The sequence below is a fragment of the Labeo rohita genome, chromosome 9, assembly GCF_022985175.1.
Source record: "Labeo rohita strain BAU-BD-2019 chromosome 9, IGBB_LRoh.1.0, whole genome shotgun sequence".
Taxonomy (NCBI): Eukaryota; Metazoa; Chordata; class Actinopteri; order Cypriniformes; family Cyprinidae; genus Labeo; species Labeo rohita.
In genome coordinates, this window is record NC_066877.1 from 17,639,319 (window position 1) to 17,783,497 (window position 144,179).

The 144,179-nt window shown below is 35.3% G+C and overlaps 2 protein-coding genes across 4 annotated transcripts; one reads left to right on the forward strand and one right to left on the reverse strand.

The window, feature by feature from the left end:
- The first annotated feature begins 1,605 nt into the window (after positions 1-1,605).
- On the forward strand, positions 1,606-53,402 carry gtdc1 (glycosyltransferase-like domain containing 1). Of its 2 annotated transcripts, none has more exons than XM_051120116.1 (11): positions 1,606-1,680; positions 11,488-11,686; positions 18,871-19,038; positions 21,033-21,206; positions 34,547-34,642; positions 34,769-34,957; positions 43,466-43,575; positions 44,387-44,531; positions 49,544-49,614; positions 49,924-50,015; positions 51,534-53,401. In XM_051120116.1, exons 2-11 carry the CDS (start codon positions 11,508-11,510, stop codon positions 51,630-51,632), a joined length of 1,323 nt encoding a protein of 440 aa, XP_050976073.1. In that variant the 5' UTR covers positions 1,606-1,680; positions 11,488-11,507; the 3' UTR covers positions 51,633-53,401. The 2 variants fall into 2 exon arrangements, with proteins under 2 accessions (XP_050976073.1, XP_050976074.1); XM_051120117.1 differs by lacking the exon at positions 1,606-1,680 and adding an exon at positions 9,974-10,324 and having other exon boundaries at positions 51,534-53,402.
- Positions 53,403-58,690: 5,288 nt separating this feature from the next.
- arhgap15 (Rho GTPase activating protein 15) lies at positions 58,691-101,990 on the reverse strand. 2 transcript variants are annotated; one of them, XM_051119405.1, is made up of 14 exons: positions 101,867-101,990; positions 98,624-98,768; positions 97,877-97,936; positions 97,455-97,516; positions 97,278-97,365; positions 96,418-96,507; positions 84,961-85,059; positions 84,565-84,703; positions 82,641-82,763; positions 78,676-78,774; positions 78,498-78,575; positions 78,029-78,163; positions 67,769-67,874; positions 58,691-59,400 (listed from the first exon to the last, which is right to left on the reverse strand). In XM_051119405.1, exons 2-14 carry the CDS (start codon positions 98,756-98,758, stop codon positions 59,217-59,219), a joined length of 1,398 nt encoding a protein of 465 aa, XP_050975362.1. In that variant the 5' UTR covers positions 98,759-98,768; positions 101,867-101,990; the 3' UTR covers positions 58,691-59,216. The 2 variants fall into 2 exon arrangements, with proteins under 2 accessions (XP_050975362.1, XP_050975363.1); XM_051119406.1 differs by lacking the exon at positions 97,877-97,936.
- Between the last annotated feature and the right edge of the window lie 42,189 nt (positions 101,991-144,179).

A 144,179-nucleotide genomic window follows, 5' to 3' on the forward strand; every position in this document is an offset into this window, starting at 1 on the left:
TTTGAAGTTGAATGATGTTGGGTTGCGCTAAATTAACATCAGCTGCAGGCTGCCAAACTGGCTGTGAAGTCTCGACGTTGGAACTCTAAGGAGTTCCATTAACCATGACCTTGCTAATTTTCTCAACTCACATACTCATCTCAAGTTTAATTTTCAAGGAACTATTCAAGACACTTTTCTCCCGCAGGGATGTACAGTCCATTTCATTTTAGAAGCTAAGGTTACTGTATTAAAGAGTCCTATCAAATTGAACCGCATAGTACTTATACATAAGCTACATTCTGTTGCAATCCACATTTTCTCTGCTGTCCAAAGTTTGATGGGTAATGTATAGTTTGGAAAATAAACGCATAAGTGGGAAAAACACTTAAATGTGTATATGTTCTGACACTGAATGATAACATTTGGGGCACTTTCCGTGATACAATATGGTAACTATAACATGCAAATTAAATTCAGTTAAGCAGAAGTTTAATTGATATGGTCTAAGATTGTAGCTGTAGTTGTTTCCATTCAGCTGATTATCTAAAAGGATCGATATAACTAAGTGCTGTTGACCACACTGTACTTTATCTACACTGACCTTTGCATGCAAAGCACATATTTAACACACATTTAAATAAATAAAAGACCCAGTACATTTATAGCAGTTATTAAAAATATATTAAACTAACTGAAGTTGTCTACTGACAATAATTAATGAGACATACTATATGCAGGTACAGTGAAAATATATTATTTATATTAACTTAAGGTAAAAAACTACTAGAATATGTTGTGGTACATAACTGTAAAAAAAAATCTAGCTATCTATAACCAACATTTAACAATATAATTGTTCCGTAGTTATAGTTACTATTAAATGTGGTCACTTACTATAGTATTAGCACTACTCTCACTAGTCAATCTGTCTATCATTAAATATAAAAACTAAAAAAATGAGTAGGATTTACATGTGTCTGAATATAATAATTCAAAAATCAGTTGTCTGACATCACAGTCAAGTAAGTACATGAAAAAAACCCACCTACAAATGAGAGGTTTTATATGAATTCCAACTGGACAAGGCTGGTCATTAGCCGGCCCAAGCTGATCAGCTGGACTACCAGCTGGTGGATCTTGATCAAGCTGGTTAGAGTTAGTAGACCACCTTGGACCACAAACCAGCTACCATGTTCCAAAACCCAGCTTATAACCCTGGTGAAAAAACCAGCATATGCTGGTAGGTAGGTTTTGATGCTGGTTTAAGCTGGTCCTTTGCTGGTTTATGCTGGTCCTTGACCAGCAACATGACCAGCAAAAACCAGCAAAGGACCAGCTTAAACCAGCTAAAGACCAGCATAAATCAGCAAAGGACCAGCTTAAACCAGCATCAAAACATACCTACCAGCATATGCTGGTTTTTTCACCAGGGAAGCTGATATGACATCATTTTTTTTGACCAAATGTTTTACTATAAACAAACTATGTTTGTATTATAAACTAAAACTACTTTATAACAGTATTAATCTATAGTGAATTTAACAAAAAACTGCCCCACGTCTGCGCAGTTCACACTACGAAGTGTGAATATTGACCACATCCTATGATGCCTGCAAACGACTACACGGTTAAGCGCTGGAGAGCGTACTCACGCACAGTGACGTCATGACGTAAACACGCGCCGTCTTTCAGGAAGAGGTAAGACTGAATTAAACACGCGAATGTATGTTGGTTTCTGCGTGCTTAACTAGCTTTTAACCTAGCTACCTAGTGCTTATCTGTTGATCAACTAACGGCAAACAAGGGTTTATGCGGTTGTGCGGTCTTGGAAGTGTCTTAGCGTCTCCTGTCTGCAAAACAAAAGTTGAAGTTATTGGTTCTCATTCATTGCTGTGTGATGCGAATTTACTTAAATAAAAATGAAACGAAGAAAAGGGGGACTAAGCTTAAAAGTAAATTATTTAACGAGTAGTCGTTTGTACGGCTTTCTCATACAATGGCGCAAAATGTATTTGAACGCAGTGTTTGATGTGTTTGCATTAAATAACGTCATATCAAACCAAGTTTTTTTTTAAAGATAGCATAAACAAAGTATTCCACACAAATTAGTTTATTAGATTAAAATGATTAAACTTTAGATGTACAATTCAAAAAATAGCATAGAGAGACTGTATTGTTGTTGGACAGTCAGTTTAGTTCAGTAACTGTGATGAATTACACCAATGGTTACTCTCTTAAACTGACTTCAGACATCCACAAAAAATTGAAAAATTACCTTCAGCTAAATGTCATTGCAAAAATTGCAATGAATGAATTTATGTATTTAATTATTAAGTCATTTATTCTTTCATTCTTTTATCTGATGGCATTATTTGACATTATTATTGCACTGAAATTCATACCTAGCTTCTTTGTGTATTTTGTATGTTTGCTGAATAAAATCAAGATGTGTTTAAACAGCTGTCATATTTTTAGCTAAAATAAGGAACACATTAAAATGATTTCCGGAATTCTTATATTATTAATCAGTGGTCAAAGAAACGTTAACAATAGTGAACAAATGCAATACAGACAGATAACTGAGACAAATGAGAGTTTAACACAGAATCTAGTACGTTCAAATATTTATTTATTTAGATCCATCAATATGATACTGAATATCACAGCCTTTGCTGTTAAAGTTGCAATATGATGCAGAGTAGATGCTTTAGATCTTAATTCGCATGGTTTCAGCTGGACCAGCTGTGTTTTGCTTGAAATGAGTCAGAGAGAGGAAATGAACAATGTAACCTTGAAATGTCAAAACGCTGGTCTTGAGATTGCTGTCACCAGTTTATGCATTGTGTTTGATCCCTGCTGTCGTATTGAAGAGAGAAAAGGGAATTAAAGATACTTTTAAACATCGCAGACTAGTTTACCTTCCCTGAGCCGTAATTTTGAAAACAAAAATAGGCAGCAATCTGTGTTACTACTTTGATCCGTTTAGTTATTTGGTAAGTCAGTCTTGCTTAATTCAGTGACTAAGTAAGAGATATTCAGGTAATTTCTGTTTAGTATGGAATTAAGCAAGTTACAGTATATGACCCATAAATGAAGGAGAACCATGTGCACTGCATTACACTTTAAGCAGGAAGCATCTCTTACCCACATGTGGAAATACATAGGCATGGAAAGCTAATTTAAAATGTGGGTACTTTTGGTAAGATAGCAACCCATTCCAGTAATCTGTTTAGATATTTGATATTACTGTTCGAAATTGTAATTCTCGATAGTGACAAAAGAGAAATTTAGCATTGGGATATTTTCTAAATGCGGTTCATGTAGCTAACACCCTTTTGAAAAAATGTCATCCACACATCCGGTTGTATTTTTGTCTGTTTGAGGTATCTCTGTCACTAAATGTTCAATTTATTGAACTTTAAAATAATTTCTTTTTATTACATTTTTGGTTGTGTCTTGATAGTTTAAACAAGGCTCTTTTGAACTTCATTTGATCAACTTCATGCCTCCCATGTCTGTGATAAAGGCCATATTCTGCCATCTTATTAAATCTTTAACAGTAATTGACACAATTTCCCTCTACTAGACACTTGAAATTAGCTCTTTATGAAATCTGAAGGAAATTTTCCTTCAAATGACCTGTTCAGGAATCAAGCGTTTAGCTTTTGTCTTATTATATCAAGCCTGTGCTGTAGTCTGTCACCTAATTGTCACCCGTAAATGATAAAGAATCAGGTTAAACTCTTCAATTCATGGCACATGATTACCGTGCCTGGCGTTTGGCTCGCTTCATCTCCGTCAGCCGGGTGTGCAGTGATTAGCATGTAAGCGCTAGCATGTAATTACGGAGCAGCTTCCTTTCCTTTAATGATTACCGTTAACACAAAGCCTCATGACGAGGTGAATGAGGACACGGCTCACTCTATTAAAAGACAGAACAGACACTTGGACGGTCTGAAAATTTAATTCGTGGAAAATGTGAACTTCCTCTCGCTTTTCTAACGTGAGATCAAAGGCGTTTATGAATAGTACTTTGTGCCCTCGGTGCGTGTGGTGAACCTTCTGAAAGTGGCGATGTCAGTCTGAGCATTTCGAATTAAAAGGTTTCAGGAACAAATGACTATCATTTTACAAGGCTTAATAGTGTTTTAGTTGATTGGGATGCCACTCAGTTCAGCAGAGACCGGCTGGAGGTTGAAGAATGTGTGTTGGCAACGTTCATTAGACCAGTTTGTTAAACAATATCATTGCAGAAAAGCTTTTTTGACAGTTATTTCATGCAGCTTGAGCTGATGAAATTTTGTTACTTGTATTCAGTAACAATTAAAAGGAAATGGAAGTTAGGTTGGATAGTTGGAATATTTTTTGTTATAATTAGCTTTTCAAAAGTTTACATCCCCCTTTCAGAACCATTGAAAATGTTAATTATTTTACCAAAATAAGTGGGATCATACAAAATGCACGTTAGTTTTTATTTAGTACTGACTTGAATAAGATTTCACATTAAAGATGTTTACATATAGTCAACTAGAGAAAATAATAGTTGAATATATAAAAAGTACCCGGTTCAAAAGTTTACATCCCTTTTATTCTCAATACTGTGTTGTTACCTGAATGATCCACAGCTGTGAGTCCCTTGTTTGTCCTGAACAGTTTTTTAGCATTTTTGTGTATTTAAACCCTTTCCAACAATGACTGTATGATTTTGAGATCCATCTTTTCACACTGAGGACAACTGAGGGACTCATATGCAACTATTACAGAAGGTTCAAACGCTCAAATGCTCCAGAAGGAAAAACAATGCATTAATAATAGAATGGAGAAGTATACATTTTTCTTATTTTGCCTAAATATCATATTTTTTCATTTAGTACTGCCCTTCAGAAGCTACCGAAGATGTTTCTTCTGAAGAATCAGTGCACATTTGAACCTTCTGTAATAGTTGCAAATGAGTCTCTCAGTTGTCCGCAGTGTGAAAAGATGGATCTCAAAATCATACAGTCATTGTTGGAAAGAATGCAAAAAAAATAAAAATAACAGCTGTGGATCTTTCATGTAACAACAAGAATCAAGGAGATGTAAACTTTTGAACAGGGTCATTTTTAAAAATTCAATTATTATTTTGTCTTGTGGGCTTATATGTAAACATCTTTTATGTGAAATATCTTATTCAGGTCAGTACTAAATTAACAATAACATACATTTTGTATGATCTCTCTTTTTTTGGTAAAATAATTAACCGATTGGGGGATGTAAACTTTTGACCTCAACTGTATATACAAGGTACGATATTTGTTTGTGAACAAATATGAAATCATCTGATATCCCTTTAGCCTTGAATTGCTTTAACATGATAGAATAGCACATAAAACAAGCATCGACTGCATTTGGCAAATGCTGGCTATGGAGACGGCCCAGCGTCTGAATTTATGAGCACAGTGATCTTTGAAAGAGCTCCACAGTTTGCCCACTCATTCATGACCCAGACATTATGTGATGGCTCTAATATTTTTTCACTTTGTGTGTAGGTTTTGCTTTTTTTATTTTGAGAGACAAACTGTTGTGGAAACAAAGCGTGTTGATACGGTGTCTGCCACATCTCTTATTGTGCGCTTCATTACAAAACATGCCTACCAACTCTCATCTGTCGCGACTTGACTCGTTTGACTTTCAAAATGAGCACCTCAGTGGTTCATGGGTCAAGAAGATATAAGAGTGTCTGCGATAAAGTAAAGGAAACACCTCTACACGCAGATTCCAAGAAATGTATTAGTATTCATATTTCTTGAATATGTGTGTGTATCTTATGGTAATTATAATTAATATTATTTTTTGTTTGTTTTTCTTTATTATAATATCAGGACAATTGAATCAGCGATTTTTGACTTTGTGCATGAAATCCCTTTTAATTTAGAAATTAAAAACATGCTTGCATGCATAATTTTACTAGTCCAGTTTATTTTGTTGGTGTTTTACTTTGGATACAATTCAGATGCAGCACGGTCAAGGCTGGGCCTAGTGTTGTTTCCTTGTATCGCTCGAGTCTAATTTCAAGTGATCAGCCGTGGCTTTGGTCTGCTGTGTGGGAGTACATAATCGGATGTTTCATTCTGGCTGAATTAGCCCTCCAGAAAGACCACATCACTTTAAGGCCTCCTCCTGCCCTGTCAGAGTCCATCGCGGTTGATGACGCAAACACACACACATTCACACACGCATACACACTCAAGACATCCACGGATGGCTAGAGGCTGTTAAAATGAGGTGTTGAGAGTTGGCTCACACGCTTGAATGCGCCATGTTTCTGGGTGCTTGTCACTGGGCAGTGCCATGCTATCCGCCCCCCTGTACTGGCACTTATTGGTGCCATTGGTAGAGTCACTTTTACTGATGGGTTTAATCGTCAGGATTGGTACTGGCGCTTGATATGACGTCCTTGTGCGCTGCCCCTGCGGATGTATCAGCTGCATCCCAGTTTTATTTTTTTTCGTACTCTGAGGCCGCGTCTCTCTAAAGCTGCCTCTTCCCCGGTATTTCAAGAGCCAAAGGAAATCCTGTATTTCATCTGGAATAATGCAGATTAGATAACGGCCTGTCTCTTCAGGGGAAAAGTATGTTTTTCTATGAAAAAGGAGGAAGGAATATCTATGGTTGATTCTCTGGGTAACCGTATAGGGAGATTTTGTATCAGGCCTGTATGCTAACACAGTAACACTACAATAAGGTTCATTAGTTAACATTAGTTAATGACATTAGTTAACTTGCATTACGAATAAGCAATACTGTTAATGTTAATTTCAGCATTTACTAATGCATTATTAAAGTCACAAGTGTGTTTGTTAACATTAGTTAATGCACTGCAAACTAACATGAACAAACAATAAATGACTCTTTTAATTAACTAACATTAAGAAAGATTAATAAACAGTATATTAAGTGTATTGTTCATTGTTAGTTTATGGTTAGTTAAAACATTAACTAATGGTAACAAATGACACCCTATTGTAAAGTGTTACTGTTAACCCAATAAAGCCTGTTTCATATTTAATCTGCAAATTTTTAAGCCCTCTAAATTATCAGCATGACCAAAACTTTCTGAAAAACCTCTTGTACACAGTCTTCTACATGCCTGATAGTTTACTTTTTTAGCAAGTAAACAGCTTTTTATTATAATTAAAAAAAAAAAAACATACAATGACAACTGATATTCATATGCATTTTGTGTAAGAAGTCTGCACAAACTGTTATAAAGATCTTAGTGAGCTACTTTTTGATCAGCAACTGTATGTTATTATGTATATAGACAGCCATTTAAAATTTGGGATCAGTAAGATTTTTTGTTTCTATTTTTTTTTTTTTTTCTGCTCACCAAGGCTGCATTTATTTGATAAAAAAAAAACAGTAATATTGTTAAATATTATTGCAATGTAAAGTAGAGGTTTTCTATTTTAATATACTTAAGGAACAATTTATTTATTTTAATACTTTTTATTAGTAATTTATTCCTGTGATCAAAGCTGAATTTTCAGCATCATTACTTTGGTCTTCAGTGTCACATGATCCTTCAGAAATCATTCTAATATGTTGGTTTATTATCAATGTTGATGAATAAAAGATTAAAAAGAACAGTATTTATTTAAAATAGAAATCATTTGCATCAATATACACTACTTTTGCATCAACATACAGAATTGTTTTTCTTTCTTTCTTTGAAAGAAATTAATACTTCTATTCAGCAAGGATGTTTTACATTTATTAAAAAAAAGTAAAGACTTACATTGTTCGAAAAGATTTCTATTTTGAATAAATGCGTTTTGTTTAAACTTTTTATTCATCAAAGAATCCTGAAAAAAGTATCACAGGTTCCAAAAAAAATGTGAACACATTGATAATAAATCAGCATAATAGAATGATTTCTAAAGGATCATGTGACACTGAAAACTGGAGTAAAGGCTAATGAAAATTATGCTTGGCATCACAGAAATAAATATAATTTTTAAAGTGTATTTAAATATTTATTTTAAATTGCAATAATATTTCATAATATTGCTTTTTTCTGTATTTTTGATCAAATAAATGGAACATAAGAGACTTATTTAAAAAACATTAAAAATCTTACTAATCCCAAACTTTTGGACAGCAGTGTAGATATAGATAGATTCTGACTATGATTTCATATGTTAGGCTTCACAGGTTTAATCTGCATTCAATGTTAGTGAAGACCCAGTGTTTTCTCTACCATTATATTAGGAAGCGCCCCCTAATTTTATTTTCAATATAGCGCTACATTACAACAGTTATTTAAAGTTACCTTTCCTATAGAACAGGTCTATACCTTCTTGTTTTATTAAACAAACTAAATAGCCTTATGTTATTTATCTTATTCAGACGACGGCATGTCATTTCTGTCTCTACACAGATTTTAATCTATAGTGCGGAATTTGTCGATTTTTGTTTAAATAAACCAAAAGTTGGTCTGTCACTTAATTCGAAATTTAAATAAAACAGTTAAATGATAAAAATAAATATTACAACAAGATTAGCCACTTAACTGTAGAAAAAAATACTAGAAATATTAAAACTTTTTAAACTGAATATTCACACAATTTTTCTTCCATATATTAATTTTAAGAGTAAACCTCTGTTTGTATGCCTAAAAATGAAGGGGCTTCATTTGATTAAAAATAAATAAATATTTAATGCCTTCATTTGATTATCAGAAAAATGAAAGGGGTCATCGGATGCCCATTTTCCACAAGTTGATATGATTCTTTAGGGTCTTAATGAAAACTCTATAATATACTTTGGTTGAAAATTCTCAATGGTTGTGTAAAACAACACCCTTTTAACCTTGCCAAAATCAGCTCTGCAAAAATCTCATTATGGTCAAGGCTGCTTTAAATGCAAATGAGCTCTGCTCGCCCCGCCCCTCTCTTCTCTCTGTGGAGTGACGAGCCTGTTTACTTTATCCGCATTTAGCCACAAAACTTGCTAAACTTGCACATTATTAGGAAAGGCGATCGCAAAGATTCATAAAAAAAACCCTTATATTCACTTCTGCTGTAAGTGAAGCTGGATCACGAATGATTTGCGCAAACATAGACGGATATATGTAGATCGGGAGGTGCATTCTCTTCACAAACAAACGTAATCTACTGCATTTTCAGCGGCTCAGATGTCGGGAGTAAATGACGAACACTATGTTCATTATTACATCCAGCAACACAACACCTTAATCACTCAATCTGAGATATTCTTGTCTAATTTACATCCCTGCTCCAGCATCGAAACAAAGAGGTCGGACTGTTACAACTAATCTGAGGTAAGATGCTCATGTCAATCAACTATTGTGGGAGCGCCCTTTGTCGGTGTGACGCCACAACGACAGGCATCTGAGAATGGCTCCATTTGAAAAAGGGATATTATTTTTACAGATTAATTAAAAACCACTGCATGGGTTTTTATCATTATAGGGTAGATTTGTACATACACTGCCAACACACATTAATCTTCAAACAACATATAAAAGTGAACTTAGCATCCGATGACCCCTTTAAAACACACAAGAATTTCTGAAGAAAAAAAAGAAAAGAAAAAGATTGTAGGGCCCTATTGTTCAAAATGTTAAAACTGAGAATTTTTGATTTACTTTTTCACTTAAATAATGTTTTCGTTATTACACAGAGAGTACAGAATAAAAGTACCGCTGGGTACCGGTTACCACCGAAGCCCCCCCCCCAAACGATGTAAACCTAGGGGAAACACTAAGATCTAATTTCATCAGGCTTCTTCTGAATGTATTTATATGAGTAATATGCAGTATAAATAGTTCAATTTCATTGTATGCCAGTTTTTCTGTTTTTATGTGGTCATGACTTGGCAAACGATTAGCTAGTTATTTATAATAGTCTTAGGCGTGTAAATGTAATCTTTCATGCCGCCTTCAAAGGTATTTTGTGTAAATCAGTAGAAACTGAATCCCCCACTCTTCTGTTAAGGTGTTGTTATATGGCATCCCATTGATTAAAAGGAGTTCATGCTTACACAGGCGAGCCTTTTGAATGCAGTTGAGCAATGACTCAGCATCCATCGACAGTCATGATGATGCTGCTTTTAGTCGTGAATTCGGGCACCACGGGGTTTCCCTTTCGCATGAACTGTGTGGGGGTCTGAACGAGGCAACATTAACCCCTCACTTTCCTCTCCATCTTGAGGTCGAATGGTTTTCACGCCTTACCTGTCTAAAATGGAGGCTATGAGGTAAAAGGGTAGAGGTAAATCACTGTGTGAGAAAATCCCACTCAGCATACATCCGAGCGATTGGAAAACCCCAGCCTTTCAGGTTAGACGCTTAAACCTACTTAAGTTGTTATATTTCCAGTTCCCTGTTGCAAAGTTTTGATTCATTTTCACAGTTCTGCTTGCTATAAAATGCTGTGCTCAGCAGTGTTTATCACATGGCTGTTTACATGGAAAAAAAAGCATGGTCAATGGCTGCCACAAGATAGCACTTAAATTCGTAGAAACAAATTAACATCATTTTGAAGTCTTTTGAGTGCCATCTCAGAGCGTCAGCTCTGTTGTCTGATTAATTCATTCAGTGTTCGGCAAGCTACTTTTAGCCACAAGCTAAAAGCTACGTGTTTTATATACGTATTCAAAACCACATTTAAGCTATGCATAACTGCAAACTTATGCATAACAGACATTGCAGTTTATTTACACGAATTAGCTGTATTTATCTGCCACATAAACATCAAGGAGTTTCTGAATGAATGACTCACTCGCATAAAACAAGATACCCTGGCTTATACAACAGTCGAAAACAGTGACAGCAGCGTTTAACTAAATATTATGCCGTTGAAAATAAGACCTAAATGCTAGGTAGGAACTTGGATCGGTGAATCTTTTTTTTTTTTTTTTTTTTTTTCCAATGTCCAAATGAACCAATTCACTAAAATTAATCAGACTTGCTAATGCTACTGGAGGAAGAGCTTTTGATTATAGCATTAGTTAGCATTTGTGTGCTTGATTCAGTCCATATTTTGTCTTACTGGACAAAATAGCTTAATACCTTAAAATCACTAATTTGGAAAAAGCTGAGTCATTGTCATCTCATTGAAGAAGCGAGTAGTGAGTAAAATTAGTAACGTCGCTTTTAGTTCATTTCTCCCCAACTTTTTAGTTATCAAAACGACAATTGAATTAAGAGGTAAATTTCCAAAGGATCAGCTGAAGTATTTTTTTTGTTGTTGTTTTTTAAACTCATTATGCACTCTAGCTATGACTTAACTGTGACACATATATGATGAAATTCTAGTTGATTTGGAAAGTACTGTACGTAGGCGAAATTTTGCCAGTGTGATTATTATTAACACCCTCTCCAGTATGTGGTTATTAATCATAGGTTATTACGGTCTTCTTTTTTTGTTTAATGTGAGTCACTGAAATGTGATGTTTTATTGATTTTTCTTTCTTTTTTCATGCATTCACACTAAATATTAGGTTTGGTTGGGCCTGTATCCATGAGTGTGCTATTGCTGGAGGCGTTCTATGGTGGCTCCCACAAACAGCTGGTTGATCTTCTTAAGGAAAGTGTTGAAGACTGTGTAAGTTTCACTCTACCTGCAAAGAAATGGCACTGGAGGGCCAGAACTTCTGCTCTGTACTTCATGCAAGCAGTTCCAGCAAGTTCCTCGTACAGGTCAGTATAGGACATCATTCTGGTTGTTGTTATTGTTTTTTTTTTTTTGTTGTTTTTTTTTAAATTAATATTATTATTATTATTATTATTTTTTTTATTATTATTTATTTTTTATTATATATATAAAATAAATATTTAAATAATACTGAATATTAAAAAGTAATACTGACATACAATTATTTGGACAGTTTTGGATATAAACATGTATTAATTTCATTGCATTACATAAATGATTATGGCCACTTACCAGATCAAACAGTCGTTTGCATGACATAAGTGTTGTCAGGTTAGTTATTATTGGAGATTAACGAACTTACTTCTGTTGTACCTCATACGTCAAACATTTTTCATCCCCCCTAGTCTCTCAGAGTTCTATTGTACCTCATACGTCAAACATTCGTCATCCCCCCAGTCCCATACTTTAAAGCCACATAGCTGTGGTTTCCTCATTAGTGCAAAGCATAGCTAACGATATTGTCGCTATACAGCTCTGGTGTATAACCCAACTTGCAGAAGCAAGACTAGATCTAACACATTTCTGCATTTCTTGTACAACCTTTGGAAAAAAAAATAATTAAGTTATATAAAATTTTGAATTAGGGGTTCTCTTGTAATCAGGATAAGACTGTATTTGTTTATACACACACACACACACACACACACACACACACTACCAATCAAAAGTTTTTGAACAGTAAGATTTGTTTTCTATTCTGTTCTCCAAGTCTGCATTTATTTAATCCAAAGTACAGCAAAAATTTTGAAATATGTTTACTATTTAAAATAACTGTTTTCTATTTAAATATATTTTAAAATTTATTTTATTCCTGTGATTTCAAAACTGAATTTTGAGCATAATTACTCCAGTCACATGATCCTTCAGAAATCATTTTAATATGCTGATTTGCTGTTCAAAAAACATTTATTATTATTATATTGAAAACAGCTGAGTAGAAATCTTTGAGGTTTGTTTGATGAATAAAAAAAAAGGTCAGAAGAACAGTATTTATTTATTATTGTTATTTTTAAATAGTAAAAATATTACTGTTTTTCAAATTTTTACTGTTTTTGCTGTACTTTGGAGCAAATAAACAGGTGAGCAGAAGAGACTTCTTTAAAAACATTAAAAAAATCTTTTGACTGGTAGTGTATATATACCCTAGTAAAAAAATAAATATATTAAAATGTTTTTCAGGTACATTTATTTAATGTTAAGTATACTAAAAATAAATGTACATAATTATGTACTTAATAAAAATACCCTGCAATTGCACTTTTGGTATATTTGAAGTCTGCTAAGCTGGAACAACTAATTTTGTACTTAATGCACTTTAATTGTGTGGAAGTAGTGCTGAAGTCCACCTAAAGATATGCTGAAGTAAAACCCCAGTTGTACGTTCAGTCTGTGTCTACAAAATCACGCTGTCATAGCACATGCAGAATAAGACCTGCCGTTGATCTAAGAACCATGGACTTCCCATGAAAGACGTCACCTTAATTGCAGTATAGTGTCTGTACAATCCCAATACATGCCTCTGTTTCAATGGTGCCTTCGCACATATTCCAGTTACTAATGCCGTTTGCTCTGCTGCACCCCCATACCATGACAGTCATTTGCATCTGTTGCTGATGAAAGTCTGGATGGTCCCTTTGGTCTTTGGTACTGAGAACTCAACGTCTATTTTTCCCAGAAACAAGCTGAAACGTGGACTCGTCTGACCACAGCACACATTTCCATCATCTTTTTGAATATCTGAGACGAGCTCTGGCCCAGAGAACCTTATGGCATCACTGCATTTATTGATGCAGCTGCTGAATGTGTTAAGTGACAGCAGTTTTCCAAAGTACTCCTGAGCCCATGTGGCTATATTTAACACCGCAGCATGACAGTTTCTTATGCAATGCCATCTGAGGGCTCAAAGGTCATGCACGTTCACCTGAGGTGTCTTGCCTTGCCCTACACAGACTGACATTTCTCTGGATTTCCTGAATCTTTTCACAATATTATGTGTGGTAGCTGGTGAACGATAAATGTGATTTTTGATTTGTTTAACACTTCTTCTTTTTTTTTTTTAATTTGGCACAAAGTGATGAGACGTGATCCAACTTCGCTTGCAAAGACTGAAATGCTCCTTTTATACCCAAACATGATATCCTCACCTATTTCAATTTCACATGCTTACTGTGAACTGTTTCGAAACAGTTTAATTTGGATATTCTATAACCTTTTCGCTTTAATTGTCCCTACTTTTTTGGAGTGTGTTGCAGCCATGAAAATAAAAATTTGGTTATTTTTAGAAAATAAAATTAAAAGTTGGCCACTGAAAACATTGAAAATGTTTTCTTTGTACTTTAGTCAATTAAATAAAGGTTAAAGAGAATGAACAGATAACATATTCTTGATTGTATGGCATTTCATGAAATGTCCCAACTTTTCTGGAATTGGGGTTGTATATTTGATTGTGGAACTATTTCAAGTTTACTTCAGGTACATTTTAAATATTTTGCATTTAAAGACAGGTATTAGATCATACAATCCTCATCAGTAGTGACATTAAAACATATGTTAGGCTTAATATTAAAAATGTGCATTGTGCACAAGTATTACTCCAAATCAACTTTAATTATAATTTTTATATCAGTAAATCTTTTGATATGTCAGTAAATATTTTAAAGAGGTCATCGGATGCCCATTTTCCACAAATTGATATGATTCTTTAGGGTCTTAATGAAACGTCTATAATATGCTTTGGATAAAAATTCTCAATGGTAGTGTAAAACAACACCCTTTTTACCTTGTCAAAATGAGGATTGTTCCTTTAAATGCAAATGAGCTCTGCTTGCCCCGCCCCTCTCTTGGAGCTGTGCTTACTGTATCTGCATATAGCGCGTTTAGCCGCTAAACTTGCTAACTAACACGTTATTAGGAAAGGTGATTGCAGAGATTCATTAAAAAAAACCCTTATACTCACTTCTGCTGTAGGTGAAGCTGGATCACGAATGATTTGTGTGAACATAGACGCATTTATGTAGATCGGGAGGCGCATTCCCTTCACAAACAAAAATAATCCACTGCATCATAAATGGCTCAGATGTCGGGAGTACATGACGACCACTACGTTCATTATTACATCCAGCAACACAACATCGCTCAATCGTAGATATTCTTGTCTAACCAGCATCGAAACAACGGAGGTCGGACTGTTACAGCTGATTTAGGGCCTGAGGTAAGACGCTCATGTCTATCAACTATCGTGAGAGCGGCCTCTGTGGGTGTGACGCCACATCAGTAGGCATCTGAGAATGGCTCGATTTATTTTTACGGATTAATTAAAAACCACTGCATGGATTTTTGTCATTATAGGGTAGATGTGTACACACACTGGCAACACACATTAATGTTCAAACAACATGAGAAAATTTACTTTGCATCCGATGACCCATTTAATGTTTTTTAGTGAAGTCTCTTATGCTCATCAAGGCTGTATTTATTTGACCAAAAATACTTCAAATAAATGTAATATTGTAAAATAATATATTAGTTTCCTGTTTTAATCTACTTTAAAATATAATTTATATCTGTGACATGAAATAAATGTATTTTACTTTTTTACTAGGATATATATCGATTTTTTTTTTTTTTTTTTTTTTTTTTTTTTCTTTTCACTAACCAATAACTTTCTAGTTGCACTGCTGGTGTTCATTATGGATTTAGAGCATTTTGCCTACACTACTGAAATTGATCTAGCTATTAATAACAACTGTGCTTTGTGGTTTGACATTTTTACACCAAATAGTAGGATATTCTTAAAAGTCAAAATCCAAGTTTGTCAAGGTGTTACTGGCATATGTGGGTACACAATTTAATCAATCACTATATGTCCTCTAGATTAAATAGCTGATACATGATAAACACCAACGCTGAGCTAGACGAAAGTAGTGTAATAACAGCTGCTTGTATTATCTTCAACATGGAAACTTGAGTAACACTATAGCATTGGATATCATGAGCTAACAATGAACAATGTTTTTGTATTAAAAAACATTTTTTACTCTTAAATATACTATATTGTACTCATTTTTATAATTCCATGTTTGTTCAAAATGCAGCTAATGTTCATTTACACAACTGAAAATGTAAATATATTAGTATATGTGGAAATGAAAACAAATGTAGATGAATAAATAATGCTAACAAATCAAACCCAGATGTTACTAGAATCAGGATATTTTAATTTCACAGATATTTTAAAATCGGAATAACTGTGCCTGCACACGTGGTGCACTTCACACTTGTTTCGTTAGTGGAACTCCGTGAAGTGTTTGTTCAAAAAGAGTTTTTAAAACTGCATAAACAAGGACACAAACACGTTTAGAGACTAGGATCCGATTGGGGACTTTCTTGCTTCCTTTTAAGGGACGGAGAAACCGCGGGTGGGCGGGGGAAACCCTGAGCATTCCTTCAGCTGCAATCTCATCTCGCTGCACTCAAAGTTAAGCAAAAGTCAAAACATGCATTTCATTCCTAAAGTCAGGTATCAAATATGCACAGTCATAACCCTTCACGTGTCAACTGAGCTGGATGCACTTTCAAAACCTATATCAACTGTAAGGTCATCTGCAACTTGCCCTTATGAGACAGTCAAACATTGCGAAAATACCCAAATGTGGTTCGCTTCAGTGAACAGGGATAGGCAAAACGGTTAATCTCCTACTTCATTCATGCTTGCCAAACGTACTGTAATAATGAAAAGCTACTAAAGCAGTAGTGCACCAAAAGCAATGCTTGCTTTTTCTGATCGGCACCTTTGATGATGCAGTTACAAACCTGACTCAGCACACAGCGGCTTGCCCACCCACTGTGTCTCTTATCTCACAGGTTCTCACAACGCCAAAATGTCTGGTTTGGTTACGGTTGATAGTTTGCACTGGAAAAAGTCAGTGGGCGACAGTTACGGTTACGTCACAGTTTAATGAAAGCCAACAATTGTTTACACACCTTGGATGAAGATGTTATCTATCGAGTGCATTCGATTAAGATAAGACTATTTTTTAAGTGCTCTACATTGAAATGTGATGAGTCAGATTTAGTTTAGACCCTGAAATTGCTCATTAAGGTTTATACGACCGATACCGTTTTTTGTCTGCCTACTTGCATCAGCAACCACATCAACCGGACTGACCTAAAAAGATGCATCAGACTCGAGTGTCTGTCCTCACCTCCAGTTCAAAGGGAGCCGAAGTAAGCCTTCCTGTTTCATTAGCTTTGGACGCACTCCACTTGACAATTTCAAGCAGGAAAGCAAGACTAAAAATAGTAACTTCTGTCATCTGGTTTGATTTCAGAGCGAGGATTTGGGAGGTGCCGCTCTGCACTCGTCCTGATGGAGTTGAGGAATAGAGACGTAATCCTGCCGCGCAGTTACGGGGGCACGGGATGGTAGAAGTTGCCCCTTCACGCTGATCTTAAAGCAGTGTGATTGGTTTTCCGTATAGTTAAGATTAAGAATTGGTTAGGGGGAGCTGGTTGTAGATTAGCATAAAAGGGACACTTCTGACAGCGACAGAGTCATGGTCGCGAGGCCGCGGGCTCCCCACATCAAAGAGACTGGCGAGCGGGCTGCAGGGTTAGACTGACAGGCGGTGGGGGCTTAGAAGAGGGGGCTGGGTTCATTTAGGGAGACCAGAACTGAACTTCAAAGCCCTTGTCCCATGGCTCTTAGCACATACAAGGGTAAAATCTTCAGTGGTCCCCTACTTGTGTATATAACATCTTAAAGGAGTGTTCATTAACCTCAATAATGTTTCTCTCAGCATGCAATGTGCAGAGATTTCTGTGTCCTTTTGTGTTTCAAATGATGTATTTTTTCATTTGCAGAACTAGGATTTCGTTTTTTACTCTAAAGTCATTTGAGACCTCTCACAGGCATCAGCTAAAGCTGCAGTTTTTATGCATTTTGCATTTCAAAAAGACAACTTTTCCATTGTTCGTTATATATAGTATATACACTACTGTTCAAAAGTTTAGGGCCAGTACGATTTTTGTTTTGAAAGAAATCAATACATTTATTTATCAAGGACACACTAAACTGATGGGACAGTAGACACAAGTGGGACAGTAGAAGTGACAGTAATAATGTTTCTTATGCTCATCAAGGCTGCATTTAATTGATCAAAAATGCATAAAAAATATTACAATATAAAGTAATGTTTTTCTATTTAAATATACATTAAAATTTTCAGCTTCATTACTCCACTGTTCAGTGTTACATGATCCTTCAGAAATCATTCTGATATGCTGATTTATTATTAGTACTGAAAACAGTTGTGCTGCTTAATATTTTTTTGAAACCCTGTTATACTTTTTTCAGATTTCTTTGATGAAAAGAGTTAAGAAAAAGAGCATTTGTTTAAAATATAAATCTTTTTTTAGTTTGGGGTCAGTTAATTAAAATATATATACATTTTTTTAAAAGAAATTAATACTTCAGCAAGGATATGTTAACTTGATAAAGAGTGATAGAATATTAGAGTGATTTCTGAAGGATGACAATGGAGACTGGAGTAACGTCTAATAAAGCTTTGCATCATAGGAATTAATCATATATCTATTTTATATACTTTATATTTTAAAGTATATTAAAATAGAAACCATTATTTTATATTGTAATACCATTTAGAGATATTACTGTTTTTTTTTTGTTTTGTTTTTTTTTTTTTTTGGTATTTTTGATCAAATAAATGCAGCCTTAATGAGCATAAGAGATTTTTTTAAAAAACTTTACAAGTCTTACTGATTTTAAACTTTTGAACTGATATATACACTATCAGTCAAAAGTTTTTGAACAGTAAGATTTTTCATGTTTTTTAAAGAAGTCTCTTCTGCTCACCAAACCTGCATGTATTTGGCACAAAGTGCAGCAAAAAAAGTAAAGGTTTCTATTTAAATATATTTTAAAATGTAATTTATTCCTGTGATCAAAGCTACATTTTCAGCATCATTACTCCATCTTCAGTTCTCCCACGTATTACAGCAGGTTTTAGTGGTCAGAACAATTTTTGTTACAGTGAGTATCGATGCTTGGGTTTGTGAACGAGCATTGATATTCAAGTAATGCTGTTGCAGCCAGCAAACTAATGGTTCCTTCTTTTATCTGTTTTTTTTATCTTTCTCTGTCTCGCAGGGTTTTGTTCACCAGCTCCGTACTCAATCTTGCTGAACTTGTAGCCCTGCGGCCTGATCTTGCCCATCTTAAGAAGGTCCTCTACTTCCATGAGAACCAGCTGGTCTATCCAGTTCGCAAGAGCCAAGAAAGAGACTTCCAATATGGCTACAACCAGATCCTCTCATGGTAACAGCAGAGTCTGATAAACATTACAAAAGTCCCAATGGAAGAAAAACACGTTAGGATTACCAGACTTATCTAATGTGCTGGATATTACACATTACATGCTTGTTAAAAAAAAAAATAAATAAATAATAATAATAATAATAAAAAAATAAATAAACATCACAGTAGTTTTTAGGGTTCATACACTGATTCAAAAGTTTGGGATCAGTAAGATTTTTAATGTTTAGGTTTTTTGTTTTTTTAAACAAATCTCTTATGCTCATCAATGCTGCATTTATTTGATCAAAAATCCAGAAAAAAAGTAGTATTGAAAAATATTATTTTAATGTGAAATACATGTTTTCTATGTAAATATGCATTTTAAATTGTAATTTATTCCTGTGATCCAAAGCTGAATTTTCAGCATTACTACTCCAGTCTTCAGTGCCACATGATCCTTCAGAAATCATTGTAAGATGCTGATTTATTATCAATGTTGAAAACAGTTGTGCTGCTTAATATTTTGTTGGAACCTGTGATACTTTTTTTTTCAGGATTCTTAAATAAATAAATAGTTAAAAAGTATAAAATAGTTCATTATTGAAAATAGAAATCTTTTGTAACAATGTAAGCTACCATTGTGGTCTGTACATTTTTATTCTTTGAAAGAAATTAATATTTTCATTCACCAAGGATGTGTTAAAAGTGATAAAAAGTGATATCAAAGGCTTATATTGTTAGAAAAGATTTCTATTTTGAATAAATTCTGTTCTTTTTCACTTTTTATTCATCAAAAAATCCTAAAAAAGAATTACAGATACCAAGAGAAAAAAATATTAAGCAGCACAACTGTTTCCAACACTAATAATAAAAGTGATAAATCAGTATATTAGAATGATTTCTGAAGGATCATGTGACACTGAAGACTGGAGTAATGACTGATGAAAATTCAGCTTTGCATCACAGGAATAAATTATATTCAAAATAGAAAACTATTATTTTCAACTGTAACAATATTTCACAATATTAGAGTTTTTTCTGTATTTTTGATCAGCCTTGATGAGCATAAGAAAAAAAAAAAAAAACTTTAAAAATCGTACTGATCCCAAACTTTTGATCGGCATTGTTAAATTGTATAGCCATGTCAAAGTATACTTCATAACATTACTACATTAACCATATCCATAACCAAAATACACGAACAAAACTTACCTTTCTGATTTTTAATTTAATTTTGAATTAAAAAAGGAGGACTTTTTAATTTATACCAAATAACATCCGAAGTATAAATTGTATATCAACGGTTAAACTAGAAATTTTGGAAGTTTTGATTTTCAGAAATGTGGTGGTCTTAATGTATATCAGTACAGTCTGCATTTAACAAGTACCATTTCTGTACCAGACTGGATTTTAATTCACAAGAGAGACAGTGTGTCTGAGACAGCATAGTTTATCATGTGCGTTACTTGGCATGATGTGATTGGTTAATTATGGGATCGTATAATGGCGCTCTAATTCTTAAGAACTCGCTGTTTTAAAGCCTAATGTCATAATCAATCTTGATGCTTGAAAGAAAGGGTTTTAAGAGCTCTAATTGGAATACATTGTGATTGTTGTCTGTCAGAGTATCATGTCAATAATTCAAAGGCCCTTTGCTTGCTCAACTTTATTAACGTGGCAGAACAGTGACACAAAAAAGCGCTCGGCTCCTCTAATTCACTCTCTAATTGAGCGCAATGCAGTGATTGATTCTGGCAATTGGGGTTAATCAGTGTGCCATTTGAAAACATGGTGTGTTTGTGTCTGCGGATTCTAATCAACATGTATTAGATATTTAAAGTGACTAGTTACTGTAGACGTCTGCTAAGCGTGGCTTTTCATATGCGAGTGGAGTTCGCTTTTCAAAACATATGCTGTTTTTAATAACGCTCATTTAATTAGGGAGCGTTATTGTGACAGTTTGACATTTTGTGGCTTTGTTTGTCAGTACATTTCTTCCGTTAATGTTTTTCCAGCCTGGTTGCGGATGTGGTTGCGTTCAACTCTGCATTCAACATGGAGTCCTTCCTCTCCTCCATGTCGACCTTCATGAAGACCATGCCCGACCATCGGCCCAAAGACCTGGACCGACTCATCCGGCCCAAGTGCCGTGTCCTCCACTTCCCGATTCGCTTTCCCGATGTCACAAGGTCTGTCCTTTTATCCCTCACCACAGTCTTCTAGGGATCACTCCTCCGCTGATTAAAAAACGTGCTAGCGAGTTCACTCTTAATCCGCCCTCAAAAGCTGATCGCGTATGCAAGCGTGGTTAATGGCGAGTGGGCAAAGTTGTGTAAGAAAGTGATTAGAATAGACAGCTTTAATATCCTGTGTGGATCACTTGACACACTCCGGCTACAGATACGTGCTTGTGCTCGGGCGCACACATGCACGCACATACACAACATGCCCACTGGGACAGGAAGCGATTTCTTTGTTTTATAGTCTGTTTGACTGTAGATATTTGTGTTTGATTTTCATGCGGCTGAGCAACCGATGATGCAGTAGGAAAATTAGTGAGCATTTTTACTCAGGGCATGTCATCTGCTTTGAATGTCAGCAAATCAAACTGAAATCCAAATAGAGTTTTATTGCCCAGGTTATTAAAATACACCATAATTTTCAGAAACGTTGGCTAATTTGCATGCAAGCATCTGTAGCTACTGACTATTCACGCTGTGACAATTAATTATGCATTGCATTTTAGTTAGTTATGACATAAATAACATTTTTGCTATTTAAAATCAAATCTCTGCTTTTAAAATTGCTTGGACAAAACCACACTCAGACATGCTTGATGTCCTTGTGGTCTCAGTCGCCAGTTCCTGAATTGATTTTTACTTTTATTTGGGGTCTCTGAGCACACTGCTACTTTTTTTTTCCCCCTGCAGCTTTAAAATCTCACTGTGCTGTGTACTTCGTTTTGACTTGCGCAGTCTAGATTGGCTTCAGAATTTGCCTCTCGAACTGTCGTCTTGGATCAGCAAGCATGGGTGGTGCTTTTTTCATCGCCCCGTTCCAAAGCAATGTCAAGAATAAGTCGGCTAGAAGCGACTCCACGGAGGGGTCTGCTTCTTATTAGATTCCTAATGAACAGCAAGCAGAACCCGAAACGAGTGGAACAATATTGTTAATTCATTTTGATTCAAGGCATTCTTCGGCTGGCTTATGTGTGCTGGTTTAAAGATTAGAGAGACTGTAAGCATGTAGTGCATACCATTTCACATCCTCCCTCAGCTGTAAAGCAGTCTTTGTCATTTTGATTTGCACGTCGCTATTGAATTAGAAATATGTGAAAGGTTGTGGATCGGTTGCAAAATTAGTCATAGCTTTCATGATGCAAACATTATATAATGCTTAAGATAGATTTTGAATGTTTTTGAAAGAAGTTTCTTACGCTCGTCAAGGCTGCATTTATTTGATCAAAATTACAGGAAAAAAATAATTTTGTGAAATATTAGTGCAATTTAAAATAACAGTTTTCTTTTTTAATATATTTTAAAGCATAATTTATTCTTGTGAAGCAAAGCTGAATTTTTAGCATCATTATTTCAGTCTTCAGTGTCACATGATCGTTCAGAAATCATTCTAATATGCTGATTTATTATCGATCTTGGAAGCGGCTTAATATTTTTTGGGGACCTGTGATACTTTTTTTTTAGGATTCTTTGATAAATAATTAATTTTGACAAGGTAAAAAGGGTGTTGTTTCACAGAACCACTGAGAATTTTTAACCAAAGTATATTATAGACTTTTCATCAAGACCCTGAAGAAATGGGCATCTGATGACCCTTTTAAAAATCTTGCTCATCCCAAACTGTCATGTAACACATTAACAGTATATCTTTCTATTTATTATGTTTCCAGTCTATTATTTTTTGGTCTTCTCTTTGCTCTTTTAATCTGTATATCTAAAATGTTTATCTCCAGGTCTGAGCGAGGCATGTTTTCCATTATCCCTCTGATCCATGATTTTTTTTTCCTTGCATTAGTCAGTAGATTCTTGGTTGACAAAATCAAGATTTTTAATGCACTTAAAAGAAATATCCAGCCGCTTTGTGTTTTCAAGTTTGTTTTCTGTGATTAAGAAGAGCCAGACCAGCATACACCGCTGAGGTCACGTTTCGATGTTCTTCATCACTAAAACAGCTGCTTACACTTTGTTGTATCTTTTTGAAATGCACCTATATTGATAACATAGCTCTTCATTTTATGTTACAGAAAATACTTGCAGGTGTTTTAGAAATGTAAACTAAGTGACAAAGCCCTGTATTGATGGAAATAGTTTATGCCCTAAGTCTAACTTAACCTGTTTTATTCACTAACCGGGTGCTAAATATATCTTGACTATCCACCTTTTTCTTTAATGAGGAAATAAGTCTATGGATGGTTCATTAGCCGCTATAGGGAAATAATGAGAATAATTACAATGTGCAGCAAACAGTAACTGTTTGCACTACAAACCAGTGTGCTGACAATTAAGATAATACATTAAAATAATGTAGTAAGACACACCAAGCAACAAAACGAGCTGTTTTGTACAGCTAAAAATAGATGGCTGTGAGACTGGAAGCCTGACCCATAAAATTTACAAATTACTGCACACATTCTTAGAGGAAGAAAAAGGTGGGTAAAAAATAAAAAAAGCTCCAAATAATTTTTTATGCTATTACCTGAATTTCGTTTAAAAGAAGTCGTCTTCAAATTGTGTTCAGCACAGATTGGTGGGCACTTTTGTGCCATTACCTAATTTGCACGATTCCTTTGATGAATCAGACAATATGTATCGTGCAAAAAAAAAAAAAACAACAACTCTTTTTCAAATTATTGAATTTCTCTCTGTCTTTTAGTGTTTGTGTGTCTGCGTATGTGTTGTTTGTTGTGTGTTTAGTCTATGAGGGGATGGATGTGCCCCTACGCTTGGTTGGATGACAAATTTGCCCTGTGTGTAAAATGTGGGTTAAGATGACATTAGTAATGTTGGTCCACACTAGTGTGTGTGCATGTTTGCGAGTGTGTGTGTCTGTATCATGGGTAAGAGACGCTGTAAGTAAGCTGACACTGATGACGCAGGGCTCTCGCCTACAGTGTTTCTCAGCTCATTTTCAGATGGTAATTCGCCCCTTCCAAAGCAAACTCACAGAGTGTAAGGAAACGATTATATGCATGGCCGGCCATCCGTCAACATGCCCTGGGTTCTTTTCTCAGCAACCAACTTTGTCCAAGCCTTTTAAGAATTTAAAAATATTCCCAGAGACAAACAAGAGAAGAAACAGAGTATTTGATTTGAAATATCTCACAGGTGGGCTCCCGTTGGTCCTTTGTTTGTGTGATGCAGATTTCTGATTTCTTTTATTTCTTTGTTCTCTTTCTGGCAAAACAAAAAAAAAGAAAATTTGTATAATTATGAAAATATAGCTGCACTGCCATACCGTATTCACAATAGATGTTGTTTAAAACAAAAGACTGCAAGATATCAAGAATGCTTATATGGTACGTATAGTCACGAGAGAACAGCCCATAAAGGTTAGTAAAAGGAAACTCCCTTTAAAGTAAATACAGTGCAGGGTTAGCCCGCAGTCACCATCCCCATTTAGCGGAGAACGATGGAGAAAAATAAACAAGGTAAAAGTAACCTCAGAATGAAAACATCTTTTGTAATATCTCATTGAATCTAGCATAATCCAAAGAAATCTCTCTTTAAAAGGTTTCTATTCCCTCACGGTGTCCTTTGGATCAACTTCATCAGACCTCGCTTATTAATTGGCTTTCTGCGTATAGCCGTAATTCAATCGCGATTGACCCTAGTGAGCAGAAGCCCAGCTGAGCGAGGCCATACCACATCATCAATCACCGAAATCCACAACGCTGGTGGCCTCTATTAAAGGGCAGTCTTTGTATTAAAACACAACAGGCCGACTGGGTATGTTTGCATAAAGTCACATGACAATCAGGTGTCCTTTCAAGAGTCTCGGCTCTACGGAGCCGCCACATCACAAAGACACTCCTGGAAGGACTCAAATGTAATGCTGCTCTGATTTCCATTGTTCTGCGCTCTGGCAGAAGAGTGAATTTGGTTTCCATAGCACTTAACTGGCATCAGATGTTTGCAGAAAGTCCCACGCACCCGATCGGAGCGCTGAGATTGATGGCCAGCACTGTATTGATCCCAACGCTGTGATCTAAAACAATGACAGTTCCTCCGAAGACGGGGACCACAGTGCTATCGAGCTCATCGAAGGGAAAATCCATCACAGGAATCTCTCGTAGACTCTCGTTGTCAGGAGGACCAGGTTTTCATTAGCCCATTTAACTCAGCACAGATAACTGAAGCTACTTTTCAAAGTTGGTGGGGAAAAGAGGGTATTTGGCTGCTTTTTAAAAAGCAGTTCAAAGGCATGGATGTGACTCTCTGTACGGCGGCCTGCCGCCAATGACTGACTGGTGGAGCGATTCTGTTACTGAAGCAGATGGCAGGATATCCTGCTGTAGAGATTGTCTCAGAACGGTTCAAAGGGAACAGCGCGGTGGAAATTATGCGCCTCGGTCCCATATCGAAGTAATAAAGTCGCATCAAAGACGCCGATTACCTTGTTACATAAACCAGTGCCACGGCTTCATAGTTGTGTGGGTTACATTATTTAATTGAACCGTGTGGGTGTGTTTTTGTAGAAATGTGCGTAGAGCTTTGAGTTGTGGACTTCATTCAGTGATTTCATCCCTGGATGGCTGAGGAAGCCATTCTGGTGTATTGGAAATTTCACTGCTGGCCCAACGCAGGCGTGTTTTGTAAATACGCATAAGTAATAAAAGCTGCTTTTGTGATGTAGCTGCTGATGTTGAACTTCTGCTAATTCTGCTTTTCGTACTTGCTCAGGTTCCCGCGGAGGCCTTGATTATCGCCGTGCTCCTCGGAGTCGGTGGCCACCGGCGGTCAGAAACTCATCACTTGGCACCCGAGCTCCAAATCCTCATGCGCCTTGCTACTCATCCCGTAGCGCTCGCTTTTTTGATTGCTCTTAAGCCTTAATGTGGGCAGGATGGGGTGATGAGGAGATGGGCTTTCTTAATCAAACCGCTGAGCGTTTAATCTCATCGGTGAAACATCTGGCGGGCACCTTTTCTCATTTGTTTCTTTGACATCGGATTCCACCACCTCGTGCTCGGAGGACATTTTCAAAAGGGATCTCCATCCTTGTGGCACGAGGACTCCTCAGAATGTGCCCTGTGAAAATAATCCAATGGTAAAGCCCAAAGGTATGGCATGCGTCTGATCTCCAGATCACATGTGCCAGGAACGAACCACAATTGAGTCCATATGGCGCTTTCAAGTGCTAGGAGCGAACCGTGATAAATAGGAATGAATCAAGGATAAAGCCCCTGGCTTCGGAGATTTGTCCCAAGCAGCTGGCTTGTGGCCATAGGTTTTGCCGTGATGTAATCAGGACATGCAGGTATTTATAAGGCACAAGTAAAAACGTGCCCTCTTTGATTGTTTGCTCTTGATGAGGGGGAGTTTATAATCAAGTATATTACCAGGTATAAATTTTCCAGTCTCAATAGAGTCTTCAAAAGTGAGCATCGATATTCCCTGCTCACTTCAAAAGCACTTACAGAGCACTTGAAGTGAATACTCAAGAAAGTGAAGGGTGCAGAGCTTTACTGTCTCATACGGGCTGATTTCGAACACCCTATACGAAGAAATACGATACTGCTAAGCAACATTATTGCTTATTGCTGATTACTGTGGTGAATAAATCTTCAAATTGTCTTTAAAAGGGATAATTTACCCAAAACTAAAAATTATGTCATCATTTACTTACCCTCATGTCTTTATAAAGTACGACTTACTTCCTCCCGTGGAACATAAAATAAGATATTTTGAAAAATGTTGGGGGTCTGAACAACACTGCACCCCAGTAACTTTCAACATATGCGGGGGAAGAAAATACTGAAAAAAGATTTGTGTTCTACATACGGGGTGATATACTAGTAGACATTTGGTAGAAATTCGTCAGTCGGTAGAGATTTTGGACTATCGTCTCTATCGCGGTTACACGCTCACGTGAGGTTGCTGTGGTGATGAAAGCTTAACGTTTGGATGCGTTTTTAAAGAGCAGGTCATATGGTATTTTAAAGTGTCCTAATATTGTGTCGGAGTCTTCTACAACAATTCAATGATTTCGAAATGACTCATTCAATCAGTTCTGAGCGCAAGATCTGTAAACTCCTCCCTTCAGTAAGCCTACTCTGCTCTGATTGGTCAGCTGGCCAAGCCTGTTGTGATTGGTACAGAGAGGAGTACTCAAGCAAGTTAGGGAGTGCTGCCATCAGCGTTGCCAAGTCCGCTGTTGTTTTTGATGTCCACAAGTTGAACCAACCGCCTGGAATGCAGATTTACCAGGGGAAACGTGTACCCCGAAATGCGATTGGGCTAGTTTAGGGTTAGTTTTGAGTAGCAATTGGGCGGGTTTTGTTGTGAAAACCTAGCAACCCTGGCTATTATTGACAAAGCATGCACCAAAACAATAATATAGTGCTCCAATCCATTCTTAAAATAATGACATAAATCATTTGAATGCTTATGCAAGCGAATTGTACTCACAGCTAAAGTTTAGCTGCTAGACTGTAAACACTTAACGAAATAATAACAGTGAATACGTTAGCCGAATGCTAATGTGACTAACTGACAAAACAACACAGTTTGTAAACCACTGTCTACATCCTTTATTATTAAATGAAGTAATTAGAACAATGTCAGTCTACATTAATCAACACATTCTTGGGAAATAGTGGGTTCACAGTGAATTATCAGAACTATTTCAGTAATAATGTCTTTGTTTACTTGGAAACCTGAAGCTGCACTAGGTATACATCACATATTAGCACAAACAACTTGCTATTTTGTCCACATGACATATCAATCGTACGTACAGGTTATGATCCGGAGCCGTTTGTTAGTCCAAATAAAGAAGATTAGAAGCCAATGAAAATAAAACAAACTTGCTTTGACAGCGCAGAATACATCGTCTTCTCGACATGATGTAAACACACTAACTTGTGGAAGTGTTTGTGGGCAGGTCAAACTGTTCATATTTTGTGGGCAGGCAGGGATTATGCAAATGTGATACCTAGTGATGTATATCGGTAACAGGCAGAAGATTCAAAAACATAACGAGTTTGAAAAGCAATCAGCAGTCAATGAGAACTCGTTTCGCTATAGCACACACTGTCTGAGAGATTGTTTCTGAGTGCTGTCGGTGCTCATAGAGCGCAGGAGTATTAAACTGAGTTGTTTTTGCCACTTGACAGGTCTTGAACAGTTAAATACACACACTTGTATGTGTCAAAATGCCTGTATTTGCAAGTATCCTCGTAAGCACTGTAATTTAGGTCTTAAGTGAAAGCAAACAGCTGAGAAAGAAAACGTGTAACAGTATATTGGATCTGGGAAGCTCTTAAAGTGACAGCAGTCTGATATTCCTGCTGTCTGTCATTTATGTTAATCAAACAACAAAAGAGAGAGCATCTCTCACTGCTTTTGAATAAATCACTTTTGTAACTTTAATAAGAAGAAATATGTGTTTAATTTACACAGTGAAGAATAGGCAGTGTTTTATGCATTTGATTACTTTATACAATGTATGTCACATTTCTTATTTATTTGTTCTACATTCCTTGTGATTAGTTTCTTATTCTTATTTAATCAGTCTTCAGTGAGATTTTGATCATGTAAGATTTTGGTCATATCGCCCACCCCTAAAAACATAGTCATAGTCATAGGGTAGAAAAAATGATTACAGAATTTTCATTTTTAATTTTGAAAACAACTTCTATCTCACCATGTGTAAAAATGAACAAAAATGAAACTACATTAGGGATGGGTATGTTTTCCTATATAGTTGATATAGTTCTTTGGTGTGCAAAAGCAAACTGAGGGTCTTGCCAAGCACCAAGTAAGAAAAATACATACTTACAATTACAAAAAGACCTTTTGGAATTTGATCATTGTCTGAAAAAACAAAGACCTGAGTTCTCTGTTCTCTACGGACATGAAGTTTTCATTATGCTACCACCTGCTCAGCTTCATCAGTAGTGTTAACAAAAGAAGAGAACATGTAAGCAAAATATAGACAGTTGTAGAAACATGAGCTCATGGCACATGATTGATGTAATTAAAACAAAACTGGGCATTTTTGTGGAAAAAGCACACAAATTCTTATAACTTTTTGATGTTTTGACTTTAAACGTTTCTATCAGCTATCTTCCATTAAGCAAACAGTTATCTCTGTTTAGAATTAGAAATTACATATACTACCCCTGCTAACATCTAACATCCTATTACATGAATTTTAGATGTGATGAACAGCTATGTGCTTGTAGAGGACCAAGATGTCGAGGTTTTGTTTGAAGTGATCAGGCTGTTATGTATCTGCTTCACATGACAGATGTCATGGCTTGTGCAGTTGTGTCAAAATCTGCCCATTCTATGTCAGATTTGGTAAGCCATATGCACATTACATAATACGGAAAGTCTGTCATCGCTAAAGCATTCCACAACCCGATACGATCATACCCATCATCTGCGTTAAATGGAAATGGGGTAAGGCTGTAGTGTCGCTGGAAACCTCTACTAGCCGTCTGTTTGGTTACCTCCTGTGACCTACTTTAGCTGTTTAACTGCATGTCAGTCTTTGTCATTAAAATCTGGAGTTCCATCGCTATCAGAGGTATGATATTTTTCGGTGTCAGTGTCATGTAGAGTAGACTAAAGTCCAGGATGTGTGTCACAGTTGGGGCAGGAAGTTTGGCGTTTGACTAAGAGGTCAGTTGGTAATAATGAACGTAGATGTTAATGTGCAGTAATGACCTTCTCTGTCCACATCTCAGAGGCTCTCTTCAGGTCTCCTGTGCCCATCATACCGGACCTCTTGTCAGGCCACCCTACAGGGCACCCACACTGATGAGACTAATGTTGGCGACGATGCTTTCAGAATGACACACTTGGCCGCATTAAACCTTTGCGTGATCAGTTGCTTTTGCTCAGTTGGCAGAGAGTGTTATAGGGATGTTTCAGGTTTCAGCTCTAATTTAAGCTTAATTGACAGCATTTGTGGAATAATGAATGTTACCACCAAAAATAATTTCAAAAAAGAAAAATAATGGTAACAGCACCATAGCAACTAGGATGCACAGTTTATAGCCATAGTATTTAAATATTGTACGGTACCATTCAAAAAATTGGAGTGGGAAAGATTTGAATGTTTTCTCTTATCTAAGTATCTTATGCTCCCCAAAGCTGCATTTATTTATTTTCTTAGCAATGCAGAAAAAACAGCAATGTTGCAACTATTTAAATATAGTTTAAAATGTAATTCAACGCTGAGATGGCTAAGATGAATTTTCAGGAGTCAGTGTAACATGCAGTGTTGGGTGCAGCTAGTTACTAAGTAATTAGATACTGCAATTGAATTACTTTTCCTTAATGTAAGGGATTACTCTTATTTTTTCTGTAATTTAATTACAGTTACTTCTTATGTAATTGAACTAAATACTGTGTTTAGACTGTAGACTATATACAATACAATACAATACAATAGTGGATTTAACATCAAAATGCCTAACATCAAAGTTTGACCTTAAAATGCATTCTTTTTATGTAACCTTCTCACTTTAAATATTTTGGTGAGTTAATAAGAATATTGGTAACGCTTCAGTGTTTAACTAGTTGGTTATTAGCATGAATATTACTGGGATGTTGGCTGTTTATTGTTACTTAAACAGCACATATTAATGTCTTATTTTGAAGACCTTATTCTAAATCCTTAATCCTAGCCAATTCTTAAACTTAATACTCAACAACTACTTTACTAAGTATTAATAAGCAGTAATTAGAAGTATACTGAGTCAAAGGTATAGTTAGTTCATAGTTAATAGTTAGTTAATAGTGAGAATTGTGCCCTAATCTAAAGTGTGACCACAATAACTTATGTAGTTATCTTTTGTTTATTTGAAAGAATTAAAAGAATGGTTCCATGTCTATCCTTGTATCATTTGTTAACTTGTCGAGGTTTATATAGGATTTAGAAAGCAATTAGTAATACTGTAAGTAATTAAATACTTTTTGGAGAGAGTAATTTGTACAGTAATCTAATTACACTGTTGAATATAGTAATTAACTAGTAATTAATTACTTTTTTAGAGTAACTTACCTAACACTGGTAACATGAGAGTTCATTTTAAAGGAATAGTTCACTTCCAGAGTAAAAATTTCCTGATCATTTATTCACCCCCATGTCATCCAAGATGTTCATGTCTTTCAGTCAAAAAGAGATTAAGTTTTTTTTTAACAAAAACATTCCAGGGTTTTTCTCCATTTAGTGGACTTCAACGGGTTGAAGCTCCAAATTGTAGTTTCAGTGCAGTTTCAAAGGACTCTACATGATCCCAGCCAAGGAATAAGGGTCTTATCCAGTGAAACAGTGGATTTTCTAAAAAAAAAAAAGGAAAAAAAAAAAAATTACAATTGATATACTTTTTAACCACAAATGCTTGTCTTGCACTAGCTCGACTTTACGCATTACGTAGTTAAATTTGGAAAGGTCATGTGTAATGTAAGCAGAAGTGCCAACACAGTATTTACAAAGCGAACGTGCAAAGAAAGTCAGACGCTTTTACAAAACAAAATAAAACCACAATGTTGGACTATTTTGACATGTGACCTTTCCAGCATAATTACGTAATACGTGAAGTCAGAGACGTGCATCGCAGAGATAATGCAAGACGAGCATTTGTGGTTAATAAGTATATAATTTCAAAAAAAAATATTTTTTTAGAAAGTGACCAATTGTTTCACTAGATACTGGGATCGTGTAGAGCCCTTTGAAGCTGCACTGAAACTGCAATTTGGACCTTCAACCCACTGGGAACCATTAAAGTCCACTATATGGAGAAAAATCCTGGAATGTTTTCCTCAAAAACCTCAATTTCTTTTCGACTGAAGAAGGAAAGACATGAACATCTTGGATGACATGGGGGTGAGTAAAGTATCAGGAAATTTTTGTGGAAGTGAACTAATCCTTTAAAGAGAAAAGCGCTCTCTGGGTTAAATATTTGCTATAATTGGCAAATGATGATGTGAACAACTCTACGACTCAAATAACAGAAGGGCTTTAAACAACGAGTCAAAAATGTTTTGGTATTATTCAACATTATGGAACAAATGCTGCCCATTAAGCTTAACTTGTAATGAACCCAGTTCCTTTAAGCTGTCCTGAGCCTCCCAGAACTGCCCAAACTGCTGGAGAAAGTTTGCACATATCACATGTAGCTCTCTCCACTTCTGAGCCGTCGCAATGGCCAACCTCAAGATCAATGGAATTTTTCATTAGCCTGGGAAAAAGAGACCGCTTGTGATTATTGCCAATAAAGGAAATTAGATGAAATGATTTTTGACTTTGATTTTCTTTCCTCCCTCTTTTCCCCAACCATCCTTTCACATTTAATCAAATGCAAGGTAAAAGTCATCACCGAAATTGCGCCTGATTTATAAATAAGCTAATTGGTGGCATTCTCCCTCTCCTGTCGGTGGACACGGCTGTGTTTTTATTGCCTAGTCAAAACCTCCTCATGTAATTTTCAAAATGGCCCTCGAAATGAAATTTTCCTCCCAGCTCGCGAGGCAGCTCCATCGCTCATACCTTGCCGCAACCACCTTCTTGTCATCTCTTTAGTGCAGCTTTATGTAGCCTGGCTCTCCTGTCCACATCTGTTAGTTAATTCATCCATTGCGAAACTCTTCCCTGGCACTTTTATCAATGGCTAATCTAATGGAGGTGAACTGTTGAGTGACTGCTCTCATTGATACTCTGTCTTTCTCAGGGACGTCTGGAGAATAATAATAATGGCACCGCTTCATATTCGAATGGCCATTGATTGCCGCTGAATGCATATTTACTGAAATGGATACGGGATTAGAGCAGTGCGTCTGAAACGACAACTTCAAAAGAGTGAGCGCCGAATGCTCTGCGGACGTTTATTTTGTGGCTTTAACAGCTTTCTTTGAAGGTTCTTCCATTCAAACCACAATTTACCTATCTGTATTTGACTAACGCTTCCCGAACTTGTTTTCATCTAGATGAAAGCGCAGTCAAAATGCACAAGCACATGCACACTTCTGTCCTGTACCCGGAAACACATTTGAGAAGATAAAGTACAAGTGAGAAACAAAAAAAAAAGAGTTTTTGCTTTCTCTTCTCGTATAGTCCTTTACGACCGGTACACAACTAACTCGGAAAAAGTGGGCGGTAGAAGTACACCCAACATTGTGGTGACTCAAGGCGGCCATCTGTACGTAACTCAGAGAGAAACTCTCTTTACACTCGACTGCCTTTACAGCCCCCTTTGTTTTGAAGTCGATGAGTTCTCCAGCACTTGGAAGGATCCATGTATATTATAAACATATTGTGGGAAGTCGTGCTAAATCGGTTAGTAATTCGTCATGTTGTATTACTTCCCTATACCACAGAGACTTTGGATCACCGAAATACACATATAAGTGGCACTTAGGACTTTTATTTTATTTTATTTTATTATTATTTTATTTTATTTTATTTTATTTTATTTTATTTTAATTTTATTTTATTTTCTCTAAATGTATCTTGTTACAGAGTTCTTTCTGTAATGGAAGCTTGCATCAGCAGTCTAGTGTTTGCTATAAATGATCTCCTCATTAATCTTTAGACAATTAAATTGTATCTTGAACTGCGTTTGTCAATGTTTTGACTTTTTTGGACTTTTTCATACCATCATAAAGATAGTGCCGTATATCTGTCATTTCGTAATGCTCACTTAGGGGGAGCGCAAGGTAGGTTATTTTAAATTTTAGCAGTGCCTTCTCTTCAGCTCCACTGCAAAAAATAATAGCGCGTCAGTAAGCATGGGGGAATCTCGCTCTCGAGCAGCTAATTGGCTCGCGTCCATCACACAACCTACAATTAGGAGTCGCGGTGCCGTGGAGGCAGCGCATGGGCTGTGCAGTCGCAGAGAACGGAGAAAGTGCTTTCTGCATTTTATGGATTGCTTTTGGCAGTGAATTATGTGAAAATGTGACTTGTTTTAACTTCTTTAACTTGTAATAATCGTCGTGGTTGCAGAATACATCAGTCTGGTTGTGTGCCTGACATATTTTAAGACCGAGGAGAGAGAAATGCCACATGAGGCCCCTTTTTTTCTTTTTTCAAATGTGGTTTTACTTACCTTTTTTGTTTATTTTGCTCAAACATGTAATGTTCTGACTGGTGCTGCCTATGAATTATTTGCTCCTGATGTTGTTTTTCATTATAGAAATCAACGAAGGTTAGAGGAAAAACAGAATTAGGAATGTGTTTACAGTCATAGTGTGTTTTTCTATTTCTTTTTTTTTTTTAAATAGTTTTCCATAGTTTCTCTTATGTTGTTTTATAGGGCTTTTTTCCCTTTCGTCCTCAGATTCCTCCCTGCACACAAACGTCTCAGGCATTCAGTGCGGTGTGATGATATCCACGCTCCGGCTACTCAAAGCCACGTTCAAACATCAGCTCCAAGGTAACACACTGTAGCACTGAAGACTGTTTATGCATTAAAATAGTCAAGACTGATTACTACTTGAGAAATTATGACATGAGTAAATGATGAGGGCCTGACTAATGACCTTATAATAAACGTCTGCAGTCATCCAGAGCTCACAGTAGACTCTGAGCCACCTGAGAAGATTCACAATGTGGCACGACCACAGCAGTACCCGGAGTCCACAAGTGTCACACCACGTCAGGAGACGTTTCAGAATGAGCCTGTGTCTCACACATGTGGCAATGAGAGAGGGAGACTTCAGCCACTCCGCATAGTCTGGCCACATCGCTGGTAAGACCTTCATGATAACATTAGAAATAATTATTCATCAAGAGTTCATTTAACATGCATTTATTTATGGAAATCTTGATTTAACAAAATACTTTCAATATTTCACTCGTTCTTTTCATTAGCTTTTTATTTAAACTGAATCTTCATTTATAATGAATTTTAATGGCAGTTTCTTCAACTTTGTACAGTTTTGATCTTGTGGACTGGCAAAATATATATAACTTGTTAAAACAAACACTCCCACATCATTTGTGTTTGATAACATTCTGTGGTTGAATGACAAAACTTTTTTGGCATAAAATGGATGACTCTTTGTTATATAAGGCTAATTTCATATCTTCCATTTTTGTATACTTGCAAACTGAAATAATATGTCAGACTTTTGTGAATTTGCTTAAACATGCATTTTCACACAATAAGTATTTAAATGATTTATAATTATTTCTCTCTTTGTTTATATAATCAGAGTTTTTTTTTTTTCTTTTATTAACTTTCATAAGATTAAAAGTCTAAGACAATGGTATAACAATTGAAGATATTTGTGACCCTGGACCACAAAAAGGGTCATAAGGGTAATTTTTTCCCTCATCTGAAAGCTGAATAAATAAGCTTTCCATTGAAGTATGGTTGTTAGGATAGGACAATTTTTGGCTGAGATAATATTTGAAACTCTGGAATCTGAGGGTGCAAAAAAATCTAAATATTGATAAAATTACCTTTAAAATTGTCCACCTGAAGTTTCTAGCAATGCATATTACTAATCAAAAATTTTGATAGTTTTGATATATTTACGGTAGGAAATTTACAAAATATTAAACATGATCTTTACTTAATATCCTAATGATTTTTGGCATAAAAAAAAAATCGACCCATACAATGTTTCATTGGTTATTGCTACAAATGTGCTACTTATGACTGGTTTTGTGGTCCAGGGTCAAATTTGAAAAGCATCAAAATAAATAACTAAGGTATTATAATATATTTCTATCTTTTAAGTGTTATTTGTATCCCTAGACCACAAAACCAGTCTTAAGTAAATGTATTTGTAGGAATAGCCAAAAATACATTATACACAGGTCAAAATGATTAGGATATTAATTAAAGATCATGTTCCATGAAGATGTTTTGTAAATTTTCTACCATAAATATGTCAAAACTTAATTTTTGATTAGTAATACGCATGGCTAAGAACTTCATTTAGACAACTTTAAAGGTGATTTTCTCAATATTTAGATTTTTTTGCACCTTCAGATTCCAGATTTCAAACAGTTGTATCTCAGCCAAATATTGTCCTGTCCTAACAAACCATACATCAATAGAAAGGTTATTTATTTATACTTGATGTATAAATCTCAATTTCAAAAAAATTGCTCTTATGACTGGTTTTGTGGTCCAGGGTCACATTTATTTAACAAAATAAAAAAAAAAATCTGTTTGTTTTTATAAAAATTAATTAATAGAACATTAAAGTGCCTTTAGTTGAAGTGACACTATATGTCATTCAATTGTAGAAACTCCAAAACTTAAAATTTCTCAAAGATTGTTGATCATTTTCATTTAGAAATATTTTTTTTTAACTTTCACTGTTTCCGTTAAACAATGCACTCGCACAGAAATGTAATTTGAGGACGTTGTTTCTCAGCAGACTTCAAACATGTGCGACATGAAAGCGCCTCAAACATCAACCTGTATACAACTACCATTCTGTGAGTTATTTGCTTTGGACTGTCCAGGGAGTTGTTTGACAGTACGGCAGAGGCTTGGAAAATGGATAACATGCTTGTTTTGGTACAACATGCATAGATAGACCACTGGTTCGAAGCAGTTCGAAGCGTGTAACGCGTCCAGCGACCCCCTCTGTGCTTGTGTAATATATTTCAGCATCATCTCATTGTTTCTCAAGTTCAATCTTGGCGAAAGCCACTGTTAGACTATTATCAGTCACATCAGCGTTTGATTCCTTTCAAAAAAATAAAAATAAAAGCGTTTGTATGAACAGAGCCCCAATAGCAGAGATGGCAACAGAAGAAAATGTCTGTGTCGCTGAGTTTTGTTCACAGGGACCAATGGGGGAGGGATGAGAAAATATTTTATTGCCCGCAGGATTGCTCTGTGGTTTTTGTTGAAGTTTAAATATCTTCCACTCCCCATATTTTAGACCTCCTCTTGGCATGAGTGGAAACCAAACAGCATTGTATCTCTACCTCATCTGCCATGGGCTGAGAAAAAAAGAAAGAAAAGTAACTGTTGCTCAAGCCACATATTTCTCCCATGACTCTTTGCTCATCTCTTGGCAGCGACAACATGTTTCCTTACCAAAAAACACCCATAAATCAGATTAACAACCGAAAAGACCACCGGTGTCGAAGTTTGATGCTGGCACGGGGATTGTGTGATGTTTGTTTGTGTTACGTATCTGTCATTCACCTACTCTTGTATCAGTAACAAAAGTGGCCATTGTGTAATCTCTTCAAAACTGAGCAAAACACAGATGGATTAGCGCTGTTAACATCCGTGCCTCGTAAACGTTGGCTTCGGTCCGAGTTAAATTGGGATTTACGCAGGGCGAGAGCTGCTGGAAAAATAAGAAGGGGTTTGGATTATCTCTGACAGTGTGTCCCATTTCGTCCTTTTTTTTTTTTTTTTCCCAGCCTCTCTTTTTGTCATCATCACTGGTTGCAGATTGTTAATCTCCATGTGGCCTGGATAGGTCTTCATCCGTTGGATTACAGGACTGTCTTATTGCAGGCGCTGACCGGGGCGTATGGTCAGAGAGGGCAGCTGTTTGCAGGTGCATGTGATGAGAGCTTAAATTCACTTCCGAGAAGCCCGTTTACCTAAGAGGGTGACTTGTTTGTCACGGTTGCCAACAGGCGCGTGTTCTTTCAAAGACAGTGACTGTAGTACACCATCAGACAGTCACATGGCCTGGCATGGGCTTTCCCTCTGCCGGACCTTTGTCTTTCGGGCGATCGCTCTCCGCAATTACGCAATTTTTTTTTTTTTTTTTCTTCTGTGGCCTGTCTTAAAATCCAGACATATTTGTGCATCTCTCGTTCCTCCCAGACTGTGCAGCGGGCACTAATGACCAAGTAAAAAAGACGCAGGCACTGACGCATCACCACACTGTGCTGGCAAGCGTCGTGACTGGTTCCGCAACTCCTCCTGCGCCCTGCTCATCGCCAGAGCCGTGCCGCTGAGACCCCCATTAGAGAGGGACGGCGCTTGGAAGGACATGATATGTCGGAATTTTGAAAACGGCACAAAGGATTTAAACCCGACTTGCGAGCGGAGGCAGAATTCCAGAAAATGTTTGACTTTTGATGTTTGCACACAATTAAAACTAATGAATCAGGGTCATGTTGGTGTAGAGAAGAGAAAAATAAATCGTTTACTGACAGTCAAAACGTAACCGTAGACATCAGCCCATACATTTTCACATCACATGTATAGTTAGTCCTTTATTAGGACCCCACCATGCACCCATCTCTGTGGGGGAACGGCGAGAACGATCGACACGGTCACGGTTTGTTTTGTCTTGTTTTACCGGAGGCTTTGCCTCTGCTATTTTCAGCTGACCCTAATCAATCCCCAGATAACCGAATCCTGGCTTTCAAGAGCCCCATTAATTAGCCCTTTCGCTTCCTTCTGATTTGAATCCTTTAACGTCATGCTTTTGCAGTAAATAGAGTTTGAATTTTAAAACATGCACCTCATGGGTGCAACTTAAAGGGGAATATTTAATCATAGCTGTCTAAATGAGAGGATCATATTCTTTTAAGTGGTACCGGATGACTGCTAATGAGGATTCGGCGGGTCCCTGCAGAACCCTTTTTTTCGTATTTGTTTTATTTGGTTTCTGTCTCATTGCACTCGGAGGTCAAAGGGTAAGAAAACCCCCCATTTCGGTGTAGGGAAGTAACACATTTATGCAGACATTTTACACTACCACTCAAAAGTTTAGGGTCAGTAAGATTTTATTTATCTTTTTGAAAATAAATTATTTTTTAATAAGTAAGAATGTAATAAATTATGTCAAAAAGTGACAGTAAAGAAATGTATAATGTTACAAAATTCTATTTCAAATAAATGCTGTTCTTTTGAACTTTCTATTCATCAAAAAATCCTTAAAGTATCACAACTTGAGCACCAACTCAGCATGTTAGCTGTTTAGCTTTTTTGCCATTACAGGAATAAATTACATTTTAAAATATATTAAAACAGAAAACCGTTATCTTAAATAATTCATAGTACTACTGTTGTTACTGTTACAGACATTAAAACTTTTACAGATTTACAGATAATTTACTCACTGCCTTTCTTTCTTTAGTCATAAGAAATTATGTTTTTTGAGGAAAACATTTCAGGATTTCTCTCCATATGGTGGACTTCAATGGTGCCCACGACTTCCAAAATGCAAACTTTAAAGGGCTCTAAATGATCCCAGCCGAGGAAGAAGGGTCTTATCTAGCGAAACGATCCGTCATTTTCTAAACAAATTGACAATTTATATACTTTTACTAAAAAGAAAAGGTAAAACAGTGATGTAGGACGATTTTGAAAAAAAATGAGATGGGAGTTTTTCGACCTACCCTAATTGTCTTGAACCGGAGTACACAGAGTTCACGCAGAGCTAGACAAAACAAGCATTTGAGGTTAAAAAGTATATAAATTGTCAATTTGTTTAGAAAATGACCAGTCTTCGGCTGGGATTGTTTAGAGCCCTTTTAATCTGCACTGAATAGCTGAATTTTGGAAGTTCAAACTCGTGGGCACCATAGAAGTCCACTATATGGAGAGAAATTCTGAAATGTTTTCCTCAAAAAAACATAATTTCTTTACGACTGAAGAAAGAAAGACATGAACATCTTTGATGACAAGGGGGTGAGTAAATTATCTGTAAATTTTTGTTCAGGAAGTGAACTTCACCTTCGTTTATTGTTTTAAATAATTGTATAACACATATTTATAATAAAGTAAATACATTAATTTATTATGTATAGTGCTTAGAAAGTTAAGGCAATCTGGATTGTTTTTCTGCTTGTTTTTTTCCATACTTTTCTGAACTTTATTTGGGTCATCCACTCAAGTTTGCCATCTATCATTAACATCTGCAGTAAAAATGCCCCTTAAGTGTAGCTCCTTGCAAGTTTCTAATAATTAATCACTAATATGTTTGTGTTTATTAATCTGCGTTAATGCCAAGACGTCACAGACCAGGCCGCGAGCGCGTGTTAGTGAACTCATGTTTACTCGCGTCTGTGTGGGTCTCCTCTCTTCCAGTTTTGGCGTGTGAGGCACGTTGAGCCCCAGCAATCCCTGCATAACATAACTGACATATTAATTAACCCTCCGCTATGCTGTCAGTAGGAAATAAGGCATCACGGCCGCATGAAGGCTGTTTTAGTTACTAGACTGACAGGCCGGGTAATAGGCATCCCTGCAGTCGCCGTGTCACCTCCCTGCAGGTCAACCAGTCTTAGTCCGGAGGAGGTAGCAATCACATCCACAATGTAGCGAATCAAAGAGGCTGCAAAATTAATGAGGGAATCAACGTCAAGCCATGGGGGAAAAGGCAACATAAAAGAACCGGAAATGAGAGGAAATAAGCCCTCACTAATACCTCATCTAAGGAGATTCCACCCAAGTGGGAGGTGTCTTTTGTCAAAGCGCTTCTGCCCCGGTAATTGTTTTTGACCTTCAACATCGTCATTTTTGTGAAGAGAGCTCTTTCTCAGACAGTATACAGAACGGCAGGGCTGAAGAGCTCAGAGATTTGTCAAAGCCTCTTTTGTGCGACGTCTATGAGCTCTGTAAGGCCGTTGTTCGGTAGCATACCTCCGCTTTATCAAGAGGATGAGCCGCGTGGATCACCACTCGACTGTCAGGGTTTTGAAAGGACTTCAGGCGTGCCGTTCGGGCCAAAGAGAAGGATTTCAAACCCGTTGGTTGGGAGTCGTTGTATTCAGAGGGAAGATTCTGCATCAGATGGGTTGTTAACATGTAGGTTAGCCATGCTAGTCTTTTTGACTGCAGAATAAAATTAGGTCTGTGTCTCACAGTGGAAAAATATGAAATGCACTGAGGGCTTTGTGCACTTTCTTTTTTTTTTAATAGAAAGATTGTGGTCAGTTGATTGATTTTTGGAAAGTGTGTTATTTCTGCCCTAACGTTTTAGACACTCTTATTAAAAAACTACATTCTAAAAAATGCTGGGTTAAAAACAACCCAGCGCTGGGTGAAATACAGACAAACTCAGCGATTGGGTTGTTTTGACTCAGATTTTGGGTTAAATGTTTACCCCACCTTCTGGGTAGTTTTATTTACACAACTATTGCTTAAAATGACTATATTTCTTGCTTAAAAATGACCCAAAATAGGTTGAAAATTAACATTTATTAACATGTTCGATAAATGAACATTTATTAATACTAAATACTGATGCCTCTAGTGTCTGATTTTTAATTTACAACCTATTTTTGGTTCATTTTAAGCCAGACATATAGTATTTTTTGAACAATAGTTGAGTTAAATAAAACTACCCAGAAGGTTGTGTTATAAACATTGAACCCAACTGCTGGGTCAAAACAACCCAATCGCTGGGTTGTTTTTAATCCAGCATTTTTTTAGAGTGTACATATAACATGGCAAGAATACTCTCTGAGCTTCTCCTAGTACAAAATAAAACTGAAATAGCATTTAATAAAACATATTCTTTGAAGTACTCCTAATTTAATCTTATTAAGACCTGTAAAGTGCGCCTTGGATTTAAAGGCACACTTCAGACTTCAGAGTGAACTATTTTTGAGGTAATGAAGCATTGCCAGGGATCGCTGTGAAGCTGCTCACCAGATCTCTTGGCTGAGCTCAGAACTTTAATGGAAGCACACCAGCAATCAGCGGCCTGGCTGGATCACTGTGACAGAACATGTGGCCTCTGCTTCAGATGTGTAATTAAGGTATACGAGCTGGGATTCGAAGAGGAACTTTCAGAACTCTTACCACGCACCTCAAATGTAAATAATTGTATTAGCGTTTCCATTTGTATACACATTCTGAGAAATCAAAAATCAAAAATGTCAAACACTGAAATTTCTTCAGAGCTTGTTTTATCGCATCGCAGATTTTTACCTTTTCTCAGTGTGTTTTTTATTATTTCCACAAAAACATCTGAACATATGTGTAAACATACAAAAGTTGAAGGTCGTTTTAAAAAATAAATCAGTGCAAATGGAAATGGGCTTCTGGCTACAAGATCTGTTTGGATATTTTTTGGTTGCACAAATAAAACATTAGTTAAATAAAGATACTTGTTCCATTTTTGGTCACAGCTAAAGTTCACTTATTAACAGGGTTGCCAGGTCTGTGAAAATCAGCCCAGTTTAGTTTTTTTTCCATGGTTTACCTCCTCACTGGGCATCCTCTTCGTCAATACTGCCTGCAGAGATCACTTTAACCCACAGACTAAAATACAGCCTGCATCAGCAGTGTAAAAGTAGCCCAATTCCTGGGGAAAAATGCAGACTTGGCAACACTGCTTATTAAACAAAACTCTCTATATATTCAGCTTCACATTAAAATTATGTTTTATTTGTTGTGATCATCACAGCATTTAAATGAACCGTAAACCTAAACTTAGAAACGTCTTATAAATGCACACTACCAGTCAAAAGTTTTTGAACAGTAAGATTTCTAATGTTTTTAAAGGAATCTCTTCTGCTCACCAAGCCTGCATTTATTTGATCCAAAGTGCAGCAAATACTGTAACATTTTAAAATATTTTTACTGTTTAAAATAACTGTTTTCTATTTGAATATAGTTTAAAATATAATTTATTCCTGTGATTTCAAAGCTGATTTTTTTTAGCATCGTTACTGCAGTCACGTGATCCTTCAGAAATCATTCTAATGTTAATATGCTGCTCAAAAAATGTTAATTATTATTATTGTATTGAAAATAGCCTAGTAGATTTTTTCAGTTTTCTTTGATGAATCTTAATATTAATGTTAATAATAATTAAAAAATGTTTCTTGGACAGCAAATTAGCATATTAGAATGATTTCTGAAGGATCATGTGACACTGAATACTGGAGTAATGATGCTGAAAATTTAGCTTTGATCACAGGAATAAATTACATTTTAAAATATATTCAAACAGAAAACAGTTATTTTAAATAGTACAAATATTTAAAAATGTTGCTGTATTTTGGGTTAAATAAATGCAGGCTTGGTGAGTAGAAGAGGCTTCTTTAAAAAACAAAAAATCTTACTGTTCAAAAACTTTTGACTGGTTGTGTATGTTAAGAAACATGTCTAAAAATGTTTGTTCTTTTTAACTAGTATTTTAACTTGTGTTCTTATCTTACTATGATTTAGTGATTTTTATTTTCCTTTTTCTGTTAGCATTTTTGTTGCTTTCCTGCTACTAATTAATTTGTAATTAAGTTATTGTTTCCAAATGTGAAATAGAGAGTGTTTTGTTTCTTCTGTGTCTCTCTCTGGCTAAAGGGAACATGACAAAGACCCACAGCTGTTCTTCCAGACCTTACTGAAACTCAAAGAACGACAGCTGAGCTTTGAAGTTTCTGTCCTGGGAGAGACCTTCACTGACGTTCCAGGTACATCATGTGCTGTGGGGATTAGAGACGGGGATATAATAAACAATTATAATGCGATATTGCTTTTCTACAACAGTTCTTTCAGACAAAATGTTCCAGTTCATTTTTCCAACCATACAGTTTTTTTTCCTTCAACCGAATCTGTTTGCTTGCTTACTTTCTTATTTACTTACTTACTGACTTACCTTTCTGTTTCTGCTTTTCAAAGAATGATTTAGTTGTTTGACACCTCTGATGTCATGCACAAATGTTTAACTTTGAAACAAATTTGTTAAGTACATCACTTTAGGTTCAAAGATCGTCTGTTTATTGCACACAGGCAGCATTTTCATTGGCAAAATACACTCCCCATTAGTGGACAATTATGTTTTAATATCTTTCGGACAGTCTTGAGTATTTATGACGTTGTGTTCATTTCATTTATGTGCCCGCACACTCGAACTCTGCCAAAGCTTGACTTACAGGAAACACAATCTCTTATATTGAGATGTGAACTTTTATCGCAGCATAAACAGCTGCAGGACCAAAAGAAATAAACAGATCGTAAAGGTTGCTCATGTTATGAAATTATGTTTACGATTGCTCGGAAGGCAATCACACTGAAACGGTTTTAATCTATTTTGATTTTGCTAATAGAATCACATTATTGATTATTTGTGCCCTTCTCCGTTTTACGTCCAAATTTATGATGACCTTGCTTATTTTATCTCCTCGCAAAATATGACCAAAACTTTAAACATCCCTCTCTCCGCTAATTACTACACATCGATATTGAGGCTTCTGTCCCTTTCTCCGTTCCTTCCCACTATAGACATCTTTTCAGAAGCCAAAGAACAGTTGGTTGACCACATCCAGCACTGGGGTTTCATGCCCAGTAAGGAAGATTACCTCAAAGCGCTGTGCCAAGCAGATGTCGTCGTTTCCACGGCCAAGCACGAGTTTTTCGGAGTAGCAATGTGAGTTTCATCTGCTGTCTGTCACAGAAATATGTTCTCTCCAAACAGAAAGTCACCACAATGGTTTATTTATGTGTATTAGCATAAGTGTCGATTGCTATTTTTATGAAATTTAAAAAACACAACAGCTTTGGTGAATTTACTCATTCATGTTAGTAAATGACCACAGAATTTAGAATAACTTCTGTTTGTTTACTTATGTAAAACAATCAAAGCTGATGCAGAGAGACCTTTCCATCATGTCACATTTGAATCTGAAGATTACCTTGAGTAATTCTCCAAAGAGCAAATAAAACAAGCCCAGAAAAGTGCATGCTGTAATTGAAAGGTTGCTTTCAATCCCAGAGGCCTGTCCTCTTTCACAGTCAGGAGGGTACCGCATGTGTTTTGGAGGGGCCTTTGAAAGCACCACCCTTGATGTGTTCGGCATCGCCCGGATCAATATCTTCAGTCACCTGTGCTTGACTTTTGAAGAGTTTGTTTGATAATGCCCAGGGCCGAGGTAACACTGATCCAAAGTGCACTAGCAGGAGCCTGTGCTACACTGGGGAATTCGGGGAATTCATTCATCCTTGTTCTGTACATTAAATGTATACATCCTATTAGATGACAGCGCTGATGAATCCTCTAGGCCGTGATATCGATTGGATGGAAACATCCTTTGCTTTGCGAGGTAACGGTTTAGACTCGTGTTCCCTCTGGGACTCTTACTCCATACGGCTGAGGTTGTTCTCGATTTCATTAGATCAAAGTCCAGTGGAGAGGAGGAATAAGGAGACTCCTCAGCTGTGTGTGTTTTACGTTTATGTCCTCAGGCGAGTGTTCAAACACTGATTAAACACCTGCTTTCGGCTTTTCTTAATAATGTTTAACTTCCAAAAAACATCTCGTTTGAATTGAGCTGAATATGGGTAATTAGTGCTTGATGTTTGCTTAACTATAAGCATGTGATGAAAATTGAGTTAACACTCTAGATTAGGAAATGCTATTCACTATTAAAGGAATAGTTCACCAAAAAATTAAATTCTGATATTGATTACTCTCCCTCATGTCGTTCCAAACCCGTAAGACGTTCGTTCGTCTTCGGAACACAAATTAAAATATTTTTGATGAAATCCGAGAGCTTTCTGACCCTGCATAGACAGTAACGTTACTACTGTGTTCGAGGCTCAGAAAGGCAGTAAGGACATTGTTAAAATAGTCCATTTAACACCAGTGGTGGAACCATGAAGCTATGAGAATAGTTTCTGTGCTCAAGTAAAACAAAAATGCATTAATTCAACAATTTCTTCTCTTCTGTGTCAGTCTTCAACAAGTATTCAGGAGAGTACCTGGATGCATGTGTGTGATGCTGTTGACGCAGGAGCCGTCGTTCTGATGTTATACCCGGATGCGGTGCGCTTTGTTTACAAACAGATGAATGCACACGTATGCGTGGTACTGTTGTGAATGCGCGAAGATTCTCGTAGCTTCATAACATTACGTTTGAACCACTAATGTTATATGGACTATTTTCACAATGTCCTTATACACCAATTTAGAGTGGACAGCACAGTAGTGTTACTTGCAGCTGCATGCGTATTGTGGTAGCAGAAAAACACTGGTAACAAGTGGAGTGAAACGGGAAAAATCCACGGAATGAAAGATAAAAAGTGTTGTTGCGCCTTTGGATGTCAGGATCGGAATGCAAATCATTTTTTATAGAATACTGACATCAAATATGCCATTTGAAGCTAAACACAGATGTTTAAATGGACAGACTAATAGATGAAACATACTATGATTACTCTACTTTTAAAGCATAACTTTGATTTAAACAATAGGTCTACATAATATTCACAAATGCAGTTAATAGGGAACATATTATAGTAGCCCTACACTCACAGCATGAAATACTATTTAAACCTATAACATTTTACATTTATCTATTTTATCTTAAAATTCTGACTTTTTTTCTCAAAAATGCTCATTTATATCTTGCATTTCAGACTTAACTTGATTTAACTCAACAATAGCGAGTTTGTCCATTCTGAGGGGAAAAAAGCCAGAAGTGTGGGATATAAACTCAAAAGAGAGAATGACGAGTTTATTTTTCTTATCAGAATTGTGAGATGTAATCTCAGAATTGCAAGAATAACGTCAGAATTTTGAAATATAAACCTTTTTTTATTTTTTTATTCTATGGTTTCCATAGACAGCCACTTGAAAACGGTCATTTTCTGCCTCCAGATAGGCTCCGCCCACAATAAACATCATTACTGATTGCAAACACAGAATTTGTCTATTACCTTATTACCTTATCTGGGCCTTGAACGTGTCTGTTGTGTTGCTGTCAGGTCAGAAAGCTCTCGGATTTCATCAAAAATATCTTAATTTGTGTTCTGAAAATGAACAGGTCTTACAGGTTTGAACGACATGAGGGTGAGTAATTAATGAGACAGTTTTTCATTTTTGGGTGAACTACCCCTTTAACCAGCTTATTAGCATGCATATTACTAGAATATTGGCTGTTTATTAGCATTTTAAAGCACATATTAATACCTTATTCTGTATGACCATTTAGCAGCCTAAATTACAGCTTAATTTCAAAATATGTACAATTAAATAATTAGACTTATTAGTAATATTGACCTTAATTTTTTGTTTACTTGTCATGTTTCATGTCAGGCATGGTTCTCAGCTGTCATGGCGTCAACTGTCATTTCCAACTTGGTCTTATGACAGAAAAGTACCTGTGGAAACGTTTCGCGAAGACGTTTCCACAGGTATGTTTTCGTCATGAGATCAGGTGGGTCCAGGGTTGCCAAGTTTTCACAACAAAATCCTGCTACTCAAACCTAGCCCAATCATGTGTCGGCAGGGGGGTCCCCCGCTAAAAATTACGTTCCGAAGGGTAAAATGCACGTTTTTTGGCAGGGTTCCCCTGGTAAAATTTGCATTCCAGAGGCTAAATATCACATTATTTAGGTTGCTTCAATCTGTAGACATGAAAAACAACCCGCGGCAACAGTGTAAAGTAGCCCAATTCTGCTGGAAAAATACGGACTTGGCAAAACTGGGTAGGTTTCATTTCAACAAGAAAAACTGATATGCATAATTTTCACAAAATAAATTCTTACATTTTTGTTTAGATTACCAAAATTTTAAGTGTAATTTTTAATACTAGACTGGGACAAGGGTAAAACTAAATGTGTACATCCTGTAATAGATTTGAAAAGCAGAACAAATAATTGATGAAGACATGATAAAAAGTTTTCGAGACTGTGGCCCTCATATAACAAAACAAGTTAAAATCTGTTCATTTTAATGAAGATCAACCCCTGCGACATGAAAGTGCCTGAAGTTGAAGAAACATCCACTTTCTAAATCAATTTTCCTACAAAGGACTAATGACAAGAGAAAGAGGCCGTAAGACCTCAGAACACAAATCACCTGCTCAAATGCTTTCGCCGATCAGTCCTTGCTTCTCATTGGTCAGCGCGACGCCACGCAAGGGGACTTTTCTCCACCGTGTTCTGTCCTCGTTATTGTGGAAATTAGCCTAATCTGATTAATTGTCAGCAGACGCCCATCCGTGCCCTCCAGAAAAACAGTAAGGCAGCCAAGCAGAATGATCGCCTAATTATATTTGAGATGAAAAGCCTGATAAGCATTTGCACGCTCACACATTAACTGCATTGACATGGAACTGACCTTAATCAGTTTCATACGACGGGCTGTCATAGACTCCAGCCGAGCGACTTTGATTTACTGTGTTCACTGTGAATTTGATCAGGGAACGGGATGTTGACGTTGCAGAGTAGGTAATACTACACTAAACCTTCACTGTCTGGTGTTTGCTCAAGGACGGTGACTGTTGTGCTTTTGTTTTTCTTTTTCCTTTGTAGGGAAATTATAGCAAGGCGATGTGTTCTTTGTGTTCTTTTTTTGTTTTTCTTCCAACTAGGTTATAATTTGTCCGAATACAGAGATGTGAATAAAAGTGGATGTTTTATTGCTTTGGTGCGAATAGAAAATGCATTGGACTGTTTTAGCATGCATGCATCAGAATACAGGGGTAAATAAAGATTGCATGTTCATATAAAAACATTTGCAAGAAAGCATGTGAACTGCCCTTAACAGGTTCACGTTCAACCCATTCAGCAGGTCAGACATGTTGCCGACCTTTGACCAAAACTGGTTGATCCATGATTCCTGCAGGACTGCACTCAAAAAGCGAAAGAAAGAAAGAAATGTTTGCTTTGTTTTCCTATGTCACAGATCTGAAGGTCTACTGTTAGCATTCTATGAGCGACCATTAAATATGCAACAATACAAATCACTTTGAAATTCAACTTTGCGACTCTGAGGCGTTTCCCAAATCCACAGGATTGTTTGAAGAGATTTGTCCCATTGCTCAATCAGAATTTTGAAATTTCAGCCGTGAATGGCAGAGGGCTAATCGGATATTAAAATATGCATGGTTTTAGCATGGGAAATGAGATGAGGATCTGATGGTGAAGGGAGAGATGGATAGACTCATTAAATATTAATACTCATTCTACAAAATATTTAAACAGCCGGTCATTTCCACTGCCAGCAATAGGGGTTCAAATGAGTTGAATCAGTTGGGAGCAAAGTTTGCCCTAGATTGAACTATTTGATGAACTAAAAGCATGAGATAGTGTGTAAAACTATGCCATAGTTATGAGGTGGCATTACGAGAGTTCATTAGGTACTTGAATTAGTAAAATTATTTGAAATGCTTTGATCTGCCGTGAATAGCTGTTGAAATTGATCAAGGTGTAGTACGCGGTGCCGCTTCATCCGGCGGTTGGTAAGTTGGAAAAATAACCTTCCCTCAGCCAGCTATGATGGCTTTCTTCAGTACTGGCAACCGTTTCGGTTTGTTGTCAGCTTCATAGCGCTGAACTTCTATGGTGCTGTTTCAGAAATTGCTAATTGGGAATATGCAGCCAAGTCATTTCAATACATTGGTCAGAATCTTATATGACATAAATCTTCTCTTTCAGGTTAGAAGCGGTCCATTGTGGTTGTTACCCCCTGTGTCCGAAGGCTTTGGTCTATCCTGAAATATTCCCTGGTAAAAAATTTTCTTTCATTTTCATGATTTGGCTTGCTCAATTTCATATGCAGGGAGATTTATTGTCACAGGCGAAGCTGCTATGTTCAACTTCTGTATATAATGACTTATTCATCTTAAAGCACAATCGAAGAATTTGCCATAAACCATTCTGGCATTTTTATATAAATAAGTAAATATAACCACAGTTCAATAATGTACAGCATCACGCAGCATGGTGTCAGCTGAATTTTTAATGTTGAAAGTGCCTGCGATCTCATCTGCTCTTTGAGGTTTCTGACTTATCAAATATGTATTTTCCTCTTGTAGCAACATATCTGTATTCAACACCTGAACAGCTGTGTAAAAGACTACAAGACTTCTGCAAGCGTCCGCAATTAGTCAGACAACATGTCACTCAGGTAAACAGTGTTCATCTTGCTGGAAATCAAAGACTTCTACAAACAATTCTAACATGTTAAGTGCTTTTTAGTCAGAAAATACTATAATGAATAAACATTCATCAAGGAAATTAATATGTGATCACTAATCAAAAATATAAAAATGTAATCTAAATTCTGTTGTGCTACAGGGATGTAATACAAACGAGTTAAGTAGAGCTCTTTATTGCCATTGTAGGCGTACAACGAGATCAATAAAAGCCATCAACTGGTGGGTTGGAAGTGTGTTCTAATAGGGCAAAAAGCAATGCTCCATTCAAAAATTTAACTCTGTCATGCACAGTTAGCTAAATAGTCTTATTTTTCATTGGAAACAAAAAAAGGCTTACTAGTTCTTTTGTTGATGAGGTCAAAGGTCATGCATCCACTGTATTTTGATACAAATTTGCCACATATTGAGGTTTTAATGCAAGAAAAGGTTACATTATATATCATATATCATATCATATCATATCGTATCATATCATATACACAATACCTTAAATAAATACACACACCTGTCAAAAGTTTGTTTTTAAAGACTCACCAAGCCTGCATTTATTTGATCCAAATTACAGCTAAAGCAGTAATATTATGAAATATTTTTGCTATTTAAAATTACTGCTTTCTATTTGAACATATTTTAATATGTAATATATTCCTGTATCAAAGCTAAATTTTCAGCATCATTACTCCAGTCTTCAGGGTCACATGATACTTCAGTAATCATTCTAATATTCTGATTTGCTGTTCAAGAAACATCTTTATTATTATTATTATTATTATTATTAATAATAATAATAATAATAATAATATTTAAAACAGAGTACAGTTCAGGATACTTTGATGAATAGAAAGATCCAAAGATTAGCATTTATCTGAAATAAAAAGCTTTTGTAACATTATACACCACACCATTCAATTATAGAATTATAGAAATGAATACTTTTGTTTAGCAAGAACACTTTAAATTGATTAAAAGATAAAGACATTTCATCTTCATCATCTTCATCATAATAATAAATGCTTTTTTTAGCAGCAAATCAGAATATTAGAATGATTTCTGAAGGATCATGTGACAGAAGTAATGGTGCGAAAAATTTAGCTTTGAATTCACAGGAATAAATAATATTTTAAAATATATTTAAATAGAAAACAGTTATTTTTATTTTTGTAAAAATATTTCAAAATGTTACTGTTTTTGCTGTACTTAAAATAAATAAATTTTAAAAATGCAGGCTTGGTGAGCAGATGAGACTTTAAAAAAAAAAAAAATCTTACTGTTCAAAAACTTTTGACACTTTTGGTTGTGTAAATAAATACATGCTTTTCCTCAACTGGCTTGGGTCCCACTTGATGTCCAATGTAAAATTTGAAATGAATAAAATCTCCATCCTGAACCAAACCCATTTGAGAGCCACTGCTTTCTGTCAACCACTTTCACCGTTTTCTGCTTTTTCCATCTCTTTCCCCTTTATTCTCTGACTCTCTTTTTCCTAGGTGAACCTTGATGCTTTCTCCTGGGACGCTCTGGGGGACTGTTTCAGATCTCTCCTGAGAGCCGACAGTGACAGGATGTTAACAGAGGAGCGCATGTGACGACGTGACCCCCCCAGAAATACAATATGATTTAAAATCCAGCCTCATTGTGAAAGAGAGTTTATGACCCGAAAAAACCTCTCTACTCTACCTCTCTGCTCTTATTGAAGAAAAACACGTATATGTGATTTTAATGTTCTCACATGCCGGAAGAAAGCAACTTTATATTTGCGGTTAATGGAAAAAAGAACAAAGTAAAAATAAACAATCAAAAAACCTGAAACCGCTTTCGTGTTGCGCCTAGGCGGGCCCACCTCATATTTCGGTTCATATCCATTTTTATCCTTTGTGCCGGAGGACTCCAGCCTGGAATTCTGGAGTCTTCGGTTCCCACTCCGACAGAGCGGCAGCCAAGTTGCGGCTTGAAACGTTGTGGGCTCTCGCTCCACCTGAGGTTGCCAGGTTGTGACAAAGTCCCCCGAGACTCAGTAAAGGTTGATGCAAGGCTTCCCCAGGACTGTGGTTGAATCTAAATATGGTTCTTTTATTTTCCTTGCGTCGGAGATCTGGCTGTACGTTGCAACCGGGAACCCGCTGCATAATTAAGGGGGCATGGTAACTAGCTATTTATATGTTTTTGCAAAATGTAAAATCTGGGCAAACTAACAATGGCCTGTCAGATTTTCCATAAAGATGTAAGTGTCTGCTTTCACATCACAGCAATGCCACAATCACACGGCCCACTTCAGGCCTGCCAACATATGTGTTATTAAAAGAGGCCTGACTTTTATTGCAAGAGTTATTGAAGGATTCCTCCTCCTTTATTATCAGACATTCTCTCAATAAAGCTGCGGACTTTCTGCCGCTATTATTTCAGATGCATCGATTTTTCAGGTGCGCCGGACGAAGGATTTGAATTAAAGGCTCAAATATAATCACGCCGCCGTCTTCTCGCACGCATCCAAGATTAGTCTCATTACTCCTCATTAAGTAGCTCTGCTTCCTTTACAGCTCTTAGAAAAATAGTCCTAATATCCTACCTCCATATGTAATGTATTTCATATTTTAGGGGGTCAGTGAGGTACTTCTGTGTGCCGTATGATATTTAGTGCGAGTTATCCGAGCATTATCACTTATGCCTCTTTCTGTTCATCCTTGTGTTATTTATAAGAAGCAGATGAATGTGTTTCCACCTTATCCGACATTGTCAGATGAATTTGCCATCTACTCCGGGCCGACCTGAGGTCAGGACCTAATGACGCCATAAAGCCTATAACCTGCCGTTTCGGCACAAAATGTCACCCCACATATAAAAAGTTAATAGCAACCTCTATAAAACTCAGTGCACATTAAACCATTTCATTGGCCTGTTGCTGTTTTCTCACTGATGGTGTTCTAGGGATATGAGGCTAATTTAATGCCGGCCGAATTCGATGGCATAACAAATGGTATTAAGACTTGTGCGGTCTTCTTGTTTTTTCCCCCTACAGTTCAAGTTTGGTGTCCCACTGGAGAAGCACAGAGCTTGGAAAGCTGCCATTCACATTATATGACTACATTTGTAGATATTTTCATCTCTGACAGGGGAATCACTGAAGTGAATTTGATCTGATACAGCTTCAAGTACAAAGACAGCTTTGAGGTTAAATATGATATTCAGACCTTTGTATGTTATCAGATAATAGTATCAGTTGTTAGATACTTGGAAGTGAAGGTAAGATTACGTTTAACACTCTCTCTGTCATTTCTAACTTCACTGCTGTAACCAGAACAGAATTTAAAGCAGCAAATCACTGCAAATGAAACGGCACAGAATCATCACAGCCTCCTCTGAAACCAGCAAAAGGATTTAGGAAATGGAAAATGGAAATGGCACTTTAATGAGAACCCTCAAGTTCTGACTTGAGCAAAATTTAGTGGTCACAGTACAGTTTGAGCGTGGCTGTCACCAAATTAAGAAGCGTTTATTTTTTCATATGTATTAATAATGTATTTATTTTAATATGTTTTTCTAATTAGTGTTTAATAAAGGGAATAATCTTATTTCAACATTTTAAAGGGGACATTGGATGCAAAATTCACTTTTACATGTTGTTTGAACATAACACAAACACCCTATAATGATAAATTGCTAAAAATAATATCCCCTTTTTCAAAATCAGGCCATTCTCAACTTCTTGTCTGTGTGGCGTCACACCGACCAAGTTAGTTAATTAACACGGCCGTCTTACCTTAGACCAGCCCTGATGAGCTGCAACAGTCAGACCGCCATTGTTTTGATGCCGGAGCAGGGATGTAGACAAGAATGGCTCTTAAGTGATTTAGGTGTTCTGTTCGATTTAATAATAAACATAGTGGTCATCATTTACTCCCGACATCTGAGCTGCTGAAGATGCAGAGGATTAAGTTTGTTTGTAAAGGGAATGGGCCTCCTGATCTGCCTAAATGCGTCTATATTCACACAAATTATTCGTGATCCAGCTTCACCTACAGCAGAAGTGAGTATAAGGGTTTTTTTTGTATGCATCTTTGCAAATCGCCTTTCTTAATAATGTGCTAGTTAGCAAGTTTTGCAGCTAAAGCAAACATTCTCTCAGAGCAAGGCTCGTCACCCTACAGAAGTGAAGGGCGGGGTGAGCAGAGCTCATTAGCATTTAAAGAAACATGGAACAAAACGGGTTGCTTTTAACCAAAGCATGTTATAGACTCCTCATTAAGACCCTAAAGAATTATCAACTTGAGGAAATGGGCATCCGATGACCCCTTAAAGTTAAGAGAATAGCTTTTCATTTTATTTATTTATTTTTGTTTTGTTTAACCCAAACTGTATTTTTATCGCTCTCTGTAAATTCAGCTCAATACCGCATGGGAGAATATTTATTTTAATATTTATGTGGATCTGTCAAAAGTCTATCTGATATCTTTAAAATACGCATTTTTTAAATCAGGCTCCTATGTTTATGTTTCTACCTAAGTACCGGTACTTCTGATTGGGCTGAGGCTAGGATTTAGCAAGTTTAAAGTAAAAGCATTTTATGGATATATACTATGTGTCGAGGGCATTCACTCAGTATTATTATTTTTGACTGAAGTGGCTTTTGGAGGGTTTTGCATCTGAACTCTTCAAACGTAATTTTACTCATATTAAACCAATAAATACAAATTTGTAGACTGAGAAAATTTCCAAATTTTCTGGAGAAGTTTAATATGATGGCTGATGAACGTCTTCTGTGTGCAACAGTCTTCACAAGTTCTCATGATAAGTGATGCTGAGAACGTGATATTGTTATTGAATTGATTCAACACATTTTTTAAAGTTAAGGGGGCAAATACTCTAATTCAGTCAACTTACAAACCAGTTGAGACTGAAAACTTAAAATATTAAGTTGAATGAACAAACTTGGAAAATGCAAGTTGTGTCAACTTAAAAAAAATGTTGAAACAACTAAACTGCAAAATAATTTTTACAGTGTACTCTAATGTAATAGCACCTGTAATATCTATTAAATTATTTTTTGTTGAATTTCACTAGATTCTTATCCTTTATCCATTTTTGAAATTTTTTTGTTTTATTCTACAGTTGTCAAAATAAATGTTCTTTTCATAATAATAGCATTATTGTTATTATTATTATTATTATTATTATTATAAAATAATAAAATAAAAAAATATATTTTTTAATAATAATAATAATAAGAGGAATATTATAAGTATTAGTATTATACTATTATTTTTAAATAATTTACTTTCTAAAGCAAGGAAAGTACAAAAGGGTTTGTAAATTTTTTTATCTACAAATGGACTGTACATAAAAAGGCTTTTATTTTCTGTTTGCCTGCTGCTTGATGCCAGTTTATTTATTTTAGTCTTTTTTTTCACACTAGCTCATGTTGTGGCACGCTGTCCAATTATACCATTACCAAGGGGGAAGTGAGTACTACTGTTTGTGGTCGTACAGTACGGTTGTGTGATTATACCATTTGTTTACTTCTGAACACAGGATGAGAAGAAGGCCCTGGCTGAACTAACAGGTAGAATACTTCTCATCTTTTCACTCTGTGTTTGTATAACATTGCCCTGATCCCTGATCTTAAAGGAAGACCAGAGGAACGGATAAGAGAGAGAGAGAGAGCCGTAGTTGTCCTCGTGTGACTCAGTCATATGCTATCAATATGCTGCCATGTTCTGTTGGAGCCCAGGCTCTTTTTAATGGGGCCTGGTGGTTAGAACATGGCAGGCATCTCACAGGGACACTGTATTGTTATGCTTTCATTTACTTTTGGGCCCTTTCTTGCGTTTCTTTTTCTGTTTTTTGCGGACTTACAAAGACGCTCGTTTCCATGAAGCTCTGCCAAGAAGGATGGGAAAACAAAGTGTGGGGGTGGGGTGTGTGGGAGTTTGTCGGGGTTCGGAAAAGCGCAGTGGTCTCCAGTTATTACATGAAATCATTAGACGTGGAACGTCTTGGCTTACGTAGAGAAAACACGAAGGCCGCAGTTTCATACGGCTTTGAGCGCCCCTCGCCCACCGACCGCATGGCGTCAATGGAGCTCTTCACACTGGTCACAATGGTTAGCAGACCCGATAATTTGTTGCTATTTGTTCTCAAACATAATGATGGCTCATTTTATACACACACACACACACATATATATATATATATATATATATATATATATGATAGTATTGTGTGTGTATAGTGTATGTATACATATATACACACACTGCCATTCAAAACTTTGGTCAGTGAGATTTGATTTTGGTCCCACTTTATATTAGGTGGCATTAACTACTATGTACATCCATTTAAATGTAATAATTTTATACAATGCACTTATATAGTTTAAAAATACCTGCATGTAATTACATCTGTAATTAATTTCTTTAATTACATTTATAATTACCCTGACCCATCCCTTACACCTTAACCCAACTTTAAACCTACCCATACCACCAAACCTATCCCCAACCTTACCCATATCCCACCTCAATAGCAGCAGAAGTGTTTTGCAATATTAACACAATAAGTACAGTGTGCTTACTTTTTGATGTAAGTACACAGTAGTTAATGCCACCTAATATAAATGTTGTATTCAGCAAAAATGCATTATGCATTAATGTTTCTTGAGCAGCAAATCAGCACATTAGAAAATTTTCTGAAGGATCATGTGACACTGACTGGATTAATGGCTGCAGACAATTCACCTTAAATTTAATTAAAAAAAAAATATATATATATATATATATGTATACTGTATTTTATAAAATAAATCAAATAAAGAGATGTTAAAAACAAACAAAAAAAACTAAACAAAAACAAAAAAAAAAAAATACCCCAAGAGGTAGTGTATGTATTTTTCATTTCTATTGGCAAGGTCAAAATCTGTGTGACAAACAATCTGTGTAAAATACTGAAATAAATACTTTGGCTTTTTTTTTTTTTTTTTTTTTTAGATTCAGTCACTTCACACCACATTCCAAACGCTCAAAATGCACCACACCTTTTCACAAGCCAATTTGATGGGAGACGTTAATTTTGCACATATTAATGAGCAAAGCACCACCTGCAGTACGACGGCTCTCAAAGTGTGAGCTGTGTTGCACAAAGCCCAGTGTCATGTGACCATGGGCTCTAGCACAGAATAAATCTGGGCGTTCGCTTCATGTACACAGCAAATATCTGCCAATATTCTCCCCTGGGTTACTTACCACTTCAGTCCATCCACCCACACATTTTGATTTCTTGTTATTTGAAGCATTTAATGCAAGAATGAACTCTACAGCGTGGCCTCTTCTGCTCTGCTTGGGCAGCTGATGTTCAGTGTCTACTTTTGACCAAGACCCACACGGTGTGAAATAAAACACTGAGGTGTATCATGACGTTAGTCCAGTTCCAATGAGACATTTTGATTTTAGTCTCATGCAAGTCAAACAAACCTGTTTTTTCAAAGAGGAAACTGACAACACACTGACATACAAGATTTCTTCTGGTATCCTTACTACCTTTCTGGATCTTGAACGTGGTTGGACCTTTGCTGTCTATGCAGGATCAGAAAGCTCTCGGATTTCATTAAAAATATCTTAATTTGTGTTCCAAAGATGAACGAAAGTCTTGGTTTGGAATGACTTGAGGCTGAGTACTTAATGACAGAATTTTTATTTTTAGGTGAACTGTCCTTTTAAAGCACAAACAGACATGAATGAACTGAACAGAGGGTTTTTATTTCAACCACAGAAAAACGCCAGTACACACCATTTTTCAAGTTCACCCAAGATAATTTGTCTGATTTGTTTGTAGGACAAAAATGGCAGATTCTGTTATGATTGGTCAGATTGCCTGTCAGTCAAGCTAAGGGTCAGTTGGTTATATTGGATATACATATTTTAAATATATAAATTATAAAAAATATATATAAATATATATATATTATAAAAAAGGCAAACCTGCATTACTAGCATTGAAGCAAATGAGGCTGTCTGGCATGTGTAACTTTTTAGGTGTCAAAACTTAATGACAAACTAAGCCACCACGTTCAATACAAGATCCAAGCGCTCTGTAAACTTTTTGTGGTCAGAGAGAAAAAAAAAAAAAAAAAAACAAGTATGTGTGTGTCTTTTCAAAGGTTCTGCGCTTGAAGGTCTTGGTGGCCTGCCGAACTCGTTAAGGTCCCCGAGTGAAGCGCAGCTGTGCCAGAGAGGTCACTAAAAGCTGCATCCCATTTCACTGCGTTATTTTCAGTCGAGATTTAGAGAGACGCGCAACCCGCAAATCTGGTTTATGTCGCCCTCCTGTTCCTCCAGTACCCCTTCATCATTACTGCTCGAGATGCCAAACTATGAGGGATCTGATGCAGGGAAAATGCTACAAGGAGGGATGGCTCTTCCCGTAATTACAGACTCTCTCTTATCTCTGGGATGGAATTAAAAACACATTCCATGCAGACAGTCTCAGCACTGGCCTGCGGGAAGCAAATAAAAAGAGACTGCTGTTCGAGAATTGGAGAGGACTTTGGCAGTTTGATTAGAAACCGATGTGATCACGCTGTACGTTATCTGACAATGCAAAGGGCCCATAGAGTGACAGCGTTTATGGAGGAAGAAGAGCAGAAAACTCAATGTCAAGTCCAAATTTTACTTAAAATTAAACCAATGCATGTACATCCACAATGAACAAAACACAAGATTACAAAGCAAATACCTGTTGCAACAGACCGCAAGTATGTGCTGCCAGAAAATAATCGCAAGCTCTAGTTGGTATCTCAGGTTTCTGCCAAATTAAAGTTTGACAAAAAACTGCCAAAAATCGCTTACAGCCAATTTATTTCAAACCAAAACGATCATTTACAAAAATTCCCTATAACATGTATATCATATACAGCTTTTCAATTTTTGTCAATGTTTTGAGGTATGATACAATGTGAAAATTGCATTATACAAAAATAAAATATCAAACTTGATATATAAAATTATAAATGTGACTATTTTTTTTTTTCAAGCAGCAAATATGAAAACATCAGGATTGAGAAATAATTTTACAGCGTAAAAATTCAGCCAGCACACACACACACACTTTTTTTTTTCATTCTTCTTCTTGATTTCTCACTCTTTTTTCAGTCTCTTTTTCCAGACTTCTCTGGGGTCACTTCACTTGCCCTCCGGCCCAAAGATCTCCACGCATTCAATGAGAATGGACTCCACTATTTGATTCTGGTACACCATATTGACTTCCATGTTTCCGGTTTCAAACTCGGGCCACATGAGAGTCGGTCCAAACACGATGCTGATGCCCTGACTCGACATCAAGTTTTTCTGTGACTTCATCAGGACTCTGCAAAACAGAAACCAACAGATCATTGATGCAATACAACAGGAACGTTTTTTTTTGTTTTTTTTAAACATCCTAATGGAAGAACTGACGACGGCGTACAAGTACAATCATTAAAGCGTGCACGTTTCCTGTCATAAAAACCTACTCAGATCGTCGGTGACGGACCATCGGCAGGGTGTTTTTGAAGACTTGTGCCTGGTCTTTGGAGGCATCTAAGCGCACTTTTAGAGGAATCTCTCTGAGCTGAGGTTTGGCTGTGGTGGAGAGACAATCAATACTGGGGTATTGGAGGACTCTTAGAAGGAGCCAGATTGGAGCCCTCTGGCTCTGTTATGGGTTGAGGCCTGGAAAGGGAGGGAGGGATTGTGGTGGAGGGCTTCCTTCCAAGTTGTCAACGGGATCCTGACTAAGAGGTGGGAAGCAGGCTTAACATTTAGAAGCACACTTTGTACGGTTTTACGGCGGCCCAGTTCTGAAAGGTACTGATTAGGAGTGCGCTGGGTTTACTGCTCTCACGTATACTGTACCGTAGTGTAACCGACGTCCTGTGCCATCTACGTTTATGGTCACATCTATCAAAGTAATGGTGTACAATTATGCAACACAACTCGACGATCTGTAATCCCCGCGTTGTTGTCAAAATACTCACGCACAGACTTCCACGTTCGTCTCCGAACGAGGTAATGATCTCGCTACATGCGACGTGTGTTACTGGGAATTTGGGAAGCCATTTCAGCTGAGAAACACAACTTAAGGCAGGCCAAGCGCTCTCAATAATTCCCCATTAATGTGCATAATTAACCTCTGCCATTTCGTTTCCCCTGTACATCACAGCTAGACGCTTGTCCTGCCATGAGCATTTTAACCTAATTAGCGCGCTATGATGTAAGGATCCCGGCTGCCATTGCTAATGGTCTGCTAATGATCTTAAGGAGAGAGACTTCATTTCCGAAGAGATTTTTCAAAACATTAAATATGAAGCTTTTTGTCGAACCTTTTAGTGTTTTTTGGTAATTATGCCACTGTGACACCACTATATACATGACCCCAACACCCCCCCCAAACCTTTCTATTCATCTCTGCTATCAGTAATGCCAGATCGATTAAAATCATGAAAGAAGCTTAATTACAGTCATTATCATTTTCAATTACACTAGTAGCACATATTGGGAAGAAGTGCAATATGAAGACACTCTCTGGCAGCCAAAAAAAAAAGCATTTTTTTGCCTGTAAATACACTGTCATCAACAGAGAACCATGTAAAAGAAATGATAGTGGTACATTTAAATAGTTTATATTTAAATTATATAAAATTCACTTAAAAAAAAACACTTATGCATAGATATTTTTCAATTAAATCAAATGTTTTTTTTCTAATATATGATAAGATTATATATATTACTTTATATAAAACTGTAGATAAACACTTCTTAAATAATCCTAAAATTAAATAAATAATACAGAAGAAATACTACAAATTAACCATTTATAAAAAAGCATTTATAAAATAAATTATTATGTTGCATATGACTGCAAAATTGCATATAAAAAATAAATTGTAAGGAACAAAAAAAGCAGCACATGAAGCATTTAAAAAAATCAGCAAATATGGAAAAAATACTACAAATTAATATTACTGAAATGCAAGCAATCAAGAAAGCAAATAAATAAATAAATACTGCAATATTGCATATAAACAGCAGCAAATTAAACATTTTTTTAAATAAATTAATAAAAAAAAATACTACAAATTAATATTACTGAATTGCAAGCAATCAAGAAGGCAAATAAATAAATAAATACTACAATACTGCATATAAAAAAATAAAATGTAAAGAACAAAAACAGCAGCACAAGCTACGTATTTCAACAAAAAAAAAAAATAAAGCAAGCAAATACAGCAAATAAATGATACATAAAAACACTATCATTAATATTACTGAAATGCAAGCAAGCAAGCAAATAAAAAAATAATAAAAATATGTAAATAAAAAGTAAAGAACAGATACAGTGGCACATTAAATATATTTCCAAAAATAAATAAACAAACAAACAAATGAATAAATAAATACAGCAAATGAATAATATAGAAAAAATACTACAACTGATTACTGAAATGCAAGCAAGCAAGGAAGCAAATAAATAAATAAATAAATATTGCATATTAAAATAAAATGCAAAAAAACAAAAGCGGCAGGACATGAAACATATTTAAAAAAATACTAGAAATTAATATTACTGAAATGCAAGCAACCAAATAATATTTATTTTAATAAATAAAAATTGCATATAAAAAAATATCTTTTTATATTTCTATATCTTTTTTATTTTTTTAATCAAATGTTTGTCCTAAAATAAAGCATAGCTTTCATTTAAAAGGTATATATGAAAACATTCTATATATGAATATATAAAATTCATACAAACATATTCCATTATCATTTCAAAATCTTAAGTAAAAATAATGTCCGTCATCTAAAAAACTTCCCCTCAGATTTCTAAGAGCATGTATTTTTTGTACACCTCGCCTAAATGATCACTTTCAGTAAAGAAATTTGTTGATTTGGAAAAGGGAAGGATGCAATCTGGTCCTCAGTATCTGGGTATTTATGGCAAAATGCGCTCATTAAACCATCAGCTGACTTGGAGCCCAGTGAAGTTGCTCTGGTGTCTGGGTAAGGGCCAGGCTGTGGGCAGCTTGACCGGAGGTGACTGCGTTACGCTTGGTTGAATCTGACAAATCATTGATATCCCGTACATAAGCCGACGTGTACGGCTCAAGATGCCAATGGTTATTAATTAGCATCTCGTTTGCAAGCGGGGCATGACAGGAAATGGAGGCTAGCGCACAATGCCGTCATTCCCCGCCTAGGAGGCCAGTGCTAATTGGGTCAGCCTAACTGGCTCCTGAAGAATCATGGGACGAATAATAAATTGAGGTGGGGTGGGGGTTAGAGAATCGCTCCAAGCTTTAAACTGTGTCATTTTCGTCTTACAAGACGACGGCCTTGACTGAACCTATAAAAGAAACTATTATCAAAGAAGCCTGGCTCGACCTACGGTATTTACAATTTAGTTTTTACTGTTTACAGTTTTTATTATTATTATTATTTCCTGTCTGCAGCATAAAATGTCATAAACTGCTGTGCATGTACTGTCGTAGATATCAAAATTCGCACGACGGCAGTTTTCTTCCATCTAATTTGAGAGACACCAAACATAGATGAGAAGAAATGTTTTTTTCTTGGCTTTCCTGATCAGAGGTTTCTCCAGGTTTCTTTTCCAGCACAAAGACGAACGGAACCTTGAATTACTAACAAAAAACAAAACCTGTGGCCTTTTAAATCACTTGTGGTAAACGGGAAATATGAGCGGTGGTGACAAAACCTCCCACAAAAAATGACATAAATAGCACTACTGAGCAAGTGTACTGTTGAGAAAATCTGGTTGCCTTGACCACATCATCACAATGCGAGCACACAACTGGTTATTGAATCCAGGCTCCACGGACCAAAAGAAAAAATGAACATTGGTTCCATGCGGGCACAAAAAGCGCCCACAACAAAGAGCTTTTGACTTTCACCACTTTAGATGAGCCAAGTCAGCGCAAAATATAACCTACACAGGCATGACGGTAGAACTTCAGAAAGCCTGCTTCAGTTAAGCATACCTGGTTTAGAAGAGAAAGTAGGATATGCATATCAATACTTATTCAGTCGAGCTGCACGGCATCTAACCTCATTGTTCTATCTTCATCTGCAAAATGACTACATTTGTCTTAGAAAACAAATACAACACAGTCTAACCTAATTCACTGTGACCGCACATTCCTTGCCTTTATTCATGGGAAAGTCATCCTGATATTTAGAGAGGGAAAGCAGTAGACAGAAACAAGTATGACTTAAGTGAGAATATAAAATAAACAGAACCACATCACTTGGCCAGGGTGTGGTGCCCACAAAGCAAAGCGCTGCGCTTTGGATTCGAAGCTCTCTTCCCGTTTATTGCTCTAATAGTGAGAGAAAGGAGCAGCGGGAACGTCGCTGTGGAGAAGGAACAGACTTGGTGGCACTACAGGGATTTTCAGTGTCACCACAAGTTCCACTGTAACAGCTTTTTAGTAAGCAGAATAAAAGCTGAATGGATTTTCTAATGCCACCATTCAGTGAATTTATGATAATGCTTTACCCTCGTGACTGCGTATTTGAATACAGATTTGCCAGTGATTTCCAACTATGGTGGTACTTTGAAGTTTGAGGGGCAGTTTGTGCAGATTCACAATGACAACCTGGTCTCATGACGAAAACGTACCTGTGAGATTTTTTACGCAAGACGCGAAATACGTACCAATAGAATCCGTGTATCATTCGTCCATTTGTTTTTTTGACTTAATATTGAAAGAAGAAACATGAGAAAATGGCTCCTTTATATAGATTTTTTTATTTTCAGAAAAAAGAAAAACAAGAAATCAGCTCAGGAAAAATGACACACAAGAACTGTCATTCGGACTATCTGACAACCAGAGGACAAGATATTAAAATACACACTCTTCTGAGGTTTATAAGGCCTTGTGTTTTATTAAAACATACTGCCTTGTTTGCACACAAACTGCTGCTCACTTGCATACTGAATCTTTGGTTTCTGAAACCAAACCCTACAGTATATCCTCAGTATCTTTCGGCATGATTTGCATATAGGATTACACTATCAACTGTATTGTTTTCTGCCATTAAAAGTGCAAGCAGGACATTTTTTAAGCTAAAACGGCATGCTTGCGATTGCATTTTTACACATTTGCTTTTCTTCATACTATCGGGTAGGTTTAGGTGTAGTGCAGATGGTACGTTATTTTAAAACGGAGCATTATTATTTTCACAGAGCATTAGTTATAGCGCCAGTCAACGAATATTTCAAGTCAGAACTGCTGTGACACGTACAAAACCAACGTCACATAAAACGTACTATATGTGCATTCATCTGTTCTGGGGGAAAAACAAACAAACACTCTTTTAGCGCCACCCAGTGGACATTTCACATCAAAGGTGTCACAAAACATATGTGGCGGTATATATTTCGTGTCTTGCGAAAAAGTTCCCAGAGTTACGTTTTCATCATGAGACCAGGTTGGTTTTATTTCCTATTTGGGTTTTATGTATATGCTTTATTTTTTATGATCAGCTGGTTTTATTCCAAGGCATTGTTAGATGCCAGTCTTTCATGTGGTAGCTATGCAAAGATTTGATTTCAAAAACAGTATCATAGCTATTAAACTATTTTTTGTTGTGTTTTTAAATCAGCATTTAACCTAGATGCTAAAGTCTGATTTTATGGTGGCTGTGCTTTAAAATTTAATTTTTATAACCTTTATTCAAGTGATGAAAGATTTTGAAAGTCTGACAGTAATCAGTGTTGAGTAGAGTACAATGGGGCTAAAGGCCCCTTTGATGTTATTTTCCTCTAAACCACTAGATGGCACGAAATGTGGCGTAGCACTTTATAAAACATTCGCTTTTCAAGATGCATGTGCAAATTTGTCTGATCATTATGGGATTTTGGGATCTCCTTCAATGCTTTCAGAATATTTACTTTTTAAAATGATTTTGTTACTGTATTCTAAAAAATATTTTTATATTAACATATTTTAATGACAACATATTTATAGAAGAAAAAGCTATTCTTTAATATTTCAGAAAATGGTACAAACTTTGCTAAAGTGATTGTTTTGAACAAGTGTTAACTTAGACATTATTTAAAACATATATTTTAGCTAAAGTATTTATATGTGTGCCTTTTACCCTATGCTGGTGAGCCTTTTACCCCGTGTGTGGGTTAAAAGGCCCCCCTTGCCACCTCATACATTTACAAGATTTTAAATCAAAATAGAAGACTTGTATGATTTATTGCCACAAAATCTGTTGCTCTATGAATGTCAATACAAACGTATATATATTTTTTCTGCAATTAAACATTTTAGACTCAGTGAACGGCACATTTTTTGTTAAGGTGTGCCTTTAGCCTTACTACTGTAAGGTTAACCCTGCCTATTTCCAATGTTTGGAAATGATTAACAGTCGAAAACATTCATTAGAAATTTAGAAAAGTAATCAAATGTAATCATTTACATTACTTTAATAAAGTAACTGAAACAGTTACACTACTCATTACATTTTAAATAGGGTAACTTGTAATTTGTAAGCGATTACTTTTCCAAAGTAACCTTCCCAACACATTTCTTTGGCTGTGGCAAACTGTAAATCTCATCATCTATATTGTAGGATAGGAGGCAGCAGGTTTGTGTTGTAGCATGTTCACCCCGGATAAATTAAAAACTTGTCAAGCTTTATCATGGAATGCAGACCTAGTTTTCTTCAGCACGTCAGACTCTCAGAATATCGTGTTCCTGTCTAGAAATCGACTGTTGTTCAATGAGTGTCTCTCTCTCAGTCACACATTAGTGTTTTCTGATTGGGAGACCTGGCATGGGCAACCCAACAGACTTTAGCACTAGTGCCAAAGGGCATGTTCCATTGGGGGAAGGGAGGAGGGGGTGCTCATCAATCTGAGATGAGTCCTGTGGCCCTCCTGTGCAGGGTGGTAAATGTGCAGAAGGGTAAAGTGGGATAGAACACCCCTCCTGGGAGATGGAGACTAGCCATATGGCCTTCTGGCTGTGCCAGTAACGCTATCATGGACAAGGACTTGAGCGTTGACACACGGAAACACACACACACATACACATTATGCTTCATATTGAGTCCTCTGTTCATGTTGCATCCTGTTTATTGAAGACTTTTTTATGTAAAAGGTTTTCAGTATTACTTGTTGGTCTCACTGTAAAAAACAACAACTTTGTAATCTATTGCAATCTATGATCTTGTCATGCTAACATTATGAAGATACGTCTCAAACTTTCCATTTGTAAAATGGGAAGTTCCTATTATAGTCTAGTCTGGTTTTGTACTGTCAAGGTCAGCTAGCAGTGCAGAGAGAATTGGTAACTTGGTTCTCAAAGGGATAGTTCAGGGATACCCAAAAATGACAATTCTGTCATTATTTCCTTCATACCCTCATATCATTTCAAACCTGAATAGTTTTTGTACCTACAATGAAGTTTTTCCATCAGTGTAGCTTAAAAAAGCTGAAAAAAAAAAGACTTTCAAAAAGGAAGAAGTATTAAACAGACAAAGTCTGAGTTTCTGAAAAAAGTTGGGCCATATGCAGCTAAATGCAAAGCTAGAAAGCCTAGTTAGGTTGATATCATATAGTTAGATGTCATGTAAACGTCAGTTCTGTTCAGTTTCACACTGTAGACAGGTGAAAAAAAAAAATAAATGCCTAATGAGAGCTCATATGATGAACAAAGTCTTTTTCGTTGATCATTAGTGAACAAAGTTCAAAGTTTCAGACCACAGAAGTCAGTGAAAAGTTTACACCCTCTCCGAAGTTGAATCTCAGATGACTAAAATGGACACTGTTAAGAAAATACAAAAATCTAACATATCTAATCTAATCTAAATGGTCAATTTATTGTGTAAAATTTGCTACTTGTGACTTCCATCTTATATCACAATATTAGTAATTTTATTTCACAGTAACAATACATATCACAATATAGTTATTTTTAAATAGAATAAAAAACTAATTACAAGCAATAAGAAAAAAAAACACAAATAAATAATAAATAGTACATACATTGTTTAAAGTAATCAAATGTATAAAAACACTGCATATTCCTCACTGTATAAATTAAGTATATATTTGTGAATTAGTCAAGAGCAGTAAGAGATTTTCTTTCTTTTGTTGTTTGATTAACGTGAATGACAGACAGCAAGTATATTAGACTGCTGTCACTTTAAGACCTACCCGGATCCAATATATTGTTAGACGTGTTTTCTTTCTCAGCTGTTTGCTTTCACTTAAGACTTAAATTACTGGGTTTACAAGGCTATTTGCAAAGACGGGCATTGTGACACATACAAGTGTGTGTATTTAACCTTTCAAGGCCTATAAAGCGGTAAAAATAACTCATGAGCTCAAAAAAGAACTTATGTCACATGAGCGTGTAACCGCGATTGAGACGATAGTCCGAAATCTCTAGCGGTTGACAAATTTCTAGCAGTTAATCATGTCGATGGGTATATACCCACCCTTAGTAGGCACTGTTTTTTATCTTAAGGCAAAAGTCATTCCTTTGTTATCCACAAAGCCTGATCTCATCAAAATATCATTTTCCACACATCTTGACCACTGTTCATTATAGTGTTATCCTCCCACCGCCCACCCAAATGATTCAGGAGCCCCCAAAATGCCCTGTGGGACCCAATATTTGGTGTTACGCCCCTGGTTGTGTATATGGATGTAGACTTACCTCCTCAGGTGGTGGAAGAGCAGTTTCGTGGTGTTGTGGTTGGGTTTCGGGAGTTGATGGATCAGTTTCTTCAAGGCTTGAACCTTCTGTGTGGGCTCCTTAATTTCTGTTGGCAGGGAAGAGATGATGAAATGTTTTGATTTGGGTATTGCTCCTTCATTTGAACCTCTAGGTTCAGAGAGAAGTTAATGTCTTTTCCATCACTTTTTCATTAACATAGCTCATCTAACATCAAAATTTTCCCCAATGCTGGACCATTACCCCTTTCTCTATTAATTATAGAGACATGCTCGAGAAGGCCACATGCAGAATGTGTCCCATTCCAAACTGCTGACTTACCAAAACGCCAATATGTAATCGAACAGATTACTCAATTTATCTGATATCTCTATAATTCCCTTTAAAACTTATGCACAACATAATTCCTTTTTAAGCTGCCAAAATTAGCAATCAGCATTTAGTCTGTGCTTATGCAGCTGTGTTATGTGGCTATAACCTTTATGCAGTTAAGCAAACACATTTAGTACAATTGCACGGTTATCTGACACCATTACACTTCTCAGCAAAATCATTTTGATTCTGTGCAATCACTTCATAGAGTATCTCACTATTAAATGGATATAATTAAAGATGTTCTTGAAAAATAACTCAGTCCTTCTGTAAAATCAAAGCATAAACATCTCTATAATGCTGAACTTTTTCAGTCTGCTTTTCAATTTTCCTACATGAAAGCACATGCGAGTGGTGCTAATGGTCCGTAATAGTCCACGTCCATTAAAAGCTGTTATGCTGTAACACAAGCTGTAACCGGTGACCTCTTGACCCCGCTGCTCTTTACATGTCAGATGGCTGATGACCTCATGGCAAACTCCTGAGAGGCACCAACCTGTGCGCTGACTGTTCTACATCAGTGTCACTACCTGACCTTTGACACTATGAAGTTCCCTGAACCCATTATGATGGATATAGTAATATAGCTGATTGTATTATTTCAAACACTGTTAGTGTAAAGAAGCTTGTATGGGAAAATAAGTAAAAGGGTAATTTATTGTTGATAAGGCTTTAATTTGGAGGATTAGAGGGCTTTTTAATAATTTAATCGATGCTTTTGATCAATATCATTATGGAACCTGAGCAGATGTTGAAATGGAGCTTTCACAGGGCCACCTGTGTGCACTCCAAACTCCCTCAGCTCAAATTTCACCGTAACGGATTTGTTTAAAAGAGAATTAACAGACCTCCAAGATTATACAGCCACCGCTTCCTTACATATAAACACTACCATTCAAAAAGTTTGAAGTCGGTAAGATTTATATATTTTTGCAAGAAAATATACCAAGAATGCATTTATTTCATAAAAATACAGTAAAAACAAACAAAAAAATTGTTAAATATTATTACAATTTAAAAGAACTGTTTTCTATTACAATTTAAAATAACAGACATTTTTATGTAATTCATTAATGTGATGGTGAAGCTGAAATTTCAGCATCATTACTTCAGTCCTCAGTGTCACATGATCCTTAAGAAATCATTATAATATGCTGATTTTTTTTTATGCTGGGTTTTTTTTTCAGCCATGGTAAGTGTTATTTCATCATTTTTTGATGAACACTTAACTTTGATGAAGTTTAAAAAAAGCATTTATCTGAATTAGAAATATTTTGTAACTAAAACCATATTTTGTATCTAAAAGTCTTTACTGTACTTCAGTTTCATGCAAAAGTGTTTTTTAAAGAAGTATTTTAAAAAAAGTAATATTAAAAAAAAAAAAAAAAACAAACAAAAGTTTTTGAACAGTAAGATTTTTAAGGTTTTTTTTTTCTTTTTCTCTTCTGCTCATCAAGCCTGCTTTTATATTAATACTGTGAAATATTTTTACTATTTAAAATAACTGCTTTTTATTTGAATATATTTTAAAATGTAATTTATTCCTGTGATCAAATTTTGTATTATTATTTTTATCAATATTTAAAACAGTTAAGTAAATTTTTTCAGGAGTTTTTGATCTATAGAAAGATCCAAAGATCAGCATTTATTCATCAAATAAACCTGAAAAAATATACTCACCTGTTTTCAACATAATGATAATAATAATAATAATAACAATAATAATAATAATAATAATAATAATAATAATAATAATTTAATTTAAAGAGCAAATCAGAATATTAGAATGAATTCTATAGGATCATGTGACTGGAGTAATGATGCTAAAAATTCAGCTTTGAAATCACAGGAATAAATTATATTTTTAAAATATACTCAAATAGAAAATAGTTATTTTAAACAGTAAAAAAAAAAAAAAATGTTACAGTTTTGCTGTACTTTGGATCAAATGAATGCAGGCTTGGTGAGCAGAAGAGACTTCTTTAAAAACATTAAAAATCTTTTTTTAATGTTTTTTTAAAATCTAATTTTTTTTTTAACTGGACATGTATCCATCAAATATAGTGTAGACCAAATATTTGCATTTTCTGATATATTTCAATTAATAAATATTTTTAATACTGGGTTGTTTTGACCCAGCCTTTGGGCTGAATGGGTAGTTTAATTTAATTCAAATATGGTTAAAAATTACTGTATGACTGGCTTAAAATAAACCCAAAATAGGTTGTAAATAAAAAAAAAAAGGACACATAATTACTAGAGGCATCAGCAATAAAATGTTAAAATGTTTATAATTTAATGATTATTTAGTCAGCTTAAAATTAACATATTCATTTATTGAACATATTAATAAATGTTAATTTTCAACCTATTGTGGCTTCATTTTAAGCTAGAAATACAGTAATTTTTAAGAAATCGTTGAGTTAAAACTACCTGGAAGGTTGGGTTAAACATTTAAAAATCCTGTCCATATTTGTCCATATTTCACCCAGTTTTTAACCCAATGTTTGCTGTCCAAAGAGCAAGCAGTTTGTTATAGGTACCCAAAAAAGGTTCAAAATGCATCATAAAATGATACCTAGTATAACTGTATTGATTGACTAACAAATTTTGCTGTAAATCAATTATGATTGTTTACACATTCTGAACAGAGCAAAATCTCATCTGTCTTCCTCCCTCTAAGAAAACATCACTGGTTATTCCTACTGTGGCGGGCTAACAGCTACACCATGCTATTCATGGGATGTGCCATGGAAGGGAGCTGGCAGTAGTTATGCCCCCAGTCTACTGTACTGCCCAGGATGCCCCCTGGGCACTAATGGAGCAGATGTCTCGGTGTATACACCGCGCTGGCACAGGCTCTGCGAGCAGATGCCCCTGTCAGATGCCAGGTCTGTCAATTGAGCACAGACAGAGACCATGTTCTAGGACAGAAAGTGAATCTCTGACCCGCTCCTCTAGGTACCACTAGCAGAGGGACAATGTTTTGTGATTTTAAATGCAGTTAGCTATAACATCAGGACTTAAAATTTTACATACGCTGCCCTAAACCTCTAAAACCAGAATTTAAACATGAATTCTAATGTCAAGGCTGCATAATTAGTGAAATAATGTGTGTAACGAAGTAGAATTCTTCACTAGAGTTTTCATCAACATTCTGTCATTTACTTTATTCAAGCAATATCTTTTTTTATGACTTTCTCTTCAAGCATTATCTCAGTGGAGGCCGTTAGCTTTCTTTTGGCTTTGACACTGCATGGCAGTCGGCCTGTAAAATATTTAATCTAGTCATTATTGCTGGCATTATTGCTGTCATTAATTACTTTGCCTTTGGTGGCTAGCATATTGGAGATGGTCCCTTGTCCTGTATTTTGGACAGATGGTGGGGACAGTGTCATTAATATAAAACTCGTTCAAAATGCCTATACCCTAAATCAGCATGAATTCACTATGGTAAGCATTATTCGTACAGTACTCTGATCAAAAGATAATGTAGTGAGCAAAAATCCATAATGCGTGCATTTTAATTTTACGTTGGTAAAGCTATTGTGAAAACATAAGAATGCAAACCTCTGATAAAGATTCTATAATAATATAATATAATGTAATATAGTAGGAGTATGAACAAATATTAATGTGAAATGGTGCTACGATTTAAAATAATGGTTTCACTTTAACAAAATTTAAAACGTAATTTATTCCTGTGATGGCAAAAATGAATTTTTACGCATCCATTTCTCCAGTCTTCACATGATCCTTTGAAATTATTATAATATGCTAATTAGATGCTCAAGAAACATTTCTTACTGTTATTAAATCTACTTGATATTTTTGTAGAAACCCTGAGACTTTTTTTTATATAATATAATATAATATATAATTTGTTTTCCAATATAAATATTTTTTTTGTCATTTTACCACAGAAAAACACATTTACCAGGAATTACTAAATATACCTAAAATTAAAATTAAAAAAACAAAATCATTTTGAAAATAATACACCAGATTCATCTCCCAAAATGGTGTTATGGTGTTTCATAATTAATAAATTAATCAGTATTTATTAACGTTTTAGTTCTGTTTTGTAATTATGCAAAATTATATATATGTATAAAAATATATATATATATAAATAAATATATATATAAATAATTTTTATAAAACCTTTTTATGTAAATTTGCATTAATAAAACATAAACAAACAAATATATCTGGATGTCATTTTCTGATATTATATTTCAGATGAAACATGAAACAAATGCGGCAGAGCCATTGCTACAGTAAAAAAAGTAAAGCTGCTGTGAAAACATAAGAATGTAAACCTCTCCTTAAAAATTCTAATATAATATAATATAATATAATAATATAATATAATATAAATATAAAATTTAAAATGTAATCGAACCTGGTGTATTACTTTTTAAACTGATTTTGTTTTTTACTTTTAATTTTAGGTATCATTAGTACTTCACAGTGTTTTTCTGTGGTAAAATGACAAAACTGGATGCCACTTTCTGACAACGTACTTTACATTAAAAACATATTTATGTACCTACGCCTGCACAAATGTGGCAGAGCCATTGCTACAGCGCACACTCCACAAATCAAACTGAGAGAATCATTGTTTTGTGAAAAGAGCTGATGTACAGTAAAGAATAGATGCACTTTTGGTTACAAAAATCTGTGAATATAATCCAATTACAAACAATGAGACCATCTTTACTGCAGTACAGCTTTGCTTCTCAGGATAAGCCCATCTGCGAGCTTTGTCTGCGGGCTTCTTTAAGCCCCGTCAAGGCAAATATTAGCACACTGCAAATAGTCCTGCAGGTTATGATTAAGATTTTAAATGTATCCCAATTGAATACTTTGCTTTATGAATAACAAAGTCTTAGAGGATCGGCGCTGTAATTTATTAAACATGAAAAACTTCTTGATGAAATATAGAGACTGGGAAGAGATTTATGCATTTGAAAATATTTCTGCATGCTAGCTTTGCATGGCAATGAGGCCACGTTGCACAAATGAGCAAAGCTGCAGAGAATGTAAAGACTTGCGATTCACAGACTGAAGTCTGAAGTGTCAGCTGAAAGAGCATAACATCAGAATAGACAAACAATTATGTTATGACAGATGTACTGTCTGACGCAGCTCTGATTGGCATTATTTCAGCACGTTGTACCATTGTGCCACTGCGCTTTTTCACGAAAACACATAAAAAGTCAAGCTGGAGAATCTTACAATCTAGCTTTTGCAAATGCGCAAAACGTGATATAACGATACAGTCCATCTGAATGAACTTTCCAGATTACTACACAAACGCTGGATTGTGTGTGTGGGCCCGGAGAACAAAGCCTCCATTTGTCAACAAGTATGTCTTCGCTTTGTACAACAAGGCGAGCTTGTCTATTGGACAGGTGGCAGGACAATGTCGCTAAGATACCAGGCAATATGAATAATAGATTTAGTCCATCGTGAGCCAAGAGCTGGTGCCTGCCACATCCACAACAGGCACCGAGTGAAAGAATGGAAAATTAGGCCAACTGTTCACCTGAGGACCCTGGGAAGCCCAAATGTTGATTTGCCGGAGCGAGCGCGTACATTTTAAATAAACATACAGCTTGCTAGCGAGAAGATGAAATGCGCTCAAATCGTGAGCGAGGGGGGCCGTTTAAAAAGTCTTAAGCCTGAAGATTACATATTAATCATTTGCCAGAACTTCCAATAAGCTTAAATGACTTCGAGTTCCTCAAAGATTTCCAGAAGCAGTTTGCGATTGGGCAGCTGTCCTAATTGAATGGATCCTTGTCCAAAGTACCGTTCCAGAGACCTTTAGTTAATACCACCCATATAAAGGGCAGCCATGGTTAGACGAGCTGTCCTCTTTTGACACTGATCGACCAATACTGAAGACCTGAGCCACTCAAGTATCAGCTGGATTCACTGAAATTGCTTGTCAGTGCTCTAGTGAGATCAATGAAACAGGATGTTGGCCAGTTTCGGTAAATGAAATGTAAGACGAGCTGCAAGGTTCATTAAACCATGCCAGTATTACAGACAGGGGAGGAGCATAGTAACCCACATACTAGAAATCAAGACTCTGTGCCAACAAGTTTCATTTCCCAAGTCTACAGTGCAAACAATCTTGTTCTACAACTCATTAATGATGGATTAAATGATTGCCTTGTGTATAGAATAAAATAAAATAAAATAAAATAAAATAATTGACTTCCAAGGTCAGATTAGTCTAAGAAAAAACATACACACACAGAAAAAAACAATATTTAAAATGTAAAAAGTTATTTTTAACTAATTAATTTATTTTTTTGTGCAAAAATATCTTGGGAGCTTCATCATTGGTTGTTGAATGTTCAGTCAAATTATCACCACATATAAATGAACTCATTCCTAAAGTAACCTAAAATATTTTAATGTGACCCTGGACCACAAAACCAGTCATAAGGGTCGGTTTTTTGAAACTGATGTATGAGGATGTAACTATTTGAAAATCTGGAATCTGAGGGTGCAAGAAAATCTAAATATTAAGAAAACTGCCTTTAAAGTTGCTCAAATAAAGTTCTTAGCAATGCATATTACTAATCAAAAATTAATTATGATATATTTATGGTAGGGAATTTACAAAATATCTTTATGGAACATGATCTTTACTTAAAATCATAATGATTTTTGCATAAAGGAAAAAATGATAATTTTGACCCATACAATGTATTGTTGGCTATTGCTACAAATATACCAGTGCTACTTATGACTGTTCACAAATTAGTGAATCAGTCTGATTAAATTAGGTTACACCAATGAAAATATTTACTGTTTACATACTGCATATGACAACAACAGTAGTACAGAAGTATGTTATCCCAACATACCCTCCGTTTTGGTAAGACGTGTTGCAGGTTGAGCTAATTATACCTCCTGCTATTAGGGGCCTTTTACAGTAATAATTAGTTGTCTAAACACTATCTGTAAGTGATCGGGCTCATCTGATTAATTAGATACAAGCAGTTTGCGGTACTCTGGCCTACATGCAGCGCGAGTAAATATTTATTAGCAATTTACAACATCACCCCAGGCCTGTTCCCATTCTGTCTCAGGCATATCTCCTTCCAGTGGGGAAATACTGAGGTGCTGCGTTCATAACGATATCCCTGCGCTTATTACAGTGAGTTCATATCTCAAGATTCTGAGAGTATAAAACATACATTGATTTAAATAAACTAGAGAAATAAATTGCTGTGGGTAATTTTATTAATATTAGGTTGATTTTCTCTATAGAGCATGGATATAGTGACTCTGTCACACTATCAAAACATTGACAGGGAGGTTCTGGAAACATGTGTGAAAACAATCATGATTTCTGTGGCTCTGATTGGTGATATAATCCTCAAAGCAGGAGTTTTTAAACTGGGGTCCACTGAACACCACGGGGCCACAAGGGGGCACTAGGAAGTCCACAAAAATTTTGAGAGAAAAAGATTTGTGAAAATGTATTGTGAAAAACGTACAAATTTGAACTGAATTAAAAGGGTTTCTGTTTGAAAGGGTTTCTATTTGTATTTAAACACGTATCATTTGACACTTTACTAAACACTGTCAAATTAAAAAAAAAAAAATGGTAACACCTCACAATAAGGACTCATTTGTTAACATTAATGTATTAACATACATGAACGAACAATGAACAATACATTTATTACAGTATTTATTCATCTTTGTTAATGTTAGTTAATAAAAATACAGTCGTTCATTGTTTGTTCATGTTAGTTCACAGTGCATTAGCTAATGTTAACGAACAACTTGTGATTTTAATAATGCATTAGTTAACTGATGTTAACCAATAAGCCTTATTGTAAAGTAGGTAACTTTTTAGTTACTTTACAATAAGGTGTCATTTGTTAACATTAGTTAATGTATTAACTAACATGAACGGACAATGAACAATACATTTATTACACTATTTATTAATCTTTGTTTATGTTAGTTAATACAAATGCAGTCGTTCATTGTTTGTTCATGTTAGTTCACAGTAAATTAACTAATGTTAACAAACATGTTAAACACAAATTATAACAATGCATTAGTAAATGCTGAAATTAACATCAACTAAATAAATTCTGTAGAAGCTCAACTGTTCATTCTTAGTTCATGTTAACTAATGAAACTTATTGTAAAATAAGTAACACTTTTTATTAATCTTTGTTAATGTTAGTTAATAAAAATACAGTCGTTCATTGTTTGTTCATGTTAGTTCACAGTGCATTAACTAATGTTAACAAACACAACTTGTGATTTTAATAATATCTTAGTAAATGCTGAAATTAACATTAACTAAGATTAATAAATGCTGTAGAAATATTGTTCACTCTTAGTTCATGTTAACTAATGCAGTTTACTAAACTAACCTTATTGTAAAGTGTTACCAAAAATGATTTATGAAAGTACATTCTTATTATTTGTTCTGACATAAATGACAAGGTTAATGTCAATTATTATTATTATTATTATTATTATTATTATTTTTCAAACAATATTTTGTCTTTATTATGCTTACTTGCATTCTCCCAGTATAAATACACTTTTTTAAAATCAAAAATGCAGTAAAACATAATAAAAATAATGATAATAAAATAACTTTTTTTTTTTAAAAATAAAAATAAGAATAAAATTTAAAATCTAATTAATGTGATGCCAAAAATGTTCAGCAGTTATTACGCCAATCTTCAGTGTCACATAATCTTTAGTAATCATTTTAATATGCTGATTTGGTGCTTTATAAACATTTCTTATTATTATCAATGTTGAAATCTTAATATACTTGTGGAAACCATGATACATTTTTTTTTCAAGACTCGTTGATGGATTGAATGTTTAAAAAACAGCATTTATTTAAACTGGAGGTCTTATCAAGGTCTGTTATTTTTGGTCAGTTTAATGCATCCTTAATAAGTTGACCCCAAACTTTTGAACTTCATTGTAGGTCTGGATTCTTGGCATTAAAATGTTTGAACATTTCTATTCCAAACTCATTCCTATTGACAGTGTTTAGGTCCATAAAGCTGCAATCGCGCCTACAACGTTCTGCGCTGCCTATTTGCTCTATACTTACTCTCTATTTGCACGGCCGTGTACGGCTTAGTACATAGTTTATCGCCAGCGCGTAGTTCACACGGCCACTAATCTGAAAGTGTTTGTTTTTAAACTAACAGGGCTTCAGAAAGCGAACAAGTCATAAAACAAAAGTGCAGGCCAAATGTTGTTTTAAGCACAAAGGTACATACATATATTTCAGAAGGTATATGCCTTTCAGAAGGTAGATTGCCCAAGAGAAACACACTGGCGTCAGCTGGACGCTCGAGATGAGGCCCAGAGTTTGCTCTGTGCTGCTGGAGGGAGGTTACACGTGACACTAAGGCCGATCTGGTGACAGTTTCTGTCTGGACCACAGGCCCTGACTTTGCCCTCTGGCCTGAGAAATTCCCCCATTCCCCAAACAGGGAGTTTGAATGATCTCAGCACCTCCCTGTCAAAGAGCGACCCCTTTTGGCTGACAGATCTGCAAGAATGCGTCTAAGAGGGTCAATCCCAAATAGCACGACTCAACCCAAGAGCGGCGAGCGGTTTAGTCATCCGTGGCTTGAATTACAGCGAGGAGGACTGGGTCAAACTAAGCTGTAAACCACGAATGGAAACAACTCGATGTTGCCGTGGAATACTTGAGCACATTTTGAGGATTCTGAAGCCTCACATCTCTGGGAAAGGCAATTAATCATTCCTTGTAATACATTTTAAGGTTCTAATCCCAAATATTTGCAGCAATAACACTGATTTGCTCGTATCGATTTCAGTACTTACTAATGGCCTCCACAAACGAGTCGAAAAAGCGAAAGGGAAACAGGGGCTCTGGCAGTTCACGGAAAAACATCTTTAGCGCTCCGGTGATGACATGGACGTCCTCCCATTGGCTGTCGCCCAAGTCAAGCTCCTCCTCTGGGGAAAGAGAGAGACACAGTCAGAGAAGCCAACAGAGAGAATTAGAACAACAGTCGTTTGATGAGGAAATTAAAAAATGCTAATCATTATGTCAACGTTAATACGCCCCTTGAGAGCCAAACACATTGTCCTGCTTGCATTTCACTGCATATCAAACCACACCGAAAATCCTTATCAAACAATTTGGGCCGCCTAATACAAACTAACCACTTTATACCTTTCAGCTAAGCCTTTAGAAGCAAAATGATAATGTGTCATTTAGATGAACACTGATTCAAATGTTGGCCTTAAACCAACTACTGATGATGGATAATTACTGAATTCAACTTACCTTGGTCAACTAGGAAGCGTAGTTTCTGGATAACGGCCAAATTGCCACTCACCCTGTATATCCCATCAGCCTCCAGGCCTGTGAGGACGGGGTAAAGACATCTGTCAGTCAGTCAGCAAGGCACGTGATGAAACCACTATCATTTACGCAAGAAAGATCCATCTTTTGTGAGCCATACCTCGCTTTTCTACTTCCTCCACACACAGCTTCACAAAATTGGGCACTGTGGTCCTTTCTCTCTCACACAGGGTCAGCATGTGACATCCAAACACCCGATCTATAAAAAAAATAAAAAAAATAAAAATAACACTGTGCATGTCATAGGTGTTCATTTATTAGTATAAAAAGTATCAATAATAATAATTAATAACAATTAATGATATCATTAATGCAATTATTATTACTAGCAATACTAATATTGATTAGCATTAATAATACTACAATAATAACAATAATAGAGCTCTAAACTTAACATTAATTTAGCATAAATGTATTCAACTTTATGCATCTTAAAATATTAATAATAAAAAATAATCTAATATTTATTAACACTAACAGTATAACAATATAACAATAATAATAGAGCTCTAAATGTAATGTGTTGATTTAACATAAATGTATTGAAATTTATGCAGCATCTTAAAATATTATTAATATTATTAATATAATAATATCCATTAACAGTATTAACATTAACATTAATAATGATTAACGGTATAAATACTATAATAATATTAACAGTATTAGTAGAGCTCTAAATTTCACTTCTCTTAACTACATGAAGCATTTTAAAATAATATTAATAATATAATAATATTTATTAACAGTATTAACATTAATAATTAACAGCAATAAAAATAACAATAATAATAGAGCTCTGAATTTAATGAGTCAATTTAGCATAAATGTATTTAACTTTATGAAGCATCTTAAAATAATATTAATAATATAATATTTATTAACAGTATTAACATTAATAATGATTAACAGTATTAATACTATAATAAAAAATAACAATAATAATAGAGCTCTGAATTTAATGAGTCAATTTAGCATAAATGTATTTAACTTTATGAAGCATCTTAAAATAATATTAATAATATAATAATATTTATTAACAGTAAAAATAACAGTAATAATAGAGCTCTAAAGTTAATGTGTTAATTTAGCATAAATGTATTTAACTTTACAAAGCATCTTGAAATATTATTAATATAACAAATATAATGATATTCATTAACAGTATAAATATAAAACAATAATAACATTAACAAGAGAGCTGTCAATTTAATATGGTTATTTAGCTCAATTAATTATAAACAAATGCATTTAACTTAAAGCATCCTAAATTTGTCCATCTCATGGCATGAGACTGAAAAATTATATTTATGTTAATTATATGGAAATAAACAATATATTAACTTTACAATGAGGTTCATTAGTTAACTGCATTAGTTAACATCGACTAAAAATGAACAATAATTCTACAGCATTTATTAATCCTAGTTCATGTTAATTTCAGCATTTACCAATGCATTATTAAAATTACAAGTTGTGTTTGTTAATATTAGTTAATGCACTGTGAACTAACATGAACAAACAATGAAAACTGTATTTTTTATTAACTAACATGAACAAAGATTAATAAATAGTGTAATGCATGTACTGTTCATTGTTTGTTCATGTTAGTTAATACATTAATGTTAACAACTGACACCTATTTTAAAGTGTTACCAACATATTGTGTAGTTAATTGATTTAAATGACTGACACTTGTAGATAATAGCAATAAGTAATTACAAGCTGCTTCCAAAATAATTACAGATTAAGAAGTGCTCGGTAGTCCTGCTTACTTAAGGACACATAATTATGAGCACTATAATGTAACGTGTGACCCAGGAATTTCACAGCTAAAAAGCGTAGTGAAATGTTTGGAGGCAGTCATATTTCAAAGACGGTCCGCAAAAGATCAGAACGCTCCATAATGAGCAAAACTACAGCTGTCAGAGCAGAGGTGCGAGTGTCCTCATCATTTGGCTTTCTGAGTTCATATAGGACTGGGCGAGCTGTCCCAGAGGCTTCTGGAACATCAAAGATGTCCTGCTCTCATTTCGGCACCCGCGAGGAACGGGGGGGAAGTGGCGATGTGCTAAATGCATAAATGACTGCGAGCAAGCCACCTTTGCATACAAATGCACATTCTGAACATTTCCTAGAGAAATATCAGGCAGGAGGGGCATTTCTAAATAAATGACTTTTAAAAAGCGTGGGTACAATATGGAACGATCCTAATTTCGAGATGGATGTTTAGCGGGCTAGCTCGCCTTGGAGCTCTGCCAGCGATAGCTGTGTTAGGGGCCACCTGCGCTACTCCGTTAATCCCACAGTACTTTTATTCATTCCCTCAATATTGTCCTCTTTGATCTCCCATTTACCCCCACAGATACTACATTAAAGGGTCTTTTTTGACACCAGAGGAAATTAAAGATATCATTACCTTCATCCGAGGATTCCGAGTATGCTTAAAATATCCTTTAATGTTGTGTTTGGTGTATTCCAGTGAATGGAATAAATTAGTTACAGTCTTTAAGAATTGGTGTCAGGGATTGCTTGTTGAACTGGTATAAAGTGTAAAGGAAAAAGAATGTCTTGCTTTCTCCCCCTTTTTTTTTAACTGGGTCACAGTTGTGTTTAATATGGAAACATGCAGAGCCAAAATAAACTAATGTCCTAAGATTGCACATTCATATGTCATCACGTAATATGTAACCTGTAATTACGTAGCATGTAATTATGACTATTAACTGGGCTACAACTGGGCAAAGTTGTTAAACGAGCAAGACTAAAAAACACAAAATTTTTGAATCTGATAGTCGGCGATGAGCATTACGTTGTAAAAAGGTGATTGTAGTTTTAACAGTTTCCTGTAATCCTAACGTTCCCTTACTATATACAGTGAGAAACTGTAAAATACCTTAACGGGACGTTTCATGTTATACAGTAAAATATTGTTGAATGTACGGTTTTTGAAAGCAAAAACAAAAAGGCATCTAATAAATTACAATGAAAAATTTGAAATTGACACTACCAGTCAAAAGTTTTTGAACAGTAAGATTTTTAATGGTTTTTAAAGAAGTCTCTTCTGCTCACCAAGGCTGCATTTATTTGATCCAAAGTGCACAAAACTGAAATTTGGAAATATTTGTACTATTTAAAATAACTGTTTTCTATTCGAATGTTTTATTTTTTAACATTATTACTCTAGTAACATGATCCTTCTGAAATCATTCTAATATTCTGATTTGCTGCTCAAAAAACATTTATTATTATTATGTAAAAAAAAAAAAAACTGAGTATAATTTTTTCAGGTTTCTCTGATGAATAGAAAATTTATCTGAAATAGAAATCTTCTGAAACATTATAAATGTCTTTATCATCACTTTTGATCAAATTAAAGCTCCCTTGCTAAACAAAAGTATTAATCTTTGATCTTTGGATCTTTCTATTTATCAAAGAATCCTGAAAACTGTTTTAAATATTAATAATAATCATTATAATAAAAGATATTTCTTGCACAGCAAATTAGCATATTAAAATGATTTCTGAAGGATCATGTGACACTGAAGACTGGAGTAATGATGCTGAAAATGTAGCTTTGATCACAGGAACAAATTACATTTTAAAATATATTCAAATAATTATTTTAAATAGTAAAAATATTTCACAATATTACTGTTTTTGCTGTATAAATGCAGGCTTGGTGAGCAGAAGAGACTTCTTTTTTAAAAAAACATAAAAATCTTACTGTTCAAAAATTTTTGACAATAGCCAGTTTTTGCTAAACCATTACGATATTTATATTTTGAAGTAGTAACATGACAAAATATTGATTAATAACAAATTCTGTGCATTTTACACATTTTTGTATTGAAATAATGGTAAAATTTTACAATTAAGTGTCATTTGTTAACATTAGTTTTCATTTTACAGAGTTAAACTGTAAAATTTACAGGCTGTCCTGTAAAGTTGTTTACATCTTTACTGTATTTTTTACAGAATTATTCCGGAAGCCACAGCTGCCAGTTTTTTTTCCCCCTTCTTTTTACAGTGTATTGTATGGAGCGCACATGGCGAATGCTTCACCTTTAATAAGGCCTTTCTCCTGTAGCGTTTTCATGGAGGGCCGTCTGGAGATGAACTTCTTCAGTCTGTTCTTAACTCCATTCTTGTCGGCGCTGTCTGAGGCGCTGTAATTCAGCTTGAACACTGTGCGGGGGATCAGAGGAGACACAGGAACAATGCTGTCACTGAACACTCGCCACATTCTTTTGAGGCTGTCTTTGTGCAAGTCCTCCTCATGCAAATAAGAGTGTCTCCTTTCTCCACACCGCTCAAAAGCACATCAGAAACACTACTTCTGTTGAAATATTCTCCGGCGTACGTGAACATCTCATTTCACAGCATTTACTTATTGATTCGGGCCAATGTTAGTGTCAATATTACAACATCTTCACAAGTCCAGTGATTAGTATGTGACGAGCGAGAGCTCCGAGCAACTGCCCAGTATTCGGTACAGTAGTAAATTAATTCTCTTTGATACTCATTTGGGGCAGAAAATGCTGCAATTACCAATGACAGAAGCGTTTGGAGAGTGTCAAGTAGCTTGTAATTTATAATCATGATTGACAGAGAGCAGACTGACTCTGTCTTACGCAATATCTCGACGGAGTTCAGAACAGCCGCATATAATATCTGAAATTCAACATCTGTGGTCTCTGTCTCATATGGTAAATGACGTAATGAGATGTGCTAACGTGTTTGTATTTTACAGTCGTCATGAATGCAGATGCGGATGTTCTCACTGTCTCGCAGTAACCAAACTGCATGTGGTCAAGGTGCTGCTGTGTTTTCTGCTCAGAATGTGACCACAGCCGCGCAGAGGAAAAAAATGATCAACAATCGTTACAGTGAATTGTACAAAAACATGTCCACATTTTATCCCAAAATCAAAATGGAAAAAACAGAAATTATATTTTGGGCTTTTTCATTTATAGATTATATTTATACAGTCAATTTTTGTACCATTACAATATTTATATAGTAATATGTGACCATGGACCACAAAACCAGTCATAAATAACACGGGTATATTTGTGGCAATAGCCAACAACACAATGTATGGGTCAAAATGATAAAAAATCCAAAGATCATTAGGATAGACCAAAGACCAAAGACCAAAAATCATTGGGATATTAAGTAAAGATTGTGTTCCATTAAGATATTTTGTAAATTTTTTACCATAAATACATCAAACCTTAATTTTTGATTAGTAAAATGCATTGCTAAGAACTTCATTTGAACAACTTTAAAGGCGGTTTTCTCAATATTTAGATTTTTTTTTTTTTTTCATAAATAGTTGTATCTATGTCAGTGGAAAGCTTATTTATTTAGCTATCAGATTATGTATAAATCTCAATTTAAAAAAAAAAAATTAACCTTATTTTCTGGTCCAGGGTCACATATGACAAAATACTGATTCATAAAAAAATTTAGCTGTTTTATATTTTAAATTTGAGCTTTTTTTTTTTTTTTTGCTTTTTGGAATTTCCAACAGTCTCATTTCTGAAATGTAACATTTAAAAATAAATTAAGAGAACTCCAAAAAATAAATACGTTATATTTTATATATTACTGTAATGAGAATTGTTTAACAGTCATGCAAATAAAAACCCCAAAACAAAACAAAAAAGACTAAAATGCAAAAAATCGGAATGATCCTACAATAGGGTTTCGTTTATGTTAATAATCAAAACATAATTTCTTCTTTTTTTTCTTTTGATTTTGGGGTGAAACATAATCTGAACAGGTTTGGTGAGATAGAGTCTGTGAACAGACCGTATCATCTGTACTGCTAAACTCATGAATGTGGATATTAAACAGTGGTGAAGCGAGGCTGCAACCCCGACACACTCACTGTTTCTGAACTCTCTGTGTTGGTTGCCAGTTCTCACCTCTCGCTCTCTCCCTCTCTCTCTTTCACACACATACACACACACGTGTTACTCACTGATGGAGCGTCTGTGTTCAGATTTGGTCTCTTTTGGTTTAGGTTTGGAGGGTTCGCAGGTTGGTCTGGACAAGCATTCTGTGCTGTTGGACCTGTGTATGGCTGCTCTACCACAGCTCTGGCCTCCAGCTCCACTCGACTACACCGCAACATCATATAAAAGATTCATCACTCAGATGCAGAAATAACATCCAAAAAAAATTGGTATTTGAAGTATTTATCTCAGTGTTGATGATAAGTGTATTTAACCATTTATTTACCTAGCCATTTTTTAAAAAATATATATTTAGTCTTTCATATATAGCACAATTAAGGCCCGTAATTAAATTCCCCAATGAGTACACGCTAATGTAAAAATGTATAAAAAGCTATTTTGTGTTTTAGCAATTAACTTACCAGACTATCCACTGCTTTCTTGATGGCATCATGCCATTTAGAGATGGTTGGAAAGTGATCTGCCTGCAGCAAAAACTCATGGCCATTTGGGGTGGTTATCTGTTTGTAAAAGAGGGTTGAAATGAAAGTTTAAAACAAATACAGCTAGCAACAGTCCCCTGCCAATAACAGACCTGTGTATTAACTCTTTAGGTTTTAAGCGTTTTTTTTTTTTTTAACTGCCAGCCACCGCCAGTATTTTTGATCATTTCCACTAAAATTTACTGATCCCCAGAATATTTTGTTGTATGAATATCTGAACATGCAATATATCAAAATAACGAACAGAGCCTCTACTTTTAAATAAAAAAATCTGTTTTATTTAAGCATTATTTTTTTATTAACACTTGAATGTAGGTAGGTTTCATAATCAAAAGCAACATTTTGAGCAAAACGTTGAGAAAATCACATTTTATAAAATACTACTAATACTACTAATCTGGATCATTTTCAGGATGATGATCAAAGCAAAAATGCAGTAGATTGTTTCCATCAGCACACCCAAATCTTCACAGTCTTTTACCACTTCCTGGATCGATAACATTTGACAGTTTACACTTATATGCTGGTTATTGTTGATGATTATTTTATGCATTATTTTTCATATGCATCTGCTTACATTTGAGATCGCTCATTCCTGCATCTTCCTCGCCTGTTTTCGATCGGGAGATTCTGGACTCATTCAGGAGATGCGTAATAGCACCCACGAGTGTATAACAGTAAAAAAGTGGACACCCAGAAAATTCTGTGTTTGGCAGGGAAAGAGTTAATAAATTGCACTACAAATCTGCCAGCAGGTGGCGGTAAATGTCTTTATGAGTCATTCACTTATTCATACGATTCGTTCAAATGACTGATTCATTCAGGAATTAAATAATTGGCTTTTGAATCATTGGTTCATGCAAATCATTAAAAACGCAGATTCAGAAAGGTTTCAAAGGTAAAATACTCTCTGCAAAATTCAGCAAAAACACACAATATTGTGTTTAAAATATAACAAAATATCAACTTCTTATTTACTGAACTGTTGTATAAAATCACATTTAAGCTTGTGATAGATCGGGACAAAAATCAGCACTCGTGTCATATTGCTCTTGCTGCCGTGTGATATTGTGTGATATGTGATATATATATATATATATATATATATATATATATATCACAAAAACATATACAGGGACATTTTTTGCATCAGTATCTTGAATTTTAGGGCATAACTGCATTTATGGAGTTGTTGCCCTGCATCAAATTTGTCAAGAGTCAACTGTATGAAATATATGATAATGTACAGGTCTGGGGGCGGGGCCAATGTGTTAAAATATATTAATCGTGTTATTTTTTCATAACTAATTAATTAATTGAATGCATTAAACTGACAGCCCTAGTTTTTTTTTTTTTTGAGCACCAAATCAGTATATTAAAATTATTAATGAATTATAATGTGACCTTGAATATTGGAGTAATGGCCGCTGAAAATTCAGCTTTGCCATCACAGCATTAAATTTCAATATATATTAAAATACAAAATAGTCATTTTACAAATATTTTACAAATATTACTGTTTTACTGTAGTTTTATCAAATAAATGTAGCCTTAGTGAGCATAAAAGACTTTTTTCAAAAACATTTGAAAAATCTTACCAATCCCAAACCTTTGAAGGGTATTGTATTATGGGGACAAATCTCCCATTTTTCACTTCATACTGAAAAATCTAAAATCTAAAAATGCCACTGCAAAATCAATAATAAATGTAGTTTGAATAAGGCAGATCTCAGGGATACAATTACACAAACAAACAAAAATACAAAAAAACTGAGAATGATAAATTTCAGACACACTAAGCCTTTTGACAAGCTATTAGTTTGATACCTGACTAAACGTTAGACTTATTTCTTGAGACTGGCATAACATCACATGGCGCAGTCGCATAGAATAAGTGGCCTTCCCAGAGCAATGCAAGCAAACACCAATGCTAAGGTCAGAATTGTCAAATACCGTTGCGCAGAACAGATCCTTGTTATTTTAAAAAGAGGTGACTGCATATTTCTAAAACCTAAAATCATTTTAGAGTGGTCAGTCTCTAAAAATACCAGGCCGAATCAGAGAATACATTTCTCCTTCCCCCTAAACAGTCACTCCACATAGACGTCCAAAGTTTTTGCCCGTTTAAAACAGACTTTTCTGACTTTGAGAGAGGGTGGCAGGGGGAATCAAGCAGTCTCTTTGGGGATGGAGTGAATATAGAGGGAATGGTTAGGGGCACAATTCTTGTCAGAGTGCGTTTGCGATCCCTCTATTCTTCAGAGTGGAACATCCGAGAGAGCATGTTTGTTCTGAAGCTCCTTCTTTCCTGGAGGGTGCCTGCGGACATGACAGTAATAGTTTGTAGTGGGGTGGACTTGTTGGAGTCCTCGCTTGCGGTTTGAACGGGTGAAACAGATCCACTTTAATGAAGGATATTTGTGCTGCAGGTCATCAGAAACTTTCAAATGGCAGTTTCAGATCTCTTTCTGGTTTGGCTGTCGCACAATGCGTGACGCTTGTGCGATATCGCTCCCCTTTTATGCCGAGTCGACAGATATTTTATGCATGTGACAACATTCTTTTTTCTCATTCTTTTTCGGACATCGAACATCAAATGGACCGTATGACGTAGTGCCGTTCGACTTTGATTCAGTCGAAGGCGCTGTGATAATGTTTCACAACCCAGCACGCAATGTATCAAATAATTCAAATAGCATTTCAAAGCCAAACCAGCCTTAATAAATTCAACACCAAAGCTCTATTAAGTTAATCTGAAACACATTTTATGTCTTTCAAAATAGCTCATCCTGTAAATCAAGCTGTTTCAAACCAAACATCGCATTGGTGTTTGATTTTGTGAAGATTATCTGAAAGCGTTGGCTGATGAGTCATGAGTTTTGTCCCCTCTGTTTCTGAAAAAATGATAATCATCTTTCAAACTACCCAGTGCTATATTCACCAATACCTCCCCAGAATAAGGCTCTCATAATTCATGCTCTGCATGTGGTCATGTCCATGGAAAAGAAAGGCCCATAGATGCAATGCCAATATTAGTAGTATGCACATATATTTCTATGGACAGCTTACACAACAAACCTTGCACAATCTTTACTGCTGCTGTACTGGGATTCATGATTTTCATCTAGAAGCATATTGTATCTTCTTCTAAAATCTCATAACTCACTTATTTTTAGAGCCGTCAAATGATTAATCACGATTAATTGCATTCAAAATAAAAGTTTGAGTTTGCCTAATATATGTGTTTACTGTGTGTAATTATTATGGACATATAAATGCACACAAATTAATGTGTACCTTTAAGAGAAATATGTTATGTACAAAATATTTTTATTTATATATAATATAAATATAAAAATTACAATAAGTACACATACTATTATGTATATTAAATATATACATAAATGTGTTTGTATTTATATATACATAATAATTACATACAGTACACAAACATATATTAGGCAAACACAAACTTTTATTTTGTATGCGATTAATCGTGATTAATTGTGATTAATCGTTTGAAAGCCCTACTTATTTTATGTATAAAAAGCTACGCATATGTGACTCCGGACCACAAAACCAGTCATAAATAGGTAGCACAGGTATATTTGTAGCAATGTCCAACAATGCATTGTGTGGGTCAAAATGATCAATTTTTCTTTTATGACAAAAATCATTGGTTCCATCAAAATATTTAGTAAATTTCCTAAAACTTAATTTTTGATTAGTAATATGCATTGCTAAGACAACTTTAAAGGCAATTTTCTCAATATTTTGATTTTTTTGCCCCCCTCAAATTCTAGATTTTCATATAGTTGTATCTCGGCCAAATATTGTCCTAGCAAACCATGCATCAATGCAAATCTTATTCATTCAGCTTGCAGATTATGTATAATTCTCAATTTCACAAAATTGACCTTTATGACTGGTTTTGTGGTCCAGGGTCACATATGTTCTTCTTTTTTTTGTGACATAATAAACTTCTAACTTTTTGCTTTAAATATAAGTTAAAGTGACTTAACAGGACCTTTACAATGTAACACTTTTTTCCAACATACTATTACTGTACTGCATTTAACATCGGTGATTTTATTTTTAACCCTCAGTGAAAATAGCCCCAGATAGCCTGTTACACAATCTCTCATAAATGTTGTTAAAAAAAGGAGAAAACATAAAACATAAACACATATTTAAAAAATGTTTTGAAAGAATATTTTGGTCAGGAAAATGGCAAAGTGGCAAAAGAGCTGATTGGAAAACTGGGACTGGAGGAAAGTTTTGTGTTGCACGAGTGGAAATAAGAAAGAGTATAACATAAAAGCACTACGCTTTTAATCACACTGTTTAATGAGGAGGAATTTGAATATCTGGGCTCTCACTTTGACTCTTCATTAATGTTTAATTATGCAGAGCGGTACAAAGACCAGAATGCCATTTGTGACTTAACATTTGTGTTTTGCTGTTAAATTAAACATTAATTTGAAAGCTACATAAAGACACAACTCAACTTTGAAGCGCTTTAGATAGGAGGGTTAATTATCTCCAATTTTCCACAACTCCTGAGATGGGTCTGAGTAAGAGAGCTATCGGCTTCCCAGAGAAAACAAAAGCAAAATCAGAGGAAATGGAGGAAGATGCACTGCTTTCCCCTGATGCTTTCTCGTGCACGATGTTTAATTCAATGCTTTAGACTGCATAGGCCAGATTAAAAATATTAATAATAACAATGACAGAAACAAAATCTTTGTAAAATGTTTCACGAGCGGGAAATGCGGTTTCTGCAACCTACATTTGCCAGATTGCATTTTTAAATGAGCAAGCTATTCTCGTAAACGATTGAACCAGCCGATTTGATTCAAATTGTGAGCTGTAACATGCAAATACAAAAACTTGGACAAATTAACGACTGAACTGAAAGTCAAAGCTAGAAATAGCATAATACAGAAGCAACCAGAGCTAGTTCTCACACTGGGAAGATGATAGACTTTTAAGTCACTGTGTTTTCTCCAGCAGTGGTTTTGTAGGTTGGGTTGGATGAGTGTTTCTTAAATTGAAAAAACAAAAAGTGAATTCTTTATTTGTTCTGGGCAAAGAACTATTTGTCCTGAGATGTTGTAAATCGTATGCTCTTGCTACGAAAGAGTCATTTTGCTGTTCTAATCTTCTTTGTAATCTGCTGTCTGAATCTCAAATCCTTCCGTTCGCCCATGATTATTACCGAATATAAAGTATATTGTTTTGTTATGAATACTGAAATTAATGCACAATACGATGTAAGCAGCTTTGAGGGCAAGCAAATACCTTTCCCTCAACTCTCTTGCAAAGTAGTCTTAAGAAAAAAAATTGCATGATCGCAAGCTTAGAGGTACAGTAATATATTTCATATCATAAGTGCTTGAAACTACACAACGTCTACATTCTACTGGACTTCTGGAAATACCAGGAGTGGCTTTTCATTAAAATAGATTTAAACTTAAAGCTGATATTAAGAGTATCTTGGAAACTTTCATAATTTTTTTAACTGTCTATTATTTTACCCTTGTCTCAGATAAAAAAAAATAATAATACATTTTAAAAACTGATGACTTCAACTAGACTTCTTGTACTGACTTCAGTATCAAAATTAGTACCAAATTTATTGTGCCATTTCCAGTAATGCTGTATTTTTGTCAAAATTATGCAAAAACATAAAATGCTAGCTCTGCAATTACTCTTAGTAATGACCCATTTTATTTATAAAAAAAGTTAAAAAGAAAAAAAAGGGATGCACAATAAATTGCAATTTGAAACTGGTATTAATTTAAGATGTTTCTTATTAATCATTTTTATTCTGATCTTTATTTTCATCAACAATATGGTTTAAATTAAAAAAACATTTCATAACGTTCGTGCGGAGGCTACTCTGTCTTATTCATGGGACACGCATTTTGTTACTTTACATCTAAGTAATGTTGTCAAATAACTTGTATTTAGGCATTATTTTATTTATTTGTAAGGCCTTTTTGATTAAGAAAGTTGGTAATAGAAGTAAATTAATTTTAAAACTTACACTGGTTCAAAACAAAATAATACAAAAAAAAAATGTAGATTTATCGGTCAACATATCGGTTATCGGCTTTCAAATATAATGAATTATCGGTTATTGTTATCGGACAGAATTTACATTTCGGTGCATCCTTAAAAAATGAATTTTCATCACAGAGAGCTAATAAACACTAAAACTCATTTGAGATGTGGTGGAAATGTTTTGAAAAAAAAAAGCATAAACAGTGAGTGAAAAGAGTTTTAAACAAATAAATGTGACTTGAAAATTAACTGAAAAAGTCTATCATATCTCTTTACATTTCAGTCATCTGGAAACAAAAAAAAAAACAAAGTTAACTTTAAAGGAATATTTCATCCAAGAATTCATTTATTTTCATCATTTTCTCACCCTCATGTTGTTCCAAAACTGTATAAGCTTCTTTCTTATGTTGAACACAAAAGAAGATATTTTGAAGAATTTTGAAGGATTTTGAAGAACCAAACAGTTGTTGGTCCCCATTGACTTCCATAGTAAAGAAAGAAATACTACAGAAGTCAATAGAGACCATCTACTACTTGATTAACAGCATTCTTCAAAATATCGTCTTTTATATTCAACATACAAAAAAAAAACATTAGGTTTGAAACAACATGAGAGTGAGCATATGATAAGAAAACATTAATTTTTGTGTGAACTATCCCTTTAAGTACTTTTTAACAACAGAAACATCCAAGTGCATTGTTTTAACATTACTCACAAGTCGTTAAATATGCTACGCCTTTAGCCTGCAATGTCATTTGGATCAAATATATTTTGATAGAAATGACAACAAAGTCCGACGTTAAGTGTCCCACTGCTGTGACAATCAGGTTAAGGCTGTTTACATAAACCACGATGAGTGACAATCTAAACAACATCCCGTAATTAGACAATACATCACTTCATTAGCTCGATTCTGTAAAATGTCTTTTCAAGAGCACGATACTTAGTGGTCCTTCTAGGCAAGACATTCGAAGCGTCAGATCTGTCCTGCTCACTGTAGACCTGTCAGTCTGTCATAATCTGCAGTAAACATGCCCGAAAGGTGCCGCTTACATGAGACACGAGATCTGACAGTGTCTGGCCAAAGATCTTCACTTCTACAAACAGTTTAGAAGATGGCGTATGGACACGAACCACATGTTATTTATCACAGTGCCTATAAACATTGCAATAGCCTCCAATGGCCTCATTCCAAACAGTGCAAATTGCTTTATAATTGCTGCTTATTCTCTGCCCACTTTTTGAGGAAGGATTTATTTTTTTCATTTATTTTTTGCTCTGTTTGACTGACCTCAGTCAAGAATTTGCGCTTTAACTCATGTTCAAAATTACACTGCATGCTTTAAAACCATAATATTATCCACTTATAGTTAGTTTATGATACACACAAAGCAGAAAATGTAAAACTACAGGTGAAAGGACAGCATGACGGTTTGAGTTTTAGCTCTGCTGTCTCTCCAGCTTGACACCACATGCCGGCATATGATATTTCAATCAGCCTCAGATGTTTCCTCTTGATTCTCAAACACTCATGCCAGGCACCTATTGTCAATAATACGAGACAGTTGTAAGGTCTTAGTGCAGTCGCTTTTGTGTAACAGGATTGCTGGATTTGATAGTCTTTTTCACGCAGGTGACGCAAACGCGGCTACGATGAGACTTGGATTTCCATTGTCTGACTTTTTTGTTTCCTGCTGTATTGAAAACTGATAGGCCGTGCGGGAAAGTTCTTTGGTTTTCAGGATGAATGTTTTGGAAGATAGCACTTTTACATCGGTTGTTCAGTACAACGAAAATAATGTGTATTTGCTCTTGTTTCTCACAGGTAAGATGTAAGGCATTCATTTACCTCAATTAAATGTAAATTCTGTCTTCATTTACTCTCACTTATGTAGTTCAAAACCTGTATGACTGTCTTTCAGCTGCAGAAAACAAAAGAAGATATTTTTAACAACGTTTTAACTGTTTTTGACCATGCAATGAGTCAATGGGGTCTGGAGTTGAACCACACAGACTTGACAACACTGAACCACGTTAAATTTAGATATGGACAAAAAAATCCTTTCCTTTTCTTTTGTTTTCCACAGCAGAAAGAAAGTCATACAGGTTTGGAACCAACTGCTGTTATTGTTAAAAATGATTAAATAAAACATCATATAAATATGAAAAATCTATGCTTAAAAAAAATAAAGCTAAATAGAAATATATAAAAATAACAAAGGAACATAATAAAATTACTAAAACAAACTAAAGTTAAAATAAGTCCTGTAAATATACAAATAAAAGTTCATTCAAAACATTTAAAATGTACTATAACAGTATAAAAATAATACTAAAATTACACTTTTGGAAATGGAGGTAAGTAAACGATGGCAGAATTCACGTTTTTGGGTGAACTGTGCCTTTAGGACTATACAAATTGTCAAATTAGAAATGCAGGATCATTATTTTAGTTCTGTGTTAAGTTTGATGTAATTCACAGAAATGTGTGTTAGTCCATACAAGCCAGAATCGGTTGTTTCACGGGTCTTTCTTTTAAAGAAACATGGTGTTCTCAGCAGCTCTAGAGTTTCATCTGTGCGTAGAAAAACAGATTTCGTTTTGTGGGAGCTTTGAAAGTGATAAATGCATATGGCTCCCTGGGTTCATAACCCTTTTAAATGAACCAGAAAGGCTGTGTGAGTCAAACCACTGAACAACAGTGTGATGAGAATTTCTAGCGAAAGAAATACTTAGTTCAAGAACAGAATAAGTGCATCTTGACTTTTTACTCACTACTTGACATAAATCTTATGTGATTTGCCACATATGACAATTAAATGAAAGATTTCTGATATACTGCCGTTCAAAAGTTTGGGGTCAGTAGGATTTTTTTCCTTTCAGCACAGACACATTACATTAATCAAAAGTGACAGTAAAGACATTCATGATGCTTCAAAAGTTAGCAAGTTTCAAAATGCAAACTATAAATGTGTTAGGAAATGCTGAGGGAAAAAATGCATAATTGTTTTCAATAATAATGATAGTAAGAAATGTTTTTGAAGCAGCAAATCAGCATACTAGAATGATTTCCAAAGGATAATGTACTGAATTAATGTAATGATGCTGAAAATTCAGCTTTTCCATTAAAGGAATAAATTGCATTTAATTAATAATATTTTAAATTGCAATAATATTTAACATTGCTGTTTTACTGTATTTGTGATCAAATAAATGAAGCCTTAGTGAGCATTAGAAACCTACTTCAAAAACAAAAACATCTTACAGACCCCAAACTTTTGAACAGCAGTGCATGTCTTAGGCAAAAGTTATATTCTGTGCACATTTTCACTATTTTAAATATGTTAATTTGCGAAAATGCTACATACAGCACCTCTGACGTTGTGATTGCGATTCCAAACTGCTAAGTTTCAACTGATAAATGCTGTAATCCTGGTATTAGCAGAGATATAAGGATCTGCACCAGCATTTAAGGTTAATATGAGCAGTGACAGAAGCACAAAGAGGAATGAAAGTCAACTCCAGATGCTTAAGACACTGATCAAAACCTCCAATGAAAGAACGTGAACTTCCTTAATCACAACTATCCCTCATCTGACACAAGTGTTTTGTCTTGCCCTAAGCCAAGCAGATCTTCGAGACCCCGGCTGAATGCCTCACAGATTGCAAATCTAACTCTCCACGCTGCTGAATTAACGAGCCTCCACACTAATTTCTAATCCCGGTTGAGGTTGATTGACAGCGGTGGCAGACTACGAAATGGCTTGGTACCGTCATTACAAGCACTTTTTCTGTGTGAGAGTTTGGGATTATTTAAGATTACTGTTTAATGCCTTTTTAATCTCTCCTGCAGAAAAAAAAAAAGATTTCTGGGCAAAATACTGGACAGCAAGTAGCGGCAGCGATAAGATATTATAAGTGCGCGATGAGATCGGAAATCGGCTTTTTATCCTCGCTTTGCCTCATTATGTGAACTAACTCTGCTATCAGTTTATTGATAAGCGTTTGGTGCACTCAAAACACCAGCCTCAAGATTATCTCGCTTTACATAAATCCTAATGAAAAGTCTTTATGATAACAATGACTGGACAGAAACGCCAAGAAATGCTTTAAAGAGTTTCGAATCCTGAAAGATCCATCCAGTCATTGTGTGCAGATAAAAGATGGCGTACACCAGTCAAAAGTTTTTGAACAGTAAGATTTTTAATGTTTCTTAAAGAAGCTCACCAAGCCAGCATTCATTTGATCCAAGGTACAGCAAAAACAGAAACAAATATTTTTACTATTTAAAATAACTGTTTTCTATTAGAACATATTTTATAATGTAATTTATTCCTGTGAATTCAAAGCTGAATTTTTAGCATCATTACTCCAGTCACATGATGCTTCAAAAATCTTTCTAATATTCTGATTTGGTGCTCAAAAACATTTATTATTGTTATTATGTTGAAACAGGTGAGTAGAATTTTTTTCAGGTTTCTTTGATGAATAGAAAGTTCAGAAGAACAGCATTCATCTGAAATGGAAATCTTGTGAAACATTATAAATGTCTTTATCATCACTTTTGATCAATTTAAAGCATCCTTGCTAAATAAACGTATTAATTTCTATAATTTTTGATAAAGTTTTTCTGTAAAGCTTTTGAAAGGTATAGTGTACAATCATAAAAAAAAGCTCTGCTGATCTTTGGATCTTTCTATTCATCAAAGAATCCTGAACAAAAATGTACTCAACTGTTTTAAATATTGATAATAATAATAATAATAATAATAATAATAATAAAATGTTTTTTAAACAGCAAATCAACAGAAAACTGATAGTAAGTAATGATGCTGAAAATGTAGCTTTGATTACAGGAATAAATTATATTTTTAAAATATATTCAAATAGAAAACACTTTTTCTAAATAGTAAAAAATATTTCAAAATGTTACTGTTTTTGCTGTATTTCGGATCAAATAAATACAAGCTTGGTGAGCAGAAGAGACTTCTTTAAAAAACATTTAAAATTTTACTGTTCAAAAACTTTTGACTGGTAGTGTATATTTTTCTCTTAAAGGTTTTTACGAGGTTTTCAATCCCTTGAGACTTCATAAATGTATTGAGTAACTTGGTTAAGATGTGATCTTACAAAATTTGAGATTATTAGAGATGAAGCAGGAAGTCCGAGCTGTTATCTGAGGTGAGACGGTGTGACACAAAATAAACACCGATGACAATCAACATTGTATAATGAGATAACATTATATAATTATAGCTGAAAAACAGATGAAAGGATGAACTTTGGCTCATCGCGTCCCACTGTCCTACCTGAATCACGTTCTTTCGGCTGGATTTTTCTGTTGTCCAGTCGATTGCAGCCCCACACAGATCCACACCATCTGGTTTACCACCTGGTTTCTGTGGAGAAAGTACAATTATTTAAACACGTCTGCCAGGATACTAAATAGAAACACCACGTTTCTTGTGTCTTACGTGACTGTGTTAAATAATAAACAATTGATGACCACAATGTTTTGATACAGAACAGATCGCCTAATATTATATAATAATAGATCACATTCGTCAGGAGATTTTCACATTTAGATTTCAAATGCTTTGCAGGCGAGCGGCAGAAATAAAAAAAGAGCGTCACGTCTACAGTTTTAATGAGGTGGCAAAAATACTTAACTTCATCCTGATAACCTCTATGCGTATTGCCCACAGAAATGGCAGAGAGCTCGAGGGCTTTATGGCCACTTGACCATGAGTGATGTTGAAACTAATATGAGTTGACCCCATCGATGGCCTCGACATACCATTTACAAGCACGACAAGCCTGCGAAGGTAGCAAGGCTCTTCTCATCCGAACCTCATGTCTCTATCACAGCCACATGCTGCTCAAATCAGCAGAATAATAATATAGCTGAGAGTCCTGTGCATGACGGGTAAATATTTCTTTTTTCAGCAGTGTTTTAAATAGTCGGGATCAAAGGCGAAGTTAAGAAGTGAGACAAATATGGAAATCATTACGCTTCCCCACCCAGTCGCTAACAGTTATGCTGCTTAATGCACATATGTAGCTATTCATTAAATTCTGCTGTTTATTTTATGTTTCAGTTTTATGATTTTACACTTTTTTGAGTTCTTTTATTATAAAGGTATTATAAAGGTATGTGCTGTGGTCTTACCAAATTTGCCACGGCTTCTTGTTTGCTTTCTTTATAGAACAATAGCTGATTGGAGCAAAGAACAACCCAGGTTGAAGTCCAGTTTTTCCTGTGAAAATAATCTTTAAAAATTCACAAACAGGCAAACAGATAAATACTGATGGATAGATTGATAAATTGATTGATAGTTAAACAAACCGTAATTTCTTTCCTCCTTCAGCAATTTTGGCTTTGTTCAAATATTCTCCTTTTAAAATAGTCTGTAACAGAATGAAACATACAGAACACAAGCACAACAATATTCAGTCTTCCAGAATTTCAAAACTACAATGGTTAAAAAAAGGTTTGAAAACTATCTGGTTGGCCGCAGCATTTTCATTTATTTTACTGGTTAATTTACTGGTTAAAAAAAGAGAAAGGAGTTTTGAAACCAGGCTTCCCATTTGTGTAATGAAATACTAAACTCTGTTTACACAGCTCAGATTTCCGTTCTTCAAAATAATCATTATATTATGAACTTTTGTGAGCGTAAATCAGTCACTGCAGGCTTTTCTGTCTCTCACTTTTAAAAACTCAATTTTATGTGATTGTGGTGATGGAGGAGGGACGACAGATCATACCTGCGGCCCAACAGAACCATCAACGTTATGCTGAGACTGGTTCCTCCGGTGACGGTTGATCTAAACAAAGAAATATCTTTTACCCAAATCCTGTTGCCTCACTAAAATTATTGACTATTATGCACAATTTTTTTTGTAATATAAATGCTATAATATATCATATATATTTTTATTATTATTATACATTTTTAGAGAAATTTACATGCAACATTTACCTAGAGATCAAATCCTATCGGGTTATTTGATTTTTTTCTACAGTTTATGGTTTGCTTTTTACAGTCACTGCACAAAATTTTCTTTGCATGCATGTTTACAAGAGTAAGAGCAATCTAATAGTTAATTTAATTGTATGCATGTTTAATATTCCTTCATAATTCTGAATAAAATTACAATTTAGTGTAAGTTTTTTTTTTTTTGTAATTCCTAGCTAAATATACAGACTATGCGACAAAGAGCAACAAGCGAAACAGATGCAGATTATGTTTTGTGTTGTCGTTTTTTTACTTGGTGAAAATGGCTACATTTTCACTGTGGTAAACGCAGCCGGTCCTGTGCTGCAGTACTGGCCTGCCCTCTGCTGTTCTGTGTCTGTGTTTCTAAAAACAGCCGTTGCAACAGGAAACTGCAAATAAGGTGCTGCAAATAATGCAGTTACCCACAGTCATGCAGCATGAATTTTCAGAATGCACACAGGGGTATAAAATCATTTAACTGGTCCTGTAGCGTGTGAATCGTGCTCATGCTCACAGGTTTCTGTAGTGTGTCAGGCTCTGGTAGGACCATAGATTTTGTCTGGCTGAGTCGCTCCCCAGTGTTGGTTTGAGAGCTCTTGATCCTCATCTGAACGGCTCCAGGAAGCACCATTGCTGGCTGCTTCTGCATCGCTGTGACACTGAGAAAAACAGCAATAACATAAATCTGTCATTTGTCATTTTTTATTGGCTCAGAATATGTACAATGCATGAATCAGACACACACACACACACACAATTAGAATCAAAGCATTGCTTTAGCCAACAGAAATATCAATTAATAAACTGTATAAAATTGCACTTAAATAAAAACTTGCTCCGACCTGACATTTATGAAAATATCCCTGTTTTGAGAACACACTTTATCCTTTTGTTAGAAAATTGCCTTAATTTTACATTTGACTCCTTTCTGAATGCATTCCAGGGTGATTTTATGCTCACTTGTTTACACAGCAGCTTATTTTAACTTTGAGAACAGAATTTGCAGGAAAAAAAGACCCTAATTTAAGATCATTTTGAGCTAGGAGTTTAAAACCAACAGTCAAAACCAAAGCTTGAGAAAACACACATTTGAGTAACTGAACCTTTGTCTGAAAACCTTATAGTTACTGAGATATACCCATACAGAAATGTAATATTTGACATATATTGCTGTATATATGTTAACTATAAGCTGAAATACAATTTTCACATAAATACAGTACATTCCTATATATATGAAGAGTTCAAATGTTCAGATGCAAAACCAGCTAAAAGCCACCTCGGTCAAAAATGAGATATGAACGCTCCTGACACATAGTATACGTGCATCAAATACTTTTACTTCAAACTCGCTAAATTCCAGCCTCAGCCCAATCAGAAGTACCAGTACTTACATAGAAACCTATACAAAGTAACCAGAAAGAAATGCTCATTTTAAAGAAATATGTCAGATGAATTTAGAGACTTTTGCATCTGAACTATCTGAATATACATGAAGAGTTCAGATGCAAAACCAGCTAAATCCATCTGACGTCTTTCTTTAAAAAATGCATTTTTATCAGGCTCAGATGTATAGGTTTCTATGTAAGTACCGGTACTTCTGATCGGGCTGAGGCTGGGATTTTAGCGAGTTTGAAGAAAATTTTTTTGATAGACGTATAATATGTGTCAAGAGCATTCACTCAGTATCATTATCTCATTTTTGACCGAGATGGCTTTTAGCTGGTTTTGCATCTGAACTCTTCATATATAAAATGGTGTTTTCATATGGTATTATATGTGGCATATATATTATTTCAACAATATATGATTTTATTTATGTATGCAACTTTATTAAAACAACATATATACAAAACAACTTTTTAAGATAAAGGTCTAGCATTTATATCTACTTATATATACTTACGTACTCTATTAATAATAATACTTAATAATACTTAATATTTACTACTTAATACTTATATATAACACATATTAATGGGTTTTAGGTTGATATACATACAACATAAAGACTACGTATTTATATATACATTAATATATGAAATTGTTCTAATTTCTGTTGGCTTACATATATGTTTTTACCTCATATGATAATATCTTTCATTTATGGAAAATTTTGTATATATTACACTTGGATATGGGTAGGGCTGATGACAACTTCCCTTTGTGACAACTAGCCCCGGTCTTACCTAACATTAGTTGGTTTCGTAGTAGCATGTAGTTCGTTTAAAGGTATATTTTTCACAAAACTCTTTCTGGAGGCATAAAACTAGAATTGCAGGCAATTCCATTGCATTTCAGTACTACTGTTTTCAAGACATGGACTGAATTCACTTCCTGAATTATTTTCATTCTGTAAGCAACAATAACAATTTCAAGATTCAGCTTTTAAAAATGTTTATATAGTGATATATAGACTACATTTGGTTGTTTTCTTTGACATATTTCAATAATGTGTCATTATTTATTTTGCTGTCTGTAAGCAGCTTTTAATGTCAAATGTTTCTTGTGAAAGTTTCAACATCAGTGTTATTGCACCATTGAGCGGAGAGTGGAGGAACTCATCTGTCATGTTTTTTTGTTTTTTTTTCCAGCATCTGAGCTACCCCACAGATAGATGCATATATATATATATATATATATGTGTGTGTGTGTGTGTGTGTGTGTGTATATCTATGTATGTATATTTATATGTATATATATATAAATAAATATAAAATATAAAATATATAAACAACCAACTCTTGCAAAACTCATGTGAATTTCACACTTACAGCCATGGCTGTCATTATTGTAGCAGGTTTCAGACAGTGGCAATTCTGTCAACCGCTAAACTACTTTCTTTTCTCTTTTTTCTTTTTTTTTTAGGTCACTTTATTCAAAACGAACTATATATAAGTGACCATTTACAACATAATGCAAAAAATACATATTTTATTACATTAATCATATTCTAATAACTAATTATTGACTAATCATACTTATGTTTCCCAGTTATATGGTTATTTTTATTTGATTATTATTATTTGTCAATCTAAGGTAATACAAAGACTGTGTATATATGTATTTAAACTATTTCTGTAGTTGGTAAACCATGAAATCTGCTTTTTCTATGATAGCGCATGCTAGCATGACAGGAAATAAATAAATCTTCAAAAAAAAAGCACAACGGAAACAGTGGCACTTTCAGCCATGCATGACAAGTTGCCTTTTTTCACAATGGTTTTCAGAGTGGGCAACTGTTTGCAAACTCCTCTGTATAATAAAACTGAATGTCATATTTTAAACATCCAACTTATCAGTTCTAACATTTTGCCAGGGAAGTACAGGGAAAAGATTTAGTTCATACACAATCAAGTCTTTTCATCCGACTTTTCAGAAACAAAACATTTTGAACTTCTGACCTGACGTATTGTTGTACACGATACTATTATATCATATAATGGCATATACATGCATTTAAATGCATGTACATAATGTACATAATCTCTTGATGTGCATGTACAATAACACATAACTGTCCCTTTACATATCTAATTTTCTTTAAGCAGCATTTACCTGATATGCAGTAAAGAGATAAGAAATACAGATCTAACTTAGAGAAGTGCAGGCAAAATGTAAGCAACCAACAGTAAGCCTTCAGTAAGCAGCTGCCACCCAGAAAACATTTCATTAGTCACATCATCTCTGTACATTTCATACATTCTGTCATTACCCACTGCTGCTGCTGCAAAATGAATAAAGTGGACACTCGTACCTGGTTCTCGGCCGTATTCCAAAAAAAAAAACTGCTCAAAACCTGTTTCAGCAGAGACAGAGAGAGAAAGTGTCGTTTGGAGGAAGTGTACAAGTCACATGGGACACTCAAACCCTACGTCTCTCAAGATGTGCAAGCATTAGTGCATACATGGGGCTTCTGCTATTACACACTCTTCACTTCCTGAGGCCTGTCACAACAGTTTCAGTCAAGATGGCTGCTGTGAGCTCACAAGAACAGATGAAAGCAGATCAGCACCATTTCACCCCGAGACGTCTCCATAGAGATCGATACGATGATGAGACTCTCTCTTAATTTGTTTAAATTAGACCTGGTTTTGGGGCCAAATAACTTGGTTTTCATTTCTACATAAAGGTAGTGATTTCTATATGATTGGCATAATGCATATAATACTGTAAGGTATTTTTTGTATTGTTTTACCCACAGTATAGTGTTATTATCCTTAAAAACTACAGTGATTTTGTTTCTTTTGTTCTTTCTGTCTTTATTTTACTATTATCGTTTTTATTACGTCTAACCAGATCTCTTGCAATAATTTCCATTTCAGCTGTTTGAGGTTTATGTGTATGTTTAAATATATGTTTGGTGTACCATAGCCCTGGTCGGCACTGTTCATTCAGGAAATGCTATAATAGCATGTGGTTTGAAGCTCCTCTACCCGCTTAGCCTTTTTCATTTTGCACTAAACTAAAAACTAAGGGACCCAAATTATATCTAGGGGCCAATAACAATGCATATAAAATAAACTAAATAAACCTTTAATAGCAATAATTAATTATTTAATTATCTGTTTAATAATATAACATTTTGTGTATTTTAACAGAAAAACGGTTCTGTTTTGAAGTAATTATTTATTATTTATTCATTATTTATAACTTATTGAATAAGTCGAATAAGTTTAATAATAATAATTAAACTTATTTAACTTATTTAATAATACGTTTAATCATGTTAAAAAAAAATACAATCAAACTACAATAACAACCTGTGTGTTTAAATGTCATAGTGAATGCAGAGCACAGTTAGGCCACTAGATGGAGACCTTCATTTTATAGATAAAACGAAACATTTTATAAATATAATATATAATTATAATACAAAAGAATTTGTCCTTTTTAACAATAATTCAAGATTTCTTTTTAATTCCGGACACATAACATATAAACAATAAATGCCTTGTAAATAAATCAATGTAAAGTGTCCAGTACTTGTATTCAGCCACTAGATGGAGACAAACACAAAATGAGAATTTCACTATTTATATCATTGTATATACTTGGAAAAAAAAATGGAAAATTGATGAAGAAGAAAAACAACAACAATATATATATATATATATATATATATATATATATATATTGTCATTAATATAATTCATATAATTATATATATTTAATTTTGACAGGTTTAGAAATCAATCCACAATAAACTGAGCCATATGCACTATTAAAATCACACTAAAATCACTCAGATCAGAGAATTCCTCTTACTACTTTTTTTAATTTTGAAGTTACACAACAGCTGGTTATATAATAGCCATTATCAAAGAAAATGTGACTCCTCATGATACAATTTCAGAGTAAAATCTGAGATCCAGAATGGTTTTGTGAGATTCACTCATGCAAGTATTGCAGTAAGGTCTTTTGTAAAGCTTAAAGCAGCCTAAGAAGGTAATATGATACTATAAACATAGTGCAGCGCTTTAGTATTCATCAGCGCAATGAATAAGCAGCACACATTAAGTATGCATCGCACATATACCAAAATAAAATGCTATTTCATTTCAAAAAGGCTGACAGGCCTTGCTTCAGTAAAGAAAAAAGGCTGCTTACTAATCCCACAGCCAGGTCTCATTGATTTTCTGCTTATTTTATTTTATTTTTTTACGTTTTGTGGGTTTATTTTGCTTATAAAAATAATGTCTGTTAATTTTAACAAAAACAGCCCACCAGCCTCTTCGTGTTTCTAGTACAAATGATGTGGGACTAGTTACACTGTCAAGTTTAATACTAAGCGTTAGGGATTTAAAATCCATCTAATTTAAGCATGGACAATAATGATGCTTGCCTAATTTCACTCATTCTAAATCAGGATTTTGTTTCATCCTTTTGTCCCATTTACTAAATCCCTATAAAGACACGTATTAATCATATCTGCAAACTTTTCTTCTTCAAAGAGCGAAAGCGTGGACATGAGCTAATGTTTCAGTGTGCAGGAGGTGGGCGACAGTTAAGAGAGAAAGAGAATTAGAGGCAGGAATGTGCTGGAGTTCACAAACAATGTCAGATTGTATTACGGCCGCAGGGGCGTCACCCTGTGAGCGAGGTGCTGTGTGTGAGTGGGGTTAATCCAGTGTTTATGAAACACGCAGGGTGAATAGCCGGCCCGGTCACACTCGAACTCCACTGCTGTGTGATGTATGTTTGCTCTGTCACTTCATCTTAGAAAGAGCGAATGGCTAAATGAGACGGAGGAAGAGAAGAGGAACCATAGGCTTTTTTCTTTCTCTTGAGAACGGTGAGGACAGGTGAACAGGATCTTTAAGCCCCTCGATAAACAAGCAACTTTTGAGACAAAGCTGCGAGCAAATAAAAGACAGAACAACCTTTTTGAAAGGTGTTTAGGTCTAAGGCCAAGGCCTGGTGGTGTGGTTAGACCTCTTTCTGTGTCTCCGCCGGGACATATGGCCAGTGCACTCAGTTCCCATGTCTGAGTCTAGATTAAACCCTGAACCAGAGGTGTGTTAATCCCAAACAGCACCTCACATTGACAGAACTGGGGCTCTTTGATCAGACAAAGAGAAAGAGAGATTGAAGGGAGGAGGGGACAGAGGAAAAGAATGGGATAGAAAATAAAGTACTAAAGTCATACAAATAATTTATACATGATGATAAAATCATGGGAATTTATATGAGGTAATTGTACAAACCTAAACCTAGACTTGAAGTCCAACTGCATTCGTAAATCCTAAACCGAAATCTTGTTTAAAAAGCCATTCATTTTTAGATTAGTCGTACAATTTCTCATATCTTTTAACGTTGCTTAGATTATTATGAGTTGTGATGAAAGTCAAGTGTTCGTAGTCTGATTTTTACACTACTCACGTTCAAAAGTTTGGAAATTAACAAAGGGTTGTGGCAAAAATGCCACCAAAATGAACACAAATGCCCCATAAATTCAAGACAAAGTGGCAAAAAATGCCCCTGCACAATTAAACAGTATTACGGCTGTGGCGATTAAAATGAAATGTGAAAATTAATTGTGAAAATTACGGTTAGATTCGCTCACATGGCATCAGATTGCCTTGATGCGCTGTTTTCTGCAGCGTTGAGCCTTTTAACCAATCAATCGCGTTTCTGTCGAATTTAGGAATGCATTGGCCAATCAGAGATTAGTCAGAGCTGATACGCGCCAATCAAAGGCGCTTAGATTAGTCATAGAAAACGCCATAAACAACACAGTGCAGATATGTTGTAAATAAAATATTATTTTCGTAACTTCAGTGACAAATAAAACTTGCGCTAGACTTGGCTAACGTCATCGTGTATAAAGCCAGAATGTGAAGTATCCAAAACAAAATGTTTTATATTGTTTTCTATATCGATATTAATAATCATTACAATATGAAGAGCAATAATCTACAATAATGTTTTTTTTTTGTCATAATATAGCAGACCTAGAAGCTCCTGTTTTTTTTTACATGTATATTTAAGATGTCTATTGTTATTGACAACAGTTTAAAATTTTGATTAAAGTAATTGAGTAAATTTAAATATTTGACATTAAAGACAATATAAAGACATATGGTGATTATGATTATAAAAATGCCCTCACAAATGTAAAGAAATCAATTCCAGGAGGCAGATATCGCCCTTTAATGAAAAAGTTCATTTCTGACCCTGTTTTTTTTTTTTAATTAACACTTTTATTCAGCAAAGTATTAAAAGTGACAGTTAAAAGATATCTAGACAGACAGATATTTTAAATAAATGCTGTTCTTCTGAACTTTCTATTAATTAGAGCATCCTGAGAAAACTTATTTCCATAGTTTCAACAAAAATATGTGACCCTGGACCACAAAACCAGTCATAACCAGTCAATTTTACGAAACAGAGCTTTATACATAATCTAAAAGCTAAATAAATAAGCTTTCCATTGATGTAGGACAATATTTATCTGAGATACAAGTATGTGAATATCTGGAATCTGAGGGTGCAAAAACATAAAAATATCGAGAAAATCACCTTTAAAGTTGTACAAATGAAGTTCTTAGCAATGCAGATTACTAATACAAAATTAAGTTTGGATATATTTACAGTAGGAAATTTACAAAATATCTTCATGAAACATGATCTTTACTTAATTTACTAATGATTTTTGGCATAAAAGAAAAATCAATCATTTTGACCCATACAATGTATTTTCGGCTATTGCTACAAATATACCCCAGCGACTTAAGACTGGTTTTGTGGTCCAGGGTCACATATTAAGCAGCAGAGCTGTTTTCAACATAATAATAATAAATGTATAAATTATTCTTGAGAAGCAAATCAGCATATTATAATGATTTCACTGAAGACAAGCTGAAATTTAGCTTTGCCATCACAGAAATAAACAGAGAACTTTAAAATAAAATACTTTAAACTGTAATAATATTTCACAATATTACTGTTTTTACTACACAAAAAAAAAATACAACTTTATTTTTTTGCCTCACACTGTGTGTGTGAAAGAAAATGTAGAGGCCAGAGTCTGTTTTTTTTTGCATCTATGAGATGTCGTCACTAATATAGTGAATCATCAGTAGTAAGTGTTTGTTTCATAAAGCAGCAGAAATGAAGACGGCTGTTTTTCAATAGCAGGAAACGGAGCCCTCAGTGAGTACAGACATGATTATGAGGTCTGGCGTGAGAAACTCCTGTTCACAAAACACACACACTTACTAACGCCCATTTGCTTACATGTTAACGAACATGAATATACAGAATGATGAATAACAATCTGCTCCAAAAATCTTTATGCAGTGACATAGAAATGCATTAAATGTAATCAAAAAATCTATTTGTCTGTCTGTCCAGCTAGCTAGCAATAGGTTACAAATCAAGACTGACAGTGTGATGCTGGTTTTCCACTAGAGGGCAGCAAAGTCCAGAATAGCACTCCTGACACATACAAGACCCTACCACTCTCTCATTCCAAAAAACCAGACTGACGTTTGAAATCGATTTATATCTGATGTGTCTGTGTGTGTGTGTGTGTGTGTGTGTTTTCATGTGTATATATGTGTGAATTTTATATGTACATGTCAGAAATCATTAATGTGTTTTTGTTAATATCCGGCCTTGTCAGGTTCACTTTTACTCTCTCAGAGTAACCCTGTTGAGTCTCTCTCTTAGCCATAACATGAAAGGAAAATGTGCGATACACACACACACACACACACACACACACACACACACACACATATATAAATGTGCTCAGGTTGGAGTCCATTAAAGTTAGCGCCTCTCTAGTAAACGTCCAGTTTGGCAGCGAGGTCACAAAAGGTCAAATCTCCTCAATGCAGCTCGTCTTGTCACAGAAGCAAACTTCTGCCTCTGACCCCCCGACAGCTTTGACCTATGACCTCATCTTCTTAGGACTCTCCCTCTCTCCCCTTTAGCTCCTTTTTTTCTTTCTTTATGAGCGAGCAAACAAAGCCGTTCTCTAATCATTCTCCGACCGACAGGACAGGAGGTAGAAAGATATTATAGTCTACTTAAAAGGGCTTCATTCATCCATCATATGACCAAAAATGTGGACGGCATAGTTGCCTGTATTACCACGTAATGAAATCATATGGGAAACTGCTATCTTGTCAGATTTACACAAGGGCAAACGACCTGCAAATGTGAATTCATACACAGTCTAACTCACATACACTACCATTTAAAAGTTTTGGGTTGGTAAGACTTTTTTTTTAAATGTTCTTTGCAATTAATTGTGATATACAACACAAATTGTACATATATATTTAAAAATAAAACACCATCCAATACTATCACTGTGTCATGGTATCCCACACTTTTTTGTTTCTAATTAATTGTGTAAACTGTTATAAAGCCAATCCAGGGAATCTGAATCTAATTAATTAGGGTCAACCGGTTAGGCCTCACACAAAAGAACCACATTTTTTTCTCCAAAGCCTGTGCCTCATTTAGACTCAGCGGGCCTCATCTATAAAACATAAGCAGAATTTCTGTGTATATGAACTAAATGTAATATTTTACAGAAGAATGGTTTTACAAACAGTTTACACTAAAATACATTCTGCTCATGTTTCATGAATGAGGCACAACGTCAGTGTGGTTTCAAGATAAAGATAAGTAAACACACAGCCTGCAGGGAAGAACTTAATCACTGACCAAAAATGTCATTAACTATCATTATCTTCAAAAAAGAAGAAAAAAAGCATAAAAAGAGGAACTGACTAGTGACAACTAAAAACTAAGATCACTTTCATATGGAAGTCAGTTTCTGCTACTGAATAAAAAATAAAAAGAGTTTTTGTGACTTTTTATCTCACAATTCTGATATAAACTCACAATTTTGACTTTTTTCACAAAATTGCATGACAACCTTACAATTGCAAGAAATAGATAAAAACTCATCATTCTGCCTTTTTTTCAGAACTGCGTAATATAAACTCACAATCACAAGAAATAGTCAAAATCACAAGATAAAAACTCGCAATTCTGACTTTTTTCTCTGAATTGAGTTATAACTTATTATATATTGAGTTGTCACTTTTTTTTTCACAAAATTGTGACATTTGCGTGACTCACAATTGCAAAAAATAAATTAAAAATTTTGAGATAAAACTCACAATTTTGACTTTTTTCAGAATTGCAATATAAAAACAACTGCAAAAAATAAATTAAAAATTTTGAGATAAAACTCACAATTTTGACTTTTTTTCAGAATTGCAATATAAACACAACTGCAAGAAATAAAGTCTTAAACTCAAAATTTTTGCCGCTTTTTTGTCACAATTCTGACTTTTTTACACATAGTTGTGTGACATTTGCGTGACTCACAATTGCAAGAAATAAGTTAAAATTTTGAGATAAAATGCACAATTTTGACTTTTTTTCTCAGAATTGTGATAAATTGCAATAGTCAATTTTGCGAGATAAAACTTCTCAATTCTGACTTTTCTCTTACAAATGCTAGTTTGTATCTCACAATTCTGACTGTCGCAATTCTGACTTTTTTCTCTTAATTGTGATATAAACTCATGATTCTGACTTTTTTTCACAAATTGCGTGACAAACTCACAATGGCAAGAAATAGTCAATTTTGCGAGACAAAACCTCTAAATTCTGACTTTTTTCTCATAAATGCAATTTCTCGCAATTTTGAGTGTCGCAATTCGGACTTTTTTTCTCTGAATAATGAGATATAAACTTACAGTTCTGATGTTTTTCACAGAATTGCGCGACAAACTCACAACTGCAAGAAATGAATTCAAAATTGCGAGATAAAAAAATGACTTTTTTTTCTCAGAACTGTAAAATATAAACTCTAAATATAAAAATATAAAAACTATATAAATATAAAGTTATAAAGTCCAGTTTTGAGGAAAAAAGGACTGATATGTTTTCAGAATTACTATCTCACAATGCTGACTTAATAACTCACAGTTGTGTGTTATAAAGTCAGACTTTTAACCCGCAATTACGAGTTATAAAGTCAGAATTGCGAGATATAAACTTGCAATTCTGACTTTATAACTCGTAACTGCAGAGTTTTATATCATGCAATTCTAACTTAAATTTCTCAAAATTGCGAATTTATATTTATATATACTTTTTTATTCAGTGGCAGAAAAGGGCTTCCATACTTTTATGTATGTCAAAAACGTAATGCAGTTTTCCATGTAACCGACCTGCTTTTTCAGGTATGTGAGTAAAGGGACATGGGAAAAGCAAAGATGGAAGAGTTTCATGCAGACACCCCTCTGAGTGAACAGGAAACAACCCCTCTTTCCTGAAACATCCAGGAAACTTTGTATGGAAAAGAAAGTCTGGGAAACTGTGGCTGTCCAATGATCCATCATATATACATTTTACTATACCATGACAGTCACAGTCCAAGAGGTGACAGAAAACAATGGGGTTGTGGAATTGTCTAAGGTCTCGAGTTGACTGCATATAAGTGCCAGCATGCAATACATGAGAGCATATACAACATCTGCCAGGCCACATCCTTGAATGCAAATTGAGGTCCTTGTAGCAACAGGTTTAGTGACATATTCCGTTTACATAAAATATATCCTTCATATTCCTGTTCCTGCCATTTTGTACAAAATGCAAGTATACTAGTAGATTCAAGGGATAGTCACCCAAAAATTAAAACTCTGTCATTAGTTACTCACCCTCATGTCTACGCAGGGTCAGAAAGCTCTTGGATTTCATCAAAAATATCTTAATTTGTGTTCAAAAGAACAAAGGTCCTGGAACAACATGAGGGTGAGTAATAAATGATAGAATTTTTGGGTGAACTATCCCATTAACATATAATATATTATACAAACAAATAAATACATTTCAAATATATTTCAAATAAATCCTGTTTCCTATAATTTTTCTATTTTTTTGCCAAAAAACATTAAATAAAATAAATTACATAGCTAAATCACACACGCATTAAAAAACATAAATCACATGCTTTTTATTTACTTATGTATGAGAATATTTTGACTTATAACTATGACAAAAGAATGTGTGTGTGTGTATGTGTGTGTCAAGGTAGGTCAGCACCTGCCCAGGTGTGTGTTTGTGTGTGTGTATATGCTTGTAGGCGTTAAACCTGATGATCCCACCTGCATCCCATAAACCACCTGGGGCAGTGGACAGTCGTCCATTAGATTTGTGTCTCACTAAAATCTGCACAATGAGCGAATGTGAACTGAAGAAAAGTTCATGCTGACCAGCAAAGTACACCATTAAATAACCTCCCTGTAGAGCTGAGTTATTAGGTCGGCCCTAGACAATAATTTAGGTCAGTACAACAGGTCTCAGTAGTGATAATAAAGATTTAGTTTATAGGCAGTTTTCTTGTACTGCAAGATTGTGTGTGTGTGTGTGAAAAAGAGAGTAAAGTACAAGCTGGACAGAGTGCATTATAGGGCTCTAAAGTAATGTAGGAGTTACTGAGATCACATGAGACATGACCAGTATCTTACAGACCAGTTTATCAAGCATCGCACTTTACACATCAGATAGATCTGAAAAAATGTGCATAAATATCTGATAAACTCGCTTTTAAATTTGAAAGCTTTGATCTTAAAAGACAGAGACAATCTATATTTTTCTCTGAAAGTCAACAAAATCAGGTCAGCGCAGAGGCGCATAAGCGTTCACACAGATAACATTACCTCTGTGCTTATTGATTATTGATTGCGTTAAATATTTCTCTTTGAGCTTCGTCTCATCCATATTTGAGGGTCGCAACCATCCATTGATTTACTTTCTCACGTGCTCGTCTCGACACTTCTCAATTCGTTATCATTATCTGACTGTTTGATGCAAGCGAAGAAGACAATGCTGTAGATCTGCAATGAACGACCTGGGAGAATTTCAAGCATTGGTTGCTGATACACTATCATGTGTTACCAGTACAGTGGGCAAACAGAAACCTTTTGTGCCTAAAATGAGAGTGTTTAGGGTCGTACACACACACACACACACAGGTGGTGTGTGAACTGAGAAGAGCTGTCTCTCGCATGCCCGATTGTTATTGTGGGCCCTGCTGGTGCACCGTTGGGCTTCTGCATTAATGCCACAGCGACAGGAAGTTAGATATTGTGTGAAACTCTGCGTGCCTTTGAGTTGCTGCAGAGAGAAAAAACACAGAGGCGTTTTCTCACTCACTCAATGGGCTTTTAGCGGATTAAAGGACATTCTCCGCTTATCACAAACGGCAAAGCTACGAGAGCTGTGTGTTTAAGTGTGTAATTTATTATTGTGGGTCTGAGTACCTGGAGAGAATGACTCTCTTCACTTTAAGGTCAGGCCAAGTCTGGTTTTAGGTATGCGTGCGTTCCAGACTTTCTCAAGAAGGTCAGCCATGAGAACCAAACTAATGCTGTAATGAACACAAGAACAGGAACCAAGCAGATCCAGACGGAAAGTTTAGACATTAGGTGGTTGTTAATGTCATGTTTTTTGTATAATAAATGTGTGTAATGTGTACTAGAATTCCCAAAGATGTTGGTATAACTGGGGGTTGGTATAATTTTTAAATGTTTGTGAAAGAAGTCATCAAGGTTGCATTTGTTTGATTTAGAGTGCAATAAAACAGTAATATTGTGGAAAAAATACAATTTAAAATAACTGTTTTCTATTTTAATATATTTAAAAATATATTTATTCCTGTGATGATAAACCTTCATTTTCAGCAGTCATTACTTTATTCTTAACTGTCACATGATCCTTCAGAAATCATTTTAATATGCTGATTTGGAGTTCAAGAAATATTTTTTTTTACTATAATCAATGTTGAAAACATTTTCATTCTTTTTGCTTTCAGGATTCTTTGATAAATAGAAAAGGACATTTAAATATTTTGTAAAATCAAAAATCTATTTACTGCCCCTTTTAAACAATTTAATGCATTCTTGCTTAATAAAAATATTTTATCTTATTTATCTTTAAAAAAAAAAAAATTTGAACATCAGTATACATTTTCAGCTTCGTGTGAGAAACAATATTTTATCAATATGTTATTTTAAAAGTATTTTATTAATTTAAATGTTATTATTAAATAATAGTATTCTGTGTTGAACTTGTTATTTTTTAGTACCAGAACATGGATTATCTTTGACTAACAACAAAAATACTATTATTTTTGCCTCTCTATTAGCAAGGACAAAAATATTGTTAATTTGAAAGTAAAAAAAAGTTTCGATGTAGATTTATGACATTATATCACATTTAAAATTAGAGAAAATAAAATATCTAAAAGAAGGATCTGTTTAAAACTTCTATAGAATTTGTAAAAACATACATATTTTGAAAAGATGAAGACTCTTCCCTCTAACTGACCAATATAAAGATTTAGTAAGATCATGTTATTGAAGCATATTACCTGTGATATGTTTGTACAGATTACAAATGTATCAGAGGTTATGATTGTAATTTTTATTTATTTATTTATTTGTACTAATGTTTATTTGTTCATTTATTTTGACATTGTTGTGTTCGTTTGGGTACATAATGTAAGTAAATAATGTTTATTTTGTATGGAATTAACACTATTTTATTATTATTATTATTTATTTTTAAATATTTATTTATTTTATTGTACGTTTTAGTTTAGTGCTGCGGAAGGGGAAGGCATTGAGGGGGAAATGTGCAATTTTGTATTTGTAAGCTTTTTTGTTGAAGCATGCCTTGGAAAAGTTGAGAAATAAAGTACAAAAATTGTTATTATTAAATAAAATCTTTCCTATAGCTATTTCACTGAATCCCAGTGTTGGGGAAAGTCACTTTTAAAAGTTATTACAATATAGCATTACAATATTGTATTACTTTTTATGAAAAGTAATGCATTAAGTTACTTTTGGGTTATTTTTTCTCACCTGGGCTGGGCTTGCTTATTTATTTTTAATAACAGAAAACCCAAACGTTATATTTTTGGCTACTGTATGACAAAATTTTGGAAGTGCCTCTGGTCTACACCTCACTCCCAGTTTCTCTGAATAAATGGGAAAACAAAGTAACTTGGGCTCATGTTTGAAAAAGTAACTCAGATATTTTCTTGGAAATTTAAAAGTAATGTGTTACTTTACTAGTTACTTGGAAAAAAAGTAATCTGATTACATAACTTGGATTACTTGTAATGTGTTACTCCCAAAACTGCTGAATGCACTGTAATTTTTTAGGTGAACTATTTCTTTAAAAAAAAATCAATCCTGGTATAAGTACACATTAACGTCTAACGACAGCTTTGTGACAATATCAATTTACACTGTTAAAAACTGCAACAATGCAAGTAAACAGCATTCAGGAGGCTTTAAAAACTGAAATCTGATGCTTCTGGTATCTGGAAAGTTCTCAGATTTATTGCCTTTACCAGAGTTATTTGGAAATGCCTTATACGTTTCAAGTGTTACTAAAGAATTTAGATTGAGTCTAAACGTTAAATATTTTATCTAAACATGACAAAACACTATGACAAAATGCTGTCGATAAAGCATAACTTGTTTTGAACCCCAAGCATTCCTCAAACTGCCCAGACCTCCCTGTTTCTTACAGTGCTTTATTGCTTTTCACACCTGCATCCCTCCGGCAATAGTGTGTGAGACTATTTGCCTTGTTCACCGATGCCTCGGTCAAACTCTGCTGATATGTACTAGTGTTTGTGTGTAATCCAATCCCTTTCAGACACTGTGTCCTTAAGTTATAACAACACATGATTGCACACTTCAGATTCCCTCTCCCCGTCTCTCATAAAAGAAAGGAGAGATGTTGTAGGGCTAACCCCATCATTAAACATCTCTGAGCCCGTCCTGACCCTAAACAAAGCCCTGGAATGTTGTCCCACCGGCAGGAATGCTCAGGAACGAGGGGGAGGAAAGGAAAAGAACGAGAGAATGAAAGTGTGAATCTCCTTTCTTCTGACCCTCCTGCCAAGCGAAGGAGGGCGTGAAAGAAAAGGAGAGAAGGAATAGAGGCGCAGAGCAATAGGCCGCTTGTCTGCGCGTGAGAAACGCATTGTAGCGACACGGCTCCTGGCTAGCATTGCTAATCACAGGAATGAACGGAATGAGACGAAGCGCTCGACATAAAAGAACATACACACGGCCCACAGTTCGTTTAGACCCATCAGGCAACCCTCGGGGAACCGCAAACACATCAGTATATCTAAATATCTCAATCGAAACCATATTGTGCTATTGTGTTACGTTATTTGACAAACCGCATGTCAAAGTTAACTTAACATCTGCTACACTAATAAACTCTGTATGAGACATTCGACCGCCCTAGAACCTTTCTAGAAACATTACTAAAGCCAATTAGCATACTTTTTAAAAATAAATATACCACAAATGACTGAATGGCGCCCCCTGGAGTCACATAGTTCAGTAACATCAGTGGCACAGCTTGCTGAACCAGCGTTAAACTAACAAATACAGTCTGGGGCTGCTTCAGTCAATGAATACTCTGTTAAAAACAAATTCGCCAGAACTAAACTAATCCACGCACTGCTTGTATGTAAAATTCAGTGTGTCTCTCTCTATCTGCAATCCCATCATGCCAGTATGGGTGAGTGCGTGCCTGAAATAATCATCTGGTGGTTATACGTAGAAATGAATCAATTAAACATCATACTGAATATCTTTAAGCTACTGCTGGAAATAGTGTAAAAAAATATCAGATCAGTAAGTCTTAACTTTAACTTATTAAAAAATAATATAACTTATAATCAACTTTTTGAAATTGATTATTTTATTTGTAAGTTAAATGAGATTCAACTTAATTTTTTTAAAAATTATTTAAGTTTAATATAATTTAAGATGAAACGACTTGTACAGCCAGTTTGATTATAAGCTACACTTAAAATTTAAAGCAGTCACTGAACTTATGTTTTGTTTTTTGTTTTTTTTTTGGAATTTTTGACAATTTTTAATGTAAAGCTTATTGGATTTAACTATAGGCCTATATAATACAATTACAGATATAATCCATTTCAAAAGTTCATGTGCTTTTCTTCTCTTTCTTCTTTTTGTTCTTAACAGCTCCCACTCGCTGTGGTGGAGCAGTTATGAAATATTGTTCTTGTATACTTTCCACCATTTTTTTTTTCAGTATATACATGCAAATCACAGTGAAGCGGAACAGTTATCATGCAGAGGTCGTCAGTGATCAATAAGAATTTCACCATTGAATTTTGAATCAATTTCTTGCAAACTCAGAAATGTGGATTCAGATGACAATTAAATGACCAAACGTCCTCTGTCTTTGTAAAAAAACAGTAGGTAATTCGACCAGGGATTTTTACGCGAATGGTGGGAGAAAAACACTGGCATTCTGGATTCAGATGGCAATAAAATCACAGAAATCGCTTACGTCCCGTTCAAATTGGGCTTATGAGGGAAACAAATCTCAAATTAGAAGTTATGCTGTTCATTTGAACTATATTGGGGATAAAAGAAAAGAAAATAATGTATCAAAAAAGTATCAGTTTTCACAAAAAAACCTCTGATAATAGTAAGCTCAAGCTTCTTAAGCACCAAATCAAAATATTTCCAACCCAAGTTCATGAAAATGTCTCTATATACATTTCTGCAACACCGCAATTACGTACCTTACTGCACATTTCGTAGCATTTTCAAAGTGAAATGTCCAGAGAGTGGTGCTGAACATATGTTCAAGTAAGTGACTGTGCCACGTTTTTATTACATTGGTACAGGCACGTATTGCTGCGTTTTTATTACGCTGCTTGGGGTGCTGCGTGTATTGCACAGTGTTGCCAAGTCCGCATTTTTTCTATGGAAATGGACTACAATTAACAATATTGCTTCAGGTTCCTTCATCATGTCCACGGGTTGAAGCGATCCCAGTAATGTGATATTTATCCCCTGGAATGCGAAATTTATGAGGAGAACCCCGCCAAAAAAAATTTAATTTTACCCCCCGGAGTGTGATTTTTTATTGGGGACCCCCCTGGAAACACGATTGGACTAGTTTTGAGTAGCATTTGTGTGCATTTTGTTGTAAATTGGTATTGCGGCTGTACGGAATTGAAATATCCGGGAAGTGTTGCTAAAGGTTAATGCTCTATCATGTTGGAAATATCCTCTACACCAAACCCAAACCTAACCTTACTGATAGTGTTAACAAATGCAAAAGTGACATGAAAACCATTTCTCAATGCTATTTTAAAGGAGAAGTTTACTTCCAGAACGAAAATGTACAGATAATTTACTCACCCCTGAAGATTACGGAAGATGTTCATGTCTTTCTTTCTTCAGTCGTAAAGAAATTATGTTTTCTGAGGAAAACATTTCAGGATTTCTCTTCATATAGTGGACTTCTATGGTGCCCCTGAGTTTGAACTTCCAAAATGCAGTTTAAATGCAGCTTCAAAGGGCTCTAAACGATCCCAGTCTTATCTAGCGGAAAAAAAAAATTACAATTTTATACTTTTTAACCTCAAATGCTCATCTTTAGCTCTGCGTGTACTCTGTGTATTCCGGTTCATGCCAGGTAGGTCGAAAAACTCCCATCTCATTTTCTTCTCCAACTTCAAAATTGTCCTACATCGCTATTTTATCTTTTTTTGTAAAGGGCGTTTGATCTTCTTTGCACGTTCACTTTGTAAATAGTGGGTCGGTACTTCTGCAGTGATGTAGGATGATTTAGAAGTTGGAGGAGAAAATGAGATGTGAGTTTTTCGATATACCCTAACTGTATTAAACCGGAATACACAAAGTTCACGCAGAGCTAGACAAGACGAGCGTTTGAGGTTAAAAAGTATATAAAATGTCAATTATTTTAGAAAATAAACAATTGTTTTGCTAGATAAGATCCTTCTTCCTCGACTAGGATCATTTAGAGCCCTTTAAAGTTGTATTTAAACTGCATTTTGGAAGTTCAAACTCGTGGGCACCATTGAAGTCCACTATATGGAGAGAAATCCTGAAATATTTTCCTTAAAAAACATAATTTCCTTACAACTGAAGAAAGAAAGACATGAACACCTTGGATGACAAGGCGGTGAGTAAATTGTCCGTACATTTTTGTTCTGGAAGTGTTCTTCAACTTCCTTAGGCTGATTTGAGCTGTTTTGTCGAACCATAGAACCGCAGTTACCGGAGCTCTTCACGCCGTATCGCATGAGAGCTACCGAGCAAACCTACTGAATGTGAAAACTCATGCATATGAAGCTGTATATGTGATGACAACATTCAAAAGTATCAGTTTTCAAATTGCACAGGATGTTAAAATTGTTTTAAAGTCATAACATAATCTGCAAGTAATTTTTTAATCAAAACTCTGTACCTGTAAATCTTACTTTGTGTATGAACCAGAGTTCATTTCAACTGGAAACTGCAGTGATTCGTACATATAGGTACTTTTTTTTTCAGTTTTGCAGAAATGTATATAGAGGCATGTATTTCCAATGAGCCTATGGAGCATCTGCTAAATTCTGCTTTGAAATCACATAAATAAATAATATTTTAAAACAAACAACAGCTACTTTAAATTGTAACAATATTTCACAATATCACTGTTCTTACTGCATTTTTTTTGACCCATTAAATGCAGGCTTGGTAAGCATAAGTGACCTTTCAAAAACATTAAAAATTCTTACTGACTTTTGAACAGTAACGAGAAGTACTGCTGTTGCAAGATATATAGTGATATTATTAAATGTAAACCAGTTTTTGTTTTACTCTGAGGTGGAAACAGACATATTAAAAGCTAATCAACTAGTTGCAGTACATAATGTTTGGCAGTGACTTAATAGTGATTGTGATACCAATAATTGTTTTTTAACACAAATATATCTGGTAATCTTAAAACAACACTTGTGTGTGAGGTTCTTTATCTGTGAGGCCTGGGGGAAGGGTTGTGTTTCATGACAACAAAGTGAAGTATATCACTCCACCTGCCCTTACATCAGCCCTCAGGAAAACCGTGTGTGAGAGTGGATTGTGATCTATGCCTAATCTGATTTCACTATTAAAGCGCACATTCTCCCATACTCGTGTCACGACCTCGCAAATATTTACAACCAGCACAATACGGTCCATCTGTTGCATGTGCATTTGATCTGATATCGCTCTATCAGAACTCGCAAGCTGAAGATTAAGAAATCGCTCTTTTGTCAGAAGATCTCAGAAATTGTTTCTGGGTGTGTAAAGTTTATACTCTGAAACAAATGTAGACATAAACAACGAATGTTTTATGAGAGGGACATATTCAGAATTCACATAAATATGTGTTACAATGTCAAAAAGTGTGCCAAAGACACAAATCTGGTTTAAAAAAGGATGCAATTGTTTCTAAATTTTCTTTCATAACTGGCAGTATGATCTGAAGCAACGTCATCACATTCGTTTCATTGTTTTAAATTGTTTAAACTCACACGCATGTTGCCAAACTCATATTTGTGTATGATTTAAACTTATTTGATACAGATGTAAGATGCTGAAGCGATGTAACCGCATATTCACGAGCCAAATCAAACACGTGGCATTATATTAATGACTGTTTTCGTTCAACACCTGCTCTGTGTATTTATCCACCGTATTTGTCTAATTTTCCTTCCTCCCGCCGGCAAGCCTCATGTAGCTCTCTGTCATCCCTCGTTCACATGAGAGAGAGGAAAGCTAGAGCTTTCAATCACACGCTACACAGGAGAAAAATAACAAAATGAGAGTTGAATAACAAGAGTCAGGATATACCGTCGCTCCCAGACATACGCTAATTCATTACAGAGAAACAAAACACAGAGTTAGTGTGCTTTCACGAGCGCTCGCTTTCTCACACTAATGCGGACGCAGGGTGACCGAGACGTAACAAAGAACGAAAAAAGAACGGATGAACGAACATACGAGACCAAACACCAAAGGCCAATTAGCTAATTCACATGTTAGCCCAGCATATGACCAATTATAGTGTTTGAATAGTGAGGGAATTGAATGAGACAAACTATATAGAAAAGTGGATGCGTGAGCAGATGAAAGAAAGAGGGAACAAGGGAAAGTGAGCTGATTAAGAGGAGGTGGGGGACGGAGAAAAAAAAGGAGCCGAAAGACTAAAGGAAGAGAGAAGGGGTCAAGAAAATAGTATGGTAAGAATGCTGATCCTAGATTAGGTCATGTCATCCTTATTAGCCAGAGAAAAAGAGAAAAGAAAACAAGGGTGAGTGGACGACAGAACAAAAAAGAGTAATCAGTTCTCAGGGTTTAATCCTGGTGAACAAGCGAGAGGTAACGTCATAATGGCGGTGATGGCTGTAATTTTCAGAAAGAGCCTGAACACTTTCTCGGGGTGTTTAAACACGTGTGTCTACATGCTTACGAGCAAACTAGAGTTTAACCTGAGGTGAAAGTTACCGGTAGCAGCACTCTGCTGTTTTGACCTGTTCGAAGATAACCAGCGCAGCAGATAACACACACATACACACACACACACACATACAGCTGATAACATCTTGGGATGGGATTAGAGACAATGAGGGGAGATTTGGGGGTGAGAGGGGAGGTCGAGGGGCTGTTTGGCAGGGGAGGGGTGTTATCTTTGTGTGTATGCGTGTGTGTGAGTTTGTTATCTTTGTAAGAAAAAGGCCTTTGTCCATGTCTTGCCCCTGCCTACACTGAGCTCACATATGGACAGTTATACTGGAAAGACATCACAGAGATCAATATAGTATTCACAAAACCATATTAGGATTTTATATGGGTGTTTCTTCAACTAAAGGCGCTTGTATGTCTGAGAAGTTGGTTTTATATTTATATAAATTAATATTTAATGACTTTAATACATTAAAATCATTTGAAATCTTTTTTTAACAATGCCTTCAACATTTGCTATTTTTCTTTTATGTATTTAGTTTAGTTTAGTTTTTCTGTTATCCCTATGGAAGCCCATTTCCGCCACTAAATAAAAAATTAAAGGTAATTGCGACTTTTTATCTCACAATTCTGACTATGTTTCTCAGATGTGCGTGATATAAAACGTGCAACTGCAAGTTATAAAGTCAGAATTGAGATATAAACTCGTAATTGCGCGTTGTAAAGTCAGAATTGCGAGATATAAACTCACAATTGCAAGTCGCAAAAAGTCACAATTTTGAGAAATAAAGTCACAGTTTTGAGAAAAAAGTCAGAATTGCAAGATATAAACTCACAATTCTGACTTCTGAGAATTGAGAGTTTATATCTTGCAATTGACTTTTTCTCAGAAATGCAGGCTACTAAGTCGTAATTTAGAGTTATAAAGTCAGAATTGCAAGACAAACTCACAATTCTGAGAAATAAAGTTGCAGTTCTGAGAAATAAAGTCCGAATTGTGAGATATAAACTTACAATTCTGACATTTTTCTCAGAATTGCAGGTTTGTATCTCGCAATTGTGACATTGTGTCAAAATTGTGATATTAGTTATAAAGTCAGAATGAGAAATTAAGTTGCAATTCTGAGAAATAAAGTCGCAATTCTGAGAAATAAAGTTAGAATTGTGTGATATAAGTTTATGTCTTGTAATTGTGGCATTTTTCCTCAAAATTGCGTGATACTAACTCACAACTGTGATTTATAAAGTCAGAATGAGAAATTAAGTTGCAATTCTGAGAAATAAAGTAACAATTCTGAGAAATAAAGTTAGAATTGTGTGATATAAGTTTATATTTTGCAATTGTGACATTTTTCCTCAAAATTGCGTGATACTAACTCACAATCATGAGTTATAAAGTGAGTTTATATCTTGCAATTGTGTCTTTTTTCTTTATAACTCACAATTGCAAGTTTATTTCATGCAATTCTGACTTTGTAATTCACAATTGTTTGTATCACGCAATTCTAAGAAAAAAAAGTCAGAATTGTGAGATAAAAAGTCACATTCCAAAATATATTTAAAATGTAGTTTTCTTTTCTGCCATTTTCATAATTTCCATAATGTTAATAAACACAATACATAATTTAGGATGTGGTTGAATTGACAGCGTAAAATTTTTTCGAAAAATTGTTCATTTCAGTCCAGTAAATTGCAATCCACACATTTTAACAAACATTTCAAATTTCAGTCCAAACATTTCGATCCAACTAAAAATAAGACAGCATTTGAATCCCAAAGGCAGCGCGGGGGAAAAGTGTAGGCTAAAAAAATTATTAGACAAATTAAATTGTGAGAGTGTACAAAAATGTTTTAAGGGAGTTTGTTTCCTAAAATTCCAAGTGCCCATTGTTGAAACACCCATATAATTATGAATCAGATTTGAAAGCAAAAAACAGTACGATATCAATAACACGGTCTCAGACAAATGCGCACATACAAAATTTACTTTGATATACGTTGAACTGTGGTAAGCCTGGGAAAACGTGCCTGTGAGTAGGTGTGTGTGTGTAGCGGCTCTTTGTGTTTTTGTCTCAGGCTGTAGAAAGCTACAGAGAGGCAGATCTCCACTGATAACAGGAGCCAGCACAGGAAACAACACAATAGCAGGAGACTGAGACAGACCCTGTAAGCAAAGAACTTTAAGAGAAGGACATTATTACGTAAAAAAATAAAGGTTTGTGAATATCAACTGGCTAAAAATAATAAAAACTACAAGTGTATTTGTGTCCATTTGAAACGAGAACCATTGTGGGGACGTCAAGAGAATGATGCAATGCGCAAATATCCAATTGTCCAATTTTTAATCTTATTTTATTGGCACTTACTTTTTGGTGAATCTGTTGTTTCTGTTCTTGGTGATTAAATTATTGACATGTGCATACACTGTACTATTTATGAACTGAATTTTGGGTTGTCTTCATAAGCTGGACGTGAATAAATATTTAAAACGTGTCCCGATTCCTTTAGTCTCTCGTGAGAGTCAAACACATCAATTTGCACTCAGAAAGCCAGGAACAGAGAGCTGAAGTGTGTAGAGAGAGAAAACGGCTCCTTTATTTTAACTTCTAAGCAGTTTCACCGCAAATCGAAGCGTGAAGACGACAGCACAATTAGCAGGCGCAGAAGGAGGGATGGGAATGAGCTCGTGAAAAGCCGAGCGAAAGAAAAGCAAAAGGATACAACTTATTTGGCGCACTCTTAGCCTCTCGAATCCCACCACCAAACTCTACGTGAGCGCAGACCTCGCGAAACATTTCAATCCAATAAAAACTAATGAGATGGCATTTGAATCCCAAAGGCAGAGCGGAGGAGGACAAGAGGGAAAAAGAGACGACAGAAAGAGAGGAAGGTCCTGGAGTGAGGGTCTGCCCCCTGCAGATCATGCTATTCTACCTCTCGCCCCCTTTTTCTCGGCCGCTTTTCTCTTCCATTGAGCTCGGCGGACCTCGCCGTCTCTCAATTGGATCTTTTCTTTCCTTCGGCCTTTCTTTGCGCGCCTAATCCGCCGAGGAGCTGAGAAATACACTCATTAGCGAGAGGGAGAGAAAGAGAGAGGAGAACATATGGCTTTGACTTGCGATCACTCTAAAAATCTCTTGTCTTTCGCCGGTTAAATAGTTTGTCTGTTTATCGGCCTTCTCAGAGAGAGGAGCATATCTGAGAGCATCACAGAGAGGAAACTGTTTAAAAATGAAACACGCTTGAAGGAGAGCCACAACAATGATCCCAGAGCACTTCAGAACAAAGTCTTCCCGAGGGAAAGAAAAGCGTTTGAGATTTTCTGTCTCGCAGAAGGGGAAAAAGAGAGCGACAGAGAGTAATGTGTATGCCACCTGTAAATGTTCCTCTGACCACTAACATTATCAGGTTTCACTTCAAGTCTCCGGCTGATCCGCCGGATCCTTTGAACGAGAGAAAAAAAGCGTCTGCCCAAGGGTCTGTCCCCTTGATTTCCCCTCTGTTTTTTTTCTTTCTCCCTTTCTTTCCTTTCTTCTCCTTCACTTTAACTATTTTCAAACACGGTGAGAGAGTCAGTGTTAACGCATCTGAACTCCACTGCTGTCAAAGGTTAACACACACACACCTGAAGGAAAAGCTTTTAGCACAGGTATAGGGAAGGCATTCTCATGAGGCCTTTCTGCAGCAGCTGCTGGTTAACGGTGTTGTGACATGTGAGGACAAAAGAGGAGTCTCAACTTTAACCTGAAGACAACAAAAAACAGAGGGATGGATTACAGACAGGACCAAGATAAATATTTCACTTCTGAAAGAACTTAACTGCTAATGCTGGTACGTTGTCAATCAAGTGGAAGTCTGAAGCAGCAAAGAGTCATTTATGCCACAAGATAAAAGTGTATTAATTAACGTACTAGTCACTAATGCATGTTACTCATTATCTTAAATCTCAAATGTTTGAAATAAGTTTTGCTGACAAAAAAAAAAACCCTGTTTGTAAAAATCCTTAATTTAATTGACATTTAGAATTTTTATATAATTTAATTATTTAATTTATAAAGTATAATTATTTAATTATTATTTAATTTTTAAAGTATAAATACAATTAAAGTTTCTACAATTTAATTATACTAAACTTTATAAAATTTAAGTTGAACTTGCTATGTAAATTTCAGTATACTACTAAAGTATTCCAAAGTAAACTACACTTTTACTATAGTAAAACCATGGTTAATTTTTATTAAGGGATTAGTATTTGTATTAGGGCTGTCAAACGATTAATCGCGATTAATCGCATATAAAATAAAAGAGTTTGCCTAATATATGTGTGTGTACTGTGTGTAATTATTATTTAGATATAAATCAAAACACACTCATGTATATATTTAAGAAATATTTACAAATATATGTATTTATTATAATTTTTATATAATTTACATTATATATAAATACACATATTTTGTGCATAAATAACATATTTCTTCTTAATTTATACATTAATTTGTATTTATATAGACATAATAATTACACACAGTACACACGCATATATGAGGCAAACTCAAACTTTTATTTTGTATGCGATTAATCGTTTGACAGCCCTAATTTGTATATACTTTCTTTTTTTTATTTGTTTTGTTTTTTTATAACTGTACTGCATTAATAGTTTGATGTTTTTAACTGTTTAAAAAAAAAAAATCAAAAACAAAGATTTGCAAAATCACTCCGAATTGCTCCTGATCTGAAACAAATGATTCCTGAACCCGCACCGAAGTCCAGATTTGAATGAAATGATTTGCGATCTGTGTTCCGAGGTCCCGATCACATGCAAAAGATTCGTGAACCATCATTTCAGATCAGGACTCAAAGCATGGATTGCTAACTTTGATCTTAACTCGTCTCTATGTAATTTGCGTATCTGTGCATCGTGAATCATTATTTTTTTGTTTGGGACTTCAAATCACGTATTGAATAATTCAATCCGCCAAATGATTCACGAACCCGTTCCAAACTAAATCAAATGATTTGTGATACATGCTCCAAAGTCCTCACCTGAATCAAATGATTTGTGATATGCGATTTGAAATCTCAAGCTGAAACAAATGATTCGTGATATGCGATCCAATTGGAGCGCTTCAAAACAGTGAATCATTTTGTGACGGACTAGTTTAACTGATTCGGAATTTCACCCATCACTACAAGCTTTTTTTTAAATAATTACAAGTGATGTTGAAATTCGAAAATGAATGGCTCTTTTAATTTGATCTGGTTTTTGTTATTGAATCGCTTAAAATGAACGATCACACTTTTGAATCATTCTGAGCCGTTTCAGTGTAAATAACTCAATTGATTTGGTTCATCTGTTCCTCTTTTTGCATCTTCAGCAATGTTTACACGACACTATCAGTACTATTACATGAAACTAACTGAACTAACATTAACTGAAATAAGCAAAAAAGATATAACATTTTTTAATTGCGTGAAAAGATGTGCTTATTGACAAAATTAAACACTTAGATACATTGTCTTTCAATAACGTAAGCACTTTTCCAGTGCCTCTTAAGGAACATTGCTATTTTCAAGAGTTTTCCAGGCCTTAAATGACAAAAAGTCAAATTCAAGCTCCTTGTATGAACCCTGTAAATAATTATTGTCAATTTTATTAATTTTAATTTTTAAGTATTTATTATTAATAATAATACTGGTCTTATAAACAAGCAAATAAATAAATACATGGGTGCAGTTCAGTTTTTTTGACTGGTAATATATAATTTAGAAATGCAGCCTTTTTTCCAGTCCATGCAAATTATGACTATGGCCACTCATTATTGTAAATAAAAAAAAAAATAAATAAAAATCACTCTTTTATGCATTATTATGGCTTTGAATAGGTATTCCATGATCCTCTTTGGTGGGTGTGCCTCAAGAGCAGCGTTCCACGCCAGTGGACGTTCACTCTTGCACGCAGGGGTTGATGGTTAAAAGACTTCCTCTACTAATCCCTTTAGAGACCAAAACAAGAATTTCACCTTTCTTCTTCTTCTTTCTTTTTGACTACTTCTACTTGTAATTCCAGTCTAGTCTGAGTGTAATTCCAGTTTATTTTCTTTCCTCCGCAAGCAAACACTAAATTTAATTTTGTAGATGTGTTTAAATTATTTTCCATTTCTAGGCATCCCACAATGAAATTAGCAATATTTACAGATACATATGAGACAAACACATTAGTTCAATCAAGACTGAACACTACAGGACATCCACTGTGATTAAACCTCAAAAACTCATCTCATGCAGCTCAGAGCTCAATTTATTGCACTTAACCATCTCTACAAGCACCTTTCTTTCCACTCCCTGCTGCCCCGAGTCTGGAAGAGTCCTAACTGGGTGTTAAAATATTAACAGACTGTGGCTCATTAAAATGCTGTTGTGTGTTTCACTCATAGAGACCTTTTGTTCAGCAGGACACCAGCAACACCACCAGACCTCCAACCCCACTGCTGCTGCATCCTCTGCCCAGCGAGGGGCCTTCACCTCAGGCACGGACAGCAGCGTCCACCCCCCTGGAGCCTGGACAGAGTCACACATGGAGAGAGAGAGAGGGAATAAAGATAGATAGATGGATAGATGAGTCTATCACTGTGTGTGTGTGTGTGTGTGTCCATAATGTATTCTGATACCTTCCCCCATCTTCTCTCCTTTCCTTCCTTGATTTCAGTGTCTTTCACTCCCGTCGTTGATCCCCTGTGCTCTAAGTGTATCCCGTCTCTCCAGGAGTCGTTGATATGGGGATTAACTCCAAAGTGTCAATCAATTCTGTTTTTCTATCTCTCTTTCTTTCAGCACACAAGTATTTAATTGACACAGAGAGAGCCAGCCAGTGTTTTGAGTCTGTTTCATCCCTGCACTCTGCTCCAGGTCATGGGTTTTAGAGATGGAGAGAGGGTGAAGAAAGAATGAAAAGTGAACTGAGAGGAGAGGATTTGAAAGTGCAATTTCCTTGTGCACTGTAATGTTAGAAATACATGTGGGAATGCCATTCTGCTTGGCCAATTCTTCTAAAACCTGTATTTGATGAATGATTGAAGATTTAAGGCTGAACGGAGCAATTTTTTGGATATTAAAAGACTTTCTCCTATCTCAACCTAATATGTACAGACAATTGTAAGCAAGTTATTTCTATAGGCTTATTTCCCCAGAGATTTCAAGCAGCATCTAGTTGCACCTCAGCTTTAAAGATTAGTTCAGCAGGTTGAAGGTCCAAATTGCAGTTTCGGTGCAGCTTCTACATTCCCAGCTGAGGAATAAGGGTCTTATCTAGTGAAACTATCTGTCATTTTCTAAGAAAAGTAAGAGTTTGTATACTTTTTAAACACAAATGCTCATCTTGCACTAGCTCTGCTATACACGTCTTTGACTTTACACATTAAGTAATCATGTCGGGAATATCACAACATGATTACAAAAAGTAGGGTAGAGCGAAAAACTCATTTTCTCCTCCAACTTCAAAATCATCCAACATTGTTTTACCTTTTTTTGTAAAGGGTGTTTGACTTTGGACTTTCAACCCATTCATCCTCAATGAAGTCCATTACACTAAAGGTTCTTTATTGGCATCAGTGGTTCCATGAAGAACCTTGAACATCCATGAAACCTTTTAAATGCAGAAAAGGTTCTTTATAGTCAAAAAAGGTTCTTTAGATTTTTAAAATGTTCTTCAAAATGGTTCTTTTAAGAACTCCCTGTTGAAAAAAACAGCATATGCTGGTTAGGTATGTTTTGAAGGATGGCTGCTGGTTTGAGCTGGTTTAAGCTGGTCATATGCTGGTTATGTGCTGGCCATGAGCTGGTTTAAGCTGGTCATGTGCTGGTCCTAAACTGGTCCAGAGCAGGAGCTAGTTGACCAGCTAAGAACCAGCTTAAACCAGCAGCCATGCTTCAAAACATACCTAACCAGCATATGCTGGATTTTCAACACTGAAAGGTTCTTTGAGGAACCAAAAATGGTTCTTCTATGGCATCACTGCAAAAACTTGGAATGTTTTCCTCAGAAACCTTAATTTCTTTTCGTCTGAAAAAAAATGACGTGAACATCTTGGATGGAATAGGGATGAGTAAATTACTGGAAAATTTAAATTCTGGAGTGAACTAATCCTTTAAACTCCAAGAGACCACACACAGATACAAGGAGTGGAGCATAAGCTCAGCTCTACCGATTCACTTAATCAATGACGAGTGCTCTCCTCTATCTCTCCGTCTGTCCTTCTATTCTTTTCCTCGTCCACTTCACACCTGGAAACCCCTTCCCTCTCTCTCACCTGCTAACAGGAGTTATTTCAGGTTCATTAATCTCTGTGACCTCCTGAGGAAATGTCGTAAACACACAGATGTGTGTGTCACCTGGCAGCAATGTGTGAGTTGTCTTTTCTGTGTCCACACACACATTACCCAACAAACCCCTGAGACAAAGGCACTTCCGAGCAGAACTCTAAGGCCATTTACACCCCTGATTCTGCCAATCCATTCAAAGCAAGACTAAATGCAGATGTAAAAAGGAACCAACATATTAAGATTCCTCCACATCTGGAGGCAGTCAGTACAACTTCTGACACTTTGATGAGCACTGTCAACCACACAATAAATTATAACAACATTTGTGGGTCACATGCAACTTTAAAAGAATATAGTGTATTTCTTAGCGGGCTGAATGTCCAAACTGCAGTTTCAATGCAGCTTCAAAGGGCTCTACACGATCCCAGCTGAGGAACAAGGGTCTTAATTAGTGAAACAATCTGTCAGGTCAAAAGAAAATAAATATTTATATACTTTTTAAACACAAATGATTGTCTTGCACTAGCTCGACTTCACACATTACGTAATCATAACGGAAAGGTCACAAGTAACATAGGCAGACCTAAAAGTCCTTTACAAAAAAAGTAAAACAGTGATGTCGGACACTTTTGAAGTTGGAGAAGAAAATGACATGGAGTTTTTCACCTTACACTGTAAAGAAAAATTACAGTAGCACATTTTAGGTTTTACTTAAATTTACATTTAAATGCTGTAATTTCACTAACTGATATAATGATAATACACCACCCTTTTTCAGTACTGAAATCTGTTCAGTACCTTTGTAATACATTGATAACTACCAAAAGCAGGTGGTGATGAGAAAGTCACATGATGAACTAAAGCCCATTGCAAGCAGCTTGTAAATATTAACATATATAGAAAGTGCACAGTATCATTCACACAAACCCTAAACACCATCATGGTAACACACATGAAACTGAAATGATGCAGTAAGCATTAATTTAACAAGATTAGATGTAACATAGAACCCTAATGTACAAAACTAATAAGAAAAATTCTGGGAATGCCAGTTCACGGTTATATACTGTAAATTATACATTCTTTTTACACTTCCAAAAACGGTATACTACCGTAAAATTACATGTAATGTTTTTCACCATATATAGAGGAACTTACCATAAACAATTTAACAGGTTTTTACTGTAGCATTTTTATAGTCTTCTACCTTTAAATTCACTGTCATTTTTTACAGTGTACACTACCTATTTGAACCGAAGCACGCAGACGAAGAACTAACCACACGTGATCTTTCCAACATGATTATGTAATGCATGAAGTCGTAGACACACATCACAGACCTAGTTCAAGATGAGCATTTGTGGTTAAAAAGTATATAATTTATTTATTTTTTTAGAAAATGACTAATCGTTTTACTAGATAAGACCCTTATTCCTCGGCTGGGATCGTGTAGAGTCTTTTTGAAGCTGCACTGCAACCACAATTTGGACCTTCTACACGTTGATCCACATTGAAGTCCACTATATGGAGAAAAATCCTGGAATGTTTTCATCAAAAACTTTAATTTCTTTTCAAATGAAGAAAGAAAGACATTAAAATTTTGGATGACGTTTGGGTAGGTAAAAAAAAAAGGAAAAAGAAAAGGAAATTTGAATTCAGGAGTGAACTAATCCTTTAACAAATCAGTCAATTATTATGCTACATAGGCAACGAACAGCAAGCAAGCTCACTGGGATTTGGAGCACAGTTAATGTCTTCCAGGATTCCCTGTTGGCTAAATCTGTTGTTGTTTAGATGCATTAACGTCTTAAAGGCTTAGCGTTAAACAGCCATGTACAACGTTTAAGACAATAAACATTAATTTGAAGTCAATCTTCTACTCACTCAACGAGACACTGTTAACACCCCAAGGCTGAGGATGCATATCAGCATAAAGTAAAACATCCAGACAGTCTTTTAACATATTTCATAGCTGGGCCAAAAAAAACATTTACCCAACAAATACCTTCAAACCTTAAACTGTGAGGAGCAAAACAGCAGCCGGTTCTCATGTAACCTGCTTCAGAGTGGATGATTCCGGTAGATTATGAAATCTGTGAACTTTTTCCCACTAGAACAATAGTAAGCGACGTGGCGGAGTGGACACCAGCTCAAGGTCTCACCAGCAAAATATGGCTGATCTGAAGAAAGCACAACAGCACAGTGGGAACCAGACATGATTTCACCTCACAGCCGGGCAAATAAACACAATCGGGCAAGAAAAACAAGAAAGATAAAGCACAGAAACGAGTGAATGCCATGTTTGTACCTATCAAACATTGTGTGTTTGTCTGAGGGAGACTGAGTGTGCGTACCAATCTGGACGCCATGTGTCTTTTTGTGTGCGTAAAGCGGTAGACGGCGCGACCGGACGTTTGCATAGCGATCCTCGTGAACATTATTTCAGGTCACTGGGTAAGATTAATGTCACGTCAACATCACAATCACACTGGCATTAATTTGCAAGAACCTGGTACTTTTGCAAACTGAGAAGCCCACTGGGGTCATTCATGTTTTCCACCCAGTCCATTAACTACGACCTGCTATACCATATTACACGTCCGATTTTTCTAAACCGAAGATTAGAGGATAAACTGAACCCATTGGGAGCCGTATGTCAGAAAAGGTCAGTGAGCTCAGCGCGTGTGTTTGCGCTTGTTTGTGAGAAAGGAAGAGACTGAGACAGAACGAGTGTGATCAGGCATGAGAGAGTATGCCAAGTGTCACAATTAGAGGATCAAACTGAACTCTATCAGATGACCTCAGAGGTCAAGGGTTAATGTGGATGTTCAGTAGTGTGTGTGTGTGTGAGTTTGAACAGGCTCAAAGAGAGAGAAGAGGAGAGGATATTGTGCTGCCTACCTAAATGGCAAGATACACAAACTAATATTTTGATATTTTATATAGTCGTGTGTTTGATTATTAAATATTTTGAATAATATAATTATGTTTTCATCTGACTTTAAAGAGATAGTTCACCCAAAAATGATAATTACTCACCCTCAGGTCCATCCTAGGTGTATATGGCTTTCTTCTTTCAGACAAATACAATCAGAGTTATGTTAAAAAATGTCCTGGCTCTTTCAAGCTTTATAATGGCAGTGAATGGGTGTTGATTTTTTGAATTCCAATAAAGTGCATCCATCCCTCATAAAAAGTAGAGTACAAAAAAAATGTGCTTTTCACTGCGCTCAAAGTGTATGACTGCAGAAAAATACATATGTTTGTATTGAACATTTATGGAGCAACAGATTTTGTGTAAAAAAAAAAAATCATACAAGTCATTTATTTTGTTCAAATAAGTCTGCATGTATGAGGTGGCAAGGGGGGCCTTGCCATCCTGACCAGGATGGGGTAAAAGGCACATAGTATTGATACAAATTCTTTAGCTAAAATAATGTTGTTGTTGTTGTTTTAAATAATGTCTAAGTTAATACTTACTCAAAACAATCACTTTAGCAAAGTTTGTACTATTTTCTGCTTATTTTGATAAATAAAATAATTATTTTTTGTAAAAAAAAATTAAAAAAATGTTAATATAAAACATTTTAGAATACAGAAACAAAATCATTTTAAAATGTAAAGATTCTGAAAGCATTGAAGGGTTAACAATGGCCTTCTGAAGCGAATCGATGCATTTGTTTTAAAAAATATTGATATTTAAAATGAACTGTAATCTCTAGCTTCCGCTAACTGTTGTACGTGTGTTCACAAGAGAGTGGCGTTTCAGCGGATGACGTACGTAGCATAAGCTCTGGTAAAAATACGCTAGTCTCACGAGAACCAAGTTTTCTTTTGGCTTATATCGAAATCCTCCGACATTTTTCTTTACAAATCCTTGTTTTGTACTTCTAACTTGTAACCAGTGTTTTGTTTTGCTCTCTCCTCTGGGCTTCCATCACCGCATTTGCCTACATCCTACATCATTTTTCTTACACAAATGCATCAATTCACTTCAGAAGGCCTTTATTAACCCCCCGGAGCCATGTGGAGTACTTTTTATGATGGATGGACACTTTTTTTTGCTTCAAAATCTCGATCCCCTGGAAGAGCCAGGACATTTTTAAATAGAACTCTGATTGTTTTCATCTGAAAGAAGAAAGTCATATACACCTAGGATGGCTTGAGGGTAATTTTCATTTTTGGGTGAACTATCCCTTTAAGAGCTCTCATAGCTTTTTTTAACACATTGTTATCATGATTAAACAGTTATGATACTTAGAAACTAAGGACCTTAGAAGGGAGTTGCCCATGTAGATAGAAGATGGCTAGGCAGTTCAGATGAGGAAAGGAGCTAGAGAGAGAGTGAGAAACAGGTATTGAGATAGAGATGGAAGCAATGATATGACTTTGGGAACTGCTCTCTATGTTAGCATGAAACAGGATTTTCTGCTGTGAATCTCATTTAAACAGAACGACTCCAAGCCCTCATATTTCCTTAATCTGATGAATCAGTCTTAATCAAAAAGGCTGTTTTGTGTTGCTGGTGTCCCCAAGTGCCGATTAAAATCTGTAACGGTGCTGTTGTGCTTTTAAAAAACAGATGATCTTGCCTTGATTAGGTTTGGTCTGTTATGTTAGAGGCCACAGCTTAACCTGTGGATGTTACCACTCAGCAATCAAACCTTGATCTCCTTTTCTCTTTCTCTCTTTGTCTTTCTCGCATTTTCTCCCAGGCTAATGTCTGAACAGAATGAAACCACAGTTCTGCATTTCAGATCTGTTTAGGATTGCCGACGGCAGTCGGCACACCAGCGGAGAGCTCTGTTCTTCCTGTGCTGTCTGTGAATAATCATAACCATCCATCTCACTTATGGGGTCAACATGACTGGTGGAGAAATGAGGAAGAGGAACAGATATACACATTTGTGAGAGTGCAGATCTCAACTTCCAATTCTCTGGAGATTTGCTCTGTAATGAACTGACAAACAAAGTCATTTAACAGTCAGGCCACTTTTGTAGCATGCAAATAAATGCAATTCATTTCTTAATTTGCTTAATCCCTTAGTGAATCAGGCACTAAAACAATGCAGATAGTGTGTGCGAATAAATGCAAATAATTTATACTGGACTTTCACTAATGTATCAAAAATTAAATTAAATTGAATTAAAATTAAAAAATACTTTTAACTATTTTAGTCAGGGCACTAAACAGATGGATACACTGCTCTTAATAATAAATTTAAAAAATAAAATAAAATAAAATAAAACACAATAAATAAAAATGTTTTTAAACAGATGGATATACTGCTCTTGACATAAAATAATTTATAATCATTCTTTATGTCATGTTAAGACACCTGTTCTTGATAATGAGAAATTACAGTTGTTGCTGGATATACTGATCTTGAAACAAATAAAATAATTCTAAATTATGTTAAGACATAAATTACTGTTCTTAATCATTTGAAACATAACATAACATATAATATAAAATAAAATAAAGTAAAATGATTACATTATTTTAAGACACTAAATACTGTTTTTGATATTACAGATATAGTGCTCTTGAAAAATTAAATAATAAACTAAAATAAAATAAAATAAAACTAAATAAAATATTTTTAGACATTAATTACTGTTCTTGACAATAAGAAATCTTAATGAGACTGCTATAATGCACTGCTGTAACATTTGTTGCGAAATCCATGTCAAACCTGGAAATAAACCTGTTTTTTGACAAATTAAAAAATGAAAAATAAAAATTGTTTTAAAGTAGAAGGACAATTCTCAAGAACAATCATGTACGTACACTTAAGAAAAATTAACATAATTTAACTTTGAACCCAGCACTCTGTGAATCCCTGGTGTGTTGGGCAGCTGCTGGTAAAAACACTTGTCCCATTTTGATGATTTTACGAGAGTGGCATCCACCACTGCTCCATTAACAACAACTCACAACAGCACTGATGATGTCATCTTCACTCACTCTAATTAGTGTGTGTGTGGGTTAAGGACTAGCGGTGTGTGTGTGGAAGCCACTGTAACCTCCAGATGTTTTCCAACCCACCAGAGAAAGAGAATTAAGCAGAGGGCAATAAATCTGTGCAGTAAAATTGTGAGTGTCCATTTGCACTAGTTTGGGGCCTTTGTGTGGATTATGAGGTGAACAGACACACAAACACACTTTACATCCCTATTAAAGCTTTTTGCAGTGCTGTGTTACAATGCTTTTGTGACTTTTAGTTTTGCGACTTTTCAGTCTTTAACCAAAAATGAAGGAGACAGTTAAACAGAAAAGTTTGAATATTGGTTCTTACCACCCTTTCTTAACTTCTCACTTTGTTAGTCTCACTTTGTTCAATTATCTAACAAACTGCACTGTAATTTAATAACTGAGCATAATACTAGTTACTACTCTATCTGTATTATATGGTAAGTGCAACTTTCATCTTCACTAGCTATTATTTTGCATAATTTAGGTGTAATCAATTCAAGAGTTCATATATAGGCTATACGGGTTGCTTGTTCGTTTTCTGACAGCGCCCATAAATATGCTCTTGTCTTTTTAATACCATCTGATGATGCATTTTTCACCTCTATTGTTTAGATTCCTGGATGTAATGGTGCGGTGAGAGATAATTAGGGATGTATGTGGTTCTGCTCGGCTGAGTCGGTTTGTCCAAAACACGTCCTTTATCATGTTAGTGTGAGCGCTCTTCCGTTGAGTAGCTGGACATTCCACTCTAATGAAATACTCTGTGCCCTTTCACAAGATATTAAAGTTTATGGTCATAATAATCCATGAGAAAGCAGGAGGGCGAATTCAGAGATTCGTTTTAGTAGCACTTTCTATGAAACCAGTATGTGTAATACATTTAATTAAAAAAGGAAAATTCTGTCATCATTTACTCAACCTTAAGTCATTCCAAAACTTTTTTATTTTCTTTCTTCTGTGAAACACACACAATAGATAATTTTAACAGGTTTTGACCATACAATGAAAGTCAGTGGTGTTTTTGTTCTATTTTCATTTTAAATTATTTAAAGAGCTCCTATTATGCTCTTTTACAATGTCTTGATTTTGTTCTGATGATGTACAAGAACATGCTTTCATGCTTGGCGGTTCGAAAAACGCATTATTTTTCACATAATTTACATTATTACAATACCTTTCTACCAGCCTGGCACAAATGGCTTGATTAGTTTTGGGTTTGATGAAGGCCTGCCTTCCGAAAAACAAAATGTGTTATGATTGGTTAGCTGTCCCAGTGCGTTGCGATTGGCAAACAGCTTAGACAGTGTTTCAGTACTGCCACGCCCCTTGTCAAAGAAGCAAGTTCCGTGTACAACTGTTAACGCAAGCTGGATTAAAGTGATTCTTATGTTTTAAATATGGATATTTTTCTCACAAAAATGCATCTATTTGCTACAGGAAGTCTTTATTGACCCCCGTGTGAGGCACTTTTTATTATGGATGAATGCACTTTATTGGACTTGTTTTGGACTGATGAAGGGAAACACCCGTCTAAGCTTGGGAGTGCCAGGATTATTTGTAATATAACTCTGATCACATTCGTCTGAAAGAAGGAAGTCATATACACCTAGGACGCATGGAGGGTGAGTACACAATACGCTACAGTAGTGTTGGGTCCACAAATAAACGTAGAGTCTTTATGTACTGCCATATAAAGTTGCTACTACATACATCTTTTAGATTAAAAGCCATATTTGAGGTCGATGAATGATAGGCGAGCATTTGGATGTCCTCCCTGATATACTACACATAGACCAGCCGTTAACGATCTGTCCGTTACAGACTGTGTGACTTCGCTACTTCCTGTGGATTTTAAAAACTAATAAAATTGTGGTCGACCAAGCTTCTTCTTGTCAACTAATAGTTAGCCGCCTACTGAGGGGCAGCCCTAGTGATCACAGAGTGCCTTGAACGATTAAACACACACTTTTGTATGTGTCAAAATTACAGTTTTTGCAAGTATCCTTGTAAACACTGTCATTTAGGTCTTAAGTGAAAGCAAACAGCGGAGAGAGAAAACCGATGTGTAACAGTATATTGGATCAGGCAGCTGTTAAAGGGGTCATCGGATGCTAAGTTCACTTTTACATTCTCAGATTGACATGAGTGTTTTACCTCAGATCAGCTGTAACAGTCCACCCTCTTTGTTTCGTTGCTGGAGCAGGGATGTAAGTTAGACAAGAATATCTCCAATTGAGCGATTGAGGTGTTGTGTTGCTGGATGTAATAATGAATGTATTGGTCGTCATTTACTCCCGACATCTGAGCCGCTGAAGATGCAGTAGATTACGTTTGTTTGTAAAGGGAATGCGCTTCCCGATCTACATATATCTGTCCATGTTCATGCGAATCATTCGTGATCCAGCTTCACTTATAGCAGAAGTGAGTATAAGGGTTTGTTTTATGAATCTTTGCAATCGCCTTTCCTAATAATGTGCTAGTTAGCAAGTTTAGTGGCTAAATGCAGCTAAAGTAAACAGGCTCGTCTCTCCACAGAGGGAAGAGAGGGGCGGGGCGAGCAGAGCTCATTTGCATTTAAATGAAAAATCCCTTAGAATGGGATGATTTCTGGAGAGCTCATTTTGACAAAGTAAAAAGGGTGTTGTTTTACACAACCATTGAGAATTTTTAACCAAAGTATATTAGAGACTTTTCATTAAGACCCTAAAGAATCATATCAACTTGTAGAAAATGGGCATCCGATGACCCCTTTAAAGTAATAGCAGTCATTCATGTTAATCAAACAAAATGAGAGAGAAAATTTCCCACTGCTTCTGACACTGGTGACAAGAATTCTAAAATTTCTATGATATCAAACATTTTTTTAAACCTTATATAAAGCAAAAATAACTGTATTGTGACATATTGCCACTTTGGAGTTATAAGGTTCTAATCTGACATTTTTGTAAAAAATGAGTTATTCACATATTCTTATTCTGTGACAACGTATTTACATCATGTGATGTTTCTTTTGTAAGCTGTGTACATTTTGAACATTTTTTTTTTTTTAGAAAATAAAAAGGGTTCCATCTACAGAAGTCTATGGAACGCGAAAGCTTTAAAGCTCAATATCTCAGAAGTGCTCATAATGCAGATAGAACCTTATAATTCCAAGGCAGCAATATATCATTACTGTAAAATGAAATTACTCATATTGTAATAAAAGATTTTGGTCATATCGCCCACCCCTAATACAGACTTACTCACTAAAGTGTTTGTCTCTGCAAGGTTTCTATAGTGTAACAGGACCCCAGACTTTGTCTAATCCGTCATTACTCGTAAGTCCAAAAGCAGGCCGGCCCATCGGAGGCCTCACAGAAGTGATTTGTAGCAATATTATTTTAAACATAAATCATTTGCAGCGAGGGGCGAGCTGAAGACAAGGGTTTATAATTTGTAACGTTCAGCATTTTTCCCGTGGTTTTTAAAAGCATCGGGCTTCCACTTGTATATCTTTGCCTGGCCAGCAATATCCCCTACGTAATTTAAAAACAACAGCGTCTGAGAGCCGCCGGGCAGACAGGATCAGCAAGTCAAACAAAGCCTTGAGCCCCCAGTGCCCCCTCGAACCTGCTCTTATTCAAACAGCCATTAGCATTTCCGCAGTGGTAATGATCGGAGCTGAAAAAACACCACGGAAAAGCTCATGGCTCACTTCCCACACACGCTTACTTAACTATCTATATGAAGACATACCAGTGACTTCTATAACAGATTTTTGACATATTTATGTGTTAATAAAGACATTATTTAGAATGTTTTGAAGTATTTTCACTTTTTAAGAAGTTCCCAAAACTCCGCTTTCAGATATAACTACCTCCGGAGACATTCTTTTCCCCTTGAAGTATGCCAAAATAAATCTCTAAATAAAGCATCTGCTAAATGAATAAACGTAAAGGGCGAAGTTAGAAACACACCCACACTAATATACATCCTCTCTCGTGCTGTTCTCATGGGTTATGGTTTCTGAGTGTGTAGAGTGTAGACGGCGTTCTTAGAGTTCATCAAGCCATTGGAAAAGGAACGGGATATTACTATTTGATTTAGAAACGGACATGGCACATCTACTCAATAGAAACTCTCACGACTAAGGCGTAACCACCTCAATAACACTCTGAAATGAACTTTCATATCTAAGATTTGCTATGGCCCAGCTCCAGCGTATTTCTCCACACCTGCTGCAGTTTATAAAACCGACAACAGGTGTCACTGCTAATGTTGGTCTATTAATCCAAAGAAGGGCTGATGCTTCAGTACAAAATTTTTCAATTTTATACTTAACGCCAAGATGTGGAAGTAGCATATCATTCACTGCTCGGATTGATGTAGCGTCTACAGACACATTACTAAGGGTTATTACCTTACGGCAAGTGTCTATTATATAGGACATTAACTTTACACATTCAAGAACAGAAAAAAAGAGACGAACGATCTGTAAGAGTATACGGACAGAAAGAACTAACACACTAATGCTCCAAATACACATTTCTAAATCAGCCAGTGGCTCTTCGGTCAGCCATTTGTTGTTGATCTGTCTTCAGATGTCACTTTTTAATTATTGCAGTGCCTGTTTTCACACTTAAGCCTTGCAGAGGTGATTGATGTACACTAGAGTGTGGGAAACTAATTAGGAGGTCACAGCCGCGTGTCTGTGTGTAGTGAACTTTAAAGTCCTCCTACCTTTAATAAAACACTCAAAATAGCAAAGACAAGACATCTTAGACATCTTCCTTCAAAAACAGCATCCTAAGTGAAACAAAAAAAGTGATTCATAGTAGATTCTAATAGAGTTTGGTTAGCATGTTGCTAAACTAATTACATGATAAAAAATACATAGGGCACAAAAACACAAACAAAAAAAAAGTTTTTTTTGACATTAGAGTTTTTTTTTTAGAGAGAGAGAGAAAGAGAATTATTGCATTGGTTAATACTGGATATTTTATTGTAAAAGCACAATTATTTTCACTACTTTTCCATTTAGATTTTTGTCATCATCTAATGCTCACTTAAAAGGTAGCTTACCAAAAAAATTAAAATTCTGTCATTAATTATTCATCCTTTGTTCATCTTCAGAACACAAATTAAGATACTTTTGATTAAATCTGAGAGCTTTCTGACCCTGCATAGACAGCAACTGAACTGACACGTTCAAGGCCCAGAAAGTTAGTAAGGACATTTTTAAAATAGTCCATGTGACATCAGTGTTTCAACCATAATTTTAAAACAAAAATAACAACTTTATTCAACAATTTCGATGTCCTTACTATCTTTCTGGATCTTGAACATGGAAGTTGCATTACTGTCTATAAAGGGTCAGAAAGCTCTCAGACTTCTTAAAAATATCTTCATTTTCATATCTTCATGAAGATGAACGTAGATCTTACAGGTTTGGAACGACATGAGGGTGAGTAATTAATGACAGAATTTTTATTTTTGGGTGAACTATCCCTTTAAAATTTTAAAAAACACTATAAACTGTCATCTTTAGCAAATGTCAAAATGAATATCCATTTTTATAATTCTATGATGCCTGTTCACTTATAGAATTATAAAACATTCATTAAATTTATTTTAGTTTTTAATGTTTTAATTTTTATTTAATTAGACAAAATGTTAAAGAAATCATGAATCCACAGAACTCCAGCCCATCAATCAACATCTTGTGTAGCGAAAAGCTGTGTTTTTGTAATAAACAAATCCATCAAACCATTGACATGAAGCTAAATTTCTCCAAATCTGTTCTGATGAAGAAACAAACTCATCTACATCTTGAATGGCCTGAGGGAGAGTACATTTCCAGCAAATTTTCATTTTTAGTTGAACTATTTCTATAAAATGCTGCCTAGGCAGCTCACTAGGCTTTTGAATAGAGCTACAATACAACAAGACACACAATAAATCATGGTTATACGCGTGGTGAACTCAAACTGACATTTTGCGGAGACCGAATGAAACGTTGCATGGACATATGCTCAAAGGAATCAATAGGAACATGAGCACTCGACTAATGGGTCATATGTACATGATTAGAGAAATGTAATACCGCCCCAAGGGTTTCATGCCTTGAGTACATGAATGAAATGGAGAGTGTTAATGGTGTGAGATGGATGTGTGCGAGATGTGCTAGTGATATACTCACAAGCAGCGTATATAACAGCATCAAGGGGAGGACCGTAGAGGACAGATGGTGCATTCACTCACACACACACTGGTGGCAGACAGGTCTAGGGCTACAGATGGTGACATCACAGTGGGGGTGTGAATGACAGAAGCCTTGCAATGAAGAAAAAAGGAAGAAGTGAGTGCTTTGGGAAGCATGTTCACATTTGATTCTGTTTCTATATTTGTATGCTGACTAATACTGGGTATTAAAACTAGTGTGACATAAAGGGTGTGAAACCAGGCTGAATGCTATTATGAAAATCTGTAGTAATTAATGAATACAACAAGTTTCCCTACAATTCATGAAAAGCATTTTCTTCAGCATTTTATTTTTCCATTTCTATGAATAATTGTCAAATAACTACCGCATACTAGTGTTAAAAAGTTTGGGGTCAGTAAGATTTATTTTATTTAATTTTATTTATGTTTTCAACATTGATAATAATAAGAAATATGTATTGAGTACCAAATCAGCATATTAGAATGATTTCTGAAGGATCATGTGACACGACTGGAGTAATAGCTTCTGAAAATTCTGCTTTGCTATTACAGAAATAAATTACATTTTAAAATGTCTTAAAATAGAAAATAGTTTAAATTTTACAATATTACAGCTGAGGTCAAAAGTTTATATACACCTTGCAGAATCTGCAAAATGTTAATTATTTGGGAATAAGAGGGATCATACAAAATGCATGTTATTTTTTATTTAGTACTGACCTGAAAAAGATATTTCACATAAAAGATGTTTACATATAGTCCACAAGAGAAAATAATAGTTATATTTATAAAAATGACCCTGTTCAAAAGTTTACATAGACTTTATTCTTAATACTGTGTTGTTACCTGAATGATCCACAGCTGTGTTTTTATTTGTTTGTTTGTTTTTGCTTTTTTGGTTTTGTTTAGTGACAGTTGTTCATGAGTTCCTTGTTTGTGCCACAGGTTCCACAAGTTCTTTGGGTTTTCAGCATTTTTGTGTATTTGAACCCTTTCCAACAATGACTCTATGATTTTGAGATCCATCTTTTGAGGACAACTGAGGGACTCAAATGCAGCTATTACAGAAGTGTTCAAATGCTCACTGATGCTCCAGAAAGAAACACAAAGAGCAGGGGGGGTAAAAACTTTTGGAATTATTTAAAAAATACATTTTGAAATGTAACCTATTTTGTCTTCTGGGAAACATGTAAGTATCTTCTGTAACTTCTGAAGGGCAGTACTAAATGAAAAAAGTATCATATTAAGGCAAAATAAGAAAAATCTACACATTTTCATTCTGTTCAAAAGTTTTCACCCCCTGGCTCTTAATGCATTGTTTTTCCTTATAGAGCATCAGTGAGCATTTGAACCTTCTGTAATAGTTGCATATGAGTCCCTCAGTTGTCCTCAGTGTAAAAAGATAGATCTCAAAATCATGCAGTCATTGTTGGAAAGGGTTCAAATACACACACACACACACACACGCAAAGAATTTGTGGAACCTGAAGGATTTTTCTGAAAAACAGTGGGCAGTTTAACTGTTCAGGACAAAGAAAGGGACTCATGAACAACTATCACTAAACGAACAAACAAACAAAAAAAAAAAAACAGCTGTGGATCATTCAGGTAACAACACAGTATTAAGAATCAAGTGTATGTAAACTTTTGAATGGGCTCATTTTTATAAATTCAACCATTATTTTCTCTTGTGGACTGTATGTAAACATTTGTTATGTGAAATATCTTATTCTTACAGGTCAGTACTAAATAAAAAACAACATGCATTTTGTATGGTCCCTCTTATTTTGGTAAAATAATTAACATTTTACAGATTCTGCAAGGTGTATGTACATTTTTGACCTCAACTGTACATGCAATTTCCAGTCAAACCAAAACATTGTCTATTTTTGTTACTGAAACCATACCATGCATTCAAAATTCAGTTACAAATTGTGTTATGTACACTTGAACATACAAATCGAGATTGTAGCTCGACTGCATATAAACTGCGTGTGTTATTACGCTGAACTTCCAAGCTGATTTGCATGTTCTATTCAGTATTACGTGTGTGTCATTGTCTGTTCTGACACTGTCAATTCTCAGGTCGCTCCTTTTGTATGACTTCCTTTAAACCACAAAGGCTAGACTATTTTAGCACACACCTTCCTGAATCACTGCTTGACCTTCCCAACACACGCTGACGCAAACACTTTTGGGGATTCTATCCAGTTTTCACTATCACAACAATTTCAAAACACAATCACTCCCACATGCATATACACACACACATTAGACACACATGAGACCAACTCCTAATGTCAGTTACAATCTAGGTAATTTAACAAATCTGTATAAGCTTTTCTGCAGCTTTATCAGTGGAGCACAGCACTAGCAACACCAAGGTCGTGGGTTCAATTCCGAGGGAAAGCAGGAACTGATAAAATGTGTACCTTGAATGCGATGTATGTCACTTTGTAGTAAAGCATCTGCCGAATGCATAGATGTAAATGTAAATTAACTGAAGTGTGACGCAGGCTATGCTGCAAACAAATGCTCCTAAAAATATGCAAACTGGGAACAAATTTTAGAGCTGACTGTAATACCCATCGGCTGTATCTTTATGATTATGCAAACCAGTTTTAGAGACTCATGGCTTTGTCATAAACTGTCTTTCTGTGGAAAACAGTGGGTCTGGAGTGACGGTTGGTGTTGTGTGATGGGTGGGGAGGATATGTGCTGTGTGTGTGTGTATGTGTGTGCTGGATGGACAGTGCATTTGTATTCTTTTTCCCACAGCCTTCTAAATCTGTGACTATTGTTCTGCGTGTGTATGCGTGTCAGAGGCTGAGTGTGTCGCCGTCTCAGGTGATGCAAAAGTGTGTTCCCTTGTTGCTGACTTAGATCTTTTGCATGCATGTAATTCAGTCAGTCTAACACTGCGTGCATGTTCGTTATCATCACGTCACACTTCTGTCTTTCTCTCAAACTGCCCTTCTCCATTGTCTTTCTGGCTCACGTCCAGTAATTAAATAAGCACATGAGCCGTATGATGGTCGCACAGAATGACAGAAGTCTCTTTCCCTTCCTGTCATTTTTTTCTCCACTCTCTATTCTACGTACAAGAGATTCCCACCATAAGACACAAAGCAGCTGTAAACAATAGCAATAAGAAAACAATAGATGAGAGCATATGTGTGTGCGTGTGTGTGTCTGCGTGTGTGAAGAAAGCTTCTATTCAGCACTCATTAAGGTTCTTGAGTTTGATTGCTGGAGGAACCTTTAAAAGTGCTTGGTACGTCTATCTTATGAAGTTCTGAGTAGAGGCATCAAATGATGTTTTGCACGCAAACATTATCCCAGATCTATTCAGCATGCATATTTTCACCTGAAAAAAAAAAAAAAACAACAACTGAATTTTAAGATGTATATCAGATGTTTACAAAAACACATTTCTAAATAATGTACCTTTTAAAGGATTAGTTCACCTCCAGAATAAAAATTTACTCACCCCCATGTCATCCAAGATGTTTATGTCTTTCTTTCTTTAGTTGGAAAAAATTTTTCTGAGGAAAACATTCCAGGATTTTTCTTCATATAGTGGACTTTAACAGGGATCAACAGGTTGAAGGTTCAAACTGCAGTTTCAGAGCAGCTTCAAAGGGCTCTAAACAATCCCAGCCGAGGATTAAGGGTCTTATGTAGCAAAATGATTGTTTGTTTTTTTTTAAATATTAATAATA

What these genes read in the sequence shown, in the direction of transcription:
- gtdc1 (XM_051120116.1), top strand. Translation starts at nt 11,508, where the DNA reads ATGAGTGTGCTATTGCTGGAGGCGTTCTATGGTGGCTCCCACAAACAG. An exon ending in GTTCAAACATCAGCTCCAAG is followed by an intron (nt 34,643 to 34,768) that starts GTAACACACTGT and finishes AAACGTCTGCAG; the next exon opens with TCATCCAGAGCTCACAGTAG. An exon ending in GACCTTCACTGACGTTCCAG is followed by an intron (nt 43,576 to 44,386) that starts GTACATCATGTG and finishes TTCCCACTATAG; the next exon opens with ACATCTTTTCAGAAGCCAAA.
- arhgap15 (XM_051119405.1), bottom strand. Translation starts at nt 98,758, where the DNA reads ATGCAGAAGCAGCCAGCAATGGTGCTTCCTGGAGCCGTTCAGATGAGG. An exon ending in AAGAAGCCGTGGCAAATTTG is followed by an intron (nt 96,508 to 97,277) that starts GTAAGACCACAG and finishes CTTTCTCCACAG; the next exon opens with AAACCAGGTGGTAAACCAGA. An exon ending in CTCTTCCACCACCTGAGGAG is followed by an intron (nt 59,401 to 67,768) that starts GTAAGTCTACAT and finishes TCTGTTTTGCAG; the next exon opens with AGTCCTGATGAAGTCACAGA.